A 144,179-nucleotide genomic window follows, 5' to 3' on the forward strand; every position below is an offset into this window, starting at 1 on the left:
TAAAGTGATTGTGCAGCCGCCAGAAGTAGAAGCGCTGTGCGCAGTGAGCCGGCGGCTGCTACATGAATTATTATCACAGGGATCGCAGGTCAGTGAATGTAACGGAGCATTAGATTGTATAGAAAGGGGGAATATAAATGTAATTTTAACTCCTAAGACTCCTGTGCCCATCCTTCTGTCTCCCAGGGAAGCACGAGTCAGCAGCACAGCCCATCTTTTCTAATGGACGGATGGCCTTAGCAACGCTCTTATGAAGAGTGCTGCTAAGGGCCATTTCAGCCCCAGTTTTCTACCAAAAATAAACGTTTTTGGCTAAATAGGTAGCAATTTTGCAATAGACTTTATCACTTGCCCTACACTTTAGCAAAAAAATAAAAATATGACAGTTATCCTTTTTAACTTCAATGGAGCTAAGCTGTTCCTAGGCCGTATGACCGATGAACGTGTTGTCACTGGCCTGGATAAAGCTGATCAGTGGAGGTCCTTGGTGTCGGACCCCCATCGATTAAGATACTGATGATGTATCCTCAGGATAGGTTATCAGTGTTAAAGTCTTGGAAAACCCCTTTAAGGCCTATACATGTGATGAACAGAGCGCTATATGTAAAGTATGTGAAGGTATTATTTATATTTAAAACATTTTTATTACATTTGTGAAGATAGAAGGTGGGCCCAGTGTACCCCAGTCTGACACTGCAGTACTGTGCAGTTTAGCTATATGGATGACTTACTTTACTTCTCCTGCAATGAAATACATGCAGCTCTGGCTGTGGCCAAGATTAGTGTCACCATTATATTGTGGTTAACCTAATATGCTATCTCCTTGCAGAATGTGATTGAGCTGAATCTGAGCGACAACCCGGCCTGGAAAGGCGACAAAGGCAACACGAAAGGTGACACATATGACGAGCAGCGAGCGCAGTTCATCTGTCCTGTTGTGGGTCTGGAAGTGAATGGAAAACACAGGTATGTGCACAGCAAAACAAGCAAGGAATGTAGTTGAGATTTTAAGATCCCTGCCTGATGTAAAAAAAGAAAAAAATAATAATATTCCCGTTGCTGTCCAAAATATGTCCTGACATTTAGCTTCTCCAGCTGAGGGTTTGCTACAGTTGTATCCAGTCTAGATAATCCTTTGTGAGCTACACAGCCTGAACTCTAGACTGGTTTGTTTTACCTGCACGGATACGTTGTAACAAAGTATCAGGACGAGAGGGATGTGTTCCCTCTTTTGTCAGGCAGCAGTCTGAGGTATACATTCTCTTCCACTTAATGGCATAATAGGGAGTTGCAGAAATACTTCAAAAGGACCTTTCCCCACTCCTGACATGTATGTTTTAATAGCTTCATGCATTCTGCATGTAATAACAGTTCTGGAACATCTATTCTTATGTCTCTGTTGTGCCGTTCCTTTTTTTTTATTTCTACTAGAAGTTATGAATGAATTGCTAGCAGTCAGCAGTAAGGGTACAGATGGGTGGTAACAAGTTGGGGGGGTGTACAAGCACAGACTAGCTGTATTCAATCAGTGGTGCCTTTGTCAGACTGCAGACCCCCCCCCCCCCCCACACACACACACAAACTGGTAACACCCCTCTGTACCCTTACTGCAGACTGCTAGCAATCCATTCATAACTTCTAGTAGAAATACTAAATGAATGGCACAACATAGAGACATAAGAATAGATGCTCCAGAACTGTTATTACATGGGGAATGCATGAAGATATTAACCCCTTATGGACCGGTCTAATTTTCACCTTAAGGACCAGGCCATTTTTTGCAAATCTGACCAGTGTCACTTTGTGTGAATAACTTTAAAACGCTTTTACTTATCCAGGTCATTCTGAGACAGTTTTTTTTTTATCACATATTGTACTTTGACACTGGCTAAATGGAGTCAAATTTTTTTATTTATTATTTATAAAAAAAATGCCAAATATACCCAACATTTGGACAAATTAGCAAATTTCCAAGTTTGAATTTCGGTACTTCATGTCCTGATCAAAAGTTTAAGACCACTTGAAAAATGTCAAAATCCTATTTAGCATGGCTGGATCTTAACAAGGTTCCAAGTAGAGCTTCAACATGCAACAAGAAGAAATGGGAGTGAGACAAAAAAAAATTTCAGCATTCAATTTAATTAAAACCACAAACTAAAACAGGCTGTTTTTCAGCTGATCAAAAGTTTAGGACCACCACACCTCCAAAAAACTAACCCCCCCCCCCCCCCCCCCCCCCCAAAAAAAAAAGAAATCCAACTTCCAAACATGAACTCAGTAATGAGTAGCTCTGCCTTTACTGTTTATAACTTCTAAAATTTGTTTCGGCATGCTTGATGCAAGCGTTTCCATGAGGTGAGTGGGAACATTTCTCCATGTGGTGAAGACGGCCGCACGAAGGCCATCTACTGTCTGGAACATTTTTGTAAACTTCCCTTGCCATCCATCCCCAAAGGTTCTCAATTGGATTTAGATCAGGGGAACACGGAGGATGGGCCAAAAGAGTGATGTTATTCTCCTGGAAGAAGTCCCTTGTCCTGCGGGCATTGTGTACTGTAGTGTTGTCCTGTTAAAAAACCCAGTCGTTACCACACTGACGAGGGCTCTCAGTCATGAGGAATGCTCTCTGCAACATCTGGACATAGCCAGCGGCTGTTTGACGCCCCTGCACTTCCTGAAGCTCCATTGTTCCACTGAAGGAAAAAGCACCCCAGACCATTATGGCGCCCCCTCCACTGTGGCGCGTAGAAAACATCTCAGGTGGGATCTGCTTGTCATGCCTGTAACATTGGAAACTATCAGGACCATCAAGGTTAAATTTTTTTCTCATCAGAGAATAAAACTTTCTTCCACCTTTTGAATGTCCCATGTTTGGTGCTCTTGCAAAGTCCAAACAAGCAGTTCTGTGGCGTTCAAGGAGACGAGGTCTTTGAAGACGTTTTTTGATTTTGAAGCCCTTCAGTCTCCGATGCCGTCTGATGGTTATGGAGCTGCAGTCAGCACCAGTAAGGGCCTTAATTTGGGTCAAGGATCGTCCATTGTCTTGACAGACAGCCAATTGGATCCTCCGGCTCAGTGCTGGTGAAATTTTTTGGGGTCTTCCACTTTTTTTTGTTCCATAACCCTCAGGATCATTTAAGAAATTCCAAATGACTGTCTTACTGCGTCCCACCTCGGCAGCGATGGCGCGCTGTGCGAGACCCTGCTTATGCAGTTCAACAACACAACCACGTTCAAAAAGGGAGAAACTGGCATGAGTAATGATTGAAATCTACGGCAGCTCTGATCTGCTGTAGATTTCATTAGGGCGCATAGATTGTCAGAGGGGACATGTAATTTGTACCTCATCAAACATTACATGCCTCCTCTGGCAGTGCAGGCCCCATTAACCACTTCAGCCCCCCTAGCTTAAACACCCTTAGGCCTCATGCACACGACCGTTGTGTGCATCCGTGGCCGTTGTGCCGTTTTCCGTTTTTTTTTTCGCGGACCCATTGACTTTCAATGGGTCCGTGGAAAAATCGGAAAATGCACCGTTTTGCAGCCGAGACCGTGATCCGTGTATCCTGTCCGTCCAAAAAATATGACCTGTCCTATTTTTTTGACGGACAACGGTTCACGAACCCATTCAGGTCAATGGGTCCGTGAAAGAACACGGATGCACACAAGATTGGCATCCGTGTCTGTGATCCGTGGCCGTAGGTTACTTTCATACACACGGATCTGAAGATCCGTCTGCATAAAAGCTTTTTCAGAGCTGAGTTTTCACTTTGTGAAAACTCAGATCCGACAGTATATTCTAACACAGAGGCGTTCCCATAGTGATGGGGACGCTTCAGGTTAGAATATACTAAAAGAACTGTGTACATGACTGCCCCCTGCTGCCTGGCAGGTGCTGCCAGGCAGCAGGGGGCAGACCCCCCCCTCCCCCTGTAGTTAACACATTGGTGGCCAGTACAATTCTGCACTACACTACTTTCACCGTTTATTGCTCGGTCATGCAACTTACCACCCAAATGAATTTGACCTCCTTTTCTTCTCACCAATAGAGCTTTCATTTGGTGGTATTTTATTGCTGCTGACATTTTTACTTTTTTTGTTATTAATCAAACTTTAACGAAATTTTTAGAAAAAAAATAAAAAATTTCAGTTGTAAAAATTTTCAAAAAAAACAACATCTATATATACATTTTTCTCTAAATGTATTGTTCTACATGTCTTTGATAAAAAAATAAAAATAAATGGTTTGGGTAAAAGTTATAGCGTTTACAAACTATGGTACAAAAATGTGAATTTCTGCTTTTTGAACCAGCTCTGACTTTCTGAGCACCTGTCATGTTTCCTGAGGTTCTACAATGTCCAGACAGTAGAAAAACCCCACAAATAACCCCATTTCGGAAAGTAGACACTAAGGTATTCGCTGATGGGCATAGTGAGTTTATAGAATTTATTTTTTGTCACAAGTTAGCGAAAATAGATTATTTTTATTTTTTTTCTCACAAAGTCTCCCTTTCCACTGACTTGGGACAAAAATTTCAATCTTTAATGGACTCAATATGCCCCTCAGCGAATACCTTGGGGTGTCTTCTTTCCAAAATGGGGTCAGTTGTGGGGTGTTTGTACTGCCCTGGCATTTGAGGCTCTCCGCAATCATTACATGTATGGCCAGCATTAGGAGTTTCTGCTATTCTCCTTATATTGAGCATACAGGTAATGAGATTTTTTTTCCCGTTCAGCCTCTGGGCTGAAAGAAAAAATGAACGGCACAGATTTCTTCATTCGCATCGATCAATGTGGATGAAAAAATCTCTACCAAAAAAAAAAAAAGGAGAAGAAAGGTGTCTGCCAGGACATAGGAGCTCCGCCCAACATCCATACCCACTTAGCTAGTATGCCCTGGCAAACCCGATTGCTCCATTCACATCAATCTATGTGGATGAATAAATCATTGCCAGGATTATTATTATTTTTTTATATACAAAGTGTTTGCCAAAGCATACAGGGAGTGCAGAATTATTAGGCAAATGAGTATTTTGACCACATCATCCTCTTTATGCATGTTGTCTTACTCCAAGCTGTATAGGCTCGAAAGCCTACTACCAATTAAGCATTAGGTGATGTGCATCTCTGTAATGAGAAGGGGTGTGGTCTAATGACATCAACACCCTATATCAGGTGTGCATAATTATTAGGCAACTTCCTTTCCTTTGGCAAAATGGGTCAAAAGAAGGACTTGACAGGCTCAGAGAAGTCAAAAATAGTGAGATATCTTGCGGAGGGATGCAGCACTCTTAAAATTGCAAAGCTTCGGAAGCGTGATCATCGAACAATCAAGCGTTTCATTCAAAATAGTCAACAGGGTCACAAGAAGCGTGTGGAAAAACCAAGGTGCAAAATAACTGCCCATGAACTGAGAAAAGTCAAGCGTGCAGCTGCCAAGATGCCACTTGCCACCAGTTTGGCCATATTTCAGAGCTGCAACATCACTGGAGTGCCCAAAAGCACAAGGTGTGCAATACTCAGAGACATGGCCAAGGTAAGAAAGGCTGAAAGACGACCACCACTGAACAAGACACACAAGCTGAAACGTCAAGACTGGGCCAAGAAATATCTCAAGACTGATTTTTCTAAGGTTTTATGGACTGATGAAATGAGAGTGAGTCTTGATGGGCCCGTGGCTGTATTGGTAAAGGGCAGAGAGCTCCAGTCCAACTCAGACGCCAGCAAGGTGGAGGTGGAGTACTGGTTTGGGCTGGTATCATCAAAGATGAGCTTGTGGGGCCTTTTCGGGTTGAGGATGGAGTCAAGCTCAACTCCCAGTCCTACTGCCAGTTTCTGGAAGACACCTTCTTCAAGCAGTGGTACAGGAAGAAGTCTGCATCCTTCAAGAAAAACATGATTTTCATGCAGGACAATGCTCCATCACACGCGTCCAAGTACTCCACAGCGTGGCTGGCAAGAAAGGGTATAAAAGAAGAAAATCTAATGACATGGCCTCCTTATTCACCTGATCTGAACCCCATTGAGAACCTGTGGTCCATCATCAAATGTGAAATTTACAAGGAGGGAAAACAGTACACCTCTCTGAACAGTGTCTGGGAGGCTGTGGTTGCTGCTGCACGTAATGTTGATGGTGAACAGATCAAAACACTGACAGAATCCATGGATGGCAGGCTTTTGAGTGTCCTTGCAAAGAAAGGTGGCTATATTGGTCACTGATTTGTATTTGTTTTGTTTGTGAATGTTGAGATGTTATATTGGTTTCACTGGTAAAAATAAATAATTGAAATGGGTATATATTTGTTTTTTATTAAGTTGCCTAATAATTATGCACAGTAATAGTCACCTGCACACACAGATATCCCCCCTAAAATAGCTAAAACTAAAAACAAGCTAAACATTACTTCCAAAAATATTCAGCTTTGATATTAATGAGTTTTTGGGGTTCATTGAGAACATGGTTGTTGTTCAATAATAAAATTAATCCTCAAAAATACAACTTGCCTAATAATTCTGCACTCCCTGTATGAACACCGCCGCCCCCTCAGCTCATATGCCTCAGCAAACGTATCTGTTACTGCAGAGTAGAAATCTCGTCTTGCAGCGCCGCATACACCGACTTTTGTGTAATCTGACAGCAGTGCAATGCTTCTGTCAGAATACACATCAGTGCTGCAGCTAGTCGATCGGTTGGTCCACCTGGAAGGTAAAAAAAAAACAAAAAAGAATAAACCAGGCCGCAACGCATTAAATTTATTAACTTTATAATAACATTTGAACGGAACATATAAACTTTTTAACTTTTTGAACAGAACGTTAACTTTTTTGCTTACCGGTGATTTCTTATTTTATTTTTTTTACTTTACCTTTTATAGGACAAACCTCTCCTCTCCTCTCCTTCCCCATGGGACAATGTGCAAAGCGCAAATCGCCCAGAGATGTGGCGAAGTGCATTATGCACTTTGTCCCAGGTGAAAGGAGAGGTTTGCAGCAGCTGTCAGTGAATGGGCCCTAATAGCCCTGTGTGCCTGTCCTGTGAGATGCAATCCCTATGCTAAGTGTACCTGTGTGTGGTACTTCCGGAAACACTCCCCTAAGCATAGGGCAGTCAGGACAGAAATAGCGGGTGTCACACCTTATTCCACTCCTGCTACAGACACAACATCTTTTTCGGGGTGACGGTTGGGTTGAGGTACCAGCAACGACACTGGGGAAATGTCGCTCGTGTAGACGGCTCACTACACTGGTGGATGGGGCCACGGAACCTCCTGGATACAGGAGGTTCTCGATGTTCTCTTCCTGAAATTTGAGGAAGGATCCTGTTCTCCCAGCCTTACTGTAGAGAACAAAACTATTATATGCAGCCAATTGAATCAAATATACAGACACCTTCTTATACCAGCGTCTGGTGCGTCGGGGAAACTAAATAAGGAGCCAACATCTGGTCATTGAAGTCCACCCCTCCCATGAGCGAATTATAGTCGTGGACACAGAGGGGCTTTTCAATGACACTGGTTGCTCGTTCTATTTGTATTGTCGTGTCTGTGTGAATGGAGGAGAGCATGTAAACGTCATGCTTGTCTCTCCATTTCACTGCGAGCAGTTCTTCATTACACAAGGCAGCCCTCTCCCCCCCTTGGAAGACTGGTGGTAACGCGCCGTTGGGGGAAGCCTCGGCGACTAGGTCGCGCGGTGCCACAGCAGCCAATCTGTTCTAGGAACAAATGCCTGAAGAGGGGCACACTTGTGTAGAAATTGTCCACATAAAGATGGTACCCCTTGCCAAATAAGGGTGACACCAAGTCCCAGACTGTCTTCCCACTGCTCCCCAGGTAGTCAGGGCAACCGACCGGCTCCAGGATCTGATCTTTACCCTCATAGATCCGAAATTTGTGCGTATAGCCTGTGGCCCTTTCACAGAGCTTATACAATTTGACCCCATACCGGGCGCGCTTGCTTGGGATGTATTGTTTGAAACCAAGGCACCCGGTAAAATGTATAAGGGACTCGTCTACGCAGATGTTTTGCTCAGGGGTATACAAATCAGCAAATTTCAGGTTGAAGTGGTCTATGAGGGGCCGAATTTTGTGGAGCCGGTCAAAAGCTGGGTGGCCTCTGGGACGGGAGGTGGTGTTGTCGCTAAAGTGTAGGAAACGCAGGATGGCCTTAAATCGTGCCCTGGATATGGCAGCAGAGAACATGGGCATGTGATGAATTGGGTTCGTGGACCAATATGACCGCAATTCATGCTTTTTGGTTAGACCCATGTTGAGGAGAAGGCCCAGAAATTTTTTTAATTCGGAAACTTGGACGGGTTTGAACCGGAAAGGCTGGGCATAATAGCTTCCCGGGTTGGTGGCTATAAATTGAGTGGCATACCGATTTTTTTTTTTTTTTTTTTTTTTTTTTTTCTTCCAAGAGCTCCGCAGTCAAGAACAGCTCAAAAAATCCCAGGGCCGAACTGATCTGAGCTGTCTCAACCCGAACTCCAGACTGGGCGGTAAAAGGGGGAACTAATGGTGCGGCTGAAGTTGGGGACTGCCAATCGGGGTTTGCCAGCACCTTAGGGGCTCTACGGGCCTGTCTGTGCGGTGGCTGTGGCGGGGGAACTATTGCACATGCCACCTTACCAGCTTCAACTGCCCTTCTGGTGCTCGCCACTTCACCATCTTGTACGCCAGTGCTGGTACTAGGTCCAGGGTGGGCTGCACTGCTGGTGTATGCCTCACCACGTAATCCGACAGCGCCGGCCCTACTCTGCTGCCCTTAAAGCGGATCCTGCGCAACCTGTGGTGTAGCAACATGGGGCCGGGTACGCCTGGTGCTATCGGGGACCTCAACCTCCTCGTCCGAACTTTGGGTCAGAGAGCCACTGCTTTCTACAGGTTCATATTCTGACCCGCTGGATTCGTCAGATGAGGTTTACTATTCCTCATCCGACTGGGTCAGAAGCCTGTAGGCCTCTTCAGAAGAATACCCCTTGTTTGACATTTGGACTACTAAATTTAGGGGGTATTCCCTGAGACTACCCAAGAAAAAAAGCAAGCCTGTCTTACAAATGGGAGGCTAGCAAAGTACCGGAGGCCGCTGCGATTGATAAAAAATATCAAAACAGATTTTTTTTTTTATCGCCGCAGCGCTTGGAAAGTGATTATGCAGCGATAAAAAAAATATATAATTTTTTGTTACTGCGGCGGGGCGGGCGTGGGTGAACGCACGTGTGGGCGACCGATCAGGCCTGATCGGGCAAACACTGCGTTTTGGGTGGAGGGCGAGCTAAGGTGACACTAATACTATTATAGATCTGACTGTGATCAGTTTTGATCACTTACAGATACTATAAAAGTACAAATGCTGATTAGCGATACGCGAATCACTGACTGCGGTGGGCTGGGCGCTAAACGATCGCTAACTACCTAACCAAGGGGCCTAAACTATCCTAAAACCTATCAGTCAATACCAGTGGGGAAAAAAGTGACAGTTTACACTGATCGCTTTTTTCCCTTTCACTAGGTGATAGACAGGGGCGATCAAGGGGTTAATTGGGGTGATGGGTGATCTGGGGGCTAAGTGTGGTATTTGGTGTACTCACTGTGAAGTCTGCTCCTCTGCTGAGAGCAACCGACGAAAAGGACCAACAGAGGAGCACAGCAGCCATTTAACACCTTATATTTACAAATATAAAGTGTTAACTGGCTTGTGATTCATTTTTTTGAAAATTATCAGCCTGCCAGCGATGATAATTGTCTGGCAGGCTGATGATGTAACCCCCCTCTAACTTTTGCTGGCCCGCGATGCGCATGCGCGGGCCGGCTTTGAGGGTAATCTCGCGCCTCGCAAGATGACGCATAGCTGCGTGACTCTGCCTGAGACAGCCGCCTCCGGAACGCGATCCTGCGTTAGGCGGTCCGGAGGCGGTTAAGACCAGCTTAGCAGACATCGGTCTTGATGAATCAGACCAGGGCCATAGTTTCTGTGTGCTGCCATACTATTATGACAGCACCCTACTCTTACTATGGAGATCGGAGTTAACGTTGATTAGACGTTTAACCCCTTAGATGCCACAGTCAGTGCTGACCACAGCATCTAATTGGACTTCCTCTCTGATTGTGAGGTGCCGGGAAGTTACCATGGTAGCCTGGGACCTGACGATGGCCTGGTATGAATGTCTGTTATGACTGGTTTACACAGGGCAATTGTTGGGCTGATTATCGGGAACAAACGTTAGTACTAGGGATGAGTGAATCGACTTCGGATGCTCCTTAGAACCAAACACAAGATCTGTGTCAAGGTTTTTTGCAGTAAAAATTAATTCCCGACAGTATTACACAAAGTCTTGCGAGTCTTCGAAGTAACTACTTCAGCTCATCTGAGCGGGATCTTCGTACAGTATTAGAATACGTTTTATGCAAATCAACTTCGGATAAAGCATCCAAAGTAAATTCGCTCATCCCTAGTTAGTACGTTTGGAAGCTCATGCCAAAAAATTGGCCTGTGTAAAGTTGCCGTAGTTAATCAGGTGAAATGTTCATTCATGCGGACACCTAACTCGCTATTTCTGAGCAGTAGATAGTGCTGTGTGAAATGTAATCTGCTGCCCATAAATAATGAATTTGTTTGAGAACAAGCAATAGCATTCCTCCACCAATGAGCGGGCACTTATTGGGAAGAAACGGTCCCTTCCCGATAATTGCCTACTTGGTTGCCATGTGTAAACGCGCCTTTTGGCATTATGTCAGATTTACCTTAAAGTGGTTGTCTGAGTTATGTAAAAAAAAAATTATGTAGCACTGTAAATCTGATGGTCAGCAATGTATACGTAAGCTAAGCAAGTTTTAAGCAAAAAAAAAATGTTTCCTCATTACCCTAGTACTGTACTGGCCCTTTGTTGACATGCAGTTTCAGAGCTGTGGGGGCATGTAACAACAGTCTCTGAGGGGTTACTCATGAATATTTGTGGGTGTCAGCAAAGACTTCCTTTCACCTCCCCTTACTCTTCAAAGGGAGTGAGTAAAATTGCTGCCCTGTCTGTAGTCTGACTGCTCGGATACTCATGTTGTTTATGTGGGACTACAAGTCCCAGCTATACAGTGACATTGCTTATACACGCAGGATCTTCCCCCTACCTGTTGTGCAATGCTCTGCAGACAGCAGAAGAGTACAGAGGAGAGAACTCCTCCAGTCTTTGTCAGCTGTGTGTCTGCAGGGTGAAGAGGGAGGGAAGATCCTGTGCACAGCACTCCTCTTTTCAGTGCCTGGAGAAGTGGAAACCCTGCAGCTGCTCAGTACCTGAGGCAGAGCCTCCAACCCTGAGTCTGTACTGCTTATGGTAGAAGGTTAAACTTTGCTGACCTCACAGGTCATGTGACGCTCTGCTAACTAGGAGAACAGGGCCACTGTAGATGAAGTGATTTGAAAATCCCTTACATTTTCTTAGCTAGAAACATACAATGAACAAAAAAAAAACTTGGACAACCCCTTTAAATGCGCCTTTAGGCATTATGTGAGAATTAATTATCTGGGAATTAATAGAGTAAAATTACTGAAAATACCTAAATATTACTATCATAAACACATTCCCAAATAGTTTTTTATTATTTATAATGGCTCATTTTCTCTAGGGTACAAGCATCAAGGGAAATAAAATGGTCACTGCCCTATTAGCACACACAAAACCCAAACCCCATTCTTAATAAAGGTGCCCCAAGGTCTTTTGTAGGTTGAATGGAGAAGGCCTCTCACAGCACCTCCAAAACTGCAGACCTGGGTGCCAGTTGCCTTTGGCCTTCATATAGATATATCTCCAGACCCGTGCACTTCATCGTTGTAGCAACAGTAACACCTTCAGGTGATGATGTAGAATTGTATGTGGAGCCTTTTCCTAATATACTTGATAAACCTCTGCTCTGTTTCCTATAGTCAGAAACTTGGTTCTTTGTTCCCCGCACACTTGGACGTTAGAATCAGTGACCCATCATCCTCAGTGGTGATAACAGTTGGGAGGATAAGGGTACATTCACGCACAGTAGACTTGTTAAAAAAAAATACCCACATCTGCCTCATTCATCCAAATCGTAGAAATCCATGGCCATGCAGCAGAACCAGCCTCATTCATCCGAATCGGAGAAATCCATGGCCATGTAGCAGAACCAGCCTCATTCAGATGCATGGGAATTTAGTCTAACAGCTCTATGAAAATGAAATGAGGCTCTGGAGCCTTATCAAGTATAATAGGGTAGTGGTCCAGATTCTTTATGAAGCAGGCTATTTCAAGGGTTAAACATTCGTATCTCCTGTAATGTGTCTTCATACCTCTTAGGTTCTGTGTGCTGAGAAACTGCGGCTGTGTGTTCTCCGAGAGAGCGTTAAAGGAAATCAAGACTGACATATGCCATAAGGTATGTCCACCCCGGCTGTGTGAAATAAGTACACCAGACATCAACACTGTGCAGCACCCTGTCAGCAGCACTAAGTATTTCAGGAGTGCAGTGATTTCACCAGGCCAGAGCTGCATTGCTTCCATGATGTAACGTTTCCGTAGCGATTTTCAGTTTCCTCTATTGTCCCTGTCACTTTGTACCTAAGTGCCGTCATTACGGTAACACAAATGGTTGGATTTCTCCCCCGGGGCGGTCGCTAAGGTTTCTAGTTACCAGTCCTTTGTTTCAGCTCTATAGGATCATTAGCGGCTCCTCCTGTGGGATTGCTCCTTGCCAATGGATGCATCATTGCTCTGCGCTGTCACTAGTCCAGGATAGGGCTGCAGTAAACTATTATTTTAGTAATCGACTATTCTATTGATTTATTTTTTCCAATTAATTGAGTACTATAATAAGAAAAAATGAATTAATAGGCTGTTTTCATTTATAAAAACTCATTAGATCCCCTGCCATCAGTCTCCAACACCCTTCATTCCCCCAGTGCCATCATATCAGCCCCTTACATGCCCCCCAGTGCCGGCTGTCCCCCTTCAGTGCTATGTCCCCAGCGCCAGTGACTTAAAATACTTATCTTTCCTGTAGGGGTGCCACTCCACAGCTCCTTCCTCTTCTTCTCCGCGCGCTGCACTGGATCCTGACGTCACACAGCGTCAGGTCATAGTGCGCGCTTACGTGCGATATGACCTGACGATGTGTCAGGATCCAGTGCAGTGCGGTACAGGCCGACGGGTTACCACAGAGCGGTAAGTAATAGCAAGCCCTTCACTCCCGCTTTGTGGTCACATGACACAAACAAATCCTCGATGCAAAAAACTTGCATCGAGGATCTTTTTGTGTCGAATTACTCGATTCAATCCAGTAATCGTTTCAGCCATCGTCCAGGAGCAGCGAGACGCTCTGATAGGATTCTGTCATCTTACTATTACATGGCACTCTCGAGGGCCACCAGCATGGCCATGCAATGCTTCGCCGAGCCTGTTCACACCTAATTAATGTTTATACTGTAGCCGATTAGAAACACAGTTGTGGCTAAATGTTATAATTCAGATACAATTAACATTATACAACAACACAGATTATGATCCAGCTGTATAATCGGTGGAGTTACTGTGTAAATGAATTATATTACTTATCCTGTACTGATCTAGAGCTGCAATCACTATTCTGCTGCTGGAGTGACTGTGTACATATATTATGTATCCTGTACTGATCCTGGTTTTATCCTGTATTATACTCCAGAGCTGCACTCACTATTCTGCTGGTGAAATCACTGTGTATATACATTACATTACCTACCGTATCTTGTACTGATTGAGGGACATCCTGTAATATGCTATGGAGCTACATTCACAGCACTACAGGCGTCACCGAGTAGAATTCTTCCAGCATTCCCTGCTGTTTTTACACTTTAAAGGGACACTGACAGGCCCAATAAGCATATTTAGGTATATATATGACAGTACAGGTCTTATCAAGTGTATTAAAATCATCTAAGTATCCCCCCTGTCCACCTTATAAATACAGTAAACTGAAGTTTTATAACCTGCTTGAATTGTCTTCAATCTGCCCAAGGGGCGGCGTTTCATCTCCACTTGCGCCCAGCCAGCCACCCCCAACTGCCGTTTTGAAGCGCCGCCCAGCTCATCAATATTCACTTTGCTGGGCGGCTTCTGCTGTCCCCGCTCTAAAGCGCTGTGCTGAACAGTGCCCGGCGCATGCGCATAATGCAGAGGCTGAAGCAGCCTCTAAGATGCAGACAGTACGCAGGCGCGATGCTCCCGGCCAGTGAGGGTGCCGGGCACATGCGCTGAAGATGAGACGGAGGCCGATGCCCATAGGATTGTATTAGGCATGCGCCGGATCTTGTGAAGTTGGGGACAGTAGTAGTGAATATTGATGAGCTGGGCGGTGCTTCAAAACGGCAGTTGGGGGCGGCTGGCTGGGCGCAAGTGGAGATGAAACGCCGCCCCTTGGGCAGATTGAAGACGATTCAAGCAGGTTATAAAACTTTTTATAAGGTGGACAGGGGGGATACTTAGATGATTTTAATACACTTTATAAGACCTGTACTGTCATATAGATATATATATATATATATATATATATATCTATATCTATCTATCTCTAAATATGCTTATTGGGCCTGTCAGTGTCCCTTTAAAGGCTTATGCGCATGAAAATATTTTCTTTCTGTATCCGTTCCGTTTTTCTTTTTGCGGACCGTACACGGAACTATTCATTTCAATGGGTCAGTAGATAAAAAAAAACTGAAGTATATCCAATGTGCATTCCGTTTCCGTATGTCCTCATGTCCGCCCCGCAAAAAAAAAATTGAACATGTCCTGTTATTGTCTGCGTAACGGACAAGGATAGGACTGTTCTATTAGGTGCCAGCTGTTCCGTTCTGGAAAATGAGGACGTCTTCAGTATTTTTGGCGGACCGCAAAATACATACAGTCATGTGCATGAGCCCTAACAATGAGTTTTCTATAGTTCTTCACTAGTCCATTAATTCCGGCATCCATAAGATCAGATTTATGGGGTTTTGTGACTATAGCGATCTAGTTACATCTCTCAGTTGTAGTCCATAACTCTCTTGGATCTGTTCTCTTGACCTTCTCGTTTACCTATTTAATCAACACTCTAGCTAGGGGGTCTTTTGCCAGTAGCCTGCGGACCCCACCTGTCAGATATCTGTACACCTTTAGAGGTCTGTGGTTAAGATGCCTCTTTTAAGCGAATTTTGTGTCACTGGTGTTGATCCTAAGGCCAATGGTGAAGTCGGTCACATAACGAAATAAACAATCTCAACAATTTTAATGTATTAAAAAAATTACAGATTTAGAGCATTTAATGCATAGATATTCATGTACGATATTCACAATGGTTTTCAAGGAACATCCAAATTGACGTGGGAGCCGCGTGTCCCAGTCAGGAAAAGTCCTCATTGAATGATTCGGTAGATACTCCGAGTTATCCCAGTTAGTTTTCTCTGTAGCTGGGGGTATCTGCTTGGATTCACTGTTGGTTGGTCATCTGTCTATGGTGTCTATGTAGCAGGGCTGTGTTTGCTGTTCAGCACAATGCATGCTGTGCTGTCCATTCTATGATCTTAGCTTAACCCCAGCAAGTTAGTACAAAGTACCAAAGAAACTGTTGAAAGGATTTCTACCACCAGAATTACTGTTATGTAGCTGACCGACATTAGCAATGCGCTAATCTCAGCACTACATACCAGTATGCTTTTTACATTTCTCCCTGCAGCCGTTCTGCTGAAATACACACTTTTATAATACGCTAATGAGCCTCTAGGTCAGGGGTACTCAAGTACTTTTTGTAAAGGTCCACATAGCCGAGTCTGCCGTAGGATGAAGGTCCGAGCTGCAAAACAAGAAAAAAATACAAGGAGGGAAAACACCATTGGCGTGTAGCGCTGCATTATTATAATTCTTTTTACAATAATTCACACCTCCAAGCCCACCTAATCTTCTTTCTGCCGACCAAACAGTAAGAATGTCCTTTCAGTGCCCCCTAACAATAATTATGCCCCTTGAATGCCCCTTAGACAGTATGATACCTCTTTAGTGCTCCACAGAGTGTGATACCTCGGCTCTAAGTGCACCTTCACAGCAGGGTGATCCCTTGGTGACCCCACACATTACGATGCTCCTTAGTGCCTCTGACACTTTGCGATGCCTCCTTAGTTCCTCCCCACAGAGTATGAATACCCTAAGTACCCCCTCATAGTAGTAATGCCCTCTCTTTGCCCCTTTCACAGTAGTAATGCCCTATCTGTGCCCCTTCACAGTTGTAATGCCTTATTTGTGCCCCCTTCATAGTAATAATTCCCATTGTGCCTCCTTCATAGTAATAATGCCCCTTAATAGTAGTAATGCCCATTGTAGCCCCTTCAAATTAATAATGCCCACTGTGCCCCCTTAATAGTAGTAATGCCCACTGTGCCCCCTTCACAGTAATAATGCCCTCTGTGCCCCCTCCATAGTAGAAATCTCATAGTAGAAATACCCATTGTGCCCCCTTAATAGTAGTAATGCCCTCCGTGCTAGTAACGCCCATTGTACCCCCTTCAAAGTAATAATGCCCATTGTGCCCCTTAATAGTAGTAATGCCCTCTGTGCTAGTAATGCCCATTGTGCCCCCTTCACAGTAATAATGCCCTCTGTGCCCCCTTCATAGTAGTAATGCCCTCTGTGCACTGTGCCCCCTTTAGAGTAGTAATGCCCTCTGTGCACTGTGCCCCCTTCATAGTAGAAATGCCCATTGTGCCCCTTCACATTAGCAATGCCCAGTGTGCCCCCTCCAGAGTAAAAAATGCCCATTATGCCCCCACCATAGTAGAAATGCCCATTGTGCCCTCTTCACATTAGCAATGCCCATTGTGCCCCCTCCAGAGTAGAAATGCCCATTGTGCCCCCTCCAGAGTAGAATAACAGTGTGTTTTTTACATTTCTCCCTGCAGCCGTTCTGCAAAAATACACACTTTTATAATACGCTAATGAGCCTCTAGGTGCTATGTGGGCACAGAATCGGCACCTAGAGGCTCCGTCTACTCACCCTCTATCCCGCCCAGGTCCCCTGTTCTGCCTGCCCCGCTCCTCTTGATTGATGTCACGGTTTGCAGCATCGCTTACGAAATCCCGCGCCTGCGCCGTTCACTTCTGTATTCGGCGCAGGGGCAGTGAGTGAAGGCTACTCTCCTGATGCCGGATTCCTCACTGCACCTGCGCCGACTACGTCACAGTGAGGAAGCTGGCATCAGGAGAGCAGCCTTCACTCACTGCGCCTGCGCCGAATACAGAAGTGAATGGCGCAGGCACGGGATTTCGTAAGCGATGCTGCGAACCGTGACATCAATCAAGAGGAGCGGGGCGGGCAGAACAGGGGACCTGGGCGGGATAGAGGGTGAGTAGACGGAGCCTCTAGGTGCTGATTCTGTGCCCACATAGCACCTAGAGGCTCATTAGCGTATTATAAAAGGGTGTATTTTTGCAGAACGGCTGCAGGGAGAAATGTAAAAAACACACTGCTATGTAGTGCTGACATTAGCGCATCGCTAATATCAGTCAGCTACATAACAGTATTTCTGATGGTAGAAACCCTTTAATAACAAACCCAGCCCTGCTCCATCTCTGTTGAGCTCCATTGGCCCTCTGGGGTGACCTATCCACCATCTCCAAAATCAGTTAATTATATACAGTCGTTTGCAGTCATTCTGGTTGATTCCAAAATTGCTGTCGTCCCGAATCCAGGCTCACAATGAGAAACATGAAAATCGTTTAAAGGGCCGGTTACTCGGCCAGCATCTAATAATGCTCCTACGGATGTAAATGTCTCCGGAGATTCTCAGCCCCAGTGGTCAAGTTCCTGTCACTCCTCCCACACGTTGGTCAGACTCTCACCAGCCAGAAATGGCTGACAACAGAGAACAATAGTTGACTATACTCTGTGGTGAGCTTTTGCTCATATTAAAAATTGCTGAAAATAAGAAACAAGTATGGGGTTACTGCCCCTTTAAGGATCAAACACCACAGGAGCTTGCAATTTGGTGTCATAGGTTCTTGCCAGACACACAGACCCCCTTAATTGACTCGACCATATTATTTATTTATTTTTTTGTTCACCCATTGTGGGTTAATTAAGTAATTGAAATCCCGAGGAACGTTCCATTCTGGGATTCTCAGGTTATGTCCTTCAGAGTCTTCCATGCAAATGGCTTTACTGCAGCAGATGAGTCCAGTAGATTTGCATGCTACTCTGCACGTATTCAAATGACATATTGTATTTCACCTCCTGAGGGCGCTCTGCCCGACTTCACGGGATGATCTCTGCTGAATACTCATCTTGTAAATACCAGCTCTTCTCCACTGGGACCTCCGCCCCCTCCAGGACCCTGTGTCTGTGATGTCTCTCCAGGCAGTCGGTGACCAGGCCGTAGAGATTGGGGTCAAATTTGTTTGCAAATAAATGCGGAGAATCGATCAACCAGCGCAGATCTCCGAGCCCGTAGATGCAGATGTCCCGGACATAATGCCCTGAGAGAGGAACAGGACAGAGATTAGGGAAAAAGTGACTTCAGTGGACTTCCAGCTGAGGGTTTGTTACAGTTGTATCCAGTGTAGAAACACACCAGCAGCACCGATATCTCCTGTCCTGGGAGTTTGTTCCAATATATCAGGGCAGGTAAGATTGTTTACCTCTCGGGGTATTGTCTGGACTGGGTATTATTGGAACAAAGCCTCAGCTGTGAGAAGTTTTGGGTTGGGACAGGTTTCTACACCTGGATGTGAAGAATAAATGTGAATTCTCACTCGCTGGCAGAGATTTGGGAAATTGCGAACTAAATTAGGCTTAATTATTACTGTATTAGAAAATTGCAGAACCTTTTTTTTTTTTTTTTTTTGTTTACACCCTTTTAAAGGGGTAGTCCAGGATTATAATTATGTGGCTGCGTTTTTCCAAAACCAGCACTGCCGCAACCAAGGATGGTGTCTGGTATTGCAGTTCGGCTCCTTTTAGGCTTGGTTCTTCTGTCCGAAGAACATGGTCTGTGTCTTGGTTGCACGGCTCCCCTCACCTAAACTGACCGCATCATTGTGTTTTATGATAGTCGGTTCCCATCTGATTGCAGGTCTATTGTACTATACTCACATGTATAATACACTGTATAATAGATCCGAGATCACATAGGAATCCACTGTGTTATAAAACACTATGATGCAGTCGGTTCGGGTCAGGGGAGCCGCAGCCGACACCCGGACTGCGTTTCCCGGACTGATCAGGGTGATGTCAATCAGCCCTCAAAGTGAATGCGCATGAGCTGTAATACCACTCACAGCCTTTGGACAGGTGTGGTGCTGGTTTCAGAAGTAAGCAGCCATGTGTTTTTTGTAATCCTGGAGCTAAGGGCATGGTTTCAAGGGCACTTCCTCCAACTTAAAGGGGTTGTCCTGTTTCAGAAGGAAACTAGACAGCACATGCTCTCCACCCTCTCTAATGAATAGACTGTTACTTACCCAAAACATCCTGTGCTCCTGTCCCGATTCTCTGTTTTACCTGGCTGCAGCAGTGTTGTCACGTCAACACGTGACCACTGCAGCCAATCGCTAGCCTCTTTGGTGCACTGCATGTCAATGTGATGTCACCAGTGCCGTCAGGTTAACAGAGCCCTGCCGGGAGAATCGGCGCGGTAGCATGGGAGCTGTCAAGTAAGTGATGATCTTTTCTTTATTGCAAGTGAATCACATGTGGTGTTTGGTTTCTTCTTGAAACCAGACAACCCCTTTAAGTTGGAGGAAGTGCCCTTTAAGACCATGGCCTTGTCTCTACAGCTGTCAGTGTTTACTCCATTTCTTACACCAAAGACATGGAGTGGCTTGTTAGTTGCAGTATGGCGCAAATTAAAGAAGCCCTCCTAGGAAAAGTGACATACTGCGCTATGACACAGGGATTCTCTTTGGTGTTCTTGGAATCCATGTGTCAGCCTGTCCCTCACACTGCTGCAGTGCGAGTATGGCGACCGAATCGGTCATGTGACTCCCAGCGTTCCCAATGTAAAGAAACTCACAAGAGGCGCGTTGGAGTCACATAACCCCTCTTCTGGCCGGGAGCGCACACTGATAGCCTGGCTCGGACCTAAATGTTTCTGTGGGAAACAGATTGAACGTTGCCCCTCAGAGTGCAAAGGCAGAATGAGATTGTAAAGGTTACCACTGCAGCCAGAGTGTAAGGTGCCCTCCTGGTCCCTCCATTTTACAGCTCGGATGTTCCCCTCCCAGCCAGCGTCCGGGGTGGATCCTGGGAAATCTGGAAACAGAAAAATCCAGTGCACGGTTTAAAGGGCTGATGGTTACTTAGCGGAGCGGTGACTGTGGATCCTTGTCCTGTTGACCGGCTGCGTTTCTGCTCTCCTGCTTAATTGGGCATTACAGATGGTTTTTCTGCTTTGTGTCCATGAAGCTTAAATGGGTTTTTCAGGCTCCTGTTGTTGAGGACCCCAGGATAGGTAATTGATATCTGGTCAGTGAGGGTCTGACACCCCGCACCACTACTGATCAGCTGTTCTTTGCAGCCTCTGGTGCTGGAACAAGCACTTTGAATGGAACAGGAAGCACAGCCCCGTTCAAAGAGTAGTGGCCGTGCTGGGTTACTGCACCCCAGCTCCCATTCACTTCAATAGGAGCTAAGCTGCAGTAACCAACTGTGACCACTACACTTTGAACAGCACTGTTCTTCCTGCTCCAGCTGATTAGTGGGGGTGCAGGTTTTCAGGCCCTCACTGGTCAGACATTAATATAATACCTGGAAAACCCCTTTAGGGCCCATTTACACATCCGCAGTGTTTTGCGGATCTGCAGAACACCGGTCCAGCACCCCAATAGAAATGCCTATTCTTGTCCGAAGCTGTTGTCAAGAATAGGACCTGTTGTGTTTTTTTTTTTTTTTTTTTGCGTAGCTGCGGACCAGAAATGCTGATGTGGACAGCACACACGGACAGTATCTTTTCCGTCCGCACCCGTTCCGCATAATTGCAGAACGGATGCGGACGTCTGAATGGAGCCTTAACCAGAACTTGCATTGCAGTTCCTCACAATTTGCAAGCTTGCAGTCAGTAAATGTAAACTATTTTAGCCCTACAGACTTTGTATTTCTCACAAGTGAGGGTTTGCCACAAATGTATCCAGTCTAAACTATCCTCTGTGAGGTAAGCAAGCGAGCAGCACCAAACTCTCTCCTGATAATGTGCCACAGGCTGGACGGTGTATCAGCATAAGTATCCCAGAGGATTGTCTAAACTCAATACAATTGTAGCAAGCCTTTATCTGTGAGAAGTATTAGCTCAGGACATGTTTTCAGCCTCTGAATGTGAATAAGGGTCTGTTCCCATTCACTGACAGCAGGTAGAGTTCTTGACGAGCATAAGGGGTTGATGCCCAGAGTCTAATAGAAATCTGCAGAATCTTTTATTATACAATTATTGAGATTGTAGCCTGGACTCTAGGGGGTTACGGACGAGGTAAGGACTCTACTAGGTTTCATGTGCAGATCTCTCACCTTTCATCCTGTTGAGGGTCACCCAGTAATGCTCATCCGGACTGTAGGATTCCTTCGACCACTCTAGAAGATCTTTAGCCCTTTGGTCAGTCAATAAAAATTCTACAAACTCCCTTGTCAGGGCATAGTAGGCAGTTCCGAAGTAAAGCGTGATGTTGTGAGGGGGGGCAGCCTTCCCTCTTTGGGTAGGATAGGCGTAGGACATCCCCATATGGACAAACTCCTTGTAAGTGATTTGAGTCCGGTACCTCATATGCGGCGGCTGGATCACGCCCGGTGTCAGGTTCCGTCCTTTCCATTTGCTCTTGAGATACTGTACAATCTCCCTGTTGGTTTTCATGGGGAAGTCTTGGCCGCACAAGTTTATGACGTGTCTCCACAGAACGTCGGAGCGGACGAGGTCCTCCATGCAGTTGATATCGGCGCGTAGTCGAGAGAACCCCGCATAGACCACTGTCTCTTGCTGGGATGCTATAAACACGTTCTGGAAGCAGCTGGCGAGCCTCCACACCGCCTGACTGTACGTTTTGGGAGACTTCTTGTCGATGTGGATGCAGTAGACGTTCTGCGGGGTGTAAATAGCGGAAAACAACTTGATGAACATGTGCAACTGTTTGTGTATGGTCAGGATGTACGCCAAGGGGTAGTCCGCCTCCTCCGACGACAGCGGCTTTGTAATAAAGTGCAGGTTGTTTATCAGGGTGGAGCAGTTGAACTGTAAGTTGATTGCTCCATCTTCTCTGGGTGGGGGCAGGGCTTCTTGACATATCTTTCCCACCACTAGGGCGCTTGGCTTCTCCTCAAATAACGCTTTACAGAGTTCTCCGGGATAGAAACCACATTCCTTGATCTCCTCAATGGTCAGCCTGTCCTCAGGTTGGTTAAAATTGTTAATGGCCAAAAGGATGAGGCAGAGGCCGACACAGAACATAAATCCTGACTTGGTGCACCCAAGGAGGCTCATTGTCTGTCTGCTCTGCATCGGCCTTGTCATCAGCATTATTGTGTGTTTGTTTGTTTGTGATCCTGCCTGAAAAAAAAATACAGAGAAAACATCCTTAACAATATGTAGTGTTACATAATATCTAATTCTCAAGTCACATCCAGAGCTTCATTCACAATTCTCATTCTTCATTCACATCCAGAGCTGCATTCACCTTTCTTAGGCCTCATGCACACGACCGTATGTAATTTGTAGTCTGCAAAAAAACTGAACTGCTAAAAATACGGATGACGTCCGTGTGCATTCCGTATTTTGCGGAACACAACAGCCGGCCCCTAATAGAATAGTACTATCCTTGTCCGTAATGCGGACAATAATCGGACATGTTCTATTTTTTTTTTGCAGAATGGACAAACATTCCGTTTGTCCATTCTGCAAAAAAAATACACATAGCACACAGACTATATATATATATATATATATATATATATATATATATATATATATTGCTTGATAATGGTCCCAGCAAGCGGACCGAAACGTCGCATAGGTGAATAAAGGGTCCCACTTTTTTTTCACCAAACGGATGTGCTGCGGTGTCATTCTTTATTCTATCTATATCTCTCTCTCTCTCTCTCTCTCTATCTATCTATATATATATATATATATATATATATATATATATATATATAAAAAATTTTTTTTTTTATATGGTTCCGTATACGGTCCACACAAAAAAAATGGTAACTGACACAGAAAGAAAATACGTTTGTGTGTGCGTGAGGCCTTATTCAGTTGTTTCCACAGCTGCATTCACAATTCTCCACTTGGGCCACTGGAAACAGATCATTTGTCTACAGTACATCCCATGTATTTTCTCCAGTCCTATCTAGAGCTGCTAATGCTTCTGCTGCTTGAGTTTGAAATCTGTCAGCATATACTTTATACTTTGATGTCCACCATACACATCCTATCTGTAGAGAGATCTTTCCTGGCCATTCATGGGTTCCTTTTATACACGTAGATATTGTGCCCGATGACAAGTGTTAGGCAATACAATTGCCGTGTTTGTGAGCGGGGAGGGGGGGTGCCCTACAGCCTATTTATACCTGCAGGCACACAGCCAGAGGTGCGGTACGTCAGCGTTACAGGCACTTCCGGTTTGGCTGGGTCACCATCGGATTCTGTGTGCGCTAGTGGCGGTTTTGCGGTGAGGCGTTTTTCCACAGCAGGCGCTGCTACTCCTGGTAGGACGAAGGCTGCTGGGGCTTGCTGGCAGCCTGGGACATGTTCGATCGAAGCTGTTATCCGGGGGGCAGGGTTGGCGGTGCTTACTCAGTTTTGTTCCCGTCTCAAATGGCGCGCACTGGGCTCACAGCCGGCGTGCTCGGCCCTTCCCAGGGCGTGTCGGGGTGTGCGGGGGCGCCATCTGCTGGTCATTTTTAGCTGCGCGGCTCTGCAGCTTTGCCAGCACATCCTAGTGCTGCTCGTTATGTTTTTTGTGTTTAGCTGATTTTCTGGGGGGGAGGGGGGGCCTGGGACCCACAAGTCTGTTTTAATAAAAAAATATATAATCAACCGTCTCTGTTGTCAACCCATCCCATTAAAGGTGTCCGTCAAGAAACGACCCACTCGACAGCCTTTTACCGATAGCATGTTTAGGTCTTTATCGGACATGTTGCAGAATAACCCGTTTGGTCAGCACATCAGCCTACTAATTAAAACAGCCATGTACTTGGCTTTCTATGGGTTCCTCAGGCCGGGTGAGTTTTCCTGTGCCAGCACATCTTTTAATTACTTGCGCAAGAGTCGGCTGCGCTGGAGTAGCTCTTGCTACACTCTTACCGGCCGGGGGAACCTGTAACAGTCAAGTATTTTGCCACTGGTAATAAATGGTGCCTGGTGAGGGTATTGCTTCAGTGGTTGCAGTTTATCAAAGCTGAGCCAACGGATTTCCTCTTGCTCAATTTGGTAGATGCTCCCTTGAATATCGGTACGTTCCTCAAGGTTCATCTGCATATTGTTAGCCAATTCAGTAGTTAACCCTTTGTCCATAACCGGTTACTCCATCCGTATTGGCGCAGCGTCAGCTGCTTCTGAGCATAACTTACCGGTCCATATCATAAAAAAAAATGGGTCGGTGGAGTTCTGCTTGCTATTACTCGATATATTCCCGATTCTCATCATGAATTGTCACTTGCCTTTCAGGATTTGGTTATGTAATTATGTCCTAAAGATACCTTTGCTATATCTATGGTCTGTTATTTTTGGCCCCTTTAGGCTGCTCTTCTACAGCAGTTCTGGCATAATCCTTCTGCTGTTAGGTAGGGTGTGTTCTTACATGAGCCGATCCGAGCGCAAGTGTTGGGCAATACAATTGCCGTGTTTGTGAGAGGGGAGGCGGGGCCCTACAGCCTAATTATACCTGCAGGCACACAGCCAGAGGTGCGGTACGCCAGCGTTACAGCCCTCCCAAAACCCCCTTCGTTCTTAGGGCACTTCATATTAGGGTTGCCCCCTTTAGGCTGCCCTTCTACAGCAGTTCCGGCATAATCCTTCTGCTATTAGGTAGGGTGTGTCCTTACATGAGCCGATCCGAGCACAAGCAGCAATAGATGTCAACAGGATGGCGACCGCCGCACGTTACTTGCATTTATGTGCTGTTAGTATTCAGACAAACCATCAGTGTCCACATGCATTTTTCATTGTTCAGCAGCATCACGCCCGGGCCATGTGCTGCTGACTATTGAGCGTGTTTTGTTTTTGAAATTTAATTTATTCTGAATGGAAAATGATCCCCTCAGAATGCATCAGTTTGCCTCCGTTCAGTCACCATTCCGCTCTGGAGGCCTGCCTGCAGCGTTTTTCTGTCCGCCATGTGGTGCGGAGCAAGACGTCCTGACACACAATTCAAGTCAATAGGGACGGATCCGTCCCCCGTTGACTTTCAGTGGTGTTCATGATGGATCCGTCATGGCTATAGAAGACATTAATACAACCGGATCCGTTCATGACTGATGCATGCGGTTGTATTATGGTAACGGAAGCGTTTTTGCAGATCCATGACTGATCCGCAAAAAACGCTAATGTGAAAGTAGCCTTATTAGGAGAAGTTAAATAGCCAGTCTTAAGGTCAGCTCAGTCCTTTGAATCCAGTAGGGATGTTTTGGAGCTGCACTTGTACAAGAAGACAAACAGTGCGAGTTTGTGAGCGTTCATATTTGATTTAAAATACGTGTTTGTATTAAGTGTGTGACTTTTTAGATTGTGACTTGAGAAATTCAGGGACTTTCGGAGGGGGCTACACTAAATCAGTTTCTTATCACTGCACTGTATTGTATTTTTTTTTTCTCTTTTCTTGCGTAATCCCCATTTAGTATGTGTTCCATTATTGACAGCACAGTCCAGTGCACATCTTGTCTAATGTGTGCAGTCCTGGAACAGCCGTTTGCGGGTGCATATCTTTGTTCAAAATGTGAGCAAATTGCCCGTTGGGAATCGCACATTGTCTATCTAACTGGGCGAGTTTCAACACAGAAGAGTTGACAATTTGGAAAAGAGTTTGCTGTTCACTGAGCTGGCACTCTATGAGGTAGATGCGGGGAAAGGTGGTAGCATGGAGGCTCAGGAAAGTGAGGTAGCTAGCTAGATAACATTTAGAAAGCAGTGTAGAGGGAAGAGTGCCAGGGAGGCTAGTGCTGATCTAGCTCACCTCTACAAGTTTGAAAGGTTGGCAGATGAGGGGGATGTCTGTTTAGGACAGCACTCCTGCAGCCGGACCCTTCCTCTGTCAGTAAGGGGAATGTCCGCTCCAGTAAGCAGGAGAGCAGGGCAGGCCAGACAGGTGCTGGTAGTGGGAGACTCAATTAGGGGTACAGATAGGGTGATCTGTCACAAAGACCGGGATCATCAAATGGTGTGTTGTCTTCCTGGCACTCAAGGTTGACAGATTACTGGGAGGGGCTGGAGAAGACCCAGCAGTCATGGTCCATATTGGAACAAATAAAAAAAAAGTTAGAGGTAGGTGGTGCGACCTTAAAAATGATTTTAGGGATTTAGGTCACAGACAAGGACCTCAAAGATGGTGTTTTCCAAAATGCTACCTGTACCACGAGCCACACCTGAAAGGCAGCGTGAGATTAACAAGTGGCCCCCCGTGGGCCTCCATCAGCCCCCCCCCCCCCGTGGGCCTCCATCAGCCCCCCCCCCCCGTGGGCCTCCATCAGCCCCCCCCCCCGTGGGCCTCCATCAGCCCCCCCCCCCGTGGGCCTCCATCAGCCCCCCCCCCCCGTGGGCCTCCATCAGCCCCCCCCCCCGTGGGCCTCCATCAGCCCCCCCCCCCGTGGGCCTCCATCAGCCCCCCCCCCGTGGGCCTCCATCAGCCCCCCCCCCCGTGGGCCTCCATCAGCCCCCCCCCCCGTGGGCCTCCATCAGCCCCCCCCCCGTGGGCCTCCATCAGCCCCCCCCCCGTGGGCCCTCCATCAGCCCCCCCCCCGTGGGCCTCCATCAGCCCCCCCCCCGTGGGCCTCCATCAGCCCCCCCCCGTGGGCCTCCATCAGCCCCCCCCCGTGGGCCTCCATCAGCCCCCCCCGTGGGCCTCCATCAGCCCCCCCCCGTGGGCCTCCATCAGCCCCCCCCCGTGGGCCTCCATCAGCCCCCCCCCGTGGGCCTCCATCAGCCCCCCCCCCCGTGGGCCTCCATCAGCCCCCCCCCCCGTGGGCCTCCATTAGCCCCCCCCCGTGGGCCTCCATCAGCCCCCCCCCGTGGGCCTCCATCAGCCCCCCCCCCGTGGGCCTCCATCAGCCCCCCCCCGTGGGCCTCCATCAGCCCCCCCCCGTGGGCCTCCATCAGCCCCCCCCCGTGGGCCTCCATCAGCCCCCCCCCGTGGGCCTCCATCAGCCCCCCCCCGTGGGCCTCCATCAGCCCCCCCCCGTGGGCCTCCATCAGCCCCCCCCGTGGGCCTCCATCAGCCCCCCCCCGTGGGCCTCCATCAGCCCCCCCCCGTGGGCCTCCATCAGCCCCCCCCCGTGGGCCTCCATCAGCCCCCCCCCCGTGGGCCTCCATCAGCCCCCCCCCCGTGGGCCTCCATCAGCCCCCCCCCGTGGGCCTCCATCAGCCCCCCCCCCGTGGGCCTCCATCAGCCCCCCCCCGTGGGCCTCCATCAGCCCCCCCCCGTGGGCCTCCATCAGCCCCCCCCCCCGTGGGCCTCCATCAGCCCCCCCCCCGTGGGCCTCCATCAGCCCCCCCCCCGTGGGCCTCCATCAGCCCCCCCCCCCCGTGGGCCTCCATCAGCCCCCACCCCCCGTGCCTCCACCCCCCCCCCCCGTGGGCCTCCATCAGCCCCCCCCCCCGGGGGCCTCCATCAGCCCCCCCCCCGTGGGCCTCCATCAGCCCCCCCCCCCCCGTGGGCCTCCATCAGCCCCCCCCCCCCCGTGGGCCTCCATCAGCCCCCCCCCCCGTGGGCCTCCATCAGCCCCCCCCCGTGGGCCTCCATCAGCCCCCCCCCGTGGGCCTCCAACAGCCCCCCCCCCCTGGGCCTCCATCAGCGCCCCCCCCCCCGTGGGCCTCCATCAGCCCCCCCCCGTGGGCCTCCATCAGCCCCCCCCCCCCGTGGGCCTCCATCAGCCCCCCCCCCCGTGGGCCTCCATCAGCCCCCCCCCCCCCCGTGGGCCTCCATCAGCCCCCCCCCCCCCGTGGGCCTCCATCAGCCCCCCCCCCCCCATGGGCCTCCATCAGCTTCCCCCCTTGGGCCACCATCAGCCCCCCCATGGGCATGGGCCAAGTGCCTCCTCACAGTAGTTATCGAAAGATATGTGCCCCATATGAAAACTGTTGTAATTCCTACACCGTTCACCTGATTTGGATGTAAATACCCTCAAATTAAAGCTGACAGTCTGCAGGTAAAGCAGATCTTGTTAGTTTAATTTCAAATCCATTGTGGTGGTGTATGGAGCCAAAAATGTTAGAATTGTCAATGTCCCAATATTTATGGACCTGACTGTATTGATCACTGTGACGAGGGGACATCCTCTGCGTCTGGAGGAAAGAAGGTTTGTACACAAACATAGAAGAGGATTCTTTACGGTAAGAGCAGTGAGACTATGGAACTCTCTGCCTGAGGAGGTGGTGATGGTGAGTACAATAAAAGAATTCAAGAGGGGCCTGGACGTATTTCTGGAGCTTAATAATATTACAGGCTATAGCTACTAGAGAGGGGTCGTTGATCCAGGGAGTTATTCCGATTGCCTAATTGGAGTCGGGAAGGAATTTTTTTCTCCTAAAGTAAACTTGCTTGCTACAACCTGGTGTGAAACATAGAAACATAGAATGTGTCGGCAGATAAGAACCATTTGGCCCATCTAGTCTGCCCAATTGGGTTGTGGAGTTATATATAAAATCTATCCACTCGCCAATTGTAGCCACTGCTACCTTTTACTAAATTTGCTCCTACCTCCAGGTTGTTTGTAGTGTTTTTTTGCCTTCCTCTGGATCAACTTGCAGGCTGAACTGGATGGACAGATGTCTTTTTTCAGCCTCATAAACTGCTACTATGTATATCGGTACATATCCAAGAAAGGAAAAAAAAATAATACATGATCCCCTCAACCTCTACCTAACCTTAACCACACCATCCACCCAACCCAAGCAACAAGCACCATCGGGGGAAAGGGGAAAAAATAATAAATAAATCAATCAAAATTCTAATTACTGCCAACCAACCCAAATCCTATCCCAAACACTTAACTGATTGTTCTTTATATAATCAAATGTATTCCTAGCTCTTGATTCTATTCATTACCTGTCTCCACTCCTCTTTTTCTGGGTATTTTGCTGAGCCCCATGATTTTACAATAATAAGTCATGCTATCAATAACCCTCTTAACCATATCTTGTAGCAAGGAGAGAGCGTGATAAGTCAGCACTTCTCTCCTCATTCTAGCATTGGTGGGAGTCTCAGCACTTTGACCACCATCGATCGCTAGAAAGAGGAGAGAGAAGGGCTCACCTATTGCCCTCTCTCCTTACTGCAGGAGATGGACTCAACAGAAAGTCTATGGGCCTGTCTTTATTGTCTCCTGCACTCAGACCCCTGTCAACCTATGGAATGAAAAGTGCTCACATGTCCCTGTTTGCTGCAGGAGACATAATCAAGATGGGCCCATAGACGTTCTGTTGAGTCCATCTGATTTCCGTCCTGCAGAGGAAAAAGCGTGATATGCAAGGGCTTCTCTTTGTCCTAGCGATCGGTGAGGTACTTTGCACTCACCTTCTACCTATCAAAACTTTTGATGCGTCGCTATCAAATATTCTCTGAAAACTCAGTGACCCTTTCACGTGCTTTAGTGGGTCACTTTATAAACCACCTTCGTGCAGATCGTACATTATATAACCTATGCATTTCGAGTACCACTTGGAGCCGAACCCGATTTTCGGGAAATTGTGTTTTTTTTTTTTTTTTTTTTTTTTACAGTAGAAATAGATTTTTGAAGTTATTATGCGAAGTCTCTTGAGAAACTTAGGCTCATAGGAGCCAATCCATTCTAGTACTCGCTCCGTACAGTATTCAAACAAAGTATTACGCGAATCTACTTCGGATGTTTCATCAGAAGTTGATTCGCTCATTAAAGTCGCTCATCCCTAATAATATTCAAACACAAGTTTAGACCCTGTGGAGCCCGAGTCTCCAATTGCAGGGCTCCGTATGGACGTTATGCCTCCAGTCACCACCTCTAGGCGGTTTGATAACCTTTTCACAACTGTACACGATGTCCCCTCCATGTACATATAACAAATGCATGGAAGTTGCTGAAACCTTTCTGGTTCCTGGATTATGAATATTAATAATGTGCTCTGACTCTATAGATCTATGTCATGTCTGTCTGCATTAACAATTCTGCTGCTTGAGTTTGGGATCCTTTTACGTTAGGTCCTTTTTTTGCAAGTAGATATTCTGCCTGGTAACACGCGCCAATTACCAGCATGGCAACTGTCTTACGCAGTCTTCATTTATTTGCAGCAATTATGCAAACAGATGGTAATGAGATCTTTCGCCCCCATGTGGTTTTCCTTTCTCGGCAGCTCATCCCTGTTTAACTGGGGCAATATGTTGCCAACAAACTCATAAAAGATGCCATCACCCACCAAAAGAGAATTAGCTTGATTACAGGCTGGTTGGCAGCATGTTTACATGCTGCAGTTATTTTCTCTTTCTTACATATATCATCATCTCTCTGTGCCGATCAACCACTGCCCACGTATGCTCACTCCCCATGGTTTATGTAATAGCTGAACTGCTGAGCAGCCCGGTCTCCTCACCCTCCAGGTACCCACTTACCTGCTGAGCGTTCCTCACACCCTGACCAGAAGCTTCTGTGCAGCAGACGTCTCGGATGAGTTGTGGGTGGTGGTGTTGGTGCGTCAGGTACTAGCAGCGGAGATTGCGTTTCCAAGCAAGGTTTGCATTTCTTATCTGATGACTCCACGGGGCCCCTGGGACACTGCTTGTTAGTCCTTTTGGGCTTTATTAAAGAGAATGAAAGCTGTGAGGACTGGGTGTGCCCTTTACAGTATGACAAATATAATAATTTTTAGAATTTTTTTGTGGGGCGAGGGAGGAAGCGATTTTGTATGAAAAAGCACAAAAATGTTGCCAATTTGTTTTTTTGGGGGAACTTTTTGATTCGTTTTTATTGCATTTTTTGGGGGGGGGGGAAAGTTCTTTTAGATTTCTATACATGGCAGGCCTGAGGGCCATTGTTAAGCTCTTGGCTGCCATGGTAAGCCCACCGTATACCATGATCATGTTGTGGGGGGACAATGGCATCAGAAAGGCCCCCCCCCCCCTACCTCTCTCTAACCACTCACGTACTGCGATCGGCATCAGTTAACTCCAATCCTGATAGTTGAAATAGTTGAAGCAGGCTGCCAGCTGTATGGTACATTGATGGTGAGGGCACAACTGCCGTGCCTCCTCTATCACTGCGCTGTAATTGTGTTGCGGCTTGCAGGAAGTACGTATTTCCTAAAACTTAATATCATAGGGCTGGGTCGAATTAGGCATGTAACTTCTTAAAGAGGACCTTTCAGCACTACTGACACACCTGTTTTAATAGCTTCATGCATTCTCCATGTAATAACCGTTCTGGAACATCTATTCTTATGTCTCTATGATGTGCCGTTCCTTTTATTATTTCTACTAGAAGTTATGAATGAATTGCTAGCAGTCAGCAGTAAGGGTACAGAGGGGTGTTACCAGTTGGGGGTGTGTACCTGCACAGTCTCAAAATGGCAGGACTGATGGGATAAGCCTGTGCAGGTACACACCACCAACTGGTTACCACCCCTCTGTACCCTTACTGCAGATTTCTAGCAATTCATTCATAACTTCAAGTAGAAATAATAAAGGAATAGCACAACATAGAGACATAAGGATAGATGTTCCAGAATTGTTATTGCATGGAGAATGTATGAAGCAGGCATGTCAGGAGTGGGGAAAGGTCCTCTTCAACAAAGCACATTTCTGTTCCATTCAGAGTCTGTAGAAAGCTGGGTGACTAACCTTTTAAAGGGGTTGTCTGATTTTAAATTAAAACTAGGGCAGCACCTGTAAAGGATCAATAGTCACCCCTTTTCTTCCTGGCTGCAGTAGTGACATTCTGTGCACACAGGTCACCGTGCAACCAATTACTGGCATCAGGATTGTATAGGACAGTGGTGGCAAACCTATGGCACGGGTGCCAGAGGCGGCACTCCGAGATCTCTGTGGGCTCCCACACCCTGGATAAAGGTCTATGGTGTACCAATATGCCTTAGACTTTTCCTGCCATTCATCAGTGCAGGGCGCGCTATGGACAGCACAGGCAGCGCACTGAATGTAGTAAGGCTATTATAGCTATATGATACAGGTACAGGGAAGATATACTATACTGGACTGTAGTATTCCGTGCTGGCACTTTCCCATATATAACTGGGTTCTGGGTTGCGGTTTGGGCACTCGGTCCCTAAAAGGTTCGCCATCACTGGTATGGGATGTCACTGCTGAGGCCAATGATTAGCTGCAGTGGTGACCTGTGTGCATGAAATGTCACCGCTGCAGCCAGGAGAACAATTTTATTTAAAGGGATTTTCCAGGCTACACATTGATGCCTGTTTTAAGGATAGGTCATCAGTATCAGATCAGAGGGGTCCAACACCCCACACCCCGACTGGTCAGCTGATTCAAGCTGCTACCGCTCTGGAAACTTTGCTGTGTATGGACCTGAAGGCAGACAGCGCCGTTCACTGTGTAGTGGCCGTTCTGGGGTACTGCAGCTCACTTAAGTATTCTGGTGCTGAAAAATACAGTGTTTGGAGCCGTCTGCTTCTGTCCGTACACTGTGGGGCCTTATGCACATGACCGTGTGTTTTGCGGTCCGCAAACCACAGATCTGCAAAATACAGATACCAGCCGTGTGCATCTCACAATTTCAGCGGGCCTCATTGTCGAAATGTCTGTTCCTGTCTGCAAAACGGACAAGAGTAGGACATGCGGACATACAGATGTGTGCTGTCAGCATTTCTTTTTGCATCTCCGTTGAAATGAATGGGTCCGCATCCAGTCTGCAAAAAAGGTGTATCGGATGAAAAAAAAAAAAAAGGGTTGTGTGCATGAGACCTTAATCTCTGACGCCATGTCAAACCCCCACTGATCTGATATTGATGACCTATTCTGAAGATAAGGGTTAAAGAACCCCTTTAACTCTGACAGCCCCTTTAAGGCTAATGTTATTGATGGTTACCCAGGGCTATGTAGCCCAGAATTGTTTTAGTGGCGCTGATTTGATTTTATTATCTTACCCTATTATGTGTTTCCTGATGTCTTGAATCTGTCGACCACGTCCTCCACCGCTCTAGCCTTCATCTGCTCTGTGGTCACAGGTTTTTGCTAAATGGACCCACCTTCATGAAAGAAAAAGTTTTGCATGCAGAGTATTTTACTTATGCAAAACTGTCAAGCTTCACAAATGGTAAATTATCTGCACGAGTCCCCCGTGCTGCCTGTGAAGGTCAATGACGGAGGACCTGGCGTAGGGGGTACAACACAGTATAATATGGAATAGCCCAGAAACACCTTCTGGAAGAAAAAAAAAACGGCGCGGACAGCCATTAATATTGCTGCCTATTCTTGCCTTATTGCTGTATATATATATATATATATGTGTGTGTGTGTGTGTATATATATATATATATATATATATATATATAGTGCACCTAAATTCCAGCGGCTGAGAATGGGCCTAATCCATTTCGGCCGATATTGGTACATATCGGCAGAAAATATGGTGGTTATATACGTTCGGGCGGCCGGCGGCGCCCCTCATGCTGTGCCTCCTAAACGCTTGCCGCTCTAAAGAATCTCCGGCTCAGTGCTGCGCAGCCTGCTGTGTCTGCTCTGTGCTACTGCTGTTGTTAGTGTAGCGTGGCCGAGCTCTGTTCGTTCCGCGGTACAGGAGTATTTGTTTCCTGTACCCGGCCGGACTGACAGGAAGTGCTCACTTAGTGTGCACTTCCTTTCAGTCCGGCCGGGTACAAGAAACAAATGCTCCTGTACCGCGGACCGAACAGAGCTCGGCCACGCTACACAGGCTACACTAGAGGTGACAAGGGAGGGGGGAGGGGTGTAAAATGAGAGTGACAAGGGGGGGGTAGAATGAGTGACAAGGGAGGGGGGGTAGAATGAGTGTGACAAGGGAGGGGGGGTAGAATGAGAGTGACAAGGGAGGGGGGGTAGAATGAGAGTGACAAGGGAGGGGGGGGTAGAATGAGAGTGACAAGGGAGGGGGGGGTAGAATGAGAGTGACAAGGGAGGGGGGGGTAGAATGAGAGTGACAAGGGAGGGGGGGTAGAATGAGAGTGACAAGGGAGGGGGGGTAGAATGAGAGTGACAAGGGAGGGGGGTAGAATGAGAGTGACAAGGGAGGGGGGGTAGAATGAGAGTGACAAGGGAGGGGGGTAGAATGAGAGTGACAAGGGAGGGGGGGTAGAATGAGAGTGACAAGGGAGGGGGGGGTAGAATGAGAGTGACAAGGGGGGGGTAGAATGAGAGTGACAAGGGAGGGGGGGTAGAATGAGAGTGACAAGGGAGGGAGGGGGGGGGAGAGAGTGACAAAGGAGGGAGGGGGAGAGTGACATTTTTTTTTTAAATAACCACTTTGGGTGGCATTGTGTGTATAATATCTATGTATCTGTTTAACTTTATATTTTAATTCACTTTCCTTTTTTTTTTACTTAAAAAAAGTATTTTAAAAGTATTTGGGCAAAAAGGCAGTTTCGGTTTTCGGTCAAGGGCATCCTGAATTTTCGGTTTCGGACCAGAATTTTCATTTCAGTGCACCCCTAATATAGATAGATAGATAGATAGATAGATAGATAGATAGATAAGAAAACTACAGGCGGCACCACCCTCCAAACGAGGCGTAAAAAATGGGTGCAAAAATCCAAGTACGGCAGCAGGTGCTTACCCAGTAGTAGAGATGAAAAAATTGGACTGCACTCCAAGTAAATCTTCAGAATAATCTGTTTTTATTCACCCATATATGGCAAAGCGACGTTTCGGCTCCAACTGAGAAAGGCTCAGTTGGAGCCGAAACGTCGCTTTGCCATATATGGGTGAATAAAAACAGATTATTCTGAAGATTTACTTGGAGTGCAGTCCAATTTTTTCATATATATAATAATCCCAGCAACGTTTCGGCCTACTCAATGAGGCCTTTATCAAGCTTGATAAAGGCCTCATTGAGTAGGCCGAAACGTTGCTGGGATTAAAGTTTTGGGGTCTTCACCCTGTCACCTAAAGCTGGAAGTGCTGCATCGTCATTTGCAAAGTATATATCGTGGAGGAGAAGCCGACCTCTGTGAGGAGTTGCACCCAGTGCACAAGGTCTGACTGTGCTGCTGCGGTATTTGTGAGATAGATAGAGAGAGAGAGAGAGATATCTATCTATCTATCTATTTATATTTATTTTTTTTGGGACCACGGAACGGAGCAACGGATGTGGACAGCCTTTAGAGGCTTTCCGTTTAGCATGCCGTCATAATACAAGTATATGGCCAGCAGAACTGAACCCTCGGAGCTGGCCATACACTTGTATTATGCGGCATGCCGGCATTGAATTACGTGAGAATGGAATTAATTACGTAATTGACTTAAACCTCGAACCTGCAAAAAGGCAGGTTCGCTCAACTCTACTATTGAAGATGTATGGCCACCATAAGATAGACGCTAGCAGAATTGTAAATGCAGCTTTGGAGGTGACTGGAGTATAAAAAGAAAATATCTGATTTATAAGATATATGCAGTATCACAGCAGTGTATGTAGGTTTAGAACATCTGTATATGTATGATTTGGCATAGGAATCCGTCTTCTGCTCAAGGCCTCATTGTGCGTACATGGATTACATTTTCTCTATCTCTTCCTTGCTTCTAGTGTGGAGCAAGCTTCAAGGATGATGACGTCATTCTGCTGAATGGAGACAAAGATGAAATAGAGATGCTGAGGAAAAAGATGGAAGAAAGAAGATTAAGAGCCAAGATGGAGAAGGTAAGGCATATGTGGTCTGTAGCCATGATAGACTTAAAGGGTCAGTTCAGTCTTAAGTAAATTTAAGTTTAAAGGGGTTCTGCAGTTTGTTTAAACTAATGTTTAAAGCTTGCTGCGGTTTCTGTCCCGTATGGGAACGCAACCAAACGGAACGAAATGCAATTTGGTGCACTCCGTTCTGTTCAGTTTTGTCCTCATTGACAATGAATGGGGTCAAAACGGAAGCATTTTCCCTGGTATTGAGATCGTCTGTCTGGTCTCAGTAATGGAAAAGTTAAACGCAGGTGTGAAAGTAGCCTAAAGCATTCACAGAAGCTAAAAAACCATCATGGCCTAGTTCTGCCCTCACAGCTGAGAGTTTGTGAGGGCAGAACTCTGTGAGGCAAACGCAACAGCAGCTTAATACTTTGTCTCTTAGGCTACTTTCACACTTGCATTTTGGGCGGATCCGTCATAGATCTGCAAAAACGCATCCGTTACGGATCTGTTTGTATTATCTGTAACATAGCCAAGACGGATCTGTCATGAACTCCATTGAAAGTGAGTGGGAGACAGATCCGTTTTCTATTGTGTCAGAGAAAACTGATCCGTCCCCATTGACTTACATTGTGTGCCGTTTGGGTTAGTTTCGTCAAGAGGACAGCAAAACGCTGCAGGCAGCCTCCAGAGCGGGATGGAGACTGATCGGAGGCAAACTGATGCATTCTGAGCAGATCATTTTCCATTCAGAATGCATTAGGGCAAAACTGATCCGTTTTTGGACCGCTTGTGAACGGATCTCAACGGAAAGCCAAAACGCGAGTGTGAAAGTAGCCTTACACTGATACTACAGCTGAAACGATTAGGCTACTTTCACACTTGCGCTTTTGCTGGATCTGGCAGGGTTCAGCAAAAACACTTCCGTTAGGGTACTTTCACACTAGCGTTAAATTTTTCCGGTATTGAGTTTCGTCATAGGGGCTCAATACCGGGAAAAAAATGCTTCCATTTTGTCCCCATTCATTGTCAATGGGGACAAAACTGAACAGAACGGAATGCTCCAAAATGCATTCCGTTCCGTTTTAGTTGCGTTCCCAGACCGGAGAGCAAACCGCAACATGTTGTATTTTGCTTTCTGTCCTGGGAAAAATTGATCCGTCATGACCCCTAATGCAAGTCAATGGGGACTGATCCATTTTCTCTGCCACAATAGAAAACTGATCCGTCCTCCATTGACTTTCAGTGGAGTTCAAAACGGATCTGTTTTGGCAATGTTAAAGATAATACAAGCGGATCCGTTCATAACTAATGCAGACGGTTGTGTTATCAGTAACGGAAGCGTTTTTGCTGGACCCTACTGGATCCAGCAAAAACGCTAGTGTGAAAGTAGCCTTACTGATGATACAACCATCTGCATCCGTTATGAACGACGGATCCGGTTGTATTATCTTTAACATACCCAAAACAGATCTGTCATGAACTCCATTGAAAATCAATGGGGGACGGCTCTGTTTTCTATTGTCAGAGAAAATGGATCCGTCCCCATTGACTTGCATTGTGGGTCATGATGGATCAGTCTTGCTCTGCATCCCAGGACGGAAAGCAAACCGCAGCATGCTGCGTTTTGCTCTCCGGTATGAGAATGGAACGCATTTTGGAGCATTTTGTTCTGTTTAGTTACGTGGGGACACATTGACAATGAATAGGGACAAAATGGAAGCGTTTTTTTTTTCCTGGTATTGAGACCCTATGATGGATTAAATCAAGTAACTTGACACAAAAAAGTCCTCGATGATAATTTTTTTTAAATTTGTTTGTGCCGTGTGACCACGGAGCATGAGTGAAGCGCTTTTTATTACTCACTCAACATGGTCTCCCGCCAGCCCGCACCATGCTGCACTGTATTCTGACATACACACATTGTCAGGAGGTAGGGCACGTGAGCACGCACTATGAACTGACGCTGTGTGACATCAGGAGGACATTGCAGTGCGTGAAGAAGACGATGCAACTGTGGAGTGTCAGAGCGGAAAGGTAAGTATTTTATTTCACTGGCGCTGGGGACTGATGGCTAGTAGGGGTGAGATGGTGGCACTGGGGGCTTAACTGATGAGACTGATAGCTAGGAGGGGAACCTGATGGCACGGGGGGGGGGGGGGGGGTCGCCTGGTGGCGCTGAGGACTGATTGCAGGGTGCTCTGAGGTTGTTTTATGAATTTAATTTTTTTTTAATTTTTTTTCTCTGATTAGAGCACTCTATTAATCATTGGATTAATCGGTAGAATACTTGATTACAAAAATAATCGAAAGTTGCAGCCCTAACTGATACATTGTAACGAAATGCAGCTATTTGATTGTAAACAAAGTATTCATAAAACAGTAAATAATCCAGCACTGCTTCTTTCTACTTAAAATGGAGTTGTTGTTTTTTTTTTTTTTTTTATCCTCTAAAACCGCATACAACTAGAGGCAGAAAAATTCTGAAACATTTCGAGCTACTACAAGATCTTAACCGCTTGCCTACAGCTGCACAACTTTCTACGTCTCAGCAGTAGGCTCTTATCTGTAACCTGACATATAAAAGAGTTGGGTTACGTGGCGATCTGACGGCGGCCCATGCTGCCGCAGATCGCTGTGACAGCGCTGTCTTTTTGCATTGTAAAATCTAAAAGCTGTCAGGAAGTGCTTTTTGTTGGGTAAAATTGCCACCTGCTGGCTTTAAAATGAGATGTCAGCCTGCAGACTGGGAATTAACCTCTTCCTGCCTTGACTGTGGCAGAAAGGGGTTCATTCACTTGAAAAAAAAAAAAACTTAATGTCCAAATTTCCCCAAGATGAATAACATAAGATTTCACTTTGACTGGGCTTTTGGCACTGTACAAGATTTTTCTGGCAGTACGGTGCTATAGAACCAACAATAGAAAAATAGGCTGCCAAAATCCAAAATGCGCTCCAGTGTTTTGAAGTCTTGCTGTGAGCCCATTCAGTAGATAAATTACATAAATGGCACGTGGAGAGCACGCGCACACTGGTGACGTCAGATGCCGAGCTGGGTGAAAAAGAGTTGGTGAATTCAACCTGCCGCTGCCTCCACTGTGTTTCCTGCTTTGGAGATTTAATGTCAGCTCATGATGTCCTTGCAAGCCAGATGGATACTGCAGACCCACCCTCGGCTACTCCTATCCTGAGTTCTCCTGTGGGGTAAATCTCTGTGACCTTGCATATTTCATGTGTTTTTAAAATCTCTGATACCTGGTTGCTCCTCTACTTTTATAGGGGGTGAAAGAGCCCACAGTTAAAGGGGTATTCTCATCCTAATGATCACTGTTAAATCTGTTAATGATTTAACAGTGATCATTCTTCTAAATATATTTAATTAACAAATTCCCACCCCTTAGAAGAAAATAAACCTATACTTACCTGACTGTTGTCTTCCGTCTCCCCTGGTTACGGCCACCGCTCTTCCCAGGAATCGCGGTGGCCGCGCGTGCACAGACAACTTCTTCTCTTCTCCCGGCCGGGCCGCGCGCTGTACTGAACGCACACGCAGAGGCCGCGCATGCGCTATGGTGATTTCTTCCTGGCCAGTATAGTATACTTGCCAGGAAGAAGTCACCAGGGCGCATGCGCGTTCAGTACAGCGCGCGGCCCGGCCGGGAGAAGACATCAATCAAGATGGAGCCCGACCCCTGCCAAAACCAGGAAGTGGTCAGCACGCTGGGAGCAGGTAAGTATAAAACTGCGTGTTGATAATACCCCTTTAAATCCAAAAACACAAGATGCACAACTTGTGCAAAAAGACTCCCTGAAAATCACAAAAAGAAGCTCTGCCAGTCTTGCATTAATGAGCGTATAAAGAAAGAGAAACCATCTATCCTCATGGAGGTTAAATCTGTGATTCCAAGTAAAATTAAATCTTCCTTGGCCTCCCTCAAATCTGTCCCTCCTATGCTTCCTGCCAAAAAATCCAAAATGTCGGTTTTAGCCTCCTCTGATGCAGAGGCTTCCACTTCTAGACAAAATATGGAAGATTATGTATTGTCAGAGGGGGAAATTGTGGAAGATGAAAATAAATATTTCTTTTCTTCTGAGGATATTGAGTAGTTACTGGGGGCTGTGAGAGCTACTATGGGCATTGAAGATGTTCAAAAGCCCCGGTCAGTTCAGGATGAGATGTTTGGGGGACGTAGAGCGAAAAAATCCTACGTTTTTCCTGTAAACAAAAATATTAAAGACATTGATTCTGGATGAGTGGACTGATCCAGAAAGAAGACTGGGAGTCTCTAAGGAGTTTAAAAACAGGTTGTTGTTTGATCAGGCTGAAATACAAATCTTTAATGAGACCCCAATGAGGTGGCAAAAGTTGTCAAAAAAAAACTTCCCTGCCATTAGAGGATTCGTCACAACTAAAGGATCCAATGGAGAGTAAGGCAGATGCTCTACTGAGGAAATGCTGGGAAGCCTCCATGTTCGAGTTAAGATCAACATAGCGGCAACTTTTGTGGCCAGGGCCATGTATTTTTGGCTGGACGAATTAGAGAACCACATAAAAAACAAAACTCGCAGAAATCTCCTAAACTCCATCCCCCTTCTTAAGTCTGCCACAGCTTTTCTGGCTGATGCCTCCGCAGAATTGGTCAGATTTGCCGCTAAGGATGCGGCACTATCAAATTATTCGGAGTGCATTTTGGATGAAGTCTCTGGGGGGTTCACAGGACCTCCTATTGCGTTTTCTGGTGAATACGTTTTTGGGCCAGTACTAGATGCAATCCTATAGAAGGCTGCTGAAAAAAAAGGGTTCCCAGAAGAGAGCAAGAAGAAACTTTTTCGTCCCTTTAGCTCACAATCAAGATCCTACAGGGAAAAGGGAAAATCTGGACGATGGAGCTATCAGAAAGGGGGAAAATGGCAGAGGGTTCCTCCTTAATCCTCAGAACAAACAAACCGAAAAACAATGACGCCAGGGTACTAGGAAGGTTGAGAAATTTTCTATCTCCGTGGGAAGACGTAACCCAGAATCTGTGGGCCTTAGACATCGTAAAAAATGGCTTCAGGATAGAATTTTCCTCAACCCCTCCAAAAAGATTTCAAATAACATCCCACAGTCAGAACATGTTAGCAAGGGAGTCCTAGACTTGAAAAAAATCAGGTGTGGTATTAGAAGTTCCCGAACCAGAAAGGGCCTTTATTCAAAGTTATTTTTAGTCCAAAAACCGGATGGATCTTCCCATACTATTATAAACCTAAAAGGGCTAAACAAATCTATAACCTACAGAAAATTCTAAATGGAGTCAATTTCATCAATAATTCCCCTAGTTAAAAAAGGAGCATATATGACATCCATCAATCTAAAAGATGCTTACTACCATTTTCCCATCCATCAAAAGTCACAAAGATACCTCAGGTTCGCATTGAAAGACAGAGGGCCTAGTCAATCATTTCCAGTTCATTGCCCCACCATTCAGTATATAATCCGCCCCAAGGGTGTTCACAAAGTTGGTAATAGAAATGATTTCCCCTCTCAGACTAGAGGGCTTAAAATGTTTTCCCCATTTTAGACAACTTCCTCATAGTAGGAAATTCAGAGCTGGAAACATCCAGACAGACCAATTACGTGATACAAAAAATCTCAGAATTGGGCTGGTTGATAAAAGTGAAAAAAATCTTGCCTAGTACCAGCGACAAAAATGAAGTTCTTAGGGGTAAAAGGTGTTGCCTGGCTAACCGTTCCAGAAATTCAAATTATCAGACGCAAGTGGCATCGGATGGGGGGCAAAAGTGGCCTCCTCAAGGTGGCAGGGCAAGTGGTCAGACAAAGTAAAGAGCAGATAATCAAACTACAGAGAACTGCGAGCGGTCCAGGAAACCCTAAAAGTATCTCAAGACATGTTATACAAAAAGCATCTGAAAATATTTTCCGACAATATAACAACTGTGGCCTATCTAAAACGCCAGGAAGGCACAAGATCTCCAAACTTGAGGGGACTGTCAGAAAAAATATTCTTCTGGGCAGAAAAAAATGTCCTTTTTAATTACAGCAGGCATGCTCAAACCTGCGGCCCTCCATCTGTTGCAAAACTACAACTCCCAGCATTCCCAGGCAGCCTACAGCTATCAGCCTACAGCAGGACATTGTGGGAGTTGTAGTTTTACAACAGCTGGAGGGCCGCAGGTTGCGCATCCCTGAATTACAGCAATCCATCTCAAAGGTTCAGAAAACATAGAAGCCCATTATCTCAGCAAAAAAACATTAGACCCAGGGGAGTGGTCTCTAAGTCAAGAGATTTTTCAGAAGATTTCCAAAAGGTGGGGAGTACCTTAAATAGACCTATTCGCTTCAAAAACCAATGCGAAAGTAAGGCATTTTTGTTTCTTAAATCCCTAAGAAGAACCATGGGCTGTCGACGCTTTCTCAGTCAGGTTGACTTGGAACCTTGCATACTCCTTTCCTCCCTGGCCCTAATTCCTCGGGTCTTGCAGAAGATATTAACGGACCCAGTAACGGTGATACTAGTGGTCCCCTACTGGCCCAAGAGAATCTGGTTCTCCATCCTAAAGGAGATGGCTGTGGAAGAATCGTGGAAAATACCATTTCAGGACATTCTATCGCAGGGCCCAATCCTTCACCAGGACCCCAGACTGTTCAAGCTATCAGTCCGGATCCTGAAAGCAAAATCTTAAAAAGTAAAGGGCTTTCAGGAAAAAGTCATTAATAATTTGAAATCTAGGAGGAAAAAAAGTCACCTCGGCTATATAACTCAATATCTGGAAAAGATACTGTAGTTGGCTAGGGGAAGTCTCCCTGAATAGATCACCCCCATGTATCCAGAAAATTTTAGATTTTCTTCAGAGGGGGGGGTTGATATCGGCCTTAGACCTAGTATGCTAAAGGTCCAGATCTCCACCTTGGGGGCCTTCTATGACATGGACTTCCAACCATAGATGGATAAAAAGATTTATAAGAGCTGCTCCAGACTAAGACCATCTCTAACCCCAAGGTTTCCCCAGTGGGATTTAAACTTGGTCTTGAGAGGACTAATGAAGTCTCAGTTTACTCCTTTAAGCCGAATGCACACTTCCGTGTTTCACGGCCGTGAGCGGTCCGTGGTAACACGGCCTGGATTCTGGCTGAGAGCAGCAGCGCACGCGTCGCTGGTTGCTATGACGCCGCGCACTTCATGCTGCCGCTGCACTACAGTAATACACTCGTACGCTCACGGCCGTGAAACACGGACGTGTGCATTCGGCTTTATTGGACATTTCAATTAAACACCTTTAACACCTTTCATTCAAAGCAGCATTTTTAATAGCTATAACGTCAGCTAGATGCCTGGGAGAAATTCAGGCCCTCTCCTGCCGAGAACCCTACCTTTTCAATTTTTCTGGACAGAATAGTACTGAGATTAGATCCGGGTTTTCTTCCAAAAGTGGTCTCAAATTTCCATAGAGATTAGGAAATCATCCTACCTACCTTTTTCTACAGACCCACAAAATTCAACTGAAGTACAGTTCCATTAGGGAAATGGCGTCTTCTTGGATGAAAAAAGCTGGAGTTTCCCTTGACAGGATTTGTAGAGCTGCTACCTGGTCAAGTATAAATACATTCATAAAGCATTATCGTATAGATGTCTCTGCTTCTACAGATCTGACCTTTGGCCAGAAAGTTCTGCAAGCCCCCTACCAAGTAATCTGGTAGTTCTCATGTGTAGCCGTCATGTTGGATGAAATGGAAAACCGTAATTAGATTTACCGGTAATTCTGTTTTCTTGACTCCACCATGACGGCTCGGATATTCCCCTTAGTTGATCAGATATTGCGTATGAATAAATACAAATAAAAAAATAAAAATATATATTTGCACCCACTTTAGTAATTTGTAAACACTGAGGGTAAGAGTGGGTGGTGGCCCCAATATATATATTTATATCCATCATCTGATTACAAAAAAAGGTCTAAGGTGTCCCGAGAAAAATAGTAGCAAAAGTTATTTGCTGTTAGATAAACACATTGCTACAACTGAAAAACTGGCCTAGTAAGGAAGGTGGATAAACACTCCGGTAATGTAGTGATTAAAGGGGTTGTCCGAGTTATGTAAAAAATAAATAAATAAATACAACACTGTAAATCTTAGGCCCCTTTCACACGGGCGAGTTTTCCGTGCGGGTGCGATCCGTGCGGCGAACGTATGGCACCCGCACTAAATCCTGACCCATTCATTTCTATGGGGCTGTGCACATGAGCGTTGTTTTTAACGCATCACTTGTGCGTTCAGTTGAAATCGCAGCATGCTCTATATTGTCCGATTTCGACGTGACGCAGGCCCCATAGAAATGAATGGGGTGTGTGAAAATCGGATGGCATCCGCAAGCAAGTACGGATGCCGTGCGATTTGCACGCACGGTTGCTAGGAGACGATCGGGATGGAGACCCGATCATTATTATTTTCCCTTATAACATGGTTATAAGGGAAAATAATAGCATTCTGAATACAGAATGCATAGTAAACCAGCGCTAGAGGGGTTAAAAAAAATAATAATAATAATTTAACTCGCCTTAGTCCACTTGATCGCGAAGCCCGGCATCTCCTTGTCTCCTCTGCTGATAAACAGGACCTGGGGTGAGCTGCTCCATTAAATATCGGTTAAGGACCTTCGATGACGTCACTCCGGTCATCACATGGTCTTTTACCATGGTGAATCACCATGGTAAAAGATCATGTGACGTACCATGTGATGACCGGAGTGACGTCATCGAAGGTCCTTAACCTGTATTTAATGGAGCAGCTCATCCCAGGTCCTGTTCAGCCGCTCAGCGCAGAGGAGACACAAGGAGATGCCAGCTTCGCGATCAAGTGGACTAAGGTGAGTTAAATTATTTTTTATTTTTTTTAACCCCTCTAGTGCTGGTTTACTATGCATTCTGTATTCAGAATGCTATTATTTTCCCTTATAACCATGTTATAAGGGAAAATAATACAATCTTCAGAACATCAATCCCAAGCCCGAACTTCTATGAAGAAGTTTGGGTTTGGGTACCAAACATGCGCGATTTTTCTCACGCGAGTGCAACGCATGACAATGTTTTGCACTCGCGCGGGAAAATCGCGCATTTTCCCGCAATGCACCCGGCTCTTATCCAGGCAAAAAAAACTGACGCCCGTGTGAAAGAGGCCTTATGGTCAGCAATATATACATAAGCTAAACAAGTTTTAGGCAAATAATATATATACCGTATATATTTTGTTCAGGCCCTTTGTCTACTTGCAGTAACAACAATCTCTGAGGGTTTTCTAATGAATCTTTGTGGGCGTCAGCAACTACTAAAGGGAGTTAATAAAATTGCTGCCCCTGTCTGCAGTCTGACAGTTGGGATACTCATGTTGTATGTGTGGGACTACAGTACAGTACAATGACATTGCTGATACACACAGGATCTTCCCCCTATCTGTTCTTGTGCAATGCTCTGCAGAACGCCTCCAGTCCATCAGCTCTGTGTTTGCAGGGTAAGGTGGGAAGATCCTGTGCTCAGCATTTGTCTCTTCACTGCGTGGAGAAAAGGAAGCCATGCAGCTGCTCAGCAATACCTCCAAACCTATACTCCTGAGTCTGTACTGCTGATAGTAGAAATGGTTAACCTTTGCTAATGAATCCAGTGGGATGGGAGACACAGGACAGACAGCAGCAGAGGCAGTGCAGGGGGGTGGCCAGAACAGTAAAGTATTGTAATGCATTGTAAAGGGGATCAGCCCCCTAAGAGTTGAAGTCATTTTCACAAAATTAAGTTAAAAAAAAGTGTAAAAATTGGAAAAAAGACAAGTAGACATATTGGGTATCGCCGCGTCCTTATCGACCGGCTCTATACTATAAAAATATCACGTGACCTAACCCTTCACCGTAAAAAAAAATAAAAACTGTGCTAAAAAAACTTTTTTTTGTCACCTGACATTACTAAAAGTGCTACACCAAGCGATCAAAAAGGCGTATGCCCCCCAAAATAGTACCAATATAACAGTCACCTCATCCCGCAAAAAATGAGCCCCCACCTAAGACATTCGCCTAAAAAATCTAAAAAACTATGGCTCTCAGACTATGGAGACCACTGAAACATGATTTTTTATTTTTTGTTTCAAAAATATTGTGTAAAACTTAAATTTAAAAAGTATACATATTAGGTATTGCCACGTCTGTAACGACCTGCTCTATAAAAATATCACACGACCTAACCTCTCAGGTAAACACTGTAAAAAAAATAAAAATAACTGTGCTAAAAAGCCATTTTTTGTCCCCCTTACATCACAAAAAGTGTAATACCAAGCGATCAAAAAGTCCTATGCACCCTAAAATAGTACCAATCAAACAGCCATCTCGTACCAAAAAAAAAAATTAGCCCCTACATAAGACAGTTGCCCGAAAAAATAAACTATGGCTTTCAGAATATGGAAACACTAAAAAATCTTTTTTTTTTTTTTTTTTTATGCTTTATTATGTGAAACTGAAACAAACAACCAAAAAAAGTAGTCCTATTTGGTATTGTCGCATCCGTAACAACCTGCTCTATAAAAATACCACATGATCTAATATGTCAGATGAACATTGTAAATAACAAAAAATAAAAACGGTGCCTAAACAGCTATTTTTTTTTGTTACCTTGCCTCAAAAAGTGTAATATAGAGTAACCAAAAATCATATGTACCCTAAAATAGTACCAACAAAACTGCCACCTTATCCCTTAGTTTCCAAAATGGGGTCTTCAAATGTGACATGGCAACTTAAAATTATCCCAGTGAAATCTGCCCTCCAAAAACCATATGGCGTTCCTTTCCTTCGGCGCCCTGCCGTATGCCCATACAGCAGTTTACGACCACATATATGGGGTGTTTCTGTAAACTACAGAATCAGGGCAATAAATATTGAGTTTTGTTTGGCTGTTAACACTTGCTTTTATTAGCGGAAAAAAAATGATTAAAATGGAAAATCTGCAAAAAAGTGAAATTCAGAAATTTCATCTACGTTTTTCTTTAATTCTTGTGGAACACCTAAAGGGTTAAGAAAGTTTGTTAAATCAGTTTTGAATACCTTGAGGGGTGTAGTTTCTAAAATGGGGCCATTTATGGGTGGTTTCCATTATGTAAGCCCCACAGTGACTTCAGACCTGAACTGGTCCTTTTAAAAAGTGGGTTTTGAAAATTTTCTGTAAAATTTCAAGATTTGCTTCTAAACTTCTAAGGCCTCTTTTACACTTGCGTTGTCCGGATCCGGCGTGTACTCCACTTGCCGGAATTACACGCCGGATCCGGAAAAACGCAAGTGAACTGAAAGCATTTGAAGACTGATCCGTCTTCAAAATGCTTTGTGTTACTATGGCAGCCAGGACGCTATTAAAGTCCTGGTTGCCATAGTAGTAGTGGGGAGCGGGGGAGCAGCATAGTTACCGTCCGTGCGGCTCCCGGGGCGCTCCTGAATGATGTCAGAGCGCCCCATGCGCATGGATGACGTGCCATGCGATCACGGGATCCATGCGCTTGGGGCGCCCTGACGTCACTCTGGAGCGCCCCTGGAGCCGCACGGACGGTAAGTATGCTGCTCCCCACTACACTTTACCATGGCTGCCAGGACTTTAGCATCCCGGCAGCCATGGTAACCATTGAGAAAAAGCTAAACGTCGGATCCGGCAATGCGCCGAAACGACGTTTAGCTTAAGGCCGGATCCGGATCAATGCCTTTCAATGGGCAATAATTCCGGATCCGGCCTTGCGGCAAGTCTTCAGGATTTTTGGCCGGAGCAAAAAGTGCAGCATGCTGCAGTATTTTCTCCGGCCAAAAAACGTTCCGGTCCGGAACTGAAGACATCCTGATGCATCCTGAATGGATTTCACTCCATTCAGAATGCATTAGGATAAAACTGATAAGGATTCTTCCGGCATAGAGCCCCGACGACGGAACTCTATGCCGGAAGAAAAGAACGCAAGTGTGAAAGAGCCCTAAGCCTTCTAATGTCCCAAAAAAAGAAAATGTCATTTACAAAATGATCCAGACATGAAGTAGACATATGGGAAATGTAAAGTAATAACTATTTTAGGAAGTATCACCATCTGTTTTAAAAGCAGAGAAATTGAAATTTAGAAAATTGCTAATTTTTTCCAAATTTTTGGTAAAGTTCATATATTTTTTTTATAAATAAAAATGAAATATTTTGACTCAAATTTACCACGGTCATGAAGTACTATATGTGACGAGAAAACGGTCTCAGAATGGCATGGATAAGTAAAAGCGTTTTAAAATTATCACCACATAAAGTGGCACATGTCAGATTTGCAAAAAATGGCTGGGTCCTGAAGGGGTTAAACTTGTGAATAAAGAGGTAATATGTATATTGGCTTTCTGAGGTGTTGTGAAACTATGGTACATGGAGTATATGATATGTAGATGCTAGGCTACAGCTCTGCTGTCAGCATACTGATGTCTAGCCCTGTCAATCAAGGGAAGGGGGAGTGTGTAGAGCCTCTTTAACCCTTTAAGAACCCATGACGTAGCTGTACATCATGGGTCCAATCCCTAAACATGCAGAGACCATAAGGCTGATCGCATACATCTTACCTTTCAGATGCCATGGTCAAATGTGACCACGACATTTGCGCAGACCGGAACCGGAAGTCGCGCGCGTCCGGTAACGGCGTTGCCTGGCTGAGATTGGGGGTCCTGTTACCTTAAAGGGGTTCTTCACTTTCATTTAACTGATGATCTATCCTCTGGATAGATCATCAGCTTCTGATCGGCGGGGGTCCGACACCCGGGACCCCCGCCGATCAGCTGTTTGAGAAGGCAGCGGCGCTCCAGCAGCGCCGCGGCCTTCTCACTGTTTACCGCCGGGCCGCCCGCCCACTGACGTCACGACTTGTATCAACTAGAGTGGGTGCGGCTAAGCTCTGTTCACTTGAATGGAGCTTAGCCGCGCCCACTCTAGTTGATACAAGTCGTGACGTCAGTGGGCGGGCGGCCCGGCGGTAAACAGTGAGAAGGCCGCGGCGCTGCTGGAGCGCCGCTGCCTTCTCAAACAGCTGATCGGCGGGGGTCCCGGGTGTCGGACCCCCGCCGATCAGAAGCTGATGATCTATCCAGAGGATAGATCATCAGTTAAATGAAAGTGAAGAACCCCTTTAAGCTAATTGACCGAAGCCTCAAGCAGACTTTAGACTCAATTAGATGTATATATCAATACAGGCCACTAGGTGGCAGCCTTATATTGATATAGTGCAAATGAACAGTGATGGCCAGTTCACATTGTTCGCACGCGAACACATGCGGGCTGGCATCTTTTCTCACAAGTCCGGCGAGGCGCAGGTAAGTCCTTACCTGTGCCTGTGCGCGAGCCGGTCTGAAATCAAATGCGGTCAGCGGGAGCAGGCAGTTCCGAGAACAGCCGGCGGGGGCCTTCATCTGGCTGTTCTCTGAAACTGCCTGCTCCCGGTGACATAAACGTTGAAATCACCCACGTTTCCTTAAAATTAAAATAAAAGTACTTAACCAATAAAATAAAAAAACATCATGGGCATTGCTGCGTGCGAAAATGCCCATACTATTAAAATATAACAATATTAATGGCATACGGCAAATGACGTAACGGGGAAAAATAATAAAAACTGCCAATTTGCCATTTATTGTCACTTCAACTACCCAATAATTGTTTAATAAAAAGTGATCAAAAAGTCGCGCACACACATCAAAACGGTATCACTGAAAAGAACAGATCGTCCCGCAAAAAATGAGCCCACACACAGCCCCGTACACATAGCTACCAAAAAATTCTAGGGGTCAGAATATGGTTATAAAAAAAAAAAAAGCCTTTTTTCCTCAAAGGTTTAAAAAAAAAGTCAGTATTAAAACGCGTAAACATGTATCTGTATGGCGCCACCTGCAGTTTGTTCTTTTTCTTATTTCTTTGTCCATGTCGCTGAGGTGGATGGACATGCTCAGTTCCATCCTTCGACTGCCTCCTGAGCTGTGAGGGGGAGAGATCTGCAGCAGAAAGGATATGCCCCCTGAGCTGCCAGCTTAAGGCCTCTTTCACCCTTTCGTTGTCCGGATCCGGCGTGTACTCCACTTGCCGGAATTACACGCCGGATCCGGAAAAACGCAAGTGTACTGAAGGCATTTGAAGACGGATCCGTCTTCAAAATGCTTTCAGTGTTACTATGGCACCCAGGACGCTATTAAAGTCCTGGTTGCCATAGTAGGAGCAGGGAGCGGTATACTTACCATCCGTGCGGCTCCCGGGGAGCTCCAGAGTGACGTCAGAGCGCCCCATGCACATGGATGACGTGCCATGCGATCACGTCATCCATGCGCCTGGGGCGCCCTGACGTCACTCTGGAGCGCCCCGGGAGCCGCACGGATGGTAAGTATGCTGCTCCCCACTACACTTTACCATGGCTGCCAGGACTTTAGCGTCCCGGCAGCCATGGTAACCACTCTAAAAAAGCTAAACGTCGGATCCGGAAATGCGCCGAAACGACGTTTAGCTTAAGGCCGGATCCGGATCAATGCCTTTCAATGTGCATTCATTCCGGATCCGGCCTTGCGGCAAGTCTTCAGTTTTTTGGGCCGGAGCAAAAAGCGCAGCATGCTGCGGTATTTTCTCCGGCCAAAAAACGTTCCGTTCCGAAGACATCCTGATGCATCCTGAACGGATTTCACTCCATTCAGAATGCATTAGGATAAAACTGATCAGGATTCTTCCGGCATAGAGCCCCGACGACGGAACTCTATGCCGGAAGACAATAACGCAGGTGTGAAAGAGCCCTAATATAAATCTAGCAGAGAGATTGGAACAATGATTGGGGAGACCTCTGGATCCATGTGAGGTACAGGGCTGGATCTAGCTTTGCTGGAAAGAGATTATCATGTATGATGTCCGATTTTTCATTTTTACATTAATCGTGGCAGAACCCCTTTAAGGTGTGATGCTTTGTAGCTAACTAGAGTTTCTTTCTGTTACTAATCAAAGTATGCATCCAAGCGCTGCCAGCAAGCAGAGATCTTGAAAAGTGTGAACAATTAAACTTTGCACAATAATTAAACTTGACAAGGGTTATCGTGTTAGTAAATGTGGAGGGACATCCCCATTGTTACTGAACTGTGACTAAATGCGGCCTGCTGTGTCTGCAGACGGACCCTCGGGCCAGCTCTATCGATCTCTCCTACTCATAAGGGAAACTATTCTGATAACAGAAGTATAATATATATGTATGATATTATAATGCTGAAATCCTCTGTGCCTCTAGAAATCCAAGAAGACAAAACCAGCTGAAAGCATCGCAGCAAATGGCCCTACACAGGAAGGTAAGACTGCAGGGACTGGATGTATTTTCCTCCTAAGAGCCACAAAGCACCAACGTTCATGGAAGATATTAACAATAGTGCGCCATCATTGAAGAGCACTCAAATGTTGGCGACACGGGTTTGTGCAGCCCTATCAGATATATTCCTGGTACTCCAGTATTAGCCAGTACTCTGGATTAAGGGCTAACGTGTTCCTAATAGTTTTTGTTTTTGTTTTTAGTAGCTGCAGGACCCTCCGGAATCACAAATGGGACCAAAACCAATGCAAGGGATAAAATCAGTTTTGTGTCCAGCACTGAATCCAGTGGTAAGCCTGAGAAGAAAACGTTCATCATTGACCTGATTTGATTGATCTAAATCTAAAGATGGCCGATTAGACGGATTTTAGTTTGTGTGTATATATAAGCATTACATGTTTCTGCACTTTTTAGAAATCACAGCTCCCAGCATCCCCTGCTTGTTCGGTGCATTCACAGATCTTTTTTCCTTGGCATTCTGGGAGACTTCATAATTCTACCGGGCACTGTACAGGCATCTGATGTAGGAAACTGCCCCCTGCATTATAGGGGGTCATCTAAAATGATAGCGTGTGCCTGACGATAGATAAACTTGCTGGCTGTTTCCACGAACAAGTAGCTGAATTGTGGGCGCAGCTCTGGAGTATAAATCAGGATCAGTACAAGATATGTAATAGTATGTACATGGTGACTCCACCTGCAGAATAGTGAGTGCTGCTCTGGAGTATATTACAGCCTGTAATTTAGGATCAGTGTACGATAAGTATTGTAATATACAGTCGATATATAAAGTCTACACACCCCTGTTAAAATGTTAGGTTTCTATGATGTAAAAAAATTAGACCAAGATAAATCATTTCAGAACTTTTTTTTCACCTTTTAATGTGACCAATAAACTCAATTGTAAAACAAACTGAAATCTTTTAGGTAGAGGGAAGAAAAACTAAAAAATAAAATAATATGGTTGCATACGTGTGCACACCCTTAAACTAATACTTTTTTGAAGCACCTTTTTATTTTATTACAGCACTCTTTTTTTTGGGTATGAGTCTATCAGCATGGCACATTTTGACTTGGCAAGATTTGCCCACTCTTCTTTGCAAAAACACTCTAAATCTGTCAGATTGTGAGGGCGTCTCCTGTGCACAGCCCTCTTCAGATCACCCCACAGATTTCCAATCGGATTCAGGTTTGGGCTCTGGCTGGGCCATTCCAAAACTTTATTCTTCTTCTGGTGAAGCCATTCCTTTGTTGATTTGGATGTATGCTTTGGGTCGTTGTCATGCTGAAAGATGAAGTTCCTCTTCATGTTCAGCTTTCTAGCAGAAGCCTGAAGGTTTTGTGCCAATATTGACTGGTATTTGGAACTATTCATAATTCCCTTTAGCTTATCTAAGGCCCCAGTTCCAGCTGAAGAAAAACAGCCCCAAAGCATGATGCTGCCACCACCATGCTTCACTGTGGGCATGGTGTTCTATTGGTGATGTGCAATGTTGTTTTTGCGCCAAACATATCTTTTGGAATTGTGGCCAAAAAGTTCATCCTTGGTTTCATCAGACCATAACACCTTTTCCCACATGCTTTTGGGAGACTTCAGATGTGTTTTTGCAAAATGTAGCCTGGCTTGGATGTTTTTCTTCGTAAGAAAAGGCTTTAGTCTTACCACTGTACCCCATAGGCCAGACATACGAAGAATACGGGAGATTTTAGTCACATGTACCACATAGCCAGTACTTGCCAGATATTCCGGCAGCTCCGTTAATGTTGCTGTAGGCCTCTTGGTAGCCTCCCAGACCAGTTTTCTTCTCGTCTTTTCATCAATTTTGGAGGGATGTCCAGTTCTTGGTAATGTCACTGTTGTGCCATATTTTCTCCACTTGATGATGACTGTCTTAACTGTGTGCCATGGTATATCTAATGCCTTGGAAGTTCTTTTGTACCCTTCTCCTGACTGATACCTTTTAACAATGAGATCCCTCTGATGCTTTGGAAGCTCTCTGTGGACCATGGCTTTTGCTGTGGGATGCGACTAAGAAAATTTCAGGAAAGACCAACTAGAACAGCTGAACTTTATTTGGGGTTATTCAGAGGCACTTTAAACGATGGCAGGTGTATGCTGACTATTGTGATTGCTTAATTCTGAACACAGCTACATCCCCAGTTATAAGAGTGTGCACACTTATGCAATCACATTATTTTTTTTGTTTTCTTCCCTCCACCTAAAAGATTTAAGTTTGTTTTTCTATTGAGTTGTACAGTTTATAGGTCACATTAACCACCTCCCGACCGCTGTACGCAGATATGCGTCCGGGAGGTGGTTGCTTTACTCCTCCTGGACGCATATACGCGTCATCTCGCGAGACACGAGATTTCCTGTGAACGCGCGCACACAGGCGCGCGCGCTCACAGGAACGGAAGGTAAGCGAGTGGATCTCCAGCCTGCCAGCAGCGATTGCTCGCCGGCAGGCTGGAGATCTGATTTTTTTAACCCCTCACAGGTATATTAGACGCTGTTTTGATAACAGCGTCTAATATACCTGCTACCTGGTCCTCTGGTGGTCCCTTTTGTTTGGATCGACCACCAGAGGACACAGGTAGCTGTGCAAAGTACCAGAAAACACTACACTACACTACACCCCCCCCCCCCTGTCACTTTTTAACCCCTTATGCACCACTGATCACCCCATATAGACTCCCTGATCACCCCCCTGTCATTGATCACCCCCCTGTCAGGCTCCGTTCAGACGTCCGTATGATTTTTACGGATCCACTGATACATAGATCGGATCCGCAAAACACATGCGGACGTCTGAATGGAGCCTTACAGGGGGGTGATCAATGACAAGGGGGTGATCACGCACATAGACTTCCTGATCACTTCCCTGTCATTGATCACCCCCTGTCATTGATCACCCCCCTGTAAGGCTCCATTCAGATGTCCGTATGATTTTTACAGATCCACTGATACATGGATCGGATCCGCAAAACACATGCGGACGTCTGAATGGAGCCTTACAGGGGGGTGATCAATGACAAGGGGGTGATCACGCATATAGACTTCCTGATCACTTCCCTGTCATTGATCACCCCCCTGTAAGGCTCCATTCAGACGTCCGTATGATTTTTACGGATCCACTGATGCATGGATCGGATCCGCAAAACACATGCGGACGTCTGAATAGAGCCTTACAGGGGGGTGATCAATGACAAGGGGGTGATCAATGACAGGGAAGTGATCAGGAAGTCTATATGCGTGATCACCCCCTTGTCATAGACTTCCTGATCACTTCCCTGTCATTGATCACCCCCTTGTCATTGATCACCCCCCTGTAAGGCTCCATTCAGAGGTCCGCATGTGTTATGCGGATCCGATCCATGTATCAGTGGATCCGTAAAAATCATACGGACGTCTGAATGGAGCCTTACAGGGGGGTGATCAGGGAGTCTATATGGGTGATCACCCCTCTGTCATTGATCACCCCCCCCCCCCCCTTTGTAAGGCTCCATTCAGAGGTCCGCATGTGTTTTGCGGATCCGATCCATGTATCAGTGGATCCGTAAAAAATCATACGGACGTCTGAATGGAGAATTACAGGGGGGTGATCAATGACAGGGGGGTTATCACCCCATATAGACTCCCTGATCACCCCCCTGTCATTGATCACCCCCTGTCATTGATCACCCCCTGTAAGGCTCCATTCAGAAATTTTTTTTGGCCCAAGTTAGCGGAAATTTTTTGTTTGTTTTTGTTTTTTCTTACTAAGTCTCATATTCCACTAACTTGTGTCAAAAATAAAATGTCACATGAACTCACCATACCCCTCACGGAATCCAAATGCGTAAACATTTTTTAGACATTTATATTCCAGACTTCTTCTCACGCTTTAGGGCCCTAAAATGCCTGGGCAGTGTAAATACCCCACATGTGACCCCATTTCGGAAAGAAGACACCCCAAGGTATTCCGTGAGGGGCATATTGAGTCCATGAAAGATTGAAATTTTTGTCCCAAGTTAGCGGAAAGGGAGACTTTGTGAGAAAATACAAAAAAAAAACAATTTCCGCTAACTTGTGCCAAAAAAAAAAAAAATTCTAGGAACTCGCCATGCCCCTCACGGAATACCTTGGGGTGTCTTCTTTCCAAAGTGGGGTCACATGTGGGGTATTTATACTGCCCTGGCATGTTAGGGGCCTGAAAGCGTGAGAAGAAGTCTGGGATCCAAATGTCTAAAAATGCCCTCCTAAAAGGAATTTGGGCACCTTTGCGCATCTAGGCTGCAAAAAAGTGTCACACATCTGGTATCGCCGTACTCAGGAGAAGTTGGGGAATGTGTTTTGGGGTGTCATTTTACATATACCCATGCTGGGTGAGATAAATATCTTGGTCAAATGCCAACTTTGTATAAAAAAATGGGAAAAGTTGTCTTTTGCCAAGATATTTCTCTCACCCAGCATGGGTATATGTAAAATGACACCCCAAAACACATTCCCCAACTTCTCCTGAGTACGGCGATACCAGATGTGTGACACTTTTTTGCAGCCAAGGTGGGCAAAGGGGCACACATTCCAAAAAGCACCCTTAGGATTTCGCAGGCCATTTTTTACACATTTTGATTGCAAAGTTCTTCTCACACATTTGGGCCCCTAAATTGCCAGGGCAGTATAACTACGCCACAAGTGACCCCATTTTGGAAAGAAGACACCCCAAGGTATTCCGTGAGGGGCATGGCGAGTTCCTAGAATTTTTTATTTTTTGTCGCAAGTTAGTGGAATATGAGACTTTGTAAGAAAAAAATAAAAATAAAAAATCATCATCATTTTCCGCTAACTTGTGACAAAAAATAAAAAGTTCTATGAACTCACTATGCCCATCAGTGAATACCTTAGGGTGTCTACTTTCCGAAATGGGGTCATTTGTGGGGTTTTTCTACTGTTTGGGCATTGTAGAACCTCAGGAAACATGACAGGTGCTCAGAAAGTCAGAGCTGCTTCAAAAAGCGGAAATTCACATTTTTGTACCATAGTTTGTAAACGCTATAACTTTTACCCAAACCATTTTTTTTTTTTTGCCCAAACATTTTTTTTTATCAAAGACATGTAGAACTATAAATTTAGCGAAAAATTTATATATGGATGTCGTTTTTTTTTGCAAAATTTTACCGCTGAAAGTGAAAAATGTCATTTTTTTGCAAACAAATCGTTACATTTCGATTAATAACAAAAAAAGTAAAAATGTCAGCAGCAATGAAATACCACCAAATGAAAGCTCTATTAGTGAGAAGAAAAGGAGATAAAATTCATTTGGGTGGTAAGTTGCATGACCGAGCGATAAACGGTGAAGTAGTGTAGTGCCGAAGTGTAAAAAGTGCTCTGGTCATGAAGGGGGTTTCAGCTAGCGGGGCTGAAGTGGTTAAAGGTGGAAAAAGTTCAGATTTTTTTTTTTTATCTTTGTCTCATTTTTTTTACATCACAGAAACCTGACATTTTAACAGGGGTGTGTAGACTTTTTATATCCACTGTATGTACACAGTGACTCCACTAGCAGAAGAGTGAGTACAGCTCTTGGGTATAATACAGGGTATAATTTAGGACTGGTAAAGGAAACATAATGTATATATCCTCCGCTCTTTATGGTGTCTGTGTCATTGCAGAACCCAAGTCATCAGAAAATGCTGTATCATCATCATCTGCTGCTAAGAGGCCATTGCCAAGCGTGGACAGGAAGTCTGAGGCATACAAATCCATCTTCACCTCCCACAGCTCTGCCAAGCGCACCAAGGATCAGTCGTCCAACTGGGTCACCCACACGGCATATTACTTCTAAGTGAATGAACTGGACCTCACCACGACTGTACTGAGAATAGACATTTATATAAAGTGTTGTGAACTTTTATTGTATTTTTCTTTTTATGGGATTAATGCTTTATCTGAGATTTGACCTTGCCCAAATATTAAAGGGGCAGTCTTCTGCCCTCAGTCATACATTGTGTGTGTAAGCGCGTCAATAGTTTTGCAACGCCACTGTGTTCCATGTGCAGTTATTGAGGCACGTGCATAGAGTGCATCTGCAGATACAAATTCATTTCATGGTTTAGTAGTTCCCAGACCTGTTTTTAAAGGGGTATTCCAACTTTTAAAATCGGAGCATGTTTGTGAGGTGGGCCCAAATATCTTCATCTCTTCTGGAAGCAAATCCGTCATAGTAACCAGGAGGCCTGAAAAACCAGAGAGTTTCTGAAAATGTGAGCGGTGACAAAGAAGGCCTAGTGTAGTACTGAGCACTGCAGCCATTGCTTGTCCCAGCTCACAAACCTCAGTGGATAATAGGAGTTGGATGTCCCTTTAGAAAAGTACAATAAAAATGTGATGTCCTTGTGATAGGTCATTAAACTGTCATTTACTTGTACTGCTCTTCATATAGTGACCAGTTATTAGAGAGCGACACATGATGGGCTTAGATACAATAGCTCATCCAACGGTATTCTTTCACACCCCTGTGTGTGCTCCGTGAAACATGCTCCGCGTGGGAGAAATACCAAAAAAATACTTGTGGGCAGCCACAAGACATAGGCATACATGTCTGTTACCAGATGGTTGGGGGCCACACAGAATGGTATCAAGGGCCGCATGTGGCCCCCGGGCCGCAGGTTGTGCACCCCTGCATTAAAGTGAAGGCCCTTGGACAGTAGCCACCCTATAATCCAAGCCTGGCTCTAGAAATTTCTGTAATGCACTGGAAGGGACAGGTTAACTTTTTTATAATGAAAGGGATTGTCCAGCCCCTCTCTCACACTTGGTCTGACATAGGACATGTCTGACACCCATTGGGGGAAATATATCAAGACTGGAGCGTCCATACACCATTCTTGATCTCCCTGCACTGTCGTGAGATGCTTCTTAACAAATTAGGCGCATCTCTGCCCTGCACCAGGAGCTGCAGTCTACACCAGCTATAACTTCTGCCAGTTTCTGGAGAAAGTCATGGTGACTACAACGAGCGGTGTGAAGCCACAGCCCTTCCGCTAAGCCTTGCCAATTTTTCTCGCCACTTCGGAAAAGTGTTGGGAAGCCTAAGGCTACTTTCACACTGGCGTTTTTGGCTTTCCGTTTGTGAGATCCGTTCAGGGCTCTCACAAGTGGTCCAGAATGGATCCGTTTTGTCCTAATGCATTCTGAATAGAGCAGGATCCTCTCGGAATGCATCAGTTTTCCTCTGTTTAGTCTCCATTCCGCTCTGAAGGCGGACACCAAAACGCTGCTTGCAGCATTTTGGTGTCCGTCTGACGAAACTGAGCTAAAACGAATTCTGAAATTTCATCTACGTTTTTCTTTAATTCTTGTGGAACACCTAAAGGGTTAAGAAAGTTTGTTAAATCAGTTTTGAATACCTTGAGGGGTGTAGTTTCTAAAATGGGGCCATTTATGGGTGGTTTCCATTATGTAAGCCCCACAGTGACTTCAGACCTGAACTGGTCCTTTTAAAAAGTGGGTTTTGAAAATTTTCTGTAAAATTTCAAGATTTGCTTCTAAACTTCTAAGGCCTCTTTTACACTTGCGTTGTCCGGATCCGGCGTGTACTCCACTTGCCGGAATTACACGCCGGATCCGGAAAAACGCAAGTGAACTGAAAGCATTTGAAGACTGATCCGTCTTCAAAATGCTTTGTGTTACTATGGCAGCCAGGACGCTATTAAAGTCCTGGTTGCCATAGTAGTAGTGGGGAGCGGGGGAGCAGCATAGTTACCGTCCGTGCGGCTCCCGGGGCGCTCCTGAATGATGTCAGAGCGCCCCATGCGCATGGATGACGTGCCATGCGATCACGGGATCCATGCGCTTGGGGCGCCCTGACGTCACTCTGGAGCGCCCCTGGAGCCGCACGGACGGTAAGTATGCTGCTCCCCACTACACTTTACCATGGCTGCCAGGACTTTAGCATCCCGGCAGCCATGGTAACCATTGAGAAAAAGCTAAACGTCGGATCCGGCAATGCGCCGAAACGACGTTTAGCTTAAGGCCGGATCCGGATCAATGCCTTTCAATGGGCAATAATTCCGGATCCGGCCTTGCGGCAAGTCTTCAGGATTTTTGGCCGGAGCAAAAAGTGCAGCATGCTGCAGTATTTTCTCCGGCCAAAAAACGTTCCGGTCCGGAACTGAAGACATCCTGATGCATCCTGAATGGATTTCACTCCATTCAGAATGCATTAGGATAAAACTGATAAGGATTCTTCCGGCATAGAGCCCCGACGACGGAACTCTATGCCGGAAGAAAAGAACGCAAGTGTGAAAGAGCCCTAAGCCTTCTAATGTCCCAAAAAAAGAAAATGTCATTTACAAAATGATCCAGACATGAAGTAGACATATGGGAAATGTAAAGTAATAACTATTTTAGGAAGTATCACCATCTGTTTTAAAAGCAGAGAAATTGAAATTTAGAAAATTGCTAATTTTTTCCAAATTTTTGGTAAAGTTCATATATTTTTTTTATAAATAAAAATGAAATATTTTGACTCAAATTTACCACGGTCATGAAGTACTATATGTGACGAGGAAAACGGTCTCAGAATGGCATGGATAAGTAAAAGCGTTTTAAAATTATCACCACATAAAGTGGCACATGTCAGATTTGCAAAAAATGGCTGGGTCCTGAAGGGGTTAAACTTGTGAATAAAGAGGTAATATGTATATTGGCTTTCTGAGGTGTTGTGAAACTATGGTACATGGAGTATATGATATGTAGATGCTAGGCTACAGCTCTGCTGTCAGCATACTGATGTCTAGCCCTGTCAATCAAGGGAAGGGGGAGTGTGTAGAGCCTCTTTAACCCTTTAAGAACCCATGACGTAGCTGTACATCATGGGTCCAATCCCTAAACATGCAGAGACCATAAGGCTGATCGCATACATCTTACCTTTCAGATGCCATGGTCAAATGTGACCACGACATTTGCGCAGACCGGAACCGGAAGTCGCGCGCGTCCGGTAACGGCGTTGCCTGGCTGAGATTGGGGGTCCTGTTACCTTAAAGGGGTTCTTCACTTTCATTTAACTGATGATCTATCCTCTGGATAGATCATCAGCTTCTGATCGGCGGGGGTCCGACACCCGGGACCCCCGCCGATCAGCTGTTTGAGAAGGCAGCGGCGCTCCAGCAGCGCCGCGGCCTTCTCACTGTTTACCGCCGGGCCGCCCGCCCACTGACGTCACGACTTGTATCAACTAGAGTGGGTGCGGCTAAGCTCTGTTCACTTGAATGGAGCTTAGCCGCGCCCACTCTAGTTGATACAAGTCGTGACGTCAGTGGGCGGGCGGCCCGGCGGTAAACAGTGAGAAGGCCGCGGCGCTGCTGGAGCGCCGCTGCCTTCTCAAACAGCTGATCGGCGGGGGTCCCGGGTGTCGGACCCCCGCCGATCAGAAGCTGATGATCTATCCAGAGGATAGATCATCAGTTAAATGAAAGTGAAGAACCCCTTTAAGCTAATTGACCGAAGCCTCAAGCAGACTTTAGACTCAATTAGATGTATATATCAATACAGGCCACTAGGTGGCAGCCTTATATTGATATAGTGCAAATGAACAGTGATGGCCAGTTCACATTGTTCGCACGCGAACACATGCGGGCTGGCATCTTTTCTCACAAGTCCGGCGAGGCGCAGGTAAGTCCTTACCTGTGCCTGTGCGCGAGCCGGTCTGAAATCAAATGCGGTCAGCGGGAGCAGGCAGTTCCGAGAACAGCCGGCGGGGGCCTTCATCTGGCTGTTCTCTGAAACTGCCTGCTCCCGGTGACATAAACGTTGAAATCACCCACGTTTCCTTAAAATTAAAATAAAAGTACTTAACCAATAAAATAAAAAAACATCATGGGCATTGCTGCGTGCGAAAATGCCCATACTATTAAAATATAACAATATTAATGGCATACGGCAAATGACGTAACGGGGAAAAATAATAAAAACTGCCAATTTGCCATTTATTGTCACTTCAACTACCCAATAATTGTTTAATAAAAAGTGATCAAAAAGTCGCGCACACACATCAAAACGGTATCACTGAAAAGAACAGATCGTCCCGCAAAAAATGAGCCCACACACAGCCCCGTACACATAGCTACCAAAAAATTTTAGGGGTCAGAATATGGTTATAAAAAAAAAAAAAGCCTTTTTTCCTCAAAGGTTTAAAAAAAAAGTCAGTATTAAAACGCGTAAACATGTATCTGTATGGCGCCACCTGCAGTTTGTTCTTTTTCTTATTTCTTTGTCCATGTCGCTGAGGTGGATGGACATGCTCAGTTCCATCCTTCGACTGCCTCCTGAGCTGTGAGGGGGAGAGATCTGCAGCAGAAAGGATATGCCCCCTGAGCTGCCAGCTTAAGGCCTCTTTCACCCTTTCGTTGTCCGGATCCGGCGTGTACTCCACTTGCCGGAATTACACGCCGGATCCGGAAAAACGCAAGTGTACTGAAGGCATTTGAAGACGGATCCGTCTTCAAAATGCTTTCAGTGTTACTATGGCACCCAGGACGCTATTAAAGTCCTGGTTGCCATAGTAGGAGCAGGGAGCGGTATACTTACCATCCGTGCGGCTCCCGGGGAGCTCCAGAGTGACGTCAGAGCGCCCCATGCACATGGATGACGTGCCATGCGATCACGTCATCCATGCGCCTGGGGCGCCCTGACGTCACTCTGGAGCGCCCCGGGAGCCGCACGGATGGTAAGTATGCTGCTCCCCACTACACTTTACCATGGCTTGCCAGGACTTTAGCGTCCCGGCAGCCATGGTAACCACTCTAAAAAGCTAAACGTCGGATCCGGAAATGCGCCGAAACGACGTTTAGCTTAAGGCCGGATCCGGATCAATGCCTTTCAATGTGCATTCATTCCGGATCCGGCCTTGCGGCAAGTCTTCAGTTTTTTGGGCCGGAGCAAAAGCGCAGCATGCTGCGGTATTTTCTCCGGCCAAAAAACGTTCCGTTCCGAAGACATCCTGATGCATCCTGAACGGATTTCACTCCATTCAGAATGCATTAGGATAAAACTGATCAGGATTCTTCCGGCATAGAGCCCCGACGACGGAACTCTATGCCGGAAGACAATAACGCAGGTGTGAAAGAGCCCTAATATAAATCTAGCAGAGAGATTGGAACAATGATTGGGGAGACCTCTGGATCCATGTGAGGTACAGGGCTGGATCTAGCTTTGCTGGAAAGAGATTATCATGTATGATGTCCGATTTTTCATTTTTACATTAATCGTGGCAGAACCCCTTTAAGGTGTGATGCTTTGTAGCTAACTAGAGTTTCTTTCTGTTACTAATCAAAGTATGCATCCAAGCGCTGCCAGCAAGCAGAGATCTTGAAAAGTGTGAACAATTAAACTTTGCACAATAATTAAACTTGACAAGGGTTATCGTGTTAGTAAATGTGGAGGGACATCCCCATTGTTACTGAACTGTGACTAAATGCGGCCTGCTGTGTCTGCAGACGGACCCTCGGGCCAGCTCTATCGATCTCTCCTACTCATAAGGGAAACTATTCTGATAACAGAAGTATAATATATATGTATGATATTATAATGCTGAAATCCTCTGTGCCTCTAGAAATCCAAGAAGACAAAACCAGCTGAAAGCATCGCAGCAAATGGCCCTACACAGGAAGGTAAGACTGCAGGGACTGGATGTATTTTCCTCCTAAGAGCCACAAAGCACCAACGTTCATGGAAGATATTAACAATAGTGCGCCATCATTGAAGAGCACTCAAATGTTGGCGACACGGGTTTGTGCAGCCCTATCAGATATATTCCTGGTACTCCAGTATTAGCCAGTACTCTGGATTAAGGGCTAACGTGTTCCTAATAGTTTTTGTTTTTGTTTTTAGTAGCTGCAGGACCCTCCGGAATCACAAATGGGACCAAAACCAATGCAAGGGATAAAATCAGTTTTGTGTCCAGCACTGAATCCAGTGGTAAGCCTGAGAAGAAAACGTTCATCATTGACCTGATTTGATTGATCTAAATCTAAAGATGGCCGATTAGACGGATTTTAGTTTGTGTGTATATATAAGCATAACATGTTTCTGCACTTTTTAGAAATCACAGCTCCCAGCATCCCCTGCTTGTTCGGTGCATTCACAGATCTTTTTTCCTTGGCATTCTGGGAGACTTCATAATTCTACCGGGCACTGTACAGGCATCTGATGTAGGAAACTGCCCCCTGCATTATAGGGGGTCATCTAAAATGATAGCGTGTGCCTGACGATAGATAAACTTGCTGGCTGTTTCCACGAACAAGTAGCTGAATTGTGGGCGCAGCTCTGGAGTATAAATCAGGATCAGTACAAGATATGTAATAGTATGTACATGGTGACTCCACCTGCAGAATAGTGAGTGCTGCTCTGGAGTATATTACAGCCTGTAATTTAGGATCAGTGTACGATAAGTATTGTAATATACAGTCGATATATAAAGTCTACACACCCCTGTTAAAATGTTAGGTTTCTATGATGTAAAAAAATTAGACCAAGATAAATCATTTCAGAACTTTTTTTTCACCTTTTAATGTGACCAATAAACTCAATTGTAAAACAAACTGAAATCTTTTAGGTAGAGGGAAGAAAAACTAAAAAATAAAATAATATGGTTGCATACGTGTGCACACCCTTAAACTAATACTTTTTTGAAGCACCTTTTTATTTTATTACAGCACTCTTTTTTTTGGGTATGAGTCTATCAGCATGGCACATTTTGACTTGGCAAGATTTGCCCACTCTTCTTTGCAAAAACACTCTAAATCTGTCAGATTGTGAGGGCGTCTCCTGTGCACAGCCCTCTTCAGATCACCCCACAGATTTCCAATCGGATTCAGGTTTGGGCTCTGGCTGGGCCATTCCAAAACTTTATTCTTCTTCTGGTGAAGCCATTCCTTTGTTGATTTGGATGTATGCTTTGGGTCGTTGTCATGCTGAAAGATGAAGTTCCTCTTCATGTTCAGCTTTCTAGCAGAAGCCTGAAGGTTTTGTGCCAATATTGACTGGTATTTGGAACTATTCATAATTCCCTTTAGCTTATCTAAGGCCCCAGTTCCAGCTGAAGAAAAACAGCCCCAAAGCATGATGCTGCCACCACCATGCTTCACTGTGGGCATGGTGTTCTATTGGTGATGTGCAATGTTGTTTTTGCGCCAAACATATCTTTTGGAATTGTGGCCAAAAAGTTCATCCTTGGTTTCATCAGACCATAACACCTTTTCCCACATGCTTTTGGGAGACTTCAGATGTGTTTTTGCAAAATGTAGCCTGGCTTGGATGTTTTTCTTCGTAAGAAAAGGCTTTAGTCTTACCACTGTACCCCATAGGCCAGACATACGAAGAATACGGGAGATTTTAGTCACATGTACCACATAGCCAGTACTTGCCAGATATTCCGGCAGCTCCGTTAATGTTGCTGTAGGCCTCTTGGTAGCCTCCCAGACCAGTTTTCTTCTCGTCTTTTCATCAATTTTGGAGGGATGTCCAGTTCTTGGTAATGTCACTGTTGTGCCATATTTTCTCCACTTGATGATGACTGTCTTCACTGTGTTCCATGGTATATCTAATGCCTTGGAAGTTCTTTTGTACCCTTCTCCTGACTGATACCTTTTAACAATGAGATCCCTCTGATGCTTTGGAAGCTCTCTGTGGACCATGGCTTTTGCTGTGGGATGCGACTAAGAAAATTTCAGGAAAGACCAACTAGAACAGCTGAAATTTATTTGGGGTTATTCAGAGGCACTTTAAACGATGGCAGGTGTATGCTGACTATTGTGATTGCTTAATTCTGAACACAGCTACATCCCCAGTTATAAGAGTGTGCACACTTATGCAATCACATTATTTTTTTTGTTTTCTTCCCTCCACCTAAAAGATTTAAGTTTGTTTTTCTATTGAGTTGTACAGTTTATAGGTCACATTAACCACCTCCCGACCGCTGTACGCAGATATGCGTCCGGGAGGTGGTTGCTTTACTCCTCCTGGACGCATATACGCGTCATCTCGCGAGACACGAGATTTCCTGTGAACGCGCGCACACAGGCGCGCGCGCTCACAGGAACGGAAGGTAAGCGAGTGGATCTCCAGCCTGCCAGCAGCGATTGCTCGCCGGCAGGCTGGAGATCTGATTTTTTTAACCCCTCACAGGTATATTAGACGCTGTTTTGATAACAGCGTCTAATATACCTGCTACCTGGTCCTCTGGTGGTCCCTTTTGTTTGGATCGACCACCAGAGGACACAGGTAGCTGTGCAAAGTACCAGAAAACACTACACTACACTACACCCCCCCCCCCCTGTCACTTTTTAACCCCTTATGCACCACTGATCACCCCATATAGACTCCCTGATCACCCCCCTGTCATTGATCACCCCCCTGTCAGGCTCCGTTCAGACGTCCGTATGATTTTTACGGATCCACTGATACATAGATCGGATCCGCAAAACACATGCGGACGTCTGAATGGAGCCTTACAGGGGGGTGATCAATGACAAGGGGGTGATCACGCACATAGACTTCCTGATCACTTCCCTGTCATTGATCACCCCCTGTCATTGATCACCCCCCTGTAAGGCTCCATTCAGATGTCCGTATGATTTTTACAGATCCACTGATACATGGATCGGATCCGCAAAACGCATGCGGACGTCTGAATGGAGCCTTACAGGGGGGTGATCAATGACAAGGGGGTGATCACGCATATAGACTTCCTGATCACTTCCCTGTCATTGATCACCCCCCTGTAAGGCTCCATTCAGACGTCCGTATGATTTTTACGGATCCACTGATGCATGGATCGGATCCGCAAAACACATGCGGACGTCTGAATAGAGCCTTACAGGGGGGTGATCAATGACAAGGGGGTGATCAATGACAGGGAAGTGATCAGGAAGTCTATATGCGTGATCACCCCCTTGTCATAGACTTCCTGATCACTTCCCTGTCATTGATCACCCCCTTGTCATTGATCACCCCCCTGTAAGGCTCCATTCAGAGGTCCGCATGTGTTATGCGGATCCGATCCATGTATCAGTGGATCCGTAAAAATCATACGGACGTCTGAATGGAGCCTTACAGGGGGGTGATCAGGGAGTCTATATGGGTGATCACCCCTCTGTCATTGATCACCCCCCCCCCCCCCCTTTGTAAGGCTCCATTCAGAGGTCCGCATGTGTTTTGCGGATCCGATCCATGTATCAGTGGATCCGTAAAAAATCATACGGACATCTGAATGGAGAATTACAGGGGGGTGATCAATGACAGGGGGGTTATCACCCCATATAGACTCCCTGATCACCCCCCTGTCATTGATCACCCCCTGTCATTGATCACCCCCTGTAAGGCTCCATTCAGAAATTTTTTTGGCCCAAGTTAGCGGAAATTTTTTGTTTGTTTTGTTTTTTCTTACTAAGTCTCATATTCCACTAACTTGTGTCAAAAAATAAAATGTCACATGAACTCACCATACCCCTCACGGAATCCAAATGCGTAAACATTTTTTAGACATTTATATTCCAGACTTCTTCTCACGCTTTAGGGCCCTAAAATGCCTGGGCAGTGTAAATACCCCACATGTGACCCCATTTTGGAAAGAAGACACCCCAAGGTATTCCGTGAGGGGCATATTGAGTCCATGAAAGATTGAAATTTTTGTCCCAAGTTAGCGGAAAGGGAGACTTTGTGAGAAAATACAAAAAAAAAACAATTTCCGCTAACTTGTGCCAAAAAAAAAAAAAATTCTAGGAACTCGCCATGCCCCTCACGGAATACCTTGGGGTGTCTTCTTTCCAAAGTGGGGTCACATGTGGGGTATTTATACTGCCCTGGCATGTTAGGGGCCTGAAAGCGTGAGAAGAAGTCTGGGATCCAAATGTCTAAAAATGCCCTCCTAAAAGGAATTTGGGCACCTTTGCGCATCTAGGCTGCAAAAAAGTGTCACACATCTGGTATCGCCGTACTCAGGAGAAGTTGGGGAATGTGTTTTGGGGTGTCATTTTACATATACCCATGCTGGGTGAGATAAATATCTTGGTCAAATGCCAACTTTGTATAAAAAAAATGGGAAAAGTTGTCTTTTGCCAAGATATTTCTCTCACCCAGCATGGGTATATGTAAAATGACACCCCAAAACACATTCCCCAACTTCTCCTGAGTACGGCGATACCAGATGTGTGACACTTTTTTGCAGCCAAGGTGGGCAAAGGGGCACACATTCCAAAAAACACCCTTAGGATTTCGCAGGCCATTTTTTACACATTTTGATTGCAAAGTTCTTCTCACACATTTGGGCCCCTAAATTGCCAGGGCAGTATAACTACGCCACAAGTGACCCCATTTTGGAAAGAAGACACCCCAAGGTATTCCGTGAGGGGCATGGCGAGTTCCTAGAATTTTTTATTTTTTGTCGCAAGTTAGTGGAATATGAGACTTTGTAAGAAAAAAATAAAAATAAAAAATCATCATCATTTTCCGCTAACTTGTGACAAAAAATAAAAAGTTCTATGAACTCACTATGCCCATCAGTGAATACCTTAGGGTGTCTACTTTCCGAAATGGGGTCATTTGTGGGGTTTTTCTACTGTTTGGGCATTGTAGAACCTCAGGAAACATGACAGGTGCTCAGAAAGTCAGAGCTGCTTCAAAAAGCGGAAATTCACATTTTTGTACCATAGTTTGTAAACGCTATAACTTTTACCCAAACCATTTTTTTTTTTTTTGCCCAAACATTTTTTTTATCAAAGACATGTAGAACTATAAATTTAGCGAAAAATTTATATATGGATGTCGTTTTTTTTTGCAAAATTTTACCGCTGAAAGTGAAAAATGTCATTTTTTTGCAAAAAAATCGTTACATTTCGATTAATAACAAAAAAAGTAAAAATGTCAGCAGCAATGAAATACCACCAAATGAAAGCTCTATTAGTGAGAAGAAAAGGAGGTAAAATTCATTTGGGTGGTAAGTTGCATGACCGAGCGATAAACGGTGAAAGTAGTGTAGTGCCGAAGTGTAAAAAGTGCTCTGGTCATGAAGGGGGTTTCAGCTAGCGGGGCTGAAGTGGTTAAAGGTGGAAAAAGTTCAGATTTTTTTTTTTATCTTTGTCTCATTTTTTTTACATCACAGAAACCTGACATTTTAACAGGGGTGTGTAGACTTTTTATATCCACTGTATGTACACAGTGACTCCACTAGCAGAAGAGTGAGTACAGCTCTTGGGTATAATACAGGGTGTAATTTAGGACTGGTAAAGGAAACATAATGTATATATCCTCCGCTCTTTATGGTGTCTGTCATTGCAGAACCCAAGTCATCAGAAAATGCTGTATCATCATCATCTGCTGCTAAGAGGCCATTGCCAAGCGTGGACAGGAAGTCTGAGGCATACAAATCCATCTTCACCTCCCACAGCTCTGCCAAGCGCACCAAGGATCAGTCGTCCAACTGGGTCACCCACACGGCATATTACTTCTAAGTGAATGAACTGGACCTCACCACGACTGTACTGAGAATAGACATTTATATAAAGTGTTGTGAACTTTTATTGTATTTTTCTTTTTATGGGATTAATGCTTTATCTGAGATTTGACCTTGCCCAAATATTAAAGGGGCAGTCTTCTGCCCTCAGTCATACATTGTGTGTGTAAGCGCGTCAATAGTTTTGCAACGCCACTGTGTTCCATGTGCAGTTATTGAGGCACGTGCATAGAGTGCATCTGCAGATACAAATTCATTTCATGGTTTAGTAGTTCCCAGACCTGTTTTTAAAGGGGTATTCCAACTTTTAAAATCGGAGCATGTTTGTGAGGTGGGCCCAAATATCTTCATCTCTTCTGGAAGCAAATCCGTCATAGTAACCAGGAGGCCTGAAAAACCAGAGAGTTTCTGAAAATGTGAGCGGTGACAAAGAAGGCCTAGTGTAGTACTGAGCACTGCAGCCATTGCTTGTCCCAGCTCACAAACCTCAGTGGATAATAGGAGTTGGATGTCCCTTTAGAAAAGTACAATAAAAATGTGATGTCCTTGTGATAGGTCATTAAACTGTCATTTACTTGTACTGCTCTTCATATAGTGACCAGTTATTAGAGAGCGACACATGATGGGCTTAGATACAATAGCTCATCCAACGGTATTCTTTCACACCCCTGTGTGTGCTCCGTGAAACATGCTCCGCGTGGGAGAAATACCAAAAAAATACTTGTGGGCAGCCACAAGACATAGGCATACATGTCTGTTACCAGATGGTTGGGGGCCACACAGAATGGTATCAAGGGCCGCATGTGGCCCCCGGGCCGCAGGTTGTGCACCCCTGCATTAAAGTGAAGGCCCTTGGACAGTAGCCACCCTATAATCCAAGCCTGGCTCTAGAAATTTCTGTAATGCACTGGAAGGGACAGGTTAACTTTTTTATAATGAAAGGGATTGTCCAGCCCCTCTCTCACACTTGGTCTGACATAGGACATGTCTGACACCCATTGGGGGAAATATATCAAGACTGGAGCGTCCATACACCATTCTTGATCTCCCTGCACTGTCGTGAGATGCTTCTTAACAAATTAGGCGCATCTCTGCCCTGCACCAGGAGCTGCAGTCTACACCAGCTATAACTTCTGCCAGTTTCTGGAGAAAGTCATGGTGACTACAACGAGCGGTGTGAAGCCACAGCCCTTCCGCTAAGCCTTGCCAATTTTTCTCGCCACTTCGGAAAAGTGTTGGGAAGCCTAAGGCTACTTTCACACTGGCGTTTTTGGCTTTCCGTTTGTGAGATCCGTTCAGGGCTCTCACAAGTGGTCCAGAATGGATCCGTTTTGTCCTAATGCATTCTGAATAGAGCAGGATCCTCTCGGAATGCATCAGTTTTCCTCTGTTTAGTCTCCATTCCGCTCTGAAGGCGGACACCAAAACGCTGCTTGCAGCATTTTGGTGTCCGTCTGACGAAACTGAGCTAAAACGAATTCTGAAATTTCATCTACGTTTTTCTTTAATTCTTGTGGAACACCTAAAGGGTTAAGAAAGTTTGTTAAATCAGTTTTGAATACCTTGAGGGGTGTAGTTTCTAAAATGGGGCCATTTATGGGTGGTTTCCATTATGTAAGCCCCACAGTGACTTCAGACCTGAACTGGTCCTTTTAAAAAGTGGGTTTTGAAAATTTTCTGTAAAATTTCAAGATTTGCTTCTAAACTTCTAAGGCCTCTTTTACACTTGCGTTGTCCGGATCCGGCGTGTACTCCACTTGCCGGAATTACACGCCGGATCCGGAAAAACGCAAGTGAACTGAAAGCATTTGAAGACTGATCCGTCTTCAAAATGCTTTGTGTTACTATGGCAGCCAGGACGCTATTAAAGTCCTGGTTGCCATAGTAGTAGTGGGGAGCGGGGGAGCAGCATAGTTACCGTCCGTGCGGCTCCCGGGGCGCTCCTGAATGATGTCAGAGCGCCCCATGCGCATGGATGACGTGCCATGCGATCACGGGATCCATGCGCTTGGGGCGCCCTGACGTCACTCTGGAGCGCCCCTGGAGCCGCACGGACGGTAAGTATGCTGCTCCCCACTACACTTTACCATGGCTGCCAGGACTTTAGCATCCCGGCAGCCATGGTAACCATTGAGAAAAAGCTAAACGTCGGATCCGGCAATGCGCCGAAACGACGTTTAGCTTAAGGCCGGATCCGGATCAATGCCTTTCAATGGGCAATAATTCCGGATCCGGCCTTGCGGCAAGTCTTCAGGATTTTTGGCCGGAGCAAAAAGTGCAGCATGCTGCAGTATTTTCTCCGGCCAAAAAACGTTCCGGTCCGGAACTGAAGACATCCTGATGCATCCTGAATGGATTTCACTCCATTCAGAATGCATTAGGATAAAACTGATAAGGATTCTTCCGGCATAGAGCCCCGACGACGGAACTCTATGCCGGAAGAAAAGAACGCAAGTGTGAAAGAGCCCTAAGCCTTCTAATGTCCCAAAAAAAGAAAATGTCATTTACAAAATGATCCAGACATGAAGTAGACATATGGGAAATGTAAAGTAATAACTATTTTAGGAAGTATCACCATCTGTTTTAAAAGCAGAGAAATTGAAATTTAGAAAATTGCTAATTTTTTCCAAATTTTTGGTAAAGTTCATATATTTTTTTTATAAATAAAAATGAAATATTTTGACTCAAATTTACCACGGTCATGAAGTACTATATGTGACGAGAAAACGGTCTCAGAATGGCATGGATAAGTAAAAGCGTTTTAAAATTATCACCACATAAAGTGGCACATGTCAGATTTGCAAAAAATGGCTGGGTCCTGAAGGGGTTAAACTTGTGAATAAAGAGGTAATATGTATATTGGCTTTCTGAGGTGTTGTGAAACTATGGTACATGGAGTATATGATATGTAGATGCTAGGCTACAGCTCTGCTGTCAGCATACTGATGTCTAGCCCTGTCAATCAAGGGAAGGGGGAGTGTGTAGAGCCTCTTTAACCCTTTAAGAACCCATGACGTAGCTGTACATCATGGGTCCAATCCCTAAACATGCAGAGACCATAAGGCTGATCGCATACATCTTACCTTTCAGATGCCATGGTCAAATGTGACCACGACATTTGCGCAGACCGGAACCGGAAGTCGCGCGCGTCCGGTAACGGCGTTGCCTGGCTGAGATTGGGGGTCCTGTTACCTTAAAGGGGTTCTTCACTTTCATTTAACTGATGATCTATCCTCTGGATAGATCATCAGCTTCTGATCGGCGGGGGTCCGACACCCGGGACCCCCGCCGATCAGCTGTTTGAGAAGGCAGCGGCGCTCCAGCAGCGCCGCGGCCTTCTCACTGTTTACCGCCGGGCCGCCCGCCCACTGACGTCACGACTTGTATCAACTAGAGTGGGTGCGGCTAAGCTCTGTTCACTTGAATGGAGCTTAGCCGCGCCCACTCTAGTTGATACAAGTCGTGACGTCAGTGGGCGGGCGGCCCGGCGGTAAACAGTGAGAAGGCCGCGGCGCTGCTGGAGCGCCGCTGCCTTCTCAAACAGCTGATCGGCGGGGGTCCCGGGTGTCGGACCCCCGCCGATCAGAAGCTGATGATCTATCCAGAGGATAGATCATCAGTTAAATGAAAGTGAAGAACCCCTTTAAGCTAATTGACCGAAGCCTCAAGCAGACTTTAGACTCAATTAGATGTATATATCAATACAGGCCACTAGGTGGCAGCCTTATATTGATATAGTGCAAATGAACAGTGATGGCCAGTTCACATTGTTCGCACGCGAACACATGCGGGCTGGCATCTTTTCTCACAAGTCCGGCGAGGCGCAGGTAAGTCCTTACCTGTGCCTGTGCGCGAGCCGGTCTGAAATCAAATGCGGTCAGCGGGAGCAGGCAGTTCCGAGAACAGCCGGCGGGGGCCTTCATCTGGCTGTTCTCTGAAACTGCCTGCTCCCGGTGACATAAACGTTGAAATCACCCACGTTTCCTTAAAATTAAAATAAAAGTACTTAACCAATAAAATAAAAAAACATCATGGGCATTGCTGCGTGCGAAAATGCCCATACTATTAAAATATAACAATATTAATGGCATACGGCAAATGACGTAACGGGGAAAAATAATAAAAACTGCCAATTTGCCATTTATTGTCACTTCAACTACCCAATAATTGTTTAATAAAAAGTGATCAAAAAGTCGCGCACACACATCAAAACGGTATCACTGAAAAGAACAGATCGTCCCGCAAAAAATGAGCCCACACACAGCCCCGTACACATAGCTACCAAAAAATTTTAGGGGTCAGAATATGGTTATAAAAAAAAAAAAAGCCTTTTTTCCTCAAAGGTTTAAAAAAAAAGTCAGTATTAAAACGCGTAAACATGTATCTGTATGGCGCCACCTGCAGTTTGTTCTTTTTCTTATTTCTTTGTCCATGTCGCTGAGGTGGATGGACATGCTCAGTTCCATCCTTCGACTGCCTCCTGAGCTGTGAGGGGGAGAGATCTGCAGCAGAAAGGATATGCCCCCTGAGCTGCCAGCTTAAGGCCTCTTTCACCCTTTCGTTGTCCGGATCCGGCGTGTACTCCACTTGCCGGAATTACACGCCGGATCCGGAAAAACGCAAGTGTACTGAAGGCATTTGAAGACGGATCCGTCTTCAAAATGCTTTCAGTGTTACTATGGCACCCAGGACGCTATTAAAGTCCTGGTTGCCATAGTAGGAGCAGGGAGCGGTATACTTACCATCCGTGCGGCTCCCGGGGAGCTCCAGAGTGACGTCAGAGCGCCCCATGCACATGGATGACGTGCCATGCGATCACGTCATCCATGCGCCTGGGGCGCCCTGACGTCACTCTGGAGCGCCCCGGGAGCCGCACGGATGGTAAGTATGCTGCTCCCCACTACACTTTACCATGGCTGCCAGGACTTTAGCGTCCCGGCAGCCATGGTAACCACTCTAAAAAAGCTAAACGTCGGATCCGGAAATGCGCCGAAACGACGTTTAGCTTAAGGCCGGATCCGGATCAATGCCTTTCAATGTGCATTCATTCCGGATCCGGCCTTGCGGCAAGTCTTCAGTTTTTTGGGCCGGAGCAAAAAGCGCAGCATGCTGCGGTATTTTCTCCGGCCAAAAAACGTTCCGTTCCGAAGACATCCTGATGCATCCTGAACGGATTTCACTCCATTCAGAATGCATTAGGATAAAACTGATCAGGATTCTTCCGGCATAGAGCCCCGACGACGGAACTCTATGCCGGAAGACAATAACGCAGGTGTGAAAGAGCCCTAATATAAATCTAGCAGAGAGATTGGAACAATGATTGGGGAGACCTCTGGATCCATGTGAGGTACAGGGCTGGATCTAGCTTTGCTGGAAAGAGATTATCATGTATGATGTCCGATTTTTCATTTTTACATTAATCGTGGCAGAACCCCTTTAAGGTGTGATGCTTTGTAGCTAACTAGAGTTTCTTTCTGTTACTAATCAAAGTATGCATCCAAGCGCTGCCAGCAAGCAGAGATCTTGAAAAGTGTGAACAATTAAACTTTGCACAATAATTAAACTTGACAAGGGTTATCGTGTTAGTAAATGTGGAGGGACATCCCCATTGTTACTGAACTGTGACTAAATGCGGCCTGCTGTGTCTGCAGACGGACCCTCGGGCCAGCTCTATCGATCTCTCCTACTCATAAGGGAAACTATTCTGATAACAGAAGTATAATATATATGTATGATATTATAATGCTGAAATCCTCTGTGCCTCTAGAAATCCAAGAAGACAAAACCAGCTGAAAGCATCGCAGCAAATGGCCCTACACAGGAAGGTAAGACTGCAGGGACTGGATGTATTTTCCTCCTAAGAGCCACAAAGCACCAACGTTCATGGAAGATATTAACAATAGTGCGCCATCATTGAAGAGCACTCAAATGTTGGCGACACGGGTTTGTGCAGCCCTATCAGATATATTCCTGGTACTCCAGTATTAGCCAGTACTCTGGATTAAGGGCTAACGTGTTCCTAATAGTTTTTGTTTTTGTTTTTAGTAGCTGCAGGACCCTCCGGAATCACAAATGGGACCAAAACCAATGCAAGGGATAAAATCAGTTTTGTGTCCAGCACTGAATCCAGTGGTAAGCCTGAGAAGAAAACGTTCATCATTGACCTGATTTGATTGATCTAAATCTAAAGATGGCCGATTAGACGGATTTTAGTTTGTGTGTATATATAAGCATAACATGTTTCTGCACTTTTTAGAAATCACAGCTCCCAGCATCCCCTGCTTGTTCGGTGCATTCACAGATCTTTTTTCCTTGGCATTCTGGGAGACTTCATAATTCTACCGGGCACTGTACAGGCATCTGATGTAGGAAACTGCCCCCTGCATTATAGGGGGTCATCTAAAATGATAGCGTGTGCCTGACGATAGATAAACTTGCTGGCTGTTTCCACGAACAAGTAGCTGAATTGTGGGCGCAGCTCTGGAGTATAAATCAGGATCAGTACAAGATATGTAATAGTATGTACATGGTGACTCCACCTGCAGAATAGTGAGTGCTGCTCTGGAGTATATTACAGCCTGTAATTTAGGATCAGTGTACGATAAGTATTGTAATATACAGTCGATATATAAAGTCTACACACCCCTGTTAAAATGTTAGGTTTCTATGATGTAAAAAAATTAGACCAAGATAAATCATTTCAGAACTTTTTTTTCACCTTTTAATGTGACCAATAAACTCAATTGTAAAACAAACTGAAATCTTTTAGGTAGAGGGAAGAAAAACTAAAAAATAAAATAATATGGTTGCATACGTGTGCACACCCTTAAACTAATACTTTTTTGAAGCACCTTTTTATTTTATTACAGCACTCTTTTTTTTGGGTATGAGTCTATCAGCATGGCACATTTTGACTTGGCAAGATTTGCCCACTCTTCTTTGCAAAAACACTCTAAATCTGTCAGATTGTGAGGGCGTCTCCTGTGCACAGCCCTCTTCAGATCACCCCACAGATTTCCAATCGGATTCAGGTTTGGGCTCTGGCTGGGCCATTCCAAAACTTTATTCTTCTTCTGGTGAAGCCATTCCTTTGTTGATTTGGATGTATGCTTTGGGTCGTTGTCATGCTGAAAGATGAAGTTCCTCTTCATGTTCAGCTTTCTAGCAGAAGCCTGAAGGTTTTGTGCCAATATTGACTGGTATTTGGAACTATTCATAATTCCCTTTAGCTTATCTAAGGCCCCAGTTCCAGCTGAAGAAAAACAGCCCCAAAGCATGATGCTGCCACCACCATGCTTCACTGTGGGCATGGTGTTCTATTGGTGATGTGCAATGTTGTTTTTGCGCCAAACATATCTTTTGGAATTGTGGCCAAAAAGTTCATCCTTGGTTTCATCAGACCATAACACCTTTTCCCACATGCTTTTGGGAGACTTCAGATGTGTTTTTGCAAAATGTAGCCTGGCTTGGATGTTTTTCTTCGTAAGAAAAGGCTTTAGTCTTACCACTGTACCCCATAGGCCAGACATACGAAGAATACGGGAGATTTTAGTCACATGTACCACATAGCCAGTACTTGCCAGATATTCCGGCAGCTCCGTTAATGTTGCTGTAGGCCTCTTGGTAGCCTCCCAGACCAGTTTTCTTCTCGTCTTTTCATCAATTTTGGAGGGATGTCCAGTTCTTGGTAATGTCACTGTTGTGCCATATTTTCTCCACTTGATGATGACTGTCTTCACTGTGTTCCATGGTATATCTAATGCCTTGGAAGTTCTTTTGTACCCTTCTCCTGACTGATACCTTTTAACAATGAGATCCCTCTGATGCTTTGGAAGCTCTCTGTGGACCATGGCTTTTGCTGTGGGATGCGACTAAGAAAATTTCAGGAAAGACCAACTAGAACAGCTGAAATTTATTTGGGGTTATTCAGAGGCACTTTAAACGATGGCAGGTGTATGCTGACTATTGTGATTGCTTAATTCTGAACACAGCTACATCCCCAGTTATAAGAGTGTGCACACTTATGCAATCACATTATTTTTTTTGTTTTCTTCCCTCCACCTAAAAGATTTAAGTTTGTTTTTCTATTGAGTTGTACAGTTTATAGGTCACATTAACCACCTCCCGACCGCTGTACGCAGATATGCGTCCGGGAGGTGGTTGCTTTACTCCTCCTGGACGCATATACGCGTCATCTCGCGAGACACGAGATTTCCTGTGAACGCGCGCACACAGGCGCGCGCGCTCACAGGAACGGAAGGTAAGCGAGTGGATCTCCAGCCTGCCAGCAGCGATTGCTCGCCGGCAGGCTGGAGATCTGATTTTTTTAACCCCTCACAGGTATATTAGACGCTGTTTTGATAACAGCGTCTAATATACCTGCTACCTGGTCCTCTGGTGGTCCCTTTTGTTTGGATCGACCACCAGAGGACACAGGTAGCTGTGCAAAGTACCAGAAAACACTACACTACACTACACCCCCCCCCCCCTGTCACTTTTTAACCCCTTATGCACCACTGATCACCCCATATAGACTCCCTGATCACCCCCCTGTCATTGATCACCCCCCTGTCAGGCTCCGTTCAGACGTCCGTATGATTTTTACGGATCCACTGATACATAGATCGGATCCGCAAAACACATGCGGACGTCTGAATGGAGCCTTACAGGGGGGTGATCAATGACAAGGGGGTGATCACGCACATAGACTTCCTGATCACTTCCCTGTCATTGATCACCCCCTGTCATTGATCACCCCCCTGTAAGGCTCCATTCAGATGTCCGTATGATTTTTACAGATCCACTGATACATGGATCGGATCCGCAAAACGCATGCGGACGTCTGAATGGAGCCTTACAGGGGGGTGATCAATGACAAGGGGGTGATCACGCATATAGACTTCCTGATCACTTCCCTGTCATTGATCACCCCCCTGTAAGGCTCCATTCAGACGTCCGTATGATTTTTACGGATCCACTGATGCATGGATCGGATCCGCAAAACACATGCGGACGTCTGAATAGAGCCTTACAGGGGGGTGATCAATGACAAGGGGGTGATCAATGACAGGGAAGTGATCAGGAAGTCTATATGCGTGATCACCCCCTTGTCATAGACTTCCTGATCACTTCCCTGTCATTGATCACCCCCTTGTCATTGATCACCCCCCTGTAAGGCTCCATTCAGAGGTCCGCATGTGTTATGCGGATCCGATCCATGTATCAGTGGATCCGTAAAAATCATACGGACGTCTGAATGGAGCCTTACAGGGGGGTGATCAGGGAGTCTATATGGGTGATCACCCCTCTGTCATTGATCACCCCCCCCCCCCCCTTTGTAAGGCTCCATTCAGAGGTCCGCATGTGTTTTGCGGATCCGATCCATGTATCAGTGGATCCGTAAAAAATCATACGGACATCTGAATGGAGAATTACAGGGGGGTGATCAATGACAGGGGGGTTATCACCCCAAATAGACTCCCTGATCACCCCCCTGTCATTGATCACCCCCTGTAAGGCTCCATTCAGAAATTTTTTTGGCCCAAGTTAGCGGAAATTTTTTGTTTGTTTTTGTTTTTTCTTACTAAGTCTCATATTCCACTAACTTGTGTCAAAAAATAAAATGTCACATGAACTCACCATACCCCTCACGGAATCCAAATGCGTAAACATTTTTTAGACATTTATATTCCAGACTTCTTCTCACGCTTTAGGGCCCTAAAATGCCTGGGCAGTGTAAATACCCCACATGTGACCCCATTTCGGAAAGAAGACACCCCAAGGTATTCCGTGAGGGGCATATTGAGTCCATGAAAGATTGAAATTTTTGTCCCAAGTTAGCGGAAAGGGAGACTTTGTGAGAAAATACAAAAAAAAAACAATTTCCGCTAACTTGTGCCAAAAAAAAAAAAAATTCTAGGAACTCGCCATGCCCCTCACGGAATACCTTGGGGTGTCTTCTTTCCAAAGTGGGGTCACATGTGGGGTATTTATACTGCCCTGGCATGTTAGGGGCCTGAAAGCGTGAGAAGAAGTCTGGGATCCAAATGTCTAAAAATGCCCTCCTAAAAGGAATTTGGGCACCTTTGCGCATCTAGGCTGCAAAAAAGTGTCACACATCTGGTATCGCCGTACTCAGGAGAAGTTGGGGAATGTGTTTTGGGGTGTCATTTTACATATACCCATGCTGGGTGAGATAAATATCTTGGTCAAATGCCAACTTTGTATAAAAAAAATGGGAAAAGTTGTCTTTTGCCAAGATATTTCTCTCACCCAGCATGGGTATATGTAAAATGACACCCCAAAACACATTCCCCAACTTCTCCTGAGTACGGCGATACCAGATGTGTGACACTTTTTTGCAGCCAAGGTGGGCAAAGGGGCACACATTCCAAAAAGCACCCTTAGGATTTCGCAGGCCATTTTTTACACATTTTGATTGCAAAGTTCTTCTCACACATTTGGGCCCCTAAATTGCCAGGGCAGTATAACTACGCCACAAGTGACCCCATTTTGGAAAGAAGACACCCCAAGGTATTCCGTGAGGGGCATGGCGAGTTCCTAGAATTTTTTATTTTTTGTCGCAAGTTAGTGGAATATGAGACTTTGTAAGAAAAAAATAAAAATAAAAAATCATCATCATTTTCCGCTAACTTGTGACAAAAAATAAAAAGTTCTATGAACTCACTATGCCCATCAGTGAATACCTTAGGGTGTCTACTTTCCGAAATGGGGTCATTTGTGGGGTTTTTCTACTGTTTGGGCATTGTAGAACCTCAGGAAACATGACAGGTGCTCAGAAAGTCAGAGCTGCTTCAAAAAGCGGAAATTCACATTTTTGTACCATAGTTTGTAAACGCTATAACTTTTACCCAAACCATTTTTTTTTTTTTTTGCCCAAACATTTTTTTTATCAAAGACATGTAGAACTATAAATTTAGCGAAAAATTTATATATGGATGTCGTTTTTTTTTGCAAAATTTTACCGCTGAAAGTGAAAAATGTCATTTTTTTGCAAAAAAATCGTTACATTTCGATTAATAACAAAAAAAGTAAAAATGTCAGCAGCAATGAAATACCACCAAATGAAAGCTCTATTAGTGAGAAGAAAAGGAGGTAAAATTCATTTGGGTGGTAAGTTGCATGACCGAGCGATAAACGGTGAAAGTAGTGTAGTGCCGAAGTGTAAAAAGTGCTCTGGTCATGAAGGGGGTTTCAGCTAGCGGGGCTGAAGTGGTTAAAGGTGGAAAAAGTTCAGATTTTTTTTTTTATCTTTGTCTCATTTTTTTTACATCACAGAAACCTGACATTTTAACAGGGGTGTGTAGACTTTTTATATCCACTGTATGTACACAGTGACTCCACTAGCAGAAGAGTGAGTACAGCTCTTGGGTATAATACAGGGTGTAATTTAGGACTGGTAAAGGAAACATAATGTATATATCCTCCGCTCTTTATGGTGTCTGTCATTGCAGAACCCAAGTCATCAGAAAATGCTGTATCATCATCATCTGCTGCTAAGAGGCCATTGCCAAGCGTGGACAGGAAGTCTGAGGCATACAAATCCATCTTCACCTCCCACAGCTCTGCCAAGCGCACCAAGGATCAGTCGTCCAACTGGGTCACCCACACGGCATATTACTTCTAAGTGAATGAACTGGACCTCACCACGACTGTACTGAGAATAGACATTTATATAAAGTGTTGTGAACTTTTATTGTATTTTTCTTTTTATGGGATTAATGCTTTATCTGAGATTTGACCTTGCCCAAATATTAAAGGGGCAGTCTTCTGCCCTCAGTCATACATTGTGTGTGTAAGCGCGTCAATAGTTTTGCAACGCCACTGTGTTCCATGTGCAGTTATTGAGGCACGTGCATAGAGTGCATCTGCAGATACAAATTCATTTCATGGTTTAGTAGTTCCCAGACCTGTTTTTAAAGGGGTATTCCAACTTTTAAAATCGGAGCATGTTTGTGAGGTGGGCCCAAATATCTTCATCTCTTCTGGAAGCAAATCCGTCATAGTAACCAGGAGGCCTGAAAAACCAGAGAGTTTCTGAAAATGTGAGCGGTGACAAAGAAGGCCTAGTGTAGTACTGAGCACTGCAGCCATTGCTTGTCCCAGCTCACAAACCTCAGTGGATAATAGGAGTTGGATGTCCCTTTAGAAAAGTACAATAAAAATGTGATGTCCTTGTGATAGGTCATTAAACTGTCATTTACTTGTACTGCTCTTCATATAGTGACCAGTTATTAGAGAGCGACACATGATGGGCTTAGATACAATAGCTCATCCAACGGTATTCTTTCACACCCCTGTGTGTGCTCCGTGAAACATGCTCCGCGTGGGAGAAATACCAAAAAAATACTTGTGGGCAGCCACAAGACATAGGCATACATGTCTGTTACCAGATGGTTGGGGGCCACACAGAATGGTATCAAGGGCCGCATGTGGCCCCCGGGCCGCAGGTTGTGCACCCCTGCATTAAAGTGAAGGCCCTTGGACAGTAGCCACCCTATAATCCAAGCCTGGCTCTAGAAATTTCTGTAATGCACTGGAAGGGACAGGTTAACTTTTTTATAATGAAAGGGATTGTCCAGCCCCTCTCTCACACTTGGTCTGACATAGGACATGTCTGACACCCATTGGGGGAAATATATCAAGACTGGAGCGTCCATACACCATTCTTGATCTCCCTGCACTGTCGTGAGATGCTTCTTAACAAATTAGGCGCATCTCTGCCCTGCACCAGGAGCTGCAGTCTACACCAGCTATAACTTCTGCCAGTTTCTGGAGAAAGTCATGGTGACTACAACGAGCGGTGTGAAGCCACAGCCCTTCCGCTAAGCCTTGCCAATTTTTCTCGCCACTTCGGAAAAGTGTTGGGAAGCCTAAGGCTACTTTCACACTGGCGTTTTTGGCTTTCCGTTTGTGAGATCCGTTCAGGGCTCTCACAAGTGGTCCAGAATGGATCCGTTTTGTCCTAATGCATTCTGAATAGAGCAGGATCCTCTCGGAATGCATCAGTTTTCCTCTGTTTAGTCTCCATTCCGCTCTGAAGGCGGACACCAAAACGCTGCTTGCAGCATTTTGGTGTCCGTCTGACGAAACTGAGCTAAAACGGATCAGTTTTCTATGACACAATTTAAAACGGATCCGTCTTGGCTATGTTAAAGGGAACCTGTCACCAGTTTTATGGTGTCCTAACTAAGGGCAACATAAATAAGTGACTGATTCGCTTAGCAAAATGCTGGGTCACTTTCTTTAATTGACCCAGTCAATCTGCCAACATCTTGTATTGAAAAGCTCCAGCTGATAATGATGAGTCATAAATATTCATGAGCTCCTGACTCTCCCCGCCCACCTGCTGCTGAATGACAGTTTGTTTCCATATGAATCAGCAGCAGGGGAGTGGCTATAGCTCTGAATTAAATATACGCAGGACTCGAATCAGCTCATTAGCATGCGGCATCTTTGTGTGTATATTATGAGGTAGCCATCTGTCACACCGGTAAGTGAATACATCTAAGGCACTTTTTAGTAGTTAATGATTGTATATAATTAGTTAGATTATATTCAAATATCCACATGACAGGATCCCTTTAAAGATGATACAAACGGATGCGTTCTGAACGGATGCAGACGGTTGTATTATCTGAATGGATCCGCACCAAACGCAAATGTGAAAGTAGCCTAACAAGTTGCAAATTATGGCTCACATATGGCATTCACAAGAGTGGTGTAATTAGCTTAAGAAATGTCTCTTATTGAGTACCGTTCATGGGTCCCATTTAGAATAGGACCTATGCACTATACTCACTGGTCATTGGATTGTTTTCTTGGTGACTGTATCTCCCAGCATGCAGATTTATCTCTCCACATCCATGTCAGATCAGGCAGCAGATTATGCTGCACAACCACAAAAAGCTCCTGTTATCCCACTTTTGTTATTATGGGCCGCACTGATCTGTATTGTCACAATCATTACACAACTGATCTCCAGGAGGGAAAGCGATACAATTAGTCATTTATTAGAGAAAAATAGCCCATAATCTAACTCCTGCACTATAGATACACAATAGGAAGGCTAGAGATTGGTAGCCCTTGGTAGGACCGTGCCTGAAATATGGGACTGTCCCACTCCATCCAGTAAGGTTGGAAGCTACAATCCTCAACATTGAACTTGCCACACTAAGAAGGGAAAGTTGTGGAGTTGGAAATCACAGGATTGATAGACATGTTAATGATATGCAAATTATAAGAAAAATAAAAAATATTCAAAACATCTAAATTTATTGAGTATGAGCGCCAAACGTAGTAATACAAGCACTTACACTCCTTGGCATGCTATCAGTGAGGTTATTAATGGATGTTTGAGGAATGTTCTGCCACACTGAATGCACTTGGGCACGCAAATCATCAAGATCCACTGCTGGAAGCTCCCTTTGTAATTGCTGACCAATGATGTCCCAGATATGCTTGTTAGTAGTGATGGCCCGAACTGTTCCCGGCGAACATAGCTTGTTCGCGTTCGCCGCGGTGGGCGAACATATGCAATGTTTGGTCTGCCCCCTATACATCATCATTGAGTAAACTTTGACCCTGTACCTCACAGTCTGCAGACACATTCCAGCCAATCAGCAGCAGACCCTCCCTCCCACCTCCTGGACAGCATCCATTCGGAAGCTGCATTCTCAGTGAGAGGATGGACAGTGCTGCTGCTGCTGATTCAATAGGGAAAGCGTTAACTAGGGCATTGTTCTGTTTCCACAGACTCCTCTGCTGTAAGGACAGCATCCTGACAGCACCCCAAACAGCCCTTTTCAGGGCTGGTACATCAGTCTGCTTTTTTTTTTTTCTTTCTTTTTCATATATACATATATATATATATATATATTTATTTATACTGAAGTTGCCTGGCTGCCCGTGTGTGAGAGGCTGCAGGCTCAGTCACAGACAGCACGTGCACACCATTCATACAGGGTGTGACAGAAAATACCTCGCAGATAAAAAAAAAATTCTATTTAATATTTTTCTGTGATATAATGTGTGTCAGGCCCACACAGACTGTAATGTGGCCACTGGCTAGGCCTCCACTCATACCGTTACAGGGTGTCATTCACTCAAATACCTTGCAGATAAAAAAATTCAATTAAATTTTTTTTTGTGATATAATCACATTTGCAAGCCCGTGTGTGTCAGGCCCACACAGACTGTACTGTGGCCACTGGCTAGGCCTCCACTCATACCGTTACAGGGTGTCATTCACTCAAATACCTTGCAGATAAAAAAAAATTATATTTAAAATTTTTCTGTGATATAATAACATTTGGTTAAATGTTAATTACCTTACGGTACAAACTTACACTGGCGCTGGTCGGTAGAAATATAACAAATCGAGTGGAGTGGCTAGATTAATGTTCCGGGTTCCCGTTCCTGTGTGTAGGGAAGTGTAAGGAAAAGTAAATCTTCACTGCTCACCTACCAGCATTCACACTGCTCTGGCCGGTAGCTGTGTGGTGCGAGGGAGCAGACTACAGATTCGGCGTCCAGGATTTTCTGTGCGTGTGACGTCACCGTGAAGTGCTACTGGTGCTCCCAGAGATCAAAGTTCATCCGACGCGTTTCTGAGCCGTCGGGCTCCTTCATCAGGGATGGTCTGACCCTTCATAATCACATTTGCAAGCCTGTGTGTGTCAGGCCCACACAGACTGTACTGTGCCCACTGCCCACCACTTATATAGGGTGGCAAAGTACCTTGCACGCATAGTACCACTTATCCCCAAAAAAATGAAAGGCAGAGGCAGGCCACCCCGAAGGGGCTGTCGTGGTCGTGGTGCTGTGATTTCCACTGGCCCTGGAATAATGCCCAGTGTTCAGAGGCCACGTACCCTGAACCCCAAAAATTCGGAGAAAATTGTCGACTGGCTTACACAGGACACCCAATCTTCAACAGCTTCCACTAAGAACCTTGACGCACCATCCTCCTCCAGCTCAGCTTTGGTCACCTGCTCTCAAGTTGCCACTCTCCCGCCCGCCGCCGCCACCACCAACACAGCCACCAAAGCCGCTTTACTTGATCCCTCAGAGGAGTTATTTACACATCAGTTGGATGAAATTAGTGATGCGCAACCATTATTGCCAGAGGATGTAGATAACAGGGATATGTCTCAGTCAGGCAGCATTACACACATGGACGTACAGTGTGATGATGATGATGTTGTACCCGCTGCTGCTTCCTTTGCTGAGGTGTCAGATACAAGTGAAGTGGCTGATGATGACGATGTGTCCGTGGGTGCCTGCTCGAAGAGAAGAATAGGGGAAAGTTCAGAAGGGGAGACAGAGAGAAGGAGGAGACGAGTTGGAAGCAGGGGGAGGTCGTCGCAAGGAGCTAGTGGCACAGTCAGACAGCATGTATCGGTACCCGTGGTCAGCCAGACAGCACACCAATCAACGCATGCTGTTGCCACCACCAGAATGCCGTCATTGCAAAGCTCAGCAGTGTGGCATTTTATTTGTGTGTCTGCCTCTGACAACACCGATGCCATTTGCAACCTGTGCCAAAAGAAACTGAGTCGTGGGAAATCCAACACCCACCTAGGTACAACTGCTTTGTGAAGGCACATGATCTCAAATCACAAACGCCTATGGGATCAACACATGATGACGAGTAGAAGCAGCACACAAGCTCAAAGACACCATCCTCCTCCTGGTCTAGCATCTTCAGCCACGTCAACCACTGCTGTACTCCTTGCCCCCTCTCAACCACCTGCCACTCTGCCTCTCACCTTGTGCAGTTCCATCTCATTTGCCCACAGTCAGGTGTCTGTAAAGGAAATGTTTGAGCGTAAGAAGCCAATGTCACAGAGTTACCCCCTTGCCCGGCGTCTGACAGCTGGCTTGACGGAACTCTTAGCCCGCCAGCTTTTACCATACCAGCTGGTGGAGTCTGAGGCCTTGACAAAATTTGTCGCTATTGGGACACCACAGTGGAAGGTACCCGGACAAATTTTTTTTTCAAAAAAGGCAATCCCAAACCTCTACTCTGTGATTGAAAAGGAAGTCATGGCATCTCTGGAATACAGTGTTGGGGCAAGGGTCCATCTGACCACTGATACCTGGTCTGCAAAGCACGGTCAGGGCAGGTGCATCACGTACACTGCGCATTGGGTCAACCTGCTGACGGCTGCCAAGCATGGAATGCGTGGCTCTGCAGCAGAGTTGGTGACACCGCCACGACTTGCAGGCAGGCCTACTGCCACCTCCTCTACTCCTCCTACTCCATCCTCTTCCATAACCTCCTCGGCTGAGTCCTCTTCTGCTGCGGCGTCTGGCTGCACATCAACTGAATCCCCCCAGCTCCCCAGGGGCTATTCCACATCCCGGATACAACAGTGTCACGCTGTCTTGGGGTTGACTTGCCTGAAAGCAGAGAGCCACACCGGACCAGCACTCCTGTCCGCACTGAATGCACAGGTGGATCAGTGGCTGACCCCGCACCAACTGGAGATCGGCAAAGTGGTGTGTGACAATGGAAGCAATTTGTTGGCGGCATTGAATTTGGGCAAGTTGTCACATGTGCCGTGCATGGCACATGTGTTGAATCTCATCGTACAACGCTTTGGGACAGATTTATCACGACTCTGACAGCTCACTCCACTTTAACATATGGCTAAAGTCAGTTTTAGCCAAGTCAGATTTATGATCAGCCCTTTAAGACTGTAATAAATGTGGTTTGATGGTAGCAGTTTATCCGTCAGTAAGCAGCTTTACAAAAGTCGCACATCTTTACGAAAAAGTCGCACGTTTTTATGAAAAAGTTGCATGTTCTATTAAAAAGTCTCATAAGATAAGCATGGTCCTCACTGAACTTGCGACTTTTTTGCGACTTTTTAACCACCTCCCGACCGCCTAACGCGCCGATGCGTCCGGGAGGTGGTTGATTTGTTCCTCCTGGACGCATCGGCGCGTCATCTCGCGATACCCGAGATTTCCTGTGAACGCGCGCACGCAGGCGCGCGCGCTCACAGGAACAGAAGGTAAGCGAGTGGATCTCCTGCCTGCCAGCGGCGATCGCTCGCTGGCAGGCTGGAGATGTGATTTTTTTTTAACCCCTAACAGGTATATTAGACGCTGTTTTGATAACAGCGTCTAATATACCTACTACCTGGTCCTCTGGTGGTCCCTTTTGCTAGGATCGACCACCAGAGGACACAGGTAGGTCAGTAAAGTCGCACCAAACACCACACTACACTACACCCCCCCCCCGTCACTTATTTTATTAACCCCTTATAAACCCCTGATCACCCCATATAAACTCCCTGATCACCTCCCCTGTCATTGATCACCCTCCTGTCATTGATCACCCCCCTGTCAGGCTCCGTTCAGACGTCCGTATGATTTTTACGGATCCACAGATACATGGATCGGATCCGCAAAACACATACGGACGTCTGAATGGAGCCTTACAGGGGGGTGATCAATGACAGGCAGGTGATCACCCATATAGATTCCCTGATCACCCCCTGTCATTGATCACCCCCCTGTCATTGATCACCCCCCTGTAAGGCTCCATTCAGACGTCCGTATGATTTTTACGGATCCATGGATACATGGATCGGATCCGCAAAACACATGCGGACGTCTGAATGGAGCCTTACAGGGGGGTGATCAATGACAGGCGGGTGATCACCCATATAGATTCCCTGATCACCCCCTGTCATTGATCACCCCCCCTGTCATTGATCACCCCCCTGTAAGGCTCCATTCAGACGTCCGTATGATTTTTACGGATCCATGGATACATGGAGCGGATCCGCAAAACACATGCGGACGTCTGAATGGAGCCTTACAGGGGGGTGATCACCCATATACACTCCCTGATCACCCCCTGTCATTGATCACCCCCCTGTAAGGCTCCATTCAGACGTCCGCATGTGTTTTGCGGATCCGATCCATGGATCCGTAAAAATCATACGGACGTCTGAATGGAGCCTTACCAGGGGGGTGATCAGGATGTCTATATGGGTGATCACCCCCCTGTCATTGATCACCCCCCTGGTAAGGCTCCATTCAGACGTCCGTATGATTTTTACGGATCCATGGATACATGGATCGGATCCGCAAAACACATGCGGACGTCTGAATGGAGCCTTACAGGGGGGTGATCAATGATGGAGGTGATCAGGGAGTCTATATGGGTGATCACCCCCCTGTCATTGATCACCCCCCTGTAAGGCTCCATTCAGACGTCCGCATGTGTTTTGCGGATCCTATCCATGGATCCGTAAAAATCATACGGACGTCTGAATGGAGCCTTACCAGGGGGGTGATCAATGACAGGGGGGTGATCAGGGAGTCTATATGGGTGATCACCCCCCTGTCATTGATCACCCCCCTGTCATTGATCAACCCCCCTGTAAGGCTCCATTCAGACATTTTTTTGGCCCAAGTTAGCGGAAATATATATATTTTTTTGTTTGTTTTTTCTTACAAAGTCTCATATTCCACTAACTTGTGTCAAAAAATAAAATCTCACATGAACTCACCATACCCCTCACGGAATCCAAATGCGTAAACATTTTTAGACATTTATATTCCAGACTTCTTCTCACACTTTCGGGCCCCTAAAAATCCAGGGCAGTATAAATACCCCACATGTGACCCCATTTCGGAAAGAAGACACCCCAAGGTATTCCGTGAGGGGCATATTGAGTCCATGAAAGATTGAAATTTTTGTCCTAAGTTAGCAGAAAGTGAGACTTTGTGAGAAAAAAAACAAAAAAAAAATCAATTTCCGCTAACTTATGCAAAAAAAATTATTCTATGAACTCGCCAGGCCCCTCATTGAATACCTCGGGGTGTCTTCTTTCCAAAGTGGGGTCACATGTGGGGTATTTATACTGCCCTGGCTTTTTAGGGGCCCAGAAGTGTGAGAAGAAGTCTGGGATTCAAATGTCTAAAAATGCCCTCCTAAAAGGAATTTGGGCACCTTTGCGCATCTAGGCTGCAAAAAAGTGTCACACATCTGGTATCGCTGTACTCAGGAGAAGTTGGGGAATGTGTTTTGGGGTGTCATTTTACATATACCCATGCTGGGTGAGAGAAATATCTTGGTCAAATGCCAACTTTGTATAAAAAAATGGGAAAAGTTGTCTTTTGCCAAGATATTTCTCTCACCCAGCATGGGTATATGTAAAATGACACCCCAAAACACATTCCCCAACTTCTCCTGAGTACGGCGATACCACATGTGTGACACTTTTTTGCTGCCAAGGTGGGCAAAGGGGCACACATTCCAAAGTGCACCTTTCGGATTTCACAGGCCATTTTTTACAGATTTTGATTGCAAAGTACTTCTCACACATATGGGCCCCTAAATTGCCAGGGCAGTATAACTACGCCACAAGTGACCCCATTTTGGAAAGAAGACACCCCAAGGTATTCTGTGAGGGGCATGGCGAATTCCTAGAATTTTTTATTTTTTGTCGCAAGTTAGTGGAATATGAGACTTTGTAAGAAAAAAATAAAATAAAATAAAAATCATCATTTTCCGCTAACTTGTGACAAAAAATAAAAAGTTCTATGAACTCACTATGCCCATCAGTGAATACCTTAGGGTGTCTACTTTCCGAAATGGGGTCATTTGTGGGGTTTTTCTACTGTCTGGGCATTGTAGAACCTCAGGAAACATGACAGGTGCTCAGAAAGTCAGAGCTGCTTCAAAAAGCGGAAATTCACATTTTTGTACCATAGTTTGTAAACGCTATAACTTTTACCCAAACCATTTTTTTTTGCCCAAACATTTTTTTTTTATCAAAGACATGTAGAACTATAAATTTAGCGAAAAATGTATATATGGATGTCGTTTTTTTTGCAAAATTTTACAGCTGAAAGTGAAAAATGTCAGTTTTTTGGCAAAAAAAATCGTTACATTTCGATTAATAACAAAAAAAGTAAAAATGTCAGCAGCAATAAAATACCACCAAATGAAAGCTCTATTAGTGAGAAGAAAAGGAGGTAAAATTCATTTGGGTGGTAAGTTGCATGACCGAGCGATAAACTGTGAAAGTAGTGTAGTGCCGAAGTGTAAAAAGTGCTCTGGTCATGAAGGGGGTTTCAGCTAGCGGGGCTGAAGTGGTTAAATAGTCCCAATAGTAAATCTGTCTAGAGATTCGTTTACATAAGAAAACACGCCCACTTTCAGAAAACTGGCGAGCATAGTGCAGAGCAGAAAAAAGTCACAAATTTTTGCGCAGTTTAAACGATTACGCAAAAATTTCTGACTTTTTCACTCCATTATTCTGACTTGAGCTAATGATAAATCTGGCCCTTTGTGTCTAAGTACCCAGGCTTACAGGACGTCCTCAAGCAGGCCAGGAAGGTTTGTGACCATTTCTGGCGTTCCTACACGGCCATGGAGCACTTTTCAGACATTCAGCGCCAAAACAACATGCCAGTGAGGCGCTTGATTTGCGACAGCCCGACATGTTGGAATTCAACACTCCTAATGTTCGACCGCCTGCTCCAACAAGAAAAAGCCGTCAACGAGTATTTGTATGACCGGAGTGCTAGGACAGCCTCTGCGGAGCTGGGATTTTTTTTGCCACGTTACACTCATGAGCAATGCCTGTAGGCTCATGCGTCCTTTTAAGGAGGTGACAAACCTAGTCAGTCGCACCGAAGGCACCATCAGCGACCTCATCCCATTTGTTTTCTTCCTGGAGCGTGCCCTGAGAAGAGTGCTGGATCAGGCTGTAGATGAGCGTGAAGAGGAAGAGTTGTGGTCACCATCACCACCAGAAACAGCCTTGTCATCATCGCTTGCCGGACTTGCGGCAACGCTGGAAGAGGAGTATGAGGAAGAGGAGTTAGAGGAGGAATGTGGCTTTGAGGAGGAGGAAGACCAACCACAGCAGGCATCCCAGGGTGCTCGTTGTCACCTATCTGGGACCCATGGTGTTGTACGTGGCTGGGGGGAAGAACAGACCGTCAATGACATCAGTGAGGACGAGGAACGGAAATGAGTAGCTCGGCATCCAACCTTGTGCAAATGGGGTCTTTCATGCTGTCATGTCTGTTTAGGGACCCTCGTATAAAAAGGATGAAGGAGAACGACCTGTACAGGGTGGCCATGATACTAGACCCCCGGTATAAGCAGAAAGTGGCGGAAATGTTACCAAATTACCGGAAGTCAGAAAGGATGCAGCAGTTCAAAACCAAAATAAAAAATATGCTTTACACAGCTTATAAGGGGGATGTCATAGCACAACTGGAATCTAACAGGGGAAGAGGTGAAAGTAATACTCCTCCTACCACGGCGGCAAGGACAGGACGCTTTACAGATGTGTTGTTGATGGAGGACATGCGTAGCCTTTTCAGTCCTACACATCGCCACAGTCCTTCGGGATCCAGCGTTAGAGAACGACTCGACCGACAGGTGGCAGACTACCTCACCTCAACTGCAGATATCGACACTCTGAGAAGCGATAAACCCCTTGACTACTGGGTGTGCAGGCTTGACCTGTGGCCTGAACTATCCCAGTTTGCGATAGAACTTCTGGCCTGCCCCGCTTCAAGTGTCCTGTCAGAAAGGACCTTCAGTGCAGCAGGAGGCATTGTCACTGACAAAAGAAGTCACCTCGGTCAAAAAGTGTTGATTACCTCACCTTCATTAAGATGAATGAGGCATGGATCCCAAAGGGACTGACAGTGGGGGATACGTTTGACTAACAAAAGGCTTGATGACATGCCTTGGCCTCAAAATGGTCCCCACGCTGCTGTATTCAATGTCTGCATACCGGATGACTTTCGTGAATTCTCCGCCACAAACTAGGGTTTAAGCCGCAATGTTTTAGTCACCTTTCTGCCTGGAAAACATCAATATTTCCGGCCGCTGCAACAATACCTAATTTTTCTGGCCTCTAGTGCTGCACTGTGGCTGCAAAAACAAAACAAAAAAAAGGCACATACAAGTGTCAATTCCCCTTCGTGATCGGTACCTTGTTGTGGTGAAGGGGCTTGCGTATCACAATGAAGCGATCATCACCTCTATGAGTGTGTTGGCAATGTTGCCACACCCCAGATAAGGCCGTTGCTTCATTATGATCAGACTAAAAGCGAACGGCTGGATAATTTTTCATAGAAAAAACATATATATATTTTTTAAGTTGTATGGGTTTTTAATACATAAAATAAAAAAAGTCTCTTAATAGTTTATTAGAAATGATGCAGACAATTTAAAAAATCCCCATCAATTCCAATACAAAGCAAGTACAGAGCTCAGAACAAAATTATTTCAGGATGTCGTTAATTCGACAATGATTAATCAATTCGACACACATCCCCGGATAGGGGACGTAACAGGGATTAAACTGATAGGAATAGAACTAGTTAAGACACCACTCATATAGGGTGTCACAGCACATTGCTCTGTGCACGTGCAGTGCCCAGACTTGGGAGTAAGAGGACCGACCAAGCTGCTTTTTCCATCTCCCGGTTCCTAAAATCAATTCAGTTTGGTGTATCAGAGTTTGGTCTGTCACTGTGAATGCAGTACCCGGCCTAAATTTTTTTTCACAAAAGGCAATCCCTGATATGGGACGTAACAGGGATTAAACTGATGAGAATAGTACTACAGAAAATACCACTCATATTGGGTGTGACAGTAAATTGCACTGCGCAGACGCAGTGACCGTGGTGTGGATTCAAACAAAGGGGAGGGAGCCAGCATTTTTTTAACCATCTCCCCGTTCGAAAAATCAATTCAATTCACCTTTCGGGGACCCTTGGTGTTGTACGTGGCTGGGTGGAGGAAGAAACCTTCAATGACATCAACGGGACATGGCTAGCTTGGTATCCAACCTTGTGCAAATGGGAAGTTTGCAGTTGGGCAAATGAGTTGTTTGCGGTGCATTAAAAGGGGAGTTTGGTCTGTCAATGTCTGTGAAGCAGGCGTAACCCTTACACTACCTGATCGATACAACATCATACTTGATCGTATACACACACTGGATGTTTTAAACCACGTTGTTCAAAAATAAAATTTGGATTGTTAGGTGATTTATGCCCTTTATAGATTTAAATCCAACTCTGCGTCAACTATGTCATTTTCCATTGGAGTTTTGCTATGGATCCCCCTCCGGCATGCCACAGTCCAGGTGTTAGTCCCCTTGAAACAACTTTTCCATCACTACTGTGGCTAGAAAGAGTCCCTGTGGGTTTTAAAATTTGCCTGCCTATTGAAGTCAATGGCAGTTCGCCCGTTCGCGAACATTTGCAAAAATTAGCGTTTGCCGTTCGCGAATGGAAAATTTTATGTTCCCGACATCTCTACTTTTTTTTTTTTTTTTTTTTTTTTTTTTTAAAAATTTATTGGGAAAACTACAAAACATTTACAGTACAAATTTTTACAATCTCTCAATTCTTAGTGACCCGACTAATTATATATAGATATAAATATAAAAATAACTCTCTACTTGATAGGAGACATGTCCGGAGACGCTGCAGTTCATGGTAGCACAAGCAACTTGTGGCCTGGCAATGTAAGGTTCAAAAACAGCTGCTGGAACACTTGAAGAAATTGCTGTGGCACTGCCACGACCAAATTAATGTAACGCCAAGCTGTTAGTGTACATGAATTGAAGACTTGAGAGATCTGGCTAATTTTACATTAGGCCACCGTGGCAGCGTCCCAATGGTTACCATGGTATCCAGACGCTTTCACAGGCATCCAGGCTTGCCATGATATCTAAGCCTGTCAGGTCCTGCCAGAGGCAGGAGCCTGATCAGGCTTAGGGCTCCTGCACACGACTCTGTGCTCCTGCACACGACTCTGTGCTGTCCGGGCCCATATTGCAGCCTGCAAACATCCGGTCCACAAAGTACGGACCCCAGACGTTTTTACACCCAATCCCGAATGCGGACCCCTTCACTTGAATAGGTCCAGAATCCGGAAGGTGTGGTGCGAAACAGAGGCACAGAAACACTACAGAGTGCTTCCTTGGGGTTTCTAGCCGTGTCTCTGCACCGCAAAAAAGTTGTGTGTGCACTACGTTTTTGTGGTGCGGATCGCAGACCCCATACACGTGAATGGGTCCACATCCGCATCTGGCGGCCCTACGGTCATGCCCATACATGCGTGTGCATGAGCCCTTAGTGTACAGTCACAATACATTGAAGTACACTGGATCTTCAAGAAGCAAGTGGATCTGGGTACAAAAAGTGTAAAAAAAAACTTTTCCGCACATTTATATTTGATTAAAAATAAAATACATTACACAAGTTTGGTCCTGATCTATAAAGTAACGACCCTGATCTATAAGGATCACATTACTTTTCCTGCAATGTGAATGCCATAAAAAAAAAGGAAAAGAAACTATGATGGAATTGCAATTTTGCTCACCTCACTTCCCATAAAATGGTATAAAAAGTGATCAAAAAAGTTGTATGTATCCCAAAATAGTACCAATCAAACCGCAAAAAATGAGCCCCTACATGACACAATTGCCCCAAAAAGAAAAAAATATATGGCTTTCAGAAAATGGAGATATGAAACAAATTTTTTTTACAAAAATTATTTTATTGTGTAAAACCTAAATAAATTAAAAAATATAGACCTATTGGATATTTATGCGTTCGTAATGACCTGCTCTATAAAAATATCACATGATCTACTCCCTAAGGTAAATGCTGTAAAAATTATAATAAATAACTGCCAAAAAGTATAATACGAAGCGATCATAAAGTCCAATACGGACCAAAATAGTACCAGCCCACCGTCACCTCATCCCACAAAAAATAAGCCCCTACATGAGACAACTGCCCCCCCAAAAAAAAATATGGCTTTCAGAAAATGGAGACACATATAAGCTGAAAAAAATAGACATATTTGGTATCAACGTGTCAGTAACAACTTGCTCTATAGTAAGTGCATAATCTAACCTGTCAGGTGAACACTGTAAAAAAAAAAAAAATAGATAAAAACTGTTACAGAACAGCCATTTTTTGTTACCTTACCACACAAAAAGCGTAAAATCAAGTGATTGTCAAAATAGTACCAATAAAATTGTCACCTTATCCCGTGGTTTCCAAAATGGGGTCACTTTTTAAGATTTCCTACTGTAGGGGTGCATCAGGGGGGCTTCAAATGTGACGTGCCTAAAATCCTGTCCAGCAAAATCTGCCATCTAAAAATCATACGTCGCTGCTTTCCTTCTGAGCCCTGCCATGTACCCATACAGCCGTTTACGACCACAAAAGTGGTGTTTCTGTTAACTGCAGAATCAGGGTAATAGCTATTGATTTTAGTTTGGCTGTTAACCCTTGCTGTGTTCAAGGAAAAAGTGGATTAAAATGGAAAATCTGCCAAAAAAGTGAAATAAAGAAATTTAATCTCCATTTTCTTTTAATTCTTGTGGAACACCTAAAGGGTAACAAAGTTTGTAAAATCAGTTTTGAATAGCTTGAGGGATGCAACTTCTAAAATGGGGTCATTTATGGGTGGTTTCCACTAAGTAAGTCCAACAAAGTGACTTCATAACTGAACTGGACCTTAAAAAGTAGGTATTGGAAATTTTCTTAAATATTTTAAGAATTGCTTCTAAAATTCTAAGCCTTCTATGGTCCTAAAAATATAAAATGACATTTACAAAATTATGCCAGCGTAAAGTAAACATATGGGGAATGTAAAGTAATAACTATTTTGTTATTACCTGCCTTAAAAGCAGAGAAATTCAGATTTAGAATTATTTTTTTTCTAAATTATCAGTAAATTTAGGATGTTTTCATAAATAAAGGTGGTTTATATCGACTCAAATTTACCACTAACATTAGGTACAATGTGTCACAAGAAAACATTCTCAAAATGGCCTGGATAAGTAAAAGCATTTAAAAGTTATTACCACATAAAATGACACATCAGATTAGCAAAAATCAGCCTGGTCACGAAGTTTCAAAATGGCCCGGTCATTAAAGGGGTTGTCTCACTTCAGTAAGTTGAATTTATCATGTAGAGAAAGTTAACTAACAAGCCACTTACTAATGTATTGTTATTACCCATATTGCTTCCTTTGCATCACATTATACACTGCTCATTTCCATGGTTACAGACCACCCTGCAATCCATCAGTAATGGTCGTGCTTGCATCCTATAGGAAAAAGCGTAAGCCTCTCTGGTGGCCGACACCATGGGAGCCCACATAGGCTAGTGCTTTTTCCTATATTGTGCAAGCACGACCACCACTGATGGATTGCAGGATGGTCTGTAACCATGGAAAAGAGCAGTGTATAATGTGATGGAAAAATGAATCCAGCCAACAAAGAAAGCAATATGAATAATAACAATACATTAGTAAGTTACTTGTATTAACTTTCTCTACATCATAAATGTCACAAGTGAGACAACCCCTTTAAGGGGTTAAAGTGGCCATAAAGTGGCCAAGCCCACAGATTTTGATGAAAATGGCCAACCATCTAATGAGTATTGGAATATTCCAACTCACAGGTCAATGGATAAAAGGATCCGGGAGCTGGCTTTCAATATGACCAATCCTTTTGGTCTCAGGAGATAAGCTGCTGTTAGATGCACTTGGCAACTGCCTACTCCCATCTTCCCATCCAGAACGTGGTCTGCTGAGTGGTGTGTGTATCTAATGCTATTGTGTGATACAGTGTGCTGTATCTAATCCTATCCGGAGTGAGACAGTACAACAAATGACAGTCTTACTCAGGCTTAGATACACTGCTCAGCAGACCATCACACCATAGCCTTAGATACATATTTATCAAAACTGGTGTAAAGGAAAACTAGCAACCAATCAGATTCCCCCTTTCATTTTTCAGAGCTGTTTTAGTAAATGAAAGGTGGAATCTGATTGGTTGTTATGGGAAACTAAGCCAGTTTGCCTTTACACCAGTTTTCATAAATCTCCCCCTCTGTTTTAGTTTTAGAATGAAATAACATTACATTGATTACTGCGGTCAGATTTCAGTGAATCTGCACTGTTGTAGTAAACCCTTTTGGGCACTAGGTGGTGCAGTGAGTCTTCCTTTGGTACACTTTAGTATAAAGTTGTGTTTGTGCTTCACAATAGTAATCACTAACCTCTGGCTCTTCAGCTACTGCAAAACTACAACTCCTAACATGCTGTGAAAGCCACAGGGTGTGAGGGCAAGCTAAGAGTTGTAATTTTGCTACAGCTAGAAAGCAGAAAATTGTACAGTAAACTATGTATAATATACCCATTTTTCCGTTTTAACTATATCCTATGATGCATCAGCATTTACAAACAATTTCCCTTTGCCATATATGGGGGCTCTACTGGGCCCGTTAACTTGTGTGGCCGCACAGCTTAACCCCTTAAAGACCGGGCCTATTTTCATTTTAGAATTTTTTTTTCCTCCCCACATTTCGATAGCCATAACTTTTTTATTTTTCCATTCACATAGCCATATGAGGGCTTATTTTTTGCGGGACAGGATGCATTTTTAATGCCACCATTTAATTTACCATGTCTTGTATTGGAAAGTGGGATGCTCATTTGCATATATTAAAACATAATTTTTCTTAGCAATGCGGGCACATATGAACATGGGACCAACACAGATGCCTTCAGCTGCCAATGGTACATATAACAGGTCAGCCAGTGTCATAGGTGCAAATCTGCTGACAGATGCCCTTTAATGATTGGGTAGAATGTTCCTCTGCCCAATCACAGAGAGGACTGAACAGCCATACACTTGCAGCTGCACAGTTCTGTCTATCTCCTCCCTGCACTCATCTCTATAATCAGTGAAGGGAGAAAATAGGAAGGGAATGACCAGTGTTCAGCTTCCAGGACAACGCTGGAACCTGGATACGTAACTCCCCGGACCCCTGGTATGAAATATGAACCCCTACACAAATTATTAGCTAGATTAAAGGGGTTTTCCGGGATTTTAATATTGATGACTCCTCAGGATAGGTCATCCATATCAGATCAGCAAGGGTCTGACCCCCGGCACCACCTCTGTGTGATGACAGCCTTCCCTTCGTTGTTAACCTGCTCGCGACGACATTGCCACAGTGAGCGGGTGTAGCTACAAGCCGTCCAATTCACTTCTATGGGATGGCTCCGTAGTATACACTTGAATAGGAAGGAGCTGTCCGATAGAAGTGAATGGGATGATTCGCTCACCGAGGCGATGTCGTCGTGAGCATGTAAACCGTGAAGGGACAGCAGAGCTTCTCTTCAACCAGCTGATCAGTGTGGGTGCCTGGTGTCGGACCCCCGCTGATCTGATATTAATGATCTATCCTGAGGATAGGTCATCAATATTAAAATCCCACAAAACTCCTTTAAAAGGGGTTCTGCAGTTTGTTTAAACTGATGATCTAGCCCAGGCCAGTTGATACTAGCCATGACGTCACTGCCAGCGGTAAACAGTGAGAAGGCCGCGGCGCTGCTGGAGAGCCGCTGCCTTCTCAAACAGCTGATCGGCGGGGGTCCCGGGTGTCAAACCCCCACCAATCAGATGCTATGTTAGTGCACCACTTCCTGTTTCCTGTTTTCCGTTTGTGGCAGTTGCTTCTGTCTTTATGTCAAGTTTCCAACATGGCTCGTGTGCAGTAATCCCGCGTGCTGTATTTATTTACATCACATGAAACATGGTGTCAAAAGTATCTGGATTTGCGCTGCTTCCGCACATTTGCCGCTGAGAGCCTGCCAGCCTTGCAGCGTGATCGTGTCTCCTGTCCGTGGATTTGAGCATTTGACGCAAGCAATAGCAGCATCATGGCGCTAACAGCATTCCGCTGCCTGAGCCGAAGAGGGTAAGCGGCAATGTTTGTGATAACTGGGACACCTTCAAAACAGAGTTTGATGACTACTGCCTCGCCACAGGGTTAAAGGAGAAGCCTGCAGCAGTGATGGGCAGTGAATGGCTCCATGTTTACAAGCATAATCTAAACCTTACAGAGGAGCAAAAGAAAGACACCAAAGCCATCCTGGGTGCATTAGAAACTTTCTTCAGGCCTTCTAAAAATGTCATATATGAAAGATATATATTTGCTGCAAGCAAGAAGACGGTGAATCTATAGACAAGTTTGTCACACGGCTTAGAGAAAAATCTGCAAGCTGTGAGTATGGCTCTTTGAGAGATAAGCTTATTCGTGATAAACTGGTTCTGGGTATCATCAATGAAAACACACGCCGCCACTTGTTGGGGAAACGCGATTTAGATTTGCAAACGGCTTGAGATATGTCACACTGCAGAACTTACTGACAAGCATATGAAAGCTATAGAGCAGGATAAAAACGACTGACAATATCAATATGGCCTCTTCACAGCAGCACAAGTTTCAACACAAGAGTCGCTCGCACAACTCACCTGAGCAGACGCCTGGATCATGCAAGTATTGTCGCAGGTTGCATTTACGTGTGAAAGAAAGTGCCCTGCATATGGGAAATTCTGTACTGCATGCTATAAGCTAAATCACTTTGCAAGGGTGTGTCTCTCCCATGCCATACAGTGCTGCCCATAATTATTCATATCCCTGACAAACTTTGACTTAAAGTTACTTTTATTTAACCAGCAATTATTTTTTTGATGGGAATTGACATAGGTGTCTCCCAAAAGATAATAAGACGATGTACAAGAGGCATTATTGTGGGGGAAAAAAACATTTCTCAGCTTTTATTTACATTTGAGCAAAAATACAAGATGTTCCGCACTGTGGAAAATCTCAGAGGACGTGGTCGGAAGCCAAAAGTGCAACCTGTGCTGGCCAGGAGGTTAGTTAGAGAGGTGAAAAAGAATCCAAGGATCACCACCAAGGCCATCCTGGGAAATCTGGGCTCTGCTGGTGGCAATGTCTCAAGGCAGACAATCCAACGGACACTGCACAATGCAGACCAAGGAGGACGTCACTTCTCCAGATAAGGCACACAAAAGCTCGCTTGGCCTTTGCAAAAGCTCATCTGGACAAAGAAGAAGACTTCTGGTCTTCTGTGTTATGTATCTGTAAAGAATAAATCAAGGCAACTGGACGTACTGTAGATTTCTTGAAAACATTTCACTTGTTGAGGAAACGTCACTTGTTGAGGAAACTCGATTTAGATTTGCAAACGGCTTGAGATATGTCACACTGCAGAACTTACTGACAAGCATATGAAAGCTATAGAGCAGGATAAAAACGACTGACAATATCAATATGGCCTCTTCACAGCAGCACAAGTTTCAACACAAGAGTCGCTCGCACAACTCACCTGAGCAGACGCCTGGATCATGCAAGTATTGTCGCAGGTTGCATTTACGTGTGAAAGAAAGTGCCCTGCATATGGGAAATTCTGTACTGCATGCTATAAGCTAAATCACTTTGCAAGGGTGTGTCTCTCCCATGCCATACAGTGCTGCCCATAATTATTCATATCCCTGACAAACTTTGACTTAAAGTTACTTTTATTTAACCAGCAATTATTTTTTTGATGGGAATTGACATAGGTGTCTCCCAAAAGATAATAAGACGATGTACAAGAGGCATTATTGTGGGGGAAAAAAACATTTCTCAGCTTTTATTTACATTTGAGCAAAAATACAAGATGTTCCGCACTGTGGAAAATCTCAGAGGACGTGGTCGGAAGCCAAAAGTGCTGGCCAGAAGGATAGTTAGAGAGGTGAAATAGAATCCAAGGATCACCACCAAGGCCATCCTGGTGAATCTGGGCTCTGCTGGTGGCAATGTCTCAAGGCAGACAATCCAACGGACACTGCACAATGCAGACCAAGGAGGACGTCACTTCTCCAGATAACAAAAAAGATTGGAATGGCACTCCGTTTTATGAGGGGATAGATCCCAAAATGTCAGTTACACCGCGTATACAGATGGCAATGGCAAGAGCAAAATACATATGGACATTATCCCAATGCCGACTATGCATCCTCCTCCTCGGGCAGCGAAAGACCAAATTACCGCAGACAACGTTTTTTCAACCGGCGCGGGAACCGATCCCGCCGAAAACAAAGAGGATACGGAGGGGACGACACTCTAGCCGAAACAGAGATACCGTCAATGCAGACCAGGTCCCAGGTAGTGACCTAGTCATTAATATCTCTTCTAGAACCTTATCTCCCGCTGAGATATCGGTACTCTCAAAAGGTCTCTCCTTCTGTCCCATTTCCTCTTTACATCAGTTTGATCTTACTCAAGACCTACATAGATTTTATCGCTCATTGCGATTAAAAGCGTTTTTTGCATTGTCAACCCCTACTGATAAGTCCATTAGTCATGATAATCTGTCTGTATTACACCTAGGTCTTAAATCCAGAAGCACTTTCATGCCCCCTAAATCTGATCATAGTGTCGAAGCCTATATTGACCTCGTTGATAAAGAAATACGACAGGTACTAGATGCCCAGAAAAAGGGTACATATCCAACATCGAAGAATCTATCTAATATTGAACATACAGCTCTCATGACTCTTACCAATGACTCTAACATTACAATCAAACCTGCCGATAAGGGGGGCGCCATAGTGGTGATGGACACCAAATATTATATCCAAGAAATTCAAACCCAACTTTCAGATACAGCAACATATGAGCTAATTTCATCCAATCCTACTTTCAAAATTCAGAAAGAAATTAATTCATGTTTAGATTCTGCCTTACAAGATGGCATAATCGACAAGGCCACATTTGATTTTTTACACAACGATCACCCGACGATGCCAGTACTATATACACTCCCCAAAATTCACAAAAACCTAGAAAAACCACCAGGCCGGCCAATCGTAGCCTCGACCAACTCACTACTTTCTCCTTTATCTATTTATTTAGAAAAAATTCTGACACCACTGATTAAAAAAACGGATTCATTTCTTTTAGACACTAGCCATTTCCTCAATATCATCTCCACTATGGGTCCCTTACACCAGGACACTTTCTTGGCAACCCTCGATGTTTGCAGCCTATATACCTCCATATCTCATGATGGGGGTATACAGGCTGTTTTCAATATCCCTCAGACCTCCTCTTTATCTCCTATACAACAAAAGTTCTGCATTGATTTATTACAATTAGTGCTACGACGTAACTATTTCATGTTTGGGGACGAATATTACATACAACGGAAGGGTACAGCAATGGGGGCCAATGTAGCCCCCCCTTATGCAAATGCGTTCATGGCAAACTTCGAGTCAACACATGTATACTCTTACCCTACCTTTCAACAACATTGTAAAATATGGCGCCGCTACATCGACGATATCTTCCTGGTGTGGGAAGGTACCCGCGATTCGTTCGACCAATTTTTTGACTTTCTTAACAATATCACAGCAGATTTACGATTTACGGTTACCATCAGTAAACATTCAGTTCATTTTCTTGATACACTAATAGTCAAGACTGATGGCATACTTACAGTGGACTTATATAAGAAACCCACTGATAGAAATACCCTTCTTCTTTTTTCTAGCAATCATCCTCAAAAAACCAAAACATCCTTACCTAAGTCACAATTTATGCGGGTCGGACGAATCGTGAGTGAATCCCACACCAGGGAGACCCGTCTACAAGAAATGGCTCGAAGGTTTCGCACACGCGGTTATCCGCAATCACTTTTAGACAAGGAGCTAAAACAAATATCTTTACAGACGGCCTCCATCGTTAGATCTAGCGACAAACCCAATCCCGTTCCACGAATACCGTTTATTACTACCTACCACTCTTTAGTACCAAAAATACATCAGATCATCCGTAAACACTGGCCATTGCTCAAAAAATTTCATCCAGAAATTACAGAATTCTCTTATCCAATGAGAATGTGTTACAAGCGCCCCCGTAACCTGAGAGATTCCTTGGTTCATGCTGACATTGGTCCACAAAAACCCAAATTTATACAGCCCACTTTGGCTCCTCGGAAAAATGGGACGTTTCCCTGTCTAAATTGTGCTCAATGTACCAATGTGAAAAAAGGCAACACATTCACTCATCCACATTCCGGCAAAATATATAACATTAAAGGCTATTACTCTTGTGCTACATCTTATGTAGTATACCTGATTAAATGCCCATGTGGTCAGGCATACATTGGTGAAACCTCTCAATCCATCCGAGACCGGATCAGTAAACATAAATCCGACATTAGGTGTAAAAAAACGGAACTCCCCATACCTCACCATTTTTTACAGTTACAACATACAGTTAGCCAGCTACAATTCCAGGTTATCGATCACATACCAATGCCTAGACGGGGTGGCAATCGCAAACTGCTATTGCGGCAACGAGAGTCCTTCTGGATTTATGAACTAAAAACTATTACACCTTATGGACTAAATCGTGAGTTTGACCTATTAATCTAAACTATATATACTTATATTGATATATTCATTTGTATGCAGTGCTTGATCATAATTGTCTTCCTAATTATATACTTCTCTTGTTTTATCTCCTGTCTCTCCCTTCAGACGCGCTGATACTTAGGTATAGGTAGGCCTATAAACGTAAATATATGTTGTTCTAATATTCCTAATTTCTTGATTTAATCTGTTTTGGATGTTGACAGATATTAGATAATGACAATGAGGGCGACCGATATTTTAGATTGTATTGGGTCTATTATCCAACAACAAATATACTTAAGTCTATTTCATATATACACATTACCCTCATCCTCATATTATCTTCATATTATCTTATACTAATTTGTACTAATTTATTTCTGTAACTAATCCAGACATCTATAGTGATTTAGAAGAACTGTGATCCGGAATTCAATTTGACGATTGTACATAATACAATATCCCAAGATACAAGATGAATAATAATTTACCTTATGGAAAATGAACAACTCGACTATCTGCCAATTCTGATCATATTCATACTTAAACCACTGCCAAAGTTCTTCTATATCTGATGATAATGTTTATTTCGTTGTATACGCTGTTATTCTATATATTAATATGCCGCCATTTACTCTGCTGTCCGGTGTCTTGGAGCTATGTGTATTCCCTTGGACGAGATCACTATTCATTTCCACGCATGCGCCATCTACCGATTTGCGCGTCTAGGCAACACTAGATACCTAGTGATGACTCACTACCTAAGCGCACTGCGTTCCACACATATGCGACGCGATCTGATGACGCGGCGCGATGATGTCAGACGCCGCTTCCCACGTGTTAGCTCACTATAAATGAGCAACACATCGTCAGTTCAGACTATACCACCAACGATTACACACAGCTCCTGAGCACATCGGTAAGATACTTGACTATTGTTTCAATCTTGATCTTGGACTGCAATTCGAATGTCTCATGTATGCAAACTCCTTTGTTATATTACCTGGTTCTTCTGATAAGATATGCATTAGAAGTTTCAATCTGTACTTATGATAGAGTTCATATATATTTTGGTGGTGGACTACTTGCGCTCCATGGCTGATAGCTGGTAATGTATGACCCCTATTTGCACATTTTTTGATTATATTCATATTATATACATAGCTGCCTATATTCATAGGACTTTTTGACCCTGGTGTCATTAATAACTTTTTAGTATCCATTCGATACTCTTTATTGCTTTAAGCGGATTTTGATCCCATGGCCCGCCCTCGCCCTGGGCTCTTTTTTTCCCCACCACTATATATATACATTCAGCTGTCCTGGTTATGACTTTTTCTTATTATGTGGATTTTTTATCTTTTTTACTTTTCTTTGCTTTTCTTGATTATTATTCAGTGTTTGATGATTGTACTCCAACAACCTATTGATGGTATCTATATATTTCTCTGTATTGCCCACAGGCCGTGACCAAGGTCCGGTTAGGACCGAAACGTTGGCCCTGCTTTTTCAGTTTTCTCTGATACTAAATGTTGTTGGTGTTGGACACAATAAAAATACGATATTCTTTTTCAAACTAAATTATGGTTGAGTGTGCCGTGGATTTATATATTATATATTAGTGGCATTAACAGCCTCTCCGCTGAGCACCTCCATTTTGGGATCTATCCCCTCATAAAACAGAGTGCCATTCCAATCTTTTTTGATATATATTGCCTTGTGGGATTGTGCACCCGTCCTTATGTCCACCTCGACTTTCTCCTACGATACCGCTACAGCTGATGGGATTGTCTCTAAAGTGACAGCCTCTAGTGACTTTCTACATATCTCGCATAGCGAGGTTAAAACTAGAGACCTTGAAAGGGAGCATAAGAAACTTATTGGCTCTGAGCTCCACTGTGCTACTCTAGCTGAATACTACAAGAATGCCTTAATACCACGTGGACTAAGAGTTCATCTTAGACCGAATCTTTTTCCAAGTAACAAAGATTACTGCGAAAAATTTGAAACAATACTTAATAAATGCTCGATGGACATTATTGTCCTCAGCATAGATTATTTACAAAAATCTATTCTTGAATCAAAAGATAAAATTGCGGCTATTGAGACACAGCTTTCAGCTACTATTTCCCCTCAGGAGCTCTGTGACCTCAAAAATCAAATTGAAAAAACCTTGGACGAACATCGTAAATATATAGAACAAACCAAAAGGTCCAAATACATCCGTGATACAGAAGACTATCAGTTACACCGCGTATACAGATGGCAATGGCAAGAGCAAAATACATATGGACATTATCCCAATGCCGACTATGCATCCTCCTCCTCGGGCAGCGAAAGACCAAATTACCGCAGACAACGTTTTTTCAACCGGCGCGGGAACCGATCCCGCCGAAAACAAAGAGGATACGGAGGGGACGACACTCTAGCCGAAACAGAGATACCGTCAATGCAGACCAGGTCCCAGGTAGTGACCTAGTCATTAATATCTCTTCTAGAACCTTATCTCCCGCTGAGATATCGGTACTCTCAAAAGGTCTCTCCTTCTGTCCCATTTCCTCTTTACATCAGTTTGATCTTACTCAAGACCTACATAGATTTTATCGCTCATTGCGATTAAAAGCGTTTTTTGCATTGTCAACCCCTACTGATAAGTCCATTAGTCATGATAATCTGTCTGTATTACACCTAGGTCTTAAATCCAGAAGCACTTTCATGCCCCCTAAATCTGATCATAGTGTCGAAGCCTATATTGACCTCGTTGATAAAGAAATACGACAGGTACTAGATGCCCAGAAAAAGGGTACATATCCAACATCGAAGAATCTATCTAATATTGAACATACAGCTCTCATGACTCTTACCAATGACTCTAACATTACAATCAAACCTGCCGATAAGGGGGGCGCCATAGTGGTGATGGACACCAGTGGCGTAGCTATAGGGGTCGCAGCGGTCGCAATTGCGACCGGGCCCCTAAGTCAGGGGGGCCCACGGGGCCCCCTCAAGCCAGGAGAACACGGCCCGCAGCTGATAAATGAGTGAAATCTGATTCACAGGGGGCGGAGCGGAGGCGAGGCCGTGCGTGACTCGCACTGTGCAGGGCAGGCTAAGTGAGGAGGGAGGGGGAGCGGCTTCAGTTGAGGTCGGAAGGCGAAAGAGGAAACTGTGTGCAGCGGTGCTGGCTGCCTGCCAGTGACTGTGCGAGTGACTCACTGTCTTATCTGACTGACTCCGTCTCCTCTCCTGGCTGAGAGCTCCCCTCCTCCTATCCTGAGCGGCTGATCCTGCGACGAGTGCGACTGCGCCGCTGCCTGACTCCTGTCTGCTGAGGTGAGAGTGGCTGGACGGACCATCCGACCGGACCAGGGTCCTGGTGGTCCGGTCCAGACCAGTCTAAGTGTCTGTGACTGTCCCTACTCCCTCCCTGAGTGAGTCCAGGGCCCTACCCGCCTGGTGGGAACACCGGTGGCGGTGACATAGATAGTGATAACTTAAGCCCAGCAGCCCCAGACCAGACCAGTCAATACCCGTCCCCCTCCTTTAGGAAACAAATATCAGCCAGTACTAGTACTACTACTCTCATCAGATGTGACTGCAGGCAGCACAGTAGCAGGCCTGAAGCGATCGATCAGCCAGGATTAATGTGCACAGCCTGAGTGGGAGGCCCCCATTACCCTGGCCTGGCCTTAGGCAAGTGACAAACTGCCCCCCCCTCCTCAATCTTAGGCAAGTGACAAACCCAGCTCTGCTACATCTACAATGAGCAACTACAACAAATGTAATGTCAAACTGCAGTTCCATGGGTCCAGTGGAAGCTATCCAAGGCATCACATAGAGGAACTGCAGTTTGGCATTACATTTGTTGTAGTTGCTCATTGTAGATGTAGCAGAGCTGAGTTTGTCACTTGCCTAATAATGAGGGGGGCAGTTTGTCACTTGCCTAAGGGAGGCCTCCCACTGTGCACATTAATCCTGGCTGATCGATCGCTGCTGCTCTCACATCTGATGAGAGATTTCCTAAGGGGGTATTGACTGGCATTAGGGACGGGCTGGTGGATGAGGGCAGCCACTCAGTCCTGCCTATGGATCACCCAGCTTGCACTTAGCTATGCCAGGGGGTCCCTGATGTATTAACTGACCAATAACATGGAGATCCTAGTGCCAGCTGCCTTGCTGGTGGACGATTGGCATATACTTCTGCTGTGGCCCACAGCAGAAGTATATGCCAATGCCCTTATATGACAGTCTAAGGGTACTTTTACACTTGCGGCAGGACGGATCAGGCAGGCTGTTCTGCCTGTCGGATCCGTCCTGCCGCTATTTCGCTGGACCGCTGCTCTGTCCTCATTGACTATAATGGGGATGGGGGCGGAGCTCCGGCGCAGCACGGCACTGCGCGGTGAGAGGTCACCAGACAAAAAAGTCGGACTTGCAGTACTTTTAGGTCGCCAGCCTTTCACCGCACACTGCCGCGCTGCACTGGAGCTCTGTCCCCGTTCCCATTATAGTCAATGGGGATGGAGTGGCGGCAAGGCGAAATAGCGGCAGGACGGATCCAACAGGCTGAACAGCCTGTCGGATCCGTCCTGCCACAAGTGTGAAACTACTTGCAAGTGTGAAACTGCTCATGGCGGTGGGAGATCTAGGATGGGTGTTTGGGTGGGAGCTCTGGAAGGGGTGGTGGGAGGCCCGATAGATATGTAGGGGCTGGGGGCCCATAATTTTTTTTTGCTATGGGGCCCATGCATTTATAGCTACGCCCCTGATGGACACCAAATATTATATCCAAGAAATTCAAACCCAACTTTCAGATACAGCAACATATGAGCTAATTTCATCCAATCCTACTTTCAAAATTCAGAAAGAAATTAATTCATGTTTAGATTCTGCCTTACAAGATGGCATAATCGACAAGGCCACATTTGATTTTTTACACAACGATCACCCGACGATGCCAGTACTATATACACTCCCCAAAATTCACAAAAACCTAGAAAAACCACCAGGCCGGCCAATCGTAGCCTCGACCAACTCACTACTTTCTCCTTTATCTATTTATTTAGAAAAAATTCTGACACCACTGATTAAAAAAACCGATTCATTTCTTTTAGACACTAGCCATTTCCTCAATATCATCTCCACTATGGGTCCCTTACACCAGGACACTTTCTTGGCAACCCTCGATGTTTGCAGCCTATATACCTCCATATCTCATGATGGGGGTATACAGGCTGTTTTCAATATCCCTCAGACCTCCTCTTTATCTCCTATACAACAAAAGTTCTGCATTGATTTATTACAATTAGTGCTACGACGTAACTATTTCATGTTTGGGGACGAATATTACATACAACGGAAGGGTACAGCAATGGGGGCCAATGTAGCCCCCCCTTACGCAAATGCGTTCATGGCAAACTTCGAGTCAACACATGTATACTCTTACCCTACCTTTCAACAACATTGTAAAATATGGCGCCGCTACATCGACGATATCTTCCTGGTGTGGGAAGGTACCCGCGATTCGTTCGACCAATTTTTTGACTTTCTTAACAATATCACAGCAGATTTACGATTTACGGTTACCATCAGTAAACATTCAGTTCATTTTCTTGATACACTAATAGTCAAGACTGATGGCATACTTACAGTGGACTTATATAAGAAACCCACTGATAGAAATACCCTTCTTCTTTTTTCTAGCAATCATCCTCAAAAAACCAAAACATCCTTACCTAAGTCACAATTTATGCGGGTCGGACGAATCGTGAGTGAATCCCACACCAGGGAGACCCGTCTACAAGAAATGGCTCGAAGGTTTCGCACACGCGGTTATCCGCAATCACTTTTAGACAAGGAGCTAAAACAAATATCTTTACAGACGGCCTCCATCGTTAGATCTAGCGACAAACCCAATCCCGTTCCACGAATACCGTTTATTACTACCTACCACTCTTTAGTACCAAAAATACATCAGATCATCCGTAAACACTGGCCATTGCTCAAAAAATTTCATCCAGAAATTACAGAATTCTCTTATCCAATGAGAATGTGTTACAAGCGCCCCCGTAACCTGAGAGATTCCTTGGTTCATGCTGACATTGGTCCACAAAAACCCAAATTTATACAGCCCACTTTGGCTCCTCGGAAAAATGGGACGTTTCCCTGTCTAAATTGTGCTCAATGTACCAATGTGAAAAAAGGCAACACATTCACTCATCCACATTCCGGCAAAATATATAACATTAAAGGCTATTACTCTTGTGCTACATCTTATGTAGTATACCTGATTAAATGCCCATGTGGTCAGGCATACATTGGTGAAACCTCTCAATCCATCCGAGACCGGATCAGTAAACATAAATCCGACATTAGGTGTAAAAAAACGGAACTCCCCATACCTCACCATTTTTTACAGTTACAACATACAGTTAGCCAGCTACAATTCCAGGTTATCGATCACATACCAATGCCTAGACGGGGTGGCAATCGCAAACTGCTATTGCGGCAACGAGAGTCCTTCTGGATTTATGAACTAAAAACTATTACACCTTATGGACTAAATCGTGAGTTTGACCTATTAATCTAAACTATATATACTTATATTGATATATTCATTTGTATGCAGTGCTTGATCATAATTGTCTTCCTAATTATATACTTCTCTTGTTTTATCTCCTGTCTCTCCCTTCAGACGCGCTGATACTTAGGTATAGGTAGGCCTATAAACGTAAATATATGTTGTTCTAATATTCCTAATTTCTTGATTTAATCTGTTTTGGATGTTGACAGATATTAGATAATGACAATGAGGGCGACCGATATTTTAGATTGTATTGGGTCTATTATCCAACAACAAATATACTTAAGTCTATTTCATATATACACATTACCCTCATCCTCATATTATCTTCATATTATCTTATACTAATTTGTACTAATTTATTTCTGTAACTAATCCAGACATCTATAGTGATTTAGAAGAACTGTGATCCGGAATTCAATTTGACGATTGTACATAATACAATATCCCAAGATACAAGATGAATAATAATTTACCTTATGGAAAATGAACAACTCGACTATCTGCCAATTCTGATCATATTCATACTTAAACCACTGCCAAAGTTCTTCTATATCTGATGATAATGTTTATTTCGTTGTATACGCTGTTATTCTATATATTAATATGCCGCCATTTACTCTGCTGTCCGGTGTCTTGGAGCTATGTGTATTCCCTTGGACGAGATCACTATTCATTTCCACGCATGCGCCATCTACCGATTTGCGCGTCTAGGCAACACTAGATACCTAGTGATGACTCACTACCTAAGCGCACTGCGTTCCACACATATGCGACGCGATCTGATGACGCGGCGCGATGATGTCAGACGCCGCTTCCCACGTGTTAGCTCACTATAAATGAGCAACACATCGTCAGTTCAGACTATACCACCAACGATTACACACAGCTCCTGAGCACATCGGTAAGATACTTGACTATTGTTTCAATCTTGATCTTGGACTGCAATTCGAATGTCTCATGTATGCAAACTCCTTTGTTATATTACCTGGTTCTTCTGATAAGATATGCATTAGAAGTTTCAATCTGTACTTATGATAGAGTTCATATATATTTTGGTGGTGGACTACTTGCGCTCCATGGCTGATAGCTGGTCATGTATGACCCCTATTTGCACATTTTTTGATTATATTCATATTATATACATAGCTGCCTATATTCATAGGACTTTTTGACCCTGGTGTCATTAATAACTTTTTAGTATCCATTCGATACTCTTTATTGCTTTAAGCGGATTTTGATCCCATGGCCCGCCCTCGCCCTGGGCTCCTTTTTTTCCCCACCACTATATATATACATTCAGCTGTCCTGGTTATGACTTTTTCTTATTATGTGGATTTTTTATCTTTTTTACTTTTCTTTGCTTTTCTTGATTATTATTCAGTGTTTGATGATTGTACTCCAACAACCTATTGATGGTATCTATATATTTCTCTGTATTGCCCACAGGCCGTGACCAAGGTCCGGTTAGGACCGAAACGTTGGCCCTGCTTTTTCAGTTTTCTCTGATACTAAATGTTGTTGGTGTTGGACACAATAAAAATACGATATTCTTTTTCAAACTAAATTATGGTTGAGTGTGCCGTGGATTTATATATTATACTTCTCCAGATAAGGCACACAAAAGCTCGCTTGGCCTTTGCAAAAGCTCATCTGGACAAAGAAGAAGACTTCTGGTCTTCTGTGTTATGTATCTGTAAAGAATAAATCAAGGCAACTGGACGTACTGTAGATTTCTTGAAAACATTTCACTTGTTGAGGAAACGTCACTTGTTGAGGAAACTCGATTTAGATTTGCAAACGGCTTGAGATATGTCACACTGCAGAACTTACTGACAAGCATATGAAAGCTATAGAGCAGGATAAAAACGACTGACAATATCAATATGGCCTCTTCACAGCAGCACAAGTTTCAACACAAGAGTCGCTCGCACAACTCACCTGAGCAGATGCCTGGATCATGCAAGTATTGTGGCAGTTTGCATTTACGTGTGAAAGAAAAGTGCCCTGCATATGGGAAATTCTGTACTGCATGCTATAAGCTAAATCACTTTGCAAGGGTGTGTCTCTCCCATGCCATACAGTGCTGCCCATAATTATTCATATCCCTGACAAATTTTGACTTAAAGTTACTTTTATTTAACCAGCAATTATTTTTTTGACGGGAATTGACATAGGTGTCTCCCAAAAGATAATAAGACGATGTACAAGAGGCATTATTGTGGGGGGGGGAAAAAAAAACATTTCTCAGCTTTTATTTACATTTGAGCAAAAAATACAAGATGTTCCGCACTGTGGAAAATCTCAGAGGACGTGGTCGGAAGCCAAAAGTGCTGGCCAGAAGGATAGTTAGAGAGGTGAAATAGAATCCAAAGATCACCACCAAGGCCATCCTGATGAATCTGGGCTCTGCTGGTGGCAATGTCTCAAGGCAGACAATCCAACGGACACTGCACAATGCAGACCAAGGAGGATGTCACTTCTCCAGATAAGGCACACAAAAGCTCGCTTGGCCTTTGCAAAAGCTCATCTGGACAAAGAAGAAGACTTCTGGTCTTCTGTGTTATGTATCTGTAAAGAATAAATCAAGGCAACTGGACGTACTGTAGATTTCTTGAAAACGTTTCACTTGTTCTTCCAACGAGCTTTCTCAATTCTGAGTGATTGTACAAAAAATTCTGGGAATAAATATGTAACTGAATGCACATCTGGTAATTATACCCAGCATGGGGTCAGAGGTCATTATACCCAGCATTGGGTAAAAGGTGTTGATTCCATTATCCTAATTGGAGTCAGTAGGTGATAAAGACTTCCCAGAAAAAGGTGTCAAGACAGCATTGTATGTGGCAGACTGGACACTTTTTGCTCAAATGTAAATAAAAGCTGAGAAATGTTTTTTTTTTCCACGATAATGGCTCTTGTACATCGTCTTATTATCTTTTGGGAGACACCTATGTCATTTCCTGTCAAAAAAATTACTTACTGGTTGAATAAAAGTAACTTTAAGTCTAAATTTGCCAGGGGTATGAATAATTATGGGCAGCAGTGTATAAGTAAGCTACACACAATTCAGCAAGTGCCTGATTCTGAGGATGCACAATTGTTTAGCACTGATATGCTTTACTCCTCAGAATTCATTGGTGCTGTAAAGGCAAGAAATGGTTTGTAAACCTCAATTTAAATAATATAATCGAACCTTGTCAGCTGGATTCAGGTACAACATGTGATGTAATGAGTTTAAAGGACAAAATGAAACTGGCGCCCAAAAACACCCCTTCAGCCTAGCAGCACTATATTAAAGCTGTATTCAGGGGAAATATTGGAATCATTGGGACTTTTCCAAACAAAATGCAGCATACAAGATTGTGTGCACAAATTGCACTTTGAGATTATGGAAGCTGATCAGAAACCGCTATTATTTGGTTCAACATGTGAGCACCTGGGACTGCTGCAGTTCACTATTCCTGCTGAGCTGCACAATGTTGATAGTCAGCCAGTGAAATCTCTGACGAGGCCACTGTCAAAACAGCAAATTCTTCATGCCTACAGTGATATATTTGAGGGCCCGGTAGTATCTGTTCCAGGGGAGGTGCGCTTTGAACTTGACCCTGCTATTCAACCAGTTCAATGTGCCCCACAGAATGTACCAATAGCTATTAAGCCACAGGACAAAGCACAACTGGACAAGTATGAAGCTGAGGGACATCTAACCTCAGTATCAGAACCCACGGATTGGATAAGCAACATGGTGGTTATCAGAAAGCCTGAAAAGATCAGAATCTGTATCAATCCCAAGTTCCTGAATATAGCCCTGAAGCGGTCACACTACCTAATGCCTACGCTCAATGACATTCTGTACAAACTTCCAAAAGCGCATATTTTCACACTAGTCGATGCAAGAGATGCCTTTTTACAGTGCAAACTAGATGAAAAAAGCAGTTACATGACCACTTTCTGGACTCCTTAGGGCAGAAAGAGATGGCTTAAACTTCCATTTGGGGTTTCCGTGGCACCAGAGGTCTACCAGCGTAAACAACATGAACTATTGAGTGGGCTTCATGGAATTGAGCCAATAGCTGATGACATTCTTATAGTTGGTTGTGGTAACACTGATGAAGAAGCTGAGTGGGACCATGACGAAAAGTTTATAGCGCTACTAGATCGTTGCAGACAGGTGATGCTGAAGCTTAGCGTGAAGAAATTGCAGTTCAAGGTGCAAGAAGTCCATTTCCAAGGCTTAAAAGCTGACCAGGACAAGATTAAAGCCAAAGCAGTACAGAGATTTATTGGATTTGTTACATACAGTTGCAAGAAAAAGTATGTGAACCCTTTGGAATGATATGGATTTCTGCACAAATTGGTCATAAAATGTGATCTGATCTTCATCTAAGTCACAACAATAGACAATCACAGTCTGCTTAAACTAATAACACACAAAGAATTAAATGTTACCATGTTTTTATTGAACACACCATGTAAAGATTCACAGTGCAGGTGGAAAAAGTATGTGAACCTTTGGATTTAATAACTGGTTGAACCTCCTTTGACAGCAATAACTTCAACCAAATGTTTCCTGTAGTTGCAGATCAGACGTGCACAACGGTCAGGAGTAATTCTTGACCATTCCTCTTTACAGAACTGTTTCTGTTCAGCAATATTCTTGGGATGTCTGGTGTGAATCGCTTTCTTGAGGTCATGACACAGCTTCTCAATTGGGTTGAGGTCAGACTCAGGACTCTGTATTTTCTTCTGTTTAAGCCATTCTGTTGTTGACTTACTTCTATGCTTTGGGTCGTTGTCCTGTTGCAACACCCATCTTCTGTTGAGCTTCAGCTGGTGGACAGATGGCCTTAAGTTCTCCTGCAAAATGTCTTGATAAACTTGGGAATTCATTTTTCCTTTGATGATAGCAATCCGTCCAGGCTCTTAAGCAGCAAAGCAGCCCCAAACCATGATGCCCCCACCACCATACTTCACAGTTGGGATGAGGTTTTGATGTTAGTGTGCTGTGCCTCTTTTTCTCCAAACATAGTGTTGTGTGTTTCTTCCAAACTCAACTTTGGTTTCATCTGTCCACAGAATATTTTGCCAGTACTGCTGTGGAACATCCAGGTGCTCTTGTGCAAACTGTAAACGTGCAGCAATGTTTTATTTGGATAGCAGTGGCTTCCTCTGTGGTATCCTCCCATGAAATCCATTCTTGTTTAGTGTTTTACATATCATAGATTCGCTAACAGGGATGTTAGCATATGCCAGAGACTTTTGTAAGTCTTTAGCTGACACTCTAGGATTCTTCTTCACCTCATTGAGCAGTCTGCTCTGTGCTCTTGCAGTCATCTTTACAGGACAGCCACTCCTAGGGAGAGTAGCAGCAGTGCTGAACTTTCTCCATTTTTTAGACAATTTGTCTTACCATGTACTGATGAACAGCAAGGCTGTTGGAGATACTTTTATAACCCTTTCCAACTTTATGCAAGTGAACAATTATTAATCGTAGGTCTTCTCAGAGCTCTTTTGTGCGAGGCATCATTCACATCAGGCAATGCTTCTTGTGAAGAGCAAACCCAGAACTGGTGTGTGTTTTTTAGAGGGTAGGGCAGCTGTAACCTACACTTCCAATCTCATCTCATTTCTGGTAACATTTAATTCTTTGTGTGTTATTAGTTTAAGCAGACTGTCTATTGTTGTGACTTAGATGAAGATCAGATCACATTTTATGACCAATTTGTGCAGAAATCCATATCATTCCATAGGGTTCACATACTTTTTCTTGCAACTGTATCTAGAAATATTCCTGCCACATTTATCTGAGCCGTGTGTGAGCCGTTAAGACGACTTGTGGACAGAGATGCTGTTTGGCACTGGCTTCCCAAACATGACCAGGCAATAGAGGATATCAAACGCTTGGTCACTTCTGCACCAGTGTTGAAATACTATGATGTCACTTAGCCTGTTGCCATACAAAGTGACTCTAGCAAAAATGGCCTGGGTTGTTGTCTTTTGCAGGAAGGTCAACCGGTTGAATATGCGTCCAGAGCTCTTTCACCAGCTGAGCGAAACTATGCTCAGATTGAGAAGGAATGTTTAAGTATTGTATTTTCATGCCAACGCTTCCATCATTATCTATATTGGCGGGACTCCATTACAGCTGAGACTGACCACAAACCTCTGATGCTTACATTGCAGCATTACAACCTCAAATGTTGTCTATAAGCCAGGAAGTGAAATGTATATCAGCGATGCTTTGAGCAGAGCTACGTTGGATAATGTGGCACCTGGAGGTGAGCACGAGCGTCAAACAATTTGTCAGCTGCAACAGGAACAAATTTTCTTTGCTGACATCAATTCAAGCCGACTATCTTAATGTCACTGCTCAGCGTCTGCAGCAACGCATACAACACACTGACGGTGACACAACGTTACAAGCTCTGAAATCTGTTGTCTTGAGTGGATGGCCAGATGATAAAGTAACAATTCCTGCAACTCTACGGAAATATTGGTCCACCAGCGATGAGATCAGCGTACAAAATGATATCTTGTACAAAGGCCCAAGGGTCATAGTTCCTAAATCACTGAGAGCGGAGATGTTATCACAAATGCACTCTAGCCACATTGGAGGTGAAGCATGCTACAGACAAGCTTGTGATACTCTTTACTGGCCTAACATGCAAGGTGAAATCAAAGATTTTGTCAGTTATTGTCACATCTGCAGTGAATATGCCCACTTCCAACAAAAATGAAACTATGATGTCGCACGAGATACCGACACGTCCATGGCAGATTATCAATATGAACTTATTCAACTACTCAGGCAAAGAATACCTGATATTAGTTGACCACTATTCAGACTTTTGGGAAATCGACCTTTCTTCCTGATTTGTCCACTGAAACCACAATTAAGCGGTGCAAGGCTCAGTTTGCCCGTTATGACCAACCAGATAAAGTGATCTCTGATAATGGCTCTCAGTTTTCAAGCTTGCAATTTAGAAGATTTGCAATGGAATGGGAGTTTGAGCACGTTACCTCTTCACCACGTCATCCACAGGCGAATGGCAAAGCTGAAGCTTTTGTAAAGATTGTTAAGAACTTATGCAAGAGAGCACACAGTTGTGAAAACTCCAACCGAAGGCATGGATAGTAGTCCGGCACAAAGACTGATGTCAAGGAGGCTGAAGACTTCCTTACCGGCAGCGAATAAGCTTCTGGAAACCTTGTGTTGCACAAGGTGTTACAGAAAAGCGAAAGTTTAAGAGACAGGGATCTGCCAGAGTTGATTGTTGGAGAACAAATCCGTATGAACCCTTACCTGGGGATCGAACAGGTCGTTTGGGTATTTGTTTGAAAAAAGTTGCACCACGCTTGTATCTAGTTGACGTTGATGCAACTCTCTTTCGTCGCAATCGTGTGGATTTACGAGTGGCAGAAAAACCTATGTTGCAATATCATTGATAAGCCAGTCTTGCTTGGTATAACAGGGACACATGTGCCCATTGACTGTGAGGAATGTACAAAGGTGGGGCCACAGACCAATGGTACTGGCAATCCTGAGCAAGCTAGTACATCTACCAGCAGCCACGCGCAGGACATGCCAGTAGGAGGTGATAAGAGCCCAGTAACCTATAAAGTATCAAATGCGTTATTGTTATCTCTCTTCAAAACTTACAATGTTCATTTATTAACACTAAAAGAGGGGAAGATGTTATGGATGCTATGTTGGTGCACCACTTCCTGTTTTCCTTTTGTGGCAGTTGCTTCTGTCTTTATGTTATGCTACCAACATGGCTCCTGTGCAGTAATCCCGCGTGCTGTGTTTATTTACATCACATGAAACAATGCTGATGACCTATCCAGAGGATAGATCATCAGTTTAAACAAACTGCAGAACCCCTTTAACTTGGTCATAGATGCACTAATACTGCACTGATTTTTGAGCGGTGATAATAAAAAAAAATCAGGAATTTCCCTTGCACTAGTCATGGCAAACCTAGTACTCTGTCTATTGAAAAACCACAAATACCAGCATGTCCTAACAACTGACAGGAATTGTATAAATTGCAAGCTACATGTCTTGGCACATGAAATTACACTTCCTCCTATGGCCACTAGATGGCGGCATATTACTATCATTGTATTAGCCAGTATCCAGTCTCCATCTTTCGGAGTGCCCTCTTTTAATCATGCAGTCACTTCTGCGGAATGCAGATTTCCCGTTTCCTTCATTTCTTTTTTTTTCAAAATGACCTCAGTGCAGCACTGGCAGCACAAACAAACACAATGTGCGTTATTTATTTCTCAATAAGTTCCCATTATCGGCTGCAAATGATTCATCCAATGACTGGAATAATTATTGACACGACACACAGGAACTGTCTCGGAGAGCGACTGACTCAAGGAGATGTCTGAGCAGCAACCGTTTCTTCCGCCGTCTTATAAGGTATTACTCAGGGGTTTTTAGGCAACAAGGTACAAACTGACTGTCAGGCTCGCAGGTTATCTGGGTCAGGGAGGTCTTAGGGCTGCATTCACACAGTTTTTATGCTGCTTTTCTACACTTTTTGTTGGAAGGGGTGTTTGGAGTTTTTTGCAGTAAAGATGCAGGGGTCTAGACGTTAGCTGAAAGTCTATGGGAAATACGAAATACAGAACACACAAGCGCAATTTTGCTCCTAGCATATTTTGTTCATTGGGTGAATTTTTTTTGTCTTTTTGTCTTCTTTTAAAAATAACGCAGCGCGCTAAAGCTCTTGGTGTTTTTCCAGGCATTTTGAAGCACCTCTATAGGGGAGTTAGAAAAAGCCTAGAAGTAAGACACCCTGGGTGCAAAACCGTATCATACAAGATGGGATTAGATACCGAGGCTTTGCAGACAGTATCACACACAATAGGCTTAGATACAGCAGCTCAGCAGACAGTATTGCACATGATAGGCTTAGATACAGAAGCTCAGCAGACAGTATCACACACGATAGGCTTAGATACAGCAGCTCAGCAGACAGTATCGCACACAATAGGCTTAGATACAGCAGCTGAGCAGACTGTATCACACACGATAGGCTTAGATACAGCAGCTGAGCAGACAGTATCACACACGATAGGCTTAGATACAGCAGCTCAGCAGACAGTATCACACATGGCAGGCTTCGGGTGCATTTACACACCCGTATGTATTTTGCGGTCTGCAAAACACGGATCTGCAAACAAAATCGATGATGTCTGTGTTGCATCCGTTTTTTTTTCGTGTGGACCCATTGTAACAATGCCTATCCTTGTTCGCATAACGGACAAGAATATGATATGTTCTATCTTTTTGCGGGACTGCAGAAGAGAAGTACGGATGTGCACAGCATACAGTTTGCTGTCCGTTTTTTTTTTGCTGACCTATAGAAATGAATGGGTCCATGTGTGAACCACAAAAAAGGTGGATTAGATACGGATCAAAAATACAGTTGTATGAATAGGGTCTTAGATACAGTAGCTCAGTAGAGACAATTATACATAATAAGCTTAGATACAGCAGTTCAGCAGACAGTATTACACATGAAAGGCTTAGATACAGCAGCTCAGTGGACTGTATTATACATAATAGGCTTAGATAAAGCAGCTCAGCAGACAGTATTACACATGATAGGTTTAGATACAGCAGCTCAGAAGACAATATTGCACATGATACAGTGGTTCGGCAGACAATATTACATATGATAGGCTTAGATACACCAGCTTGTCTATACATTTTCTACACCATTGGCAGCAGTTTGTGCCCAGCTGACAGACTGAATGCTGGTGTTGACTGTGGCCATTGTTTGGGAGCAGCTCGTGCGGTGTCTGTTCCAGGCCCCATTCTATGGAGCTCTTCTCCCATCATCACGTCGGATGGTGGAGTTGTAGGCCTCGGGGCACTCCATTGTAAACAGCCGTGTTTATCTTCACAGTAACACTTAAACTTGTTTGCGTAACTTATTATTATCATTTTATGTTCAGTTTTCTCTCCGCCTGCTCATTGTATCCTTCAATTTTAGAAATAACAACGCTACTTTCAAAGAGGACACAAGCTGTACATATAATCTGAAGAAAAACTTTTAAAAACTTTCCTACCGAAAAGGTAAAACTGTAAAGGTGCCCTACTGCCCTTTATCAACTTTTTAATACACTTTCATGACAGTCTGATCCCCCTGAACTCTAAATCCCCATCTGCCCTGCATACAGCCTCTTTTGTGAATGTTAGCATCCTAGCGGTCTCCACTAGATGGCGCTTACATTTGACAGATTCCTATGGCTCCCATTGAAAGGGAGCCTTAAGAACCTGTAAAACGCCACCTTGTGGTGACCACACCCCACCAGAATTTTAGCATCGCAGATGTGGCCGATTGCAGGGATTCAGAACTGGGCATGGGGAACACAGACATGACAACAGCAGAACCACAACAGAGATCAAGGATGCATTCTAGAGAGAAGCAACTCTCTGCCTGGTCAATGACAACACTTCCTGGTCCTGTGCTCCGATGAGGCATGATAACCATCAGAACCCTTCTTTTCATTTTGAAGCACAAGATTGAATCAGTTGTACTGTGGCCATCTGCCGGAGGACGTCGACAAGTGTTGCCATAGGTCAGGGATGGCCAACTTGCAGCTCTCCAGCTGTTTTGAAACTAAAATTCCCACCATGCCTTGCTGTAGGCTGATAGCTGTAGGCAGTCTGGGAATGCTGGGAGTTGTAGTTGTGCAACAGCTGGAGAACCGCATGTTGACCATCCCTGCCATAGGTACACAAGATCTTCTAAAGATAATTTAATATGCAACTTCTGAAAGTTCTCTTTCAAGATGTTATTGAAATAAAAATAATACCTATACATTTTATAATGTTTATCATTTGTGTTCACAAACAGCGATGGCTATTTTTTTATGACTTATGACATTTTAAAAAATTTTCCCCAAATGATATGCTCTAATAATTTTATACATAATTTCCTGAAAAATACAATCTCAAAAATCAAGTTGTTACCTTGAAATAAATGTAGGCATTTAATTTAGTAGAAATCATACAGACACAAAAATAGTTTAAAAACAACAAAAAAACAATATATTAGCATTCAGCATCCAAATGACCCCAGGTATCTACTACAAACCTGGGAACCTGAAGGACACGAAGCAAAAAACAATATCATTCAGAGATCTATGAATACACCATTTTATCTCTGACACTGCTTTTACTATTAGGGCCGCTTCACACGAGCGGATGCCGTGCGTGGCATCCGCTCCGTGAAAGAGTGCCAAGACCCGCTGCAGACTGCAGAGGCACGGAGCGGTAACATGACTGTTAATGCTCCGTGCCTCTCTGTGATCTCTTTACTACGAAATCACAGTTGTCACTGTGATTTCGTAGTAAAGAGATCACAGAGAGGCACGGAGCATTAACAGTCATGTTACCGCTCCGTGCCTCTGCAGTCTGCAGCGGGTCTTGGCACTCTTTCACGGAGCGGATGCCACGCAAGGCATCCGCTCGTGTGAAGCGGCCCTTAGGGTTTTTTTTTTTTTTTTTACCATATTTGAAGTCTTCAAAAAAAATAAAAATTGTGGTGAAAGAAAAATGGATGCAGCCTACAGCCATGAATTACAGTGCGGGGACTTCAAAAAAGAAATTTTATTTAAAACATTATTCATTGTTCTCAGCTCCGTCAATAAGTCATTGTCAGTTATTTCTCAGCTTAATGTTAGCTTCACAGGCACAAAAATATTCCATTATTCCACCATTCTCGTAATTTGACAAAACCTGGTGACAAAACAATCATTTGTGACCCATGTTAATCTGTTCAGATAGTTGTAAAATTTTGTTAAACGAATGTCCGAGAATTTTTTTAAATCTTTGGTAAATTTCTGGAAAATTGTTGTTTGACTATGGCCGCTTCCATGGATAGATTAATTTAAAATTATGGTCAGTGCTCGGTAATATTCTATTCTGTGATATTTTGAGAATTTTCATTAGAATATGCTAAAAAAAAAATATATATATATATAAAAAGGATTAAAAAAAAATAGGACTACAGATACAGGGAAACAGCAGTAATAAATTATTTATTTCCTTATTTAATTGCTTACCAAGTGCAAAGATAAATCAGGTAGCACTGTTTTTAATGTATTCGGTGGCTGCCACTGTCATTTTTGTTGGAAAAAATTCTAAAAAATAAGAAAAGATTTCTTAAAGGGGTTGTCCAAAATGCACCCTGTGAAAGAATCCATACTCAACTGCTCCATTCCACCCTTGATTTTCCTCACTGGCCTTCTGGTTCCCGTCTGTCCCCTTCCGCACAAGCAGGGTTACGTGCGCCGCTGCAGCCAGTGACTGGCCTCAGAGGTGATTTGGCCCCAAACAGGTCATCACTGCTGGGTCACTTGCCTTCAGGTAAATGATAAAATACAGGGATAAACTATTTGCAAAAATATATCGAAAGGGGAGTAGCTAATTTACATATATTTATGTGTAGGGCTATGTCATATTCTTCACCATTTAAAAAAGATTTTTTAAATTTCGAAATGATTGCATAAAATCGAATTGAACATCATAAAATGTTTATGTAAATTACAGGGTTTTTTGTGCATGTTATATGTCGTTTCAGTCTATAGATTTTATTTGAAATTACAGAAAATTTGAATTTCTTAGAATTTTTGGAAATCTGTAAAAACCTTCAGTATCTTAAGGCCATGAAGTTCTTTCCGTGAAGTGCCAAAGTAGAGAACTTTGTCTGGGTGTCTTAATGGTAGCTGTGGGTGGGGCAGATTAGATAACATTAATAACGCTGCTTTACAGATCACTGGATAAACCTTGCCTGGAGCTGCGCTGACAAATAAATCAGTAGCTTCTAAAATTCCACATTTTATGTAAAATCTATTCCTATTAGTCATTACAGTATTCTGTTACATTGACTGCACTTTCACTCTTCAGCAGTAAATAATCCCTCGCAGATGTTATTTCTATTGAAATTCTTAAATGTATTCAATTTTTAATTGTTATAATAATTTAAGGCTACTTTTAATCAGCGTTTTTGCTGTCTGGTTTTGAGAACTCGCATGGGATCTCAAAACCATGGAAAAATGCTTCTGTTATAATACAACCGGCTGCATCCGTTCAGAACGGATCAGGTTGTATTATATAAAAAATGAAGAAACCAGATCCAACACTAAAACCAGTGTCAATGGGCGCCAGATCCTTTTCTTTTGTGTCCAAAAAACCCTGAATCTGCGCCATTGACTTACATGGTTTTTAGTGCCGGATCAGGCTTGTTCAGTTTCCCATGTTGCACACAAAAATGTTGCTTGAAGCGGTTTTGTGTCCGGCATGGGAATGCAACAAACCGGAACAGAATGCATTCTGGTGCACTCCATTCCGGTTTGTTGAGTTTTGTCCCCATTGACAATGAATGGGGACAAAACAGAAGTGTTGTGTTGCGGTTTTGAGGCCCTGTGGCCGATCTAAAAAAAACAGACAGAACAATGCAGATGTGAAAGTAGCCTAACTGGTATATACTGTATTTATGTATATTCTGACACTTTTTTATATTGCCATCTACTGACAGGGACTTATTTGGGACTTTACTACTTTACTATAGCAGGCTTGGGAGCCTTCAGAAGTCCCCAAACAGCTCCTGTAATCTTGTTGGGGGGAGGGGGTTAGGAGGAGTGTTAGATGATCAGAATGAGCACTCCCCCCAACCACTCAGACGCTGTGGTCACAAATGACCACGCCATCTGAAGGAAAATATGGCCATGACTGGAGTTGCCTATGATCATGGATGTGCTGCATAACAGAGCAGTCACCTGCCGGCTATGGCACCCATTTAGCTCCTCAATGGGCACCATGTTTAAAGTCTCAAGAGATTAACTGGAGGAGCTTTTACTGGATATTATAATTGTAATTATCTTCATTTTACAGGCCAGAGTAATTGCAGCTCATGGGTTCACATCACTACCCAGCAGAGGCATTGCTAGCATACAGGGCAGGGTATATGCCGAACACCACTTGCAACTATATAGAAGTTGAAACGTATGGTAGTGCAAGGAGCCACAGCACCTGTTATTTTACAATGCGGGAACTACGGACAGAATATCATCTTCCCAGCAGAGATGGCACAATGACATCACTGCATCAGTCTATCTGTGCCAGGCCACTAATTGTAAATGCCAGAAGAGGGCTCAATTTAGGTGGGTATAAAAGTTTTTATTTTTTATTTTTTTATCCAAAACCATTTTTATTTTGTTGGTGGCACAGACCACTGTTTGGCACTCAGAAGAATTATTACTTTTTAAGGGGGCATTATTACTTTTTAGTGTGCAGTTGAAGGACATTATTACTTTCAACAGAGCATTATATATATATATATTTATTTATTATAAAAAATAAAAATTTGTCTATAAAAAATTGTTGTCTGTGATTTTTTAATAAGTTGTCCAGAAAAAAAATGAACCTGGCAACTTTCTGCACGTCTGCACCCCCTGCAGCTACACCCTTGGTGGCAATGGCAGCATAACATCAGCATTACAGATTTATCTACTTGATTTTCCTCAAATATATACTATCTAGCTTAGCAAGAAGGACACAGATTGTCCCCACTTACAACTGAAAAAAATGTCATATTTGTTGGGATCTGACGCTGTACAGACTGGTGTCTAGTGAGGGTCCCATGAGATGATGGCATCAAGCTCATGCTATGTAAATATGCGCAGGGCTCCCTTTTTCACTATTACCAACATTCACATTCTGCTCTTCTCTCCTGCGTGGGATGTTGAGGTGCACCAAGCTCCTGAGATGGTGAAGATGATGGCTCCATATTGATATTGCTATGGGACCTCCTCTGTTGTGATCATTATATGATCCATTGTCTTTTATGACTGGTATTTGCCCATTACCCCAAATATGTAGTAAAAAAATACATAGCCCACCACCTGAAGTAGAGTAGTGGGTAGTGAAAAATGAATACCATTGATGGACACTACACTCAACCAACACCACATCCCCAAACCTGACTGACATGGCGGATAACGATGATAGCTTTCATTTAGCTACATGCTTATGGAAGATATGATAGACTTACATCAGTTGTGGGCTGTTGCAATCAGGTGCAATCCAATGGGCCATGATCGGATGCAACCCCACAAAGTGCAATCATTGTATTGCATTATTGTCTCATGGGTGGACCTGACCCCTGGGCCTGGAGTGTGGAAATGGATGATGAAAATGTTTATTATTATTTATTGTTGTTATTATTATTATTATTTATAATTTTTATATATTTTTTTTACCCGGGTCTGTTAGAGTCATTGGCATAAAAATAACGTGAATTTATAGCAGAAGTCCCGCGGGCAGACATAATTCTGCTTTATATCTCTCTCTGGAGTCAGGAATGTAACCCGTCCTGCAGGCCGGCTCTTGTGTTTTCCTTGAAGTTTACTTACAGTTACTCAGGTGACATAACTTTTGGTAATTTGCAGCACCTGGCTGACAGTAAAAAAAAAAATATTAAGAGCAATGCCAGCAATTAGAAAAAAATATATATTTAAACAACATTGCATAGTTAAAAAAAATATGGCTGTAGAAATAGTGTAATTGGATGCTTAGGGGTCGGGCCTAATTTACAGGAAACAATATTTGTTCCAATGTTATTCATTATATTAAGAAGTACAATGAAATAATAATGATGATGATGAGGGTTATCATGTGGTAACACTGCAAGTCCAGAAAGTTTTCAATTGAGAATGATGGGGAAAATACCATTAGGATATGCTAGGTAATTAGGGCTGAATATATGCGGTGCTTTGCCTTGTTTTGGTGGTTTTTAACACATTTTCCTATCAATGACTGCATGAAAAATACACAAAGTCTCGAAACTGCAGAAAGAATGCTATAAAAAACACACAAAAAAAATACATATGGGGAAAAACTCATTACATTGCCCTAGCCCATTACCCATGAGTGGCTTGTTGGTACCCAGCACTCAGGGAACTGACCTCACCGACTCACACACTTATCCCATTATCACCTATGATGCCCTTTATTTAAAAATCAGTTTAGCGTGTGAAAAACACTTAAACAATTGCAATAGATCTGCACAGTATGAGTAAGGCCTAGCAGTGTGTAAACATTTTTGTCTTCAAATTTTCTATGGTTCATGGATTTCTACTTATGTTGGTGTTTATAAAAGAATATAATGTGAAATAATAAAATAATTTAAATGAAATAAAAAAAAGAAAATAAACCATCAAGTTCATCAGGCGGAGAGTAACTGTAAAAGAATTGTCCTTATGTCCTTATCTATAACTATTTTCAGAATTTAGTTTTTATGTAAGAACTTCTTTGTGAGCAGGACACTAAATGAGTCATGCTGCATGCAAAGAAATTATAGACTGGCATCAGTAAAATGTTACCTACCTTTTTTTTTTTTTATGATGGCGAGAAAAAAAATCTATCTTTTTTTAAAATCTGAAATCATATAAGGTCTTGCAAGTCCTGCAAAAAAAAAAAAATATCATTATAGAAATCTAATACATAAACAAATGGAATATTGCTAAATCAAATTATAATAGTAATAACAAAATAACAAGATAAAATTCAATAGCTAATAATGAGAATGCACATATTAAAGAAAAAATAGCAATAGTAATAATAAAATAATTAAAAATAGAATATTTTTGCATTTACAAATACAATATAAAAGAATAACACATAAAACATGAATAATAAAATTATTAAATAAATAGTAACAATAACAACAATAACTAAAAGTCCTAAGTAATACTATTCAGTGATCAGAAAGCTGTTTTGCTTTGTGATGGAAGAGGATTAGAAAAATACTGGTATATGCATTGCTGGAAGCGAGGAAAGCTGTTCCTCCAGGTATAGGTTCGGCTTTGAACACTGTCATCTATGAGATTTGGACTAATAAAAAAATTATAATAAAAAAAGCAAAAAGCGGTATTTAACAAACAGAGAACAAGCTCCACGCCTGCTTTATTCCAGGGTTCATTTGCAGGCTGCTCTTTCACACCTTTTACAGTAGTATCGCTCTAGGTGAAGAACTTTTCAAGAAGTGTAAAAGTTTTCTCCAAACTAGTAAACTTTTCTTGACTTGTACTTGGCCTTTAGCTAAACATGAATAATCGCAGCTCATCAGAAAGGCTGATTTGATTCTCTTTTCAATGATTAGATCGGTATTTTATAAGCTGCAATATGTTTTATATAGTTTATTTTGTAGAGTACTGTTTTATTTTATATATATATATATATATATATATATATATATATTACTACTATTATTATTATTAGTAGTATTTCAAGATGACAGATATTTCTACCATCCCCTCAGATTGTAGAAGTAGCCTGTGTGGAAGCCCTCTTTTTATGCTAAATCACAGGAATTATGAATTATTATATTCTTACAATCTACAATGTGAGGGTAAAATTTTGACATGAAATCACTAAATGCTACCCTGTAATCACACAAAAATAACTTTTATTACTATTTCTATTCTTGGCGTCTTTCCATATTTCCAATAATTTAATTTAATCAACTTGAGGATGGGTGTAACCGCGATGAGAGTAGATTGGGTAACAAGTCTGTTTGTCAACAATCACATTGGTGCAGGTATCCACATGTTGGCGAATGCTTGAGACGTTTGGAGTCCCTGGGATGTCTCGAGCCTTTGCTTGCTGTCAGGGAAAGGCAGCATAGGTGGATAGCTAGAGACCAACTACGATTCAGCCGTCCCCGAAGCGATGCATAACAAACAAAGCTATGAGCATATCCACCTCTATTCTCTATTGTCACAGCATAGGTCGTAACCACAGTAAAATTCTTCACCTCAAGAACAATCGGTGACCGCAACTGTCATAACAATTCAGCTGCTCAAAGAACAAGTTGCTTGTTAACTATTTTTCTGCCTCAAATACTTGGAAACCATTAAAAATAAATGAACCAAAAATATAGTTTGTTTGGTTTTGTCTTTTGGAAAAAACAACAACACTTTAGTAGCATCTTATGTTGTCTGCCTATCGATTATTGCTCCTTATGACATTCTTCTCACAGGGAGAGACATTTGTCCAATGAGAGATTATTTTAGGCCTTGTTTACATGATGTGGATTTGGTGCAATTTTTGCAATGTGGACACGTGACAGAAACCGGGATTAGATTTTAAAAAAAGGAATCTAAATGGTTAGAATCCAATCCTGGTTTCAGCTTACAAAAGAATTAGAATAAAAACTAGTGGTATCAAAAATGCAATGTGTGCCGCTAAAAATAATAATAATATTTACTATTATGTATGTAAAAAAAAAAAAAAAAAACACAAATTTATATCTTAGGCCAAGTTCACATCACTGATTAGCTTTCTGTTCTCCGTCGGAAGAAAAAAAAAAACCGGATCCGTTATTTTGAGCATCAGCGTTTTGTCACTTCCATCAGAGCTCAGTTATTTTTTACAGGAGTCCTGCAAAAAGTTATTTTCCTCCCAACAAAAATTGATCTCTGATAGAAGTGACACAAACTGATAGAAACTGATTATAATGCTCAAAATAAGCCCTCTTGCACACGACCGTATGGCTTTTTCAGTATTTTCCGGTCCGTTTTTAAAGGATCAGTTTTTCCGGGTTTTTGCTTCAATAGTGTTTCCGTTTCCATTCCGTTTTGCCGTTCCATTTTTCCATTTGGTTTCCGTTTGTGATCCGTTTTTTGCGGATCGCAAACAGAAACTGAAACATACAATAATGTTTAAACAGTAAGTACATAAAAAAAATTGGGCTGGGCATAAAATTTTCAATAGATGGTTCCGCAAAAACGGAACGGATACGGAAGACATACTGATGCATTCCGTATGCATTCAGGTTTTTTTTGCGGAACCATTGACTTAAATGGAGCCATGGAACATGATTTGCGGGCAATAATAGGACATGTTCTATCTTTCAACGGAACGGAAATACGGAATGCATACGGAGTACCTTCAGTTGTTTTTGTGGAACCATTGAAGTGAATTGTTCCGCATACGGACAGCAAACAGAACACAAAAAAAATGGAACGGAAACGGAAAAAAAAAAATTATTTTTATTTTTATTTCTGTTCTTCTGATGGAACAGAAGAATGGAAAGCCAAACAGTGATGTGAACCCAGACTTATCTGTTTCCCCACATGACCTTAGAATTGATTTATTACAAACTAATTGATAGATATGACATCCAGGATATTTGTGCCAATAACTCATTTTAGCTTGGTCCAAAAAAATTCTAAGAATTCCTGTAAAGACTGATTGGAGAATATTTAACCACCTGGGGGGAGGGGTTAATTCCCTATAAATATTTGGCAATAATTTGCTCAGTGTGTATGTTTTGTGGACTTTACTGACTGTCATACTGTTCATTACTGACTGTAGGTTACTTTTCATGTTACATTTCAAATTTCTTAATAAAAATGTTTTAGTTTTTTTTTATTTCTTTCTTAATTCTTTAAAAAGTAAGGTTCTCTTAATCAATATTTGTTCCTGTATCCCTTACAGAGGGTCAATAGCCTTGTAACAGTCATACATAAAAGCCTACAAAATGTGTTTGGTTTGTATAGCTCCATCATTGTAGATCATTTGAGGATTTTTTTTTTATTCTTTTGTTTTTTTAGTGTAACACTGTACCATCTTGAGCTTTCCTAATCCCTTCAAAGCTACCAAAATATTGAAACTGAATTACCTTGAAAGCCCAGTTTGGCCATACAATCCCACCAAAAAGCTAGTCCTGCTACACTATGTTTTTTACTTTAAAAGAACAGGTAGGGAAAACAAAACAGAACATTTCTATGTTAATGAAGGTGTCCTTTTAAGGTTGGCCGTCATTTACATGCCAATATCCAGAGCTCTTTTATGTGATTAATCTGTTGATACCTGTCTAAACTAAAATTACTTGTGACAACAAAGCAAAAACCATTGTCTGTATACAAAGGTGCAGCGTGACATCACTTTGTGATGGACAGTCCAGGTGAATTAGCCCCCAAGTTAACTGACGGAATGGAATGTGCGCTTTCAACACCCATCGTCCAGTTTGGGAGGTAAACTGTAGAAACAATCCTGTTAGTGGCCAATAATTTCTGTTATAGTTTTTTTGTAGCGTTTTTGTAGCGTTTCTAAGACAAAGACAGATTGCCAAGTAACATTTTTTTTAACTCATTTACTTACTATTAAAAATTCTATTAAATAAAGATAAAAATTTACAATCAAAAAATAAATTAATCAATAAGTTGGTTTCGAGGAAGACAAATGTAAGTAAGCTAAAATTTCACAGTGCAAGCTTTTTTTTATCATGCAACTTAAGAAATAATGACATATTTTGTTTCTACATTAATTTATAACATTTTGTATAAAATGTAATCCACAGAAAAACAAACAAATAAAGAGTTAAAAATATGAAATGGTAAATATAAAAATAAAATAAAAACACCAAATCACAAGTGACTTTGTTCATGGCTTGTCTTGGCCTATTTACGAGTAACCTTTTTAGGAGCCACCTGAACACACTTCAGCTGAACTGCATGTGACTATAGATCACTTGCAATAAAAATAAGCCAGGAGCTATTGTCCCACTCCCTGGGGCAACCTCACTTTTTGTTTTTGTGTATCTCAACATCACGTGACCATCTGCCAGCTGGATATTACCATTGGTCGTCATCTCGTAGTCTCCCAACTAAACAACATTTACGATAATTATATTATTTCCCAACAATTCGTTCTCTAAATTAATCTATAGATATACAATACGTTGCCAAAGGAAAAGTTTTTTTTACTATTAAAAACATAGAGCAACACCATGATGTAGGAGTCCAAAATACTAAACAAACTCCCATAAAATGAATAAGTTAAATAATTCCTATTAGGGAAACACTATTTCTCTGTAGATCATTTTGTTTTTTAAATGGCATTAATACATCCAAAAAAGTATAATTTTTTTCAAATATTGGAATGTTGTAAAACAATACTGTTTTCCATTTTATGCTTTATGACCATAGCAACTTCACCGATACAAAAACAGACATCTTTGATGGTTGACACAAATGACAATTTGTCAAAATCTAACTTGAAATTTCATATATGTGTAAAAAATATGATATATGGAAAAATTGTTAAAATTAATAAAGTGGAAAGCATGCAAACATATGCGGAATCATGTGAAATATGGGGTTATTGTCTAAACATGTGCACCCATGGAAAATGATTATATGATTTATGGCTTACGTGTAATAGTTTCAGAGTGAGGGTCTCCAAAAAGAGCTTTTGATATCTGACCTCTGAGTACCAATGTCTTCTTGGTCGCTGACACTCTGGGGTTAATCTGTTAAACTGGAGAGGTCAGGAGGAAGGGATCAGAGGTCAACAGTACAAACCTTTGCCCCAGGTGGTTGCATCATAACTTATCATACACATCTTGTCTTTACAGGTGTTCCTTTTCTTTATCTCTAACTTTTTTTTAACTTTAGAACTCGTTTCTGTGTCTTGTCTCCATTAACCTGGCCATAGACAGGTTTTCGAACTGTTCTACAATTAAGATGATTGGGTACAAAGACAATTGGGTACGTGAAAAACAATTTTTTTACAAAAACTTGGTTGGAGATATTTTAAAGTTTTATCTATAGTCTATGTGTGGTGATGACCATCTACTCGACACCAAATTCAGATATTTTGTATAATTTAATTAGGAAAAAAATAAGAATATGCACTTAACCGATTCTGTCAGGGAACTATGGAGTCTAAGGGCTCATGCACACTGATATCATGGCTCAATTGATGTCACATTATAGCATTTTTCTCCCCTACACACACTGTTTTTAGAAGAAAATACCTTCACAATAGGGTATCAATCTGAAGGACCATATGGTAGCACATATTCCACCATCTTTGCTCCATAGTACATCTGCACGAGCACTTAAAGGAGTATTCCAGTATTTTACTATTGATGACCTACCCACAGGATAGGTCATCAATATCTGTTCAGTGGGAGGATCTGACAACTTGCACCCCTGATGATTAGCTCTTTCAGAGTAGCTCTAGAACCGTAAGTCGGCACCAGAACTACACAGATCTGTCCATTGTGCAGTAGACAGAGCTGGTAACTCACTTCACTTCAATACCAATATGCTACTCCCAATAACTTTGAGCTACTGTGAAACAGCTAATCAGCGCGCCCACCATTATTAAAATCCTGGAATAGCCTTGGAAAAGCTCAATATAAATGAAAAAGTATACAGGGGAACATTTATTAAGAAGAGCGTTTTAGACGCCGGTCTTAATAAAACCCTAACCGGTGGTGGATCTGCCAAAGTTATGAAGAGGCGTTAGTCTGGCTTACATTTAGACCTTTTTGTACGGCTAAAACAGGTGAAGAAAATGCTAAATCAGATGGGCATGGGAGCACGCCCTCTTCCCCGTCCACCTTGCGTGAGCAGGAAAAAGTCGTATTTCAGTATAATAAGTGACCCCCTTAATCTGGTACAGCATTAAACATGGATATGTGAAGGTTTCTATCTGACATTAGGTCACTGACTATCAGCTATGACTTTGTCTTTTCAAATTTCACTTTTTGAGTAAAAATATAAGATTTCACAGAAGAGAGATCGATATTTGAAAGTTGAATTGTATGGTGAATGTGGATAAACATAAGAGTGCCAAACCACCACACACTGTCAGGAGAGATTGTTCGGTGCAGGGTTTGATAACGAAGAGATACAGTTAAAATCAACTTAAAGTGTTTGTCCTATCTGGATTTTATGGCATATCCACCTCTGGAATAATAACAACAAGGCCCTGTCAGGCACCTATGGTGTTCCTTTATGGCATATTCTGTGGATATGCTTTAAATATCCACAGAGGACAACCACTTTTATAATGCCAACAGTTTTGGGTAACTATTGGATATTATTTTTACATGATTATTAGCAAGAATACCAACATGTGACTGATATTTGTAGAACTTGGATCGTTTGAGTTGGATTTTTACAGTTTATCAATTACTGTTGGGTTTGGTGTCCGTTGCAGAAACATTGAGGTCATCACTTCAATGGACCAATATGTTATAGGAGGTGGTAGATGATTTATAGGTTTTCCTTTACCCAAACCAAAAATTCTAATTGTTGCCCTAGCGAAGTACCCTGGCTATGGCAGAGTGGCTAGCTGACACCCTTCTTGGGCATTCAGCAACCCCCTTGCTACACTCCAGACTTTCTCAAATCCTTTTGATCAACAAGATGATAACTACGTACATGACTGATGTAAAAGGAATTGTGGGCACAAAGTGATTTTTTAAGGATTTCTGTTCACTATACTTTAGGGCCTGGGGAAGCAACCCATTGATTGCTTTGAAAGGTCAATAAATGTTGGGTCCCAATTGGATCAGTGGTAGCATCAGTGACAACTTTCAACTTCACCTGTGTCCTCTTTGGATCAATTTGAAAACTACCATCAAAAACATATCCTACAGTTTACCCTCACAGACCACAGCGCATGTTAGTATACAGACAGCAGGCTTCCAGCATTCCTGTGCCATCATGTAGAGTACTCAGGCTACAGAGTGGAAGAGACCTGTAGCATGCCCTAGTGTGTGCCATGTGGGGACAGAGGGGAATTTTTTTGATTTTTTTTTTACATAGAGTTAGGCACTATTACTTTGTGGAGAACTTTGGGAAATACATGAGACCGCTATTCATGTTGGGGGCACTGTGAGGAACGTCTGTTTTAGCAGAATTATTTTGGGTGGACTATGTGGGCACTAAAGATGTTCGGAAACCTTTTGAAGTCCAAGTTTGCCACAGTTATTTTGGTGGATATTATCGGTACTCTTACTGTTAGGGATACTTTGATTGGCAATATGGAAACTGATTCTGCAGTACTGCATTTGGGAGCACTGGGCAAGACAGAAGGTATGGTATTAGGGGTCATAACAGGAGGACACTGTTAGGGCACCAAAATGGGGCGTGTGAGTTGTGGCTGAAAGAAACATCATGGCTGACTAGGCTGAATAATGATGAGAAAAGAAAATGTCTATAATAAGAGGTTACCTCCTTTGAGTCACTAGAAGTAATTGTGCAATGTGTCTGTGATTGTTGATTCAGTGCTATATTCTCCTATATGTTCTGTAGAACTGAAAGGAAAATGGGTGGGTTATCTGGGACGGAGCAAGGCAGCATCATTTGTAAAGATGTATGACTCCTAAAAACAGAAAATGTCACAAATTTTAGCGCAAATCAATGCCTACTCATAGCACAGGTAATTATTTTATTTTCTTTCGGACAGCCCAAGATGAGCCACATTTATTAAGAGATGGGCACCACTTAATATATGTCTTGCATTTTACTCCAACGTATTTTAGTTTAAGCATTGCATATGAAATACCTTTCTTAAAAAAATCACTCCCAATATCTTTTAAAGGGGTTGTTCAGTAGGTCAGGATAGGTCATCAATATCTAATTGCTAGGGTTCCCACACCCAGCACCCGGCAATAATTTGTTTCGAGAGGTATCGGCACTTGTTTGAGTGCTACTTCCGCTTCATAATTATCTGCACATCTTCTCACTTGTAGCGGCGGCACAGTGTAATTACAGGATTCAAGTGAATGGGACATGCAGTTGGAATCACACTACGCCACCTATACAAGTGAAACAATGCCCAGATAATTATGAAAAGGGAGTAGTGCTCAAATGAGTGCCGCTACCTGTTAAAACAGCTGATTGGCAAGTTCCTGGAGTCAGACCAGCACTAATCTGATATTGATGACTTACACATCAATATTTACCCACTGCCCAACCCCTTTAAGATCCTAGCAATACCCCTCATACCATGTCCTCCATGGTCAAACCATTTCCCCCTTGGCCCTATCAAAAGTAACAACAGTAGATCTCTAAAGTTGCCTACCTTTTGTATAGAGTTTTTTTTCTACATAGACATTATAAATACAACTTTGTTTCTAAAAAGCATTTGGGCTATTTCAAAAATAAAAAATTCATCCCTCTTTTCTTCGTCTAGGATAAATTGGCTTTTTGGACCAGGATGCAATTCTACAAAGTATCAAAGTAAAAAAAAATCTCACTTCAAAGATTCAAGAGGGAAAGGGAGTGACAATGCTTCTGGGCATCACAAATTGGCACCCAGGGCAGTTTTCACTTTTTTTACCCTTTAGGTGGGGACACTGATGTAGCAAAAGATATAGCTTTAGAGAAAACAATGACAGATATCTATGGGAATGAACTCAAGATTGACTTTAGTTATACTTCCCAGAATCCTTTCTAACCAACTTTTTTTTTGTTTTGTGATAAAAGTAATTATCACCCATGATTTAGTTGCCTCCATAAATACCACACATGACGACCCATTTTACTCATAGCTTCCATCAGATAGACAGAAAAGATTAGGGAAGACTTTGTGTTAACTCGAAAAATATTTTTGAACTGAGTTTATCAGTAATGTTGCAGGTATTTGTGGTCGGAAGACAGTGGCGTCCAATAACCAGCAGATGGGGGAGAGGAGAATATTGTTCTGTATTTTCTGTATTGGGCACAAAGTAATCATTATGCAGCACATTGTGAACTGTGGGGATAAAAAAAAAAAAAAAAGTTCTATGAGCACAGACATACTAAATTGCACAAAAATTAAATGTTGGTTAATTTATTTTAATTTTTTTGTGACTACTTTGAAGTTTGCATTCATATGTTTTTATTTCACTGAGCAAAATTATGGAAAAATACAAAAGACCGAACTTGAAAGGAAATCTGGTGTAAATGATTAAAAAAATGGAATCATAATAAAAAAATATTAATTATAAAAAATAAAATATAATAGTGAATAAATAAAATTATGTGCAGTTGTTAATGCAGTTGTCCAGGATTAGAAAAACATGTCTGCCTTCTTTCGAAAACTGCACCACCCCTGTCCATGGGTTGTGTCTGGTATTGCAGCTTGGCTCTACTGGAGTAAATGGAAAGCACTGCAATACTGCACACAAGTTGTGGACTGGTGTGGTGCTATTCTTGGAAGAAAACAGCCGTGTTTTTCTAATGCTGGACAATCCCTTTTAATTCAGAAGTCGATCCTCACTCTAGTGATAGCTCATAATTCCAATCCGTCCCTTATGTGATTATGTTTCTGTATTTTGTAAATATATTATAAATTAAATCAAACATTTTTTCATGATTTAAAAGGGGAATTCCATTCTTAGCAGATTTCTAAAACGAGTTCTTCTTTACATTAAATGAACCTAAATCTTGCTCTCCAAAAATTATACTACCCTTAGATTGATGATGTTCCAAGATACGAAGGATAAAAAAAGGAGTGAGGGTCTAAAAGAAATGTTTGCATGGCTAAGTCTTTGATACTCAGTGGGTGGAGCTTCTTCATGCTAATGTCCATATCATAGAAGCCATATCTAATTTTAGTTTGTAATAGCTTAATTATCAATGTACCTATTTAGTTACTTTTAGGGCCTGTATCTCATTTTCCCCATAGATAGATAAATAGATCTCGGGGCTCTTTGACTTTGTTCTTGGAGCACAGTGTCATAAAACCATGACACTCCCCCATTGATTGCTGATGTCAGCTCCTCGTACAGCTTGTGTGGTTAATTATAGCTGACAATAAAAATAACTTTGCCTGGAGCCGGATGATTTGAACACACACCTGGGAGGACAGAATTACCCTAAAATTCATGTCCTGTCATTGAACACCATTACAATCTTAGGATGTACCATTTATGGGTGCTGTATGGGATGGGTGGGTGCTAGGAGGAGGAGGGGGGGGGTTGTAAAAAATGCAACTTATGGCAGTCATATGATTACTGAGCAGGTGTCAATAGCGTGATCTATTTAAAGGGAATTTCACTATCTACAATTAAAGTACTTCTAGACAGTGATGGCCAGTTCGCAGTGTTCGCCAGCGAACACATGCAGGCTACTATCTTTAGTAAGGCTAGACTCACCCGTCCGGCGATGCACAGGTAAGCCCTTACCTGTGCCTGTGCGCGAGCCGGTTTGAAATCAAATGCGGTCACCGGGAGCAGGCAGTTCCGAGAACAGCCGCCGCGGGCCTTCATCGGGCTGTTCTTGGAACTGTCTTCTCCCGGTGACCGCATTTGATTTCAGACTAGCTCGCGCACAGTCACAGGTAATCGCCGGACGGTGAGTCTAACCTTACTAAAGATGGCAGCCTGCATGTGTTCGCTGGCGAACACTGTGAACTGGCCACCATCACTGTTTCTAGATGTGTTACTGTAGATATAAATACAAATATACAATTATTGTGCCAACAGCATTTAACATTACGCCCTACTCGCTCAATGAGAAAGAAAGAGAAAAAAATGTATTATCTTATGCATAGACCATAACCACCCCAAACCAGTACCATTATTAGGAATGGTCTCAAAATGAATCAAGTTAAGCCATTCTGAACAACATAGATTTTTAGAAGAGGCCCATTGTTACAGCAGCAGCCTTCAGCCATCACTGCTCTGCTGGTCTCTCCTTGCAGTCCGAGCGAAAGAGGGAAGCCTGCTACCTAAATTAAGAAATTGTAAAGAAAGAAAAGGAAAACCTGTGGTATCCCCCAAAGTCCAAAAATTAGGTCTAATGCTACAGAGCAGTTTATCTCTGACCAAAGATCACACTGATCCAATAATCCCTAACATGTGGACAGAAGCACACCAAAAAATTAAAGTTTTAATCTGCAATAAAATCCTGCAACAACCTCATTTATTTCTGTAAATAAACAACTAGTAAGCCTTTTTTGTGAAAACCTTAAGTTTCTGCAGTTCATAAGAGTTTCATAGGCTTATTGCCAGCACTACCAGCATCAATGGCATACTTTCTGATGCAAAAACATTGTATTGTGTCAAGATACCAAGCAGTTTTAGTGAGCGCTGTGGGGTTTCGCTCTGGTAGACAGTATTAGCGGACGTAGTATAGAGGCAACAACAAGTTCTTTGGATCAAACAGTTCAGTGTTTTATTCACACTTTAGGCAAGTGACAAATCAAGCAGTCATAATCAAGCAAAAAAGTCACCTTGTGGTAATTCACACCATGCGGCAATTCTGCTTCAAAGAGTCCTTGACCATAGCAGCACCAACCTGTTTTCACGCCAAACAGGTAGCAAGCCTTCATCCAGACACAAGGCTCCCTGATCCCAACACAGAGACATGGCTTCTGAACTCAGCTGCCTATTTAAGGACAGCCAGGTGCTGCCAAAACCCAGACCGGCACTTAAAATCTGGTTCGGTATTTGACCTCACCTGGCTGTAAATCAGCCCAGCAGCACATTCTGGAAGGAAAATACCTGTTTTCCAAGACCAAACCTCTCACTGTGTCACAACGTCTTTATAGCAATTTCATTCCATGCACTGTATTGCATCAAGATACCTTGCAGTGTTAGTGAACGTGTTGTACTGTAATACCTACATTAATATAGCATCAAGATACTCACAATTATAGTGAACGATACTGCAATAATTACATTACTAGACCAGTTTCAGTTATCTTATTGTTTTGGCTTAAGATACCTGCAGTTTTAGTGAAAGCGTTGTGCTGCAATAACTGCATTAATATATCAGTTTCAGTTCACGCATTATATTACATCAAGATATTGTGCAGTTATAGTGAATATATTGTACTGCAATAAATAGGGAGGAGACGCATTTTCTCTGTGGACGTCTCCTTCTCCCCTCGCTGTAGCGCTGTCCAATCTCAGCGCAGAGCGTCACAGCCAGGGAGAAAAAAACTCTCTGGCTGTGACGCTCTGCACTGCGATCGGACAGCGCTACAGCCAGGGGAGAAGGAGACGCCCATGGAGAAAGACTGCATCTCCTCCCCATTCCTCCGATGCTCAGTATTAGCATACTGAGTGCAAAGTTTGCGGGGGGCCATAACGGGGTGCAGGAGCGCTATTTAAAAAAAAAACAGGCAGGGTGGCAGCATCAGCGGGTGGTACACTGCAGGTACAGATATTTATCTCACTTACTACAAACCCATGAAAGGTCCTCTTTAATGTATCAGTTTCAGTTGACATCTTGTGTGGAGTCAAGATACTGTGCAATTTTTGCGAAGATGTTGTACTGTAACAACTACATTAATATAGCAGTTTCATTCCACACATTGTATTGCGACAAGATACCTGCACTTTTAGTGAATGTATTGTGCTGCAATAACCACATTAATATACCAATTTCATTCTACTCATTGTGTTACCTTTGTAACTTGACAATACCAGTGTGCAACATGTTTGTAGAAGTAAAATGTTTAGTTTTGTTAGTACCATTCAATAATCTCTGTAACAAACCTGTGACTTTTCATTTATAGGCCTCATAACAAAATGGCAAAAGGAATAGTGGAAAACAAAAAACTCATGTCTCCTCATCCAAGAGTCAGAATGTGTATGGCAGCAGCACCAGCTGTCCGGCTAGTAGAAGTAATAGTAGTAGCAGCAGGCCCCAAAAGCGATAATGATGACGATTGTGTTTTGGACAGGACCTGGGAGCTTTATCAGGGTGCTGAGGAGGAGGTAACATCAGAGGAGAAGGGTGGTGGCCGCGGCGGCAATAAAGAGCAGAGGCAAAGTACAGGCAAAACCTCCCAAAAACTGCCAGGGCCTAATCAGCTTCTATTGTCAGTTCGGGAACTGGTGATGCTGCTGATACTGTGTGCTCAGGCTTAAAACATGCCAGACCTAGGCCTAGCTCTATTTGAGTCTGGCAGTTTTTCTCCACAGTGCTAGCAGACAAAAGCATTGCTGTGTGCAAGATCAGCAGGATGAAAATAAGCCATCGGCGTTCAAACAGAAACGTAGGCATCACGGCTTTATTGCAGCACATGAGGCGGCATCACCAGATCCTGCGGAAAAATAGAACTGGCTTAAAGCTATTGGAACAAGAATGTCCTCCTTCTCTCTGCCTTCTTTGCAGCAGCCAGACAGCATCCATATGCAGTAGAGTGTCCTTGTCATTTTCATCATCAGTTACTACTTTTCCTGCTCATACTACTCCTCCTACTCCGTTGCCAGCCATCAATAACGGAATGTGTGACCAGGAAACAACTCTACATGCCCAGCAATCTGATGATGGGCAAGTTTAACTGCCACCTGTACAAGTTGCTGGTGGTGTGGTCACTGCTGTACCACTTAGCAGATTCTTCTGCCTTTTGGAAACTAATGGCGTGCTCTTAGCCCCGCTGGAAGCTACCTTAATGCTATTATTGCTCGAAAAAAGCCATCCCTGCCTTGTACTGTCACATTGCGGAGAATGTGGAGTTGTGGACAACTCCTTGGAGTTATCTATGTGCGGCAAGGTGAATGCCACTGTGGACACCTGGAGAAGCTGTTATGGGCAGGGACAGTACATTTTTTTCACAGCCCACTGGATCAATGTGCCAGGAAGCACCACAGTATCAAGGTGAGGTCCTATTGACACCTCCATGTTTGTGTCTGTCTGGTTCCTACACCAGGCACCTATCTATCTCCTCCATGTCCTAAATCAGCAAACATCCTGCTGGCTTTCTCTATGCCAACTTTAATTGGGAAAGGTGGCCATCGACAATAGCAGGAACATTGTGGTTGTGCTGCATTTGGAAATAGCACAAGCTCCCTGCATGGCACATAGACACATATTGCATATTCACGTCACTTAAAGAAGCCACCAGATTTGTTAGTAGGGACAACGTGATCAATAATGTCACCCCCTGATAGTTATCTTGTAAAAGATGCTCACACTGATTAAACAAGGGATGTGAAAGAAAAACAGTTTTACATCTTGCTGGCCACCTGTAGCTGATGAGGACCAGCACAAAGTCCCATGGAGGAGGAAGTGGAGGAGGATGAGAAGGAGTTGATGGTGGAGGAGCATGGGGCTGATGATGATGATGACAATTATCACACCCAGATGGACAAACTTGTCCTCTTCCAGTGTACAAAACATTACATTTGTCAAACTGAACGAGGTATGAATCCATGAGGCTTTTCATACAGCTCCAGCTGAGGCGGCTTAATAGATCTGCCATTGCTCAGAGTGGTTATTTATTGCCACCTCCATCATACCACTGCTGCTGTATGCCTGCCTACCGTAATGTTCCATACTGTATATATGCTGCTGCCACCAATGCAGCAGCTGCTACTCCTCCTACAGCCAGAACAGTTACCCAAATCCAGCCACCACAGCTACTAGTGCAACCCCTAAACAGCTTCACACACATCTACTACCTTGTATGTTCCATGTTGTGCTGCTAATGCTGCCATTACTATTGCTGCTACATGCCACTATTACCCCTACACAATTTAGACCTTACATTACCCCTTTTCACATCCACACTGTACTGAAGCTGCTCCAAAAAATAAAAGAGAATCTTTCAAGGCATGTTCTTATGGGCCGGCATCTGCTCCCGTTAAGGCATAATTTTTGGATGCTTGTTCCCAACAAGTCACTTTTCCCCCCCCCAATAACACAGTGTGTGTTTAACATCTGCCCTAATAAGGAACAATATACTGAACTTTTCTAATATGGTAATGGTGCTGTGTTTTTAAACAGACTGCTTGTTAACAACACCCACCATGCATTTACACATAGCTACTGTATATATGTCAGTGTCCCGTGACATTATTTGCTATTGCCGTCATTGTGTTCAAAAGCTTAACAGGATAGGGGAAAGAAAAAGCAAAAATTAAAAAAAGAGAAAATTTTCAAGCCAATTGGAGCACCTTTGATTCAGATAGAATCAATTTGGAAGCAAATACATTTTTTTAAAGATTCACCAAATCGGACAAGAAACAAATATCAAGAAACTTGCTTATCTATTTTATTAATTTGTCTCTTGTTCCTCCATAAACATATATATTTGGCATGGGTTGGGAATGGGAACGAGGAGAAAGCCTCTACCAGACACCTTTGACAAGTTGCTTATATCCCTGGGAACAAAAGGATTGGGCAAGTTGAAATCCAACATGCCTCACTCTTCTCTCACCTGCCATCTGGGGAGAAATTGAGAGCCCCATACTCATTATACGGTTCACCGAAAATGGTGGGTTCATCCAGAATACATTTAATCTCTATGGCCAGTTTTACAAAGGGAAATGTTTAATTTTATTTAAAAAATAAGGATGTAGAGTTTGACCTGTAAATTAACATCAACTGTAGCTTTTAGGATTAGGTGATGAAACATGAATAGATTGCAAAACATTCTGCCACTTGGGGAACCGAAATTTCCCCCAAATCTGATGAACAGAGAAGGTCTTGTGAAATAATGGATCTGGAAAATTAGTTTTACTTTTTGCCATACTTTTTAAAGAATGAGAAAACATTGGATATTACCTACATTTCCCCAACTATATTTACCCTGATTTCAGCACTTGAAAAAAAATCTCTCACATGAAGAAAAATTTAGAATGAGGTTGTCGTCGAAAAAGAGAAATCCCGAAGCCAGGATATGAGAAATTAGACACTCAATATAGGAATGGAGAAGCCCTCTTGGGAAATTAAAGTTTATAACTTTTTAGTCTGTGTTTGCGCCCTCTCCAAATTTGCACATTGAATGCTTATATATATGCTTTATCATATGTCTTGTCGTTGAACCATGCTGTAGAGCTTAATCACACCACTAAAGTCTAAACGGCTGTTTTTGGTGGCTTCTATAGGCTATGAGACATCTGCCTGTGCAGTGATGTTTACCTGAATGAATAACCCAAAATCACTAAATACATCACTTTGAGGGTCAAACTGGCCTAGTAGGATCTCAGTATCTTATGGTGCCGCCAGTGCAATATTCCCCCAGTGTCCAACAAGATTTCCTTGGGCCCACCAAAAATGATTCTCAGGGTCCAAGCCCCATATCATCAATAAAGTCTTATAAACCCTAGTGGTAACTGATTAACTCCAAAGGTAGCCAAATAGGGTTTTTATCTTGGACCTTTGGGGCTCTATGGCCCTATGGCTTCAAAGACTGGGCCCCCTGGAGGATCCTATGGTACTCTGATGAGCAAGTCTGACGCTGAAGTCCCCAATGGTCCAGCTGAAGACAACCCCATTTGTAACAAAATTTGAAGCCCATCATCTGCCTCTGGGGTCTAATACATTTTCCTCTAGGATCTAATTCACCAATACCCATTCAGGCTCCATTCACACGTCCGCAATTCCGTTCCGGATCCGGAAATGCAGACCCCCACTTCCGGGTCCGCAATTCCGATCCAGAAAAAAATAGAACATGTCCTAATCTTGTCCGCAATAGGCATTTTCTATTAACTGCCGGCGATGTGTGGTCCACAAAATGTCGAACGCACATTGCCGGTGTCCATGTTTTGCGGATCCGCAAAACACACATGGACGTGTGAATGGACCCTTAAACTGGACAAGCACATGTTCTGGACTTCTCTCCCCCTTATAAGTAAGCATATTGCAAATTACCTGGACCCCAAAAGGTTGAAAGGATTTTGTCTCTTTTCCTTTATTGGAATGAGAAAATGACTGACAGCTGTTGCATAATCTATGAATTTTGTAACATTAAGGTATTCAATGCAATGGATCATGAGACTGTAAGGTCTAAACACTGCAGGTTCACATGGACCTCTTGCTGTAGAGTCAGTTATTGTAATGGCCATCCCTTATTTTATGGTAACAATATACATTGTCTCGGTTTGAGGGACTATGCCCAAAATAAAGCCATTTACAATGACATAGGCGCCCTGCTGTGATGTGTGTTTACTGTATACAGGAATCCAAGACATTAGCAGAGGTGCAGACATTTACAGATGGTGCCAGCGTACAGGAGCCGCCATTCATATCCCAATAAAAGGCCTTTATAGGGCAATGCTGCCTGCTGGGATACTGCTGCTGGTGTGCTCTCTTTGTATATTCCGTCAGGTAATTGTATATTGTTGTGCAAGAAACATTGTATCCAGGGCCTTAAAGGGTACTTGTAAAAAGCTGTGGCCTCTGCCGTCAAAAGATGGAAAAGGATTTATTTGTTTGTAGGCATTTCCCCTTAAAAAGATGACAAGCAGGAAATATGTAATGAAATTGTCTTTCTCAACATGGCCACCCCTTTGGTTAAAGGTTGTTACAGTTTTATATATTCAGAGAATCGGATGTTGACTAATTTTCTAATATACAGCTATATAAAATTTTGCTCATGGACCTGTAGTATATCCACACAGTAGCTTCTCCCTAAAACAAACAAAAATTTCCTGTAAAATATATCCATAGGAGAACTGGAGAGGACTAAACATGGCGTCAGTCATGTGAGCCGTCATTAGAGCCTTACAAGTATCATGTGACCTGGCTTTCAGTTAACTGCCCAGGTATCTAACAGGTGAATAGTAGTCTATTGGGGAACAGAATATATACAGTACATTATATACAGCATTGTTGTATATCATGTCTGTTTACACTAAACT

At 43.6% G+C, this 144,179-nt stretch overlaps 2 protein-coding genes and 3 long non-coding RNA genes across 11 annotated transcripts; 4 read left to right on the forward strand and 1 right to left on the reverse strand.

The window, feature by feature from the left end:
* Positions 1-17,457: 17,457 nt before the first annotated feature.
* Positions 17,458-99,282, reverse strand: LOC122942279 (beta-1,3-galactosyl-O-glycosyl-glycoprotein beta-1,6-N-acetylglucosaminyltransferase 7-like). Of its 4 annotated transcripts, none has more exons than XM_044299799.1 (5): positions 31,325-31,450; positions 30,791-30,974; positions 21,513-22,542; positions 20,169-20,264; positions 17,458-18,493 (listed from the first exon to the last, which is right to left on the reverse strand). In XM_044299799.1, the coding sequence occupies exons 3-5, from the start codon at positions 22,510-22,512 to the stop codon at positions 18,273-18,275; spliced, it is 1,317 nt and encodes a 438-aa protein (XP_044155734.1). In that variant the 5' UTR covers positions 22,513-22,542; positions 30,791-30,974; positions 31,325-31,450; the 3' UTR covers positions 17,458-18,272. The 4 variants fall into 4 exon arrangements, with proteins under 4 accessions (XP_044155734.1, XP_044155735.1, XP_044155733.1 ...); XM_044299800.1 differs by having other exon boundaries at positions 31,321-31,430; XM_044299798.1 differs by lacking the exons at positions 30,791-30,974; positions 31,325-31,450 and adding an exon at positions 99,228-99,282.
* On the forward strand, positions 62,692-69,438 carry LOC122942281. Its single transcript, XR_006390537.1, has 3 exons — positions 62,692-63,018; positions 63,239-63,325; positions 68,684-69,438. It is a non-coding gene; the product is annotated as an uncharacterized LOC122942281 (long non-coding RNA).
* Positions 74,358-81,087, forward strand: LOC122942280. The gene is made up of 3 exons (XR_006390536.1): positions 74,358-74,683; positions 74,904-74,990; positions 80,333-81,087. It is a non-coding gene; the product is annotated as an uncharacterized LOC122942280 (long non-coding RNA).
* A 1,447-nt stretch (positions 99,283-100,729) lies between the features above and the next one.
* On the forward strand, positions 100,730-111,878 carry LOC122941387. Of its 4 annotated transcripts, XM_044298605.1 has the most exons (4): positions 100,730-100,926; positions 103,305-103,326; positions 104,642-105,645; positions 109,873-111,878. In XM_044298605.1, exons 3-4 carry the CDS (start codon positions 104,920-104,922, stop codon positions 109,879-109,881), a joined length of 735 nt encoding a protein of 244 aa, XP_044154540.1. In that variant the 5' UTR covers positions 100,730-100,926; positions 103,305-103,326; positions 104,642-104,919; the 3' UTR covers positions 109,882-111,878. The 4 variants fall into 3 exon arrangements, 2 of the variants coding, with proteins under 2 accessions (XP_044154540.1, XP_044154539.1); XR_006390444.1 differs by having other exon boundaries at positions 100,730-105,645; positions 109,873-109,894; positions 111,211-111,878; XR_006390443.1 differs by having other exon boundaries at positions 100,730-105,645.
* Positions 111,879-118,012: 6,134 nt separating this feature from the next.
* On the forward strand, positions 118,013-124,087 carry LOC122941439. The gene is made up of 3 exons (XR_006390449.1): positions 118,013-118,195; positions 119,778-119,860; positions 123,686-124,087. It is a non-coding gene; the product is annotated as an uncharacterized LOC122941439 (long non-coding RNA).
* The last annotated feature ends 20,092 nt before the right edge of the window (positions 124,088-144,179 follow it).

The sequence above is a fragment of the Bufo gargarizans genome, chromosome 6 (assembly GCF_014858855.1).
Source record: "Bufo gargarizans isolate SCDJY-AF-19 chromosome 6, ASM1485885v1, whole genome shotgun sequence".
Classification (NCBI taxonomy): domain Eukaryota; kingdom Metazoa; phylum Chordata; class Amphibia; order Anura; family Bufonidae; genus Bufo; species Bufo gargarizans.

What these genes read in the sequence shown, in the direction of transcription:
- LOC122942279 (XM_044299798.1), bottom strand. Translation starts at nt 99,248, where the DNA reads ATGATCCAGGCGTCTGCTCAG. An exon ending in TGATCCAGGCGTCTGCTCAG is followed by an intron (nt 22,543 to 99,227) that starts GTGAGTTGTGCG and finishes TTTTTTTTTCAG; the next exon opens with GCAGGATCACAAACAAACAA. An exon ending in GACCCTCAACAGGATGAAAG is followed by an intron (nt 20,265 to 21,512) that starts GTGAGAGATCTG and finishes TTCTGTTTCCAG; the next exon opens with ATTTCCCAGGATCCACCCCG.
- LOC122941387 (XM_044298604.1), top strand. Translation starts at nt 104,920, where the DNA reads ATGTCCACCTCGACTTTCTCCTACGATACCGCTACAGCTGATGGGATT.